Source organism: Topomyia yanbarensis, chromosome 2 (genome assembly GCF_030247195.1).
Source record: "Topomyia yanbarensis strain Yona2022 chromosome 2, ASM3024719v1, whole genome shotgun sequence".
NCBI classification, from domain to species: Eukaryota; Metazoa; Arthropoda; class Insecta; order Diptera; family Culicidae; genus Topomyia; species Topomyia yanbarensis.
Genome location: NC_080671.1, coordinates 422,622,983 through 422,749,232, shown reverse-complemented (window position 1 = coordinate 422,749,232; position 126,250 = coordinate 422,622,983). Strand labels below are relative to the sequence as shown.

At 39.0% G+C, this 126,250-nt stretch overlaps 14 protein-coding genes and 3 long non-coding RNA genes across 29 annotated transcripts in view; 10 read left to right on the top strand and 7 right to left on the bottom strand.

Annotated features, from left to right (window-relative positions):
* Positions 1–604, bottom strand: part of LOC131685257 (zinc finger protein 501-like) — a 1,920-nt gene extending 1,316 nt beyond the window's left edge. For both annotated transcript variants that reach the window (XM_058968854.1, XM_058968853.1), the window contains exon 1: positions 1–604. This exon is cut by the window's left edge. In XM_058968854.1, coding sequence (XP_058824837.1) covers positions 1–270 — 270 coding nt within the window. In that variant the 5' untranslated portion in view covers positions 271–604.
* LOC131680944 (zinc finger protein 91-like) overlaps positions 1–4,429 on the top strand; it is a 17,936-nt gene extending 13,507 nt beyond the window's left edge. Inside the window, exons 9-10 of the mRNA XM_058961660.1 lie at positions 2,306–3,698; positions 3,756–4,429. Coding sequence (XP_058817643.1) covers positions 2,306–3,698; positions 3,756–3,875 — 1,513 coding nt within the window. The 3' untranslated portion in view covers positions 3,876–4,429. The remainder of the gene's footprint in view (positions 1–2,305; positions 3,699–3,755) is intronic.
* An 18,368-nt stretch (positions 4,430–22,797) lies between these two features.
* LOC131685260 (uncharacterized) lies at positions 22,798–24,694 on the top strand. Of its 4 annotated transcripts, none has more exons than XM_058968862.1 (4): positions 22,798–22,901; positions 23,052–23,750; positions 23,805–24,020; positions 24,234–24,694. In XM_058968862.1, exons 2-4 carry the CDS (start codon positions 23,135–23,137, stop codon positions 24,632–24,634), a joined length of 1,233 nt encoding a protein of 410 aa, XP_058824845.1. In that variant the 5' UTR covers positions 22,798–22,901; positions 23,052–23,134; the 3' UTR covers positions 24,635–24,694. The 4 variants fall into 4 exon arrangements, with proteins under 4 accessions (XP_058824845.1, XP_058824843.1, XP_058824841.1 ...); XM_058968860.1 differs by having other exon boundaries at positions 23,042–23,750; XM_058968859.1 differs by having other exon boundaries at positions 22,807–22,901; positions 22,969–23,750.
* On the bottom strand, positions 24,617–45,149 carry LOC131685263 (uncharacterized). Of its 2 annotated transcripts, none has more exons than XM_058968866.1 (3): positions 44,912–45,149; positions 25,074–25,494; positions 24,617–24,993 (listed from the first exon to the last, which is right to left on the bottom strand). In XM_058968866.1, the coding sequence occupies exons 2-3, from the start codon at positions 25,472–25,474 to the stop codon at positions 24,669–24,671; spliced, it is 726 nt and encodes a 241-aa protein (XP_058824849.1). In that variant the 5' UTR covers positions 25,475–25,494; positions 44,912–45,149; the 3' UTR covers positions 24,617–24,668. The 2 variants fall into 2 exon arrangements, with proteins under 2 accessions (XP_058824849.1, XP_058824848.1); XM_058968865.1 differs by lacking the exon at positions 44,912–45,149 and adding an exon at positions 25,663–25,850.
* On the top strand, positions 33,413–35,209 carry LOC131685256 (zinc finger protein 70-like). Its single transcript, XM_058968851.1, has 3 exons — positions 33,413–33,778; positions 33,837–34,183; positions 34,248–35,209. Exons 1-3 carry the CDS (start codon positions 33,500–33,502, stop codon positions 35,146–35,148), a joined length of 1,527 nt encoding a protein of 508 aa, XP_058824834.1. The 5' UTR covers positions 33,413–33,499; the 3' UTR covers positions 35,149–35,209.
* An 851-nt stretch (positions 45,150–46,000) lies between the features above and the next one.
* Positions 46,001–52,959, top strand: LOC131685262 (zinc finger protein 239-like). The gene has a single exon (XM_058968864.1). The coding sequence runs from the start codon at positions 51,921–51,923 to the stop codon at positions 52,863–52,865; it is 945 nt and encodes a 314-aa protein (XP_058824847.1). The 5' UTR covers positions 46,001–51,920; the 3' UTR covers positions 52,866–52,959.
* On the bottom strand, positions 52,958–54,909 carry LOC131685261 (zinc finger protein OZF-like). Its single transcript, XM_058968863.1, has 2 exons — positions 54,605–54,909; positions 52,958–54,557 (listed from the first exon to the last, which is right to left on the bottom strand). The coding sequence occupies exons 1-2, from the start codon at positions 54,740–54,742 to the stop codon at positions 53,574–53,576; spliced, it is 1,122 nt and encodes a 373-aa protein (XP_058824846.1). The 5' UTR covers positions 54,743–54,909; the 3' UTR covers positions 52,958–53,573.
* Positions 54,910–60,590: 5,681 nt separating this feature from the next.
* Positions 60,591–62,212, top strand: LOC131685252 (uncharacterized). 3 transcript variants are annotated; one of them, XR_009304761.1, is made up of 4 exons: positions 60,591–60,762; positions 60,854–60,957; positions 61,033–61,639; positions 61,689–62,212. It is a non-coding gene; the product is annotated as an uncharacterized LOC131685252 (long non-coding RNA). The 3 variants fall into 3 exon arrangements; XR_009304762.1 differs by lacking the exon at positions 60,591–60,762 and having other exon boundaries at positions 60,771–60,957; positions 61,699–62,211; XR_009304760.1 differs by lacking the exon at positions 60,591–60,762 and having other exon boundaries at positions 60,771–60,957; positions 61,689–62,210.
* Positions 62,185–63,352, bottom strand: LOC131685254 (uncharacterized). The gene is made up of 2 exons (XR_009304763.1): positions 62,696–63,352; positions 62,185–62,642 (listed from the first exon to the last, which is right to left on the bottom strand). It is a non-coding gene; the product is annotated as an uncharacterized LOC131685254 (long non-coding RNA).
* A 347-nt stretch (positions 63,353–63,699) lies between these two features.
* Positions 63,700–74,891, top strand: LOC131685251 (zinc finger protein 665-like). Of its 3 annotated transcripts, none has more exons than XM_058968847.1 (7): positions 63,700–64,122; positions 64,196–64,942; positions 65,010–65,762; positions 65,829–66,554; positions 66,628–69,685; positions 69,742–71,791; positions 74,661–74,891. In XM_058968847.1, the coding sequence occupies exons 1-5, from the start codon at positions 63,848–63,850 to the stop codon at positions 67,226–67,228; spliced, it is 3,102 nt and encodes a 1,033-aa protein (XP_058824830.1). In that variant the 5' UTR covers positions 63,700–63,847; the 3' UTR covers positions 67,229–69,685; positions 69,742–71,791; positions 74,661–74,891. The 3 variants fall into 3 exon arrangements, with proteins under 3 accessions (XP_058824830.1, XP_058824831.1, XP_058824829.1); XM_058968848.1 differs by lacking the exon at positions 74,661–74,891 and having other exon boundaries at positions 66,628–67,526; positions 69,585–69,685; positions 69,742–71,960; XM_058968846.1 differs by lacking the exon at positions 74,661–74,891 and having other exon boundaries at positions 69,742–71,962.
* A 5,524-nt stretch (positions 74,892–80,415) lies between these two features.
* On the bottom strand, positions 80,416–82,045 carry LOC131681957 (zinc finger protein 239-like). Its single transcript, XM_058963071.1, has 2 exons — positions 81,719–82,045; positions 80,416–81,651 (listed from the first exon to the last, which is right to left on the bottom strand). The coding sequence occupies exons 1-2, from the start codon at positions 81,961–81,963 to the stop codon at positions 80,883–80,885; spliced, it is 1,014 nt and encodes a 337-aa protein (XP_058819054.1). The 5' UTR covers positions 81,964–82,045; the 3' UTR covers positions 80,416–80,882.
* A 7,494-nt stretch (positions 82,046–89,539) lies between these two features.
* Positions 89,540–90,896, top strand: LOC131685250 (uncharacterized). The gene is made up of 2 exons (XM_058968845.1): positions 89,540–89,723; positions 89,781–90,896. The coding sequence occupies exons 1-2, from the start codon at positions 89,645–89,647 to the stop codon at positions 90,884–90,886; spliced, it is 1,185 nt and encodes a 394-aa protein (XP_058824828.1). The 5' UTR covers positions 89,540–89,644; the 3' UTR covers positions 90,887–90,896.
* On the bottom strand, positions 90,887–93,319 carry LOC131685249 (nibrin). 2 transcript variants are annotated; one of them, XM_058968844.1, is made up of 3 exons: positions 93,202–93,319; positions 91,147–93,143; positions 90,887–91,062 (listed from the first exon to the last, which is right to left on the bottom strand). In XM_058968844.1, exons 1-3 carry the CDS (start codon positions 93,227–93,229, stop codon positions 91,003–91,005), a joined length of 2,085 nt encoding a protein of 694 aa, XP_058824827.1. In that variant the 5' UTR covers positions 93,230–93,319; the 3' UTR covers positions 90,887–91,002. The 2 variants fall into 2 exon arrangements, with proteins under 2 accessions (XP_058824827.1, XP_058824826.1); XM_058968843.1 differs by having other exon boundaries at positions 90,887–91,033.
* A 14,465-nt stretch (positions 93,320–107,784) lies between these two features.
* LOC131685247 (adrenodoxin-like protein 2, mitochondrial) lies at positions 107,785–109,160 on the top strand. The gene is made up of 2 exons (XM_058968841.1): positions 107,785–108,192; positions 108,594–109,160. The coding sequence occupies exons 1-2, from the start codon at positions 108,008–108,010 to the stop codon at positions 108,928–108,930; spliced, it is 522 nt and encodes a 173-aa protein (XP_058824824.1). The 5' UTR covers positions 107,785–108,007; the 3' UTR covers positions 108,931–109,160.
* Positions 109,099–110,489, bottom strand: LOC131685248 (uncharacterized). The gene is made up of 2 exons (XR_009304759.1): positions 109,803–110,489; positions 109,099–109,749 (listed from the first exon to the last, which is right to left on the bottom strand). It is a non-coding gene; the product is annotated as an uncharacterized LOC131685248 (long non-coding RNA).
* A 4,061-nt stretch (positions 110,490–114,550) lies between these two features.
* Positions 114,551–116,147, top strand: LOC131685245 (AP-2 complex subunit sigma). Of its 3 annotated transcripts, none has more exons than XM_058968840.1 (3): positions 114,551–114,723; positions 114,789–115,376; positions 115,586–116,147. In XM_058968840.1, exons 1-2 carry the CDS (start codon positions 114,721–114,723, stop codon positions 115,212–115,214), a joined length of 429 nt encoding a protein of 142 aa, XP_058824823.1. In that variant the 5' UTR covers positions 114,551–114,720; the 3' UTR covers positions 115,215–115,376; positions 115,586–116,147. The 3 variants fall into 3 exon arrangements, with proteins under 3 accessions (XP_058824823.1, XP_058824821.1, XP_058824822.1); XM_058968838.1 differs by having other exon boundaries at positions 115,433–116,147; XM_058968839.1 differs by having other exon boundaries at positions 114,789–115,380; positions 115,433–116,147.
* Positions 116,148–118,210: 2,063 nt separating this feature from the next.
* Positions 118,211–119,625, top strand: LOC131685244 (uncharacterized). The gene is made up of 2 exons (XM_058968837.1): positions 118,211–118,584; positions 118,645–119,625. Exons 1-2 carry the CDS (start codon positions 118,433–118,435, stop codon positions 119,564–119,566), a joined length of 1,074 nt encoding a protein of 357 aa, XP_058824820.1. The 5' UTR covers positions 118,211–118,432; the 3' UTR covers positions 119,567–119,625.
* Positions 119,626–126,250: the final 6,625 nt, after the last annotated feature.

Genomic DNA, 126,250 nt, shown 5'->3' with positions numbered 1-126,250 from the left:
GGCTTGTCTTGTCAACACTTGCTTGCCACACAAGTCGCACGAGAACTTTGGCTTGGGAGGTGAACTTTGTTTTCTACAGTTGTTGGGCTGTTCATTTTGTAGCTTTTGGATTACTTGGAAGCTACTTTCGACATCAAACGAATCTCCTAGAGTCATGTATTTAGGCACAATTTTCTCGGGAAGCACAGTTTGGTGTGACCCCTCTGTTTCTTGTTTGATTGACTGTTCTTCGATTTTGTACGCTTTCGTCCATGTTACCTTATTCATCATTGTTTGTTTTGTTACCAGTAACTTTAAAACTGGGTAAAGGCGAATGACCAAGAGGGTGACGTGACGTCATATTTTCGTAGCCAACATAACAACTTTGCTTGTAACAAAATGAACGCAATTAATTCCAAATACGAACGCGGAGCATTTTAGTTTACATCACATCAGTTAAAGTGTTCATTGTTTTCTATTGTTTACTGCTACTATTGTTTGTTGATGACATTTTAAGCGATTTTGACGTTGTCAAACTGACCCCCATCGATCGGTGGAAAAACGATGTTGCCTATTGTCAAACTCTGTATGTAGAGATAGGGATGCCAGTTACCTGCGAATGACCCATCAAGGTTAACGTCCCAATAAACAACAATACAAAACTAGGTTTTCGCGGCAAAACTTTTATAATTTTTTATAAATAATGCATTCCGACCTGTGTTCTGATTCCCCGAATCTTCCACAATGTTTATTACTACATGTCACAACTCACAGTAGGTTTGTTTATTTGGAATGACAGTGACAATTCCAACGTTTCAGTATTAATAGTGCATCACTAGCAGACTAAAGATGCTGAAATTCTGAATAAAGACTCGACATCTCAGTTACTTGTTGACTTTTTATCTGTCAGTGTCATTCCAATCGAGCACGAGATCTGTAAAAATCTGGAACGCGAATGACTCACGGAATTTCAGATTTTTTGTTTTCCATTTCCTATTTTTCTCACATACGCTGTCATTCCGGTTCACACGATCACATATTAAGCGGACCCTATACGAGCAGAAATATCGAACATAAAAAAATTTATTGATCAAAACTATTGATGGTGTAAGGTCATCTTGAAAAGGAGAGCATTTCGCATTTATTTTAATTTTTTTGTCTTTTCATTTGTTTCTCTTGCTAGAATATATGCATCTCGGTCCAAACAGATCAGGAACCAGGAAGGAGGACTACGAACAAGGAAACAAACAACAGATGAGAAATCGTCTACGTATTTATTATAACTACGATACTAATCACAATTGTTTTGCTTTTCTTGTCTCGGTTCAGCAATCCAAAATCTACTATCTCTTCATTTTCTGCCTCCGACTATCCTCTATGTAATGTATCTGAAACTTGTGGGACTGGTTATCAGCCAGCGCCTGCTTGTGAAAGAAACTGGTGTGCTATACGGACTAGCACATACGAACAGTTAGGCTTTGTAGGTCCTCATCTTGACAGAGTTTAGATGGGCGGATGAACGTCTGCCAGGGTGTGGCCTGAGAAATGACAATGACAATATCGTCAATACTGGTATTGACAAAAATATTGAACGTGTAAGGGCCGCTATTGACAAGGCTGCTTCAATCCATCAATCCCATTTCAATTCTAGAGAGTCAATATTTTCAAGATGCTCTTACACCGTCAATATATTCTCGACAAACATATGATTACGGCCTAAAAGCCAAGTGTCAAAATCCTCTTTGAATGGAAATTTCGGACAAACCGTTACACACCAATCACAGATTCTGGTAGTAAACGAAAAAGAAAAGTTTTCTCTTTCATAAACTGTTGTGAACTGTGTTCGACTAGTAACGGTTTGTCCGGAATTTCCATTCAAAGTGGATTTTGACAGTTGGCTTTTAGGCCGTAATCATATGTTTGTCGAGTATTGATCAATATATGATTTATTGTCAATGTTTCTACTCGTGTAGGGTCAGTTTAAGTTAGTGTCGGATTCTGATGAGACGAAGCCGAAACGCAAATTCCATAACAAATTTAGGAAAAATCTAGAAAAAAATCTTTTCAAATCCTTCCCGAACGAGTGGCATTGACAGTTCTTCTGTTCGATTGAAATGACAGATGAATGGTAAACAGAAGATTCAGCCGTCGACTCTTTACGGAGAGATTCAGCATCTTTACTTGTCTTCAAGGTGTTTATGCTATGCCATTTTGGTGGAAAAGTGTTGACTCGACTGAATTAAGCGTAATGTCTAATTTTTATTGGTGTTAACGAAAACCTGATAGTTGAAGCTATATTGCAGTTCAAGTAGGAATTAATATAAAATATGAAGGTTGAAGACATCGCAAATAACGTAATGGAGCAAGCAGCAAGTGACTTCAAAACGCCCATCAGTGAACCTTCACAGCGATCACTTAAAATGGAACCTGGAGCCACCGATGGATATCAAGAACCGCCAGAGCTATTAGCTTTGAGGAATATGCTGGGAGATGCCGATGAGTCTGAAACTGACCAGGATGAAGCGAAAGTTGATCAGGATGAGGCAACTAAAACTGACTATGATGAAGCGAAAACCGACCAGGATGAAGCTAAAGTTCGCACTAAACCCTTGAACAAACCCAAGCGGCGCAAAATAAATTGCGAAATATGTAACAAAGAATTAGCCTCAAAAGCCTACCTTCATAAACATATGCTAATTCACACCGGAGAACGGCCACATCAATGTGACCTGTGTGGTAAAAGCTTTACTATCAAGAAAACATTGCAACGACATGCCTTTATTCACAATAAAGAGTTCCCGTTCAAGTGTGATGTCTGTGGCAAAGGATTTACGGAAAGATCACTACTGAAGTACCATTCCGGTGTTCATTCGGATGAGCTGAATTACAAGTGTGATGTATGCGACAAGGCATTTCGTAGTATCTATGTGTGGAAGCGGCACCTAGCTATCCACCAGGAACGGACGAATAAGTGCGAAGTATGTGGGAAAGGATTCATCGGAAAGTATGATCTGCTGAAACACACTCGTGTTCATACCGGAGAACGTCCCTATAAATGTGACTTCTGTGGCAAACAATTTGTTGAAAGTTGTCACCTCTCGCGGCATGAGAAAATCCATACTGGAAACCGACCGCACGAATGCGACGTATGTAAGAAAAAATTCATTGAAAAGACGCAACTACAAATTCATATGAGGAGGCACACCGGTGAACGACCTTATGGATGCGATATTTGTAGCAAATCGTTTATTGAGAAGATGGAACTACAAATTCATATGAGAAGACACACGGGCGAGCGGCCGTATGAATGCGAGATTTGTGGTAAAAAGTTCGTATCAGCCAGCTTTCTCGTGAAACACATTAAATGTCATGATAACCCTCGGACACACGAGTGTGATATTTGTGGTAAAAAATATATCCTGGCCAGCCAGTTAGACTCCCACAAACATATCCACTTTAACAACTGGTGTCACATTTGTGACGAAAAATTCAACTCGCAAGTGGAGCTTGTAAACCACAAACGTGCCGCGCATAGTGACAACAAACGCTTCGAATGCGATATATGCGGAAGACGATTAGTCACTAAACATACGCTTCAGAATCATCGTCGGACCCATACGGGTGAACGACCGTTTCGCTGTGATGTATGCGGGGAATCATTCATCCGGAAAGAGCTACTTAAGAAGCATTCAAATGTGCATAATCAGATGGAAATTGTGGTGAGGATAATGTTTACAATGGAAGTGAGTGGTATTTAAATATTTTCTTGCTTGCAGGACGCATTTATGAAAGCAAACGGAGGACAGACGACTGATCAACCAGAGCAACAATTGGGCAGTCCAGAAGCCGAAGAGGAGGATGTTGTGCTTGACGTAAAAGAGGAACCACTTTGTTAGCGGTTACTCCTGCCATTAGAAGCGTTTGAATACATATTTATGCAGAAGGAAAATAATCTAAAACTCACAAAATCATGCAATCTGGTATTACAAACGATGTTCGGTTTGAGAACTCGCTTTGAGGAAAGAGCTCATAATCGATGTCGCTTATGCTATGCTTATGCAAGGGCTAAATAATCTACAAATTTGAGATATTCTATCAATAAAAAATGAATTCAGCACGTTTTCTTAAAAAGGGCGATACTAGCAGTGACGTCATTCTAAAGAAATTAGCAGAATACATTCTATTTAAGGTGTTGCATACCTTCTTATTTTTCAAAAAATCGAAATTTTTTATTACTTTATCTGAGAGTACAACTCCTTGAGAATATTTTCCAATTTGTTTTTATATAGATCCGAGAAATAGATCAAAAGAGTTTCAAGCACGCTTCGTGTACCAAGAGCTAGTGATTACCGAAAAACTACTCAACCGATTTTCTTTTCAATTGATCGCAATTTATTTTTCTCGTGCCTTAATGATTCCTTTTTTATGCATAAATTTTTGTAGATGAGAATTTTTTAATGCAATTTTTTAAGCTTAAAAAGCGATATTTTAGGAAAAACGTTCTGTGGGCTTGACGGTTAGACTCAGTCTAGAAATTTTTATGCTTAGAGATTTGTATATCGATCTCCATGATTCTGGCAGTCCCTAGAATCGAGTAGCCCAACGGCACGTGCTTCAGTTAACGGATAGAAGCTAAGGGATACGCACTCAGCGAAGAGGATTCATCTGATCCGGGGTGCGGTGACCGATTCGTGAATGTGGGAGATCAATGGACTATCGTCTGAAAAAGATGACCAAACTACGGATGGGTTTTTGTACCTCTTAACCCACTCGAACTGCCGCTGTAGCTCCTGAAGAAGGCGAATAACACTCGTCTATAACGGATCAGACTTGGAGCCGCCGTTCTCAGAGATAGGAATGACAACCCATCATGGATGGAGAGGGTAGAGGGAGAGAAAGAGATAAATAGATAGAGAGAGATAGATATATAGATAGAGAGATTCGTCGCACCTCTTTCTTCTGCTCTATCTAAGAGCCTCGCTTGGTTCATGAAGTGGCTCGACCTATGAGCTTTGATTTAACACTCGACTCTTCTCTTGCTTGTTGTCTCCATCTATCCACGTCGCCGCTTAGCTCTCGTCCCCGTGAGCGGTTTAGGTGCTGATTCATTGAGCCATTTAGCTCGTGTTTCCGTGAGTCGTTCAGCTCCGACCTTATCACGATCTACTTGAATACTCCCCAACGATGAACTCACACTCCTCCGACCGATAGTTCCCCGACGGAGGAATTTCCCCCGACGGCAACGGAATTTCTCTCTGTACCGGTGTTTGTCTCGTGAGCCAATTAGCTCCCCTTTCCGTCAAGATTCTGTCGGGTAGCCAAGGCGGCGAATCTACCCTACCGTCCCTACTCAACGGGCCAGCCTGGTCCATTCAGCGACTCCGGGTGGAGCGTAGCTTCCGGTTCACTGGCGCCCCAACGACCCACTGCTAGCTATTCGACACGGTCTAATCCCCGACGGTGGATCTAGCCTACTCACGAGCTACCCGGCAGGGTGTCGAGGTCGGTCCGGCGATTCCGGTGAAGCCTGACGTCCGGTTCACTGACGCCCCGGCGACCCTAACCTAGTGCTATATCGCGTACTACTCAACTGGTCCCCGGCGATGGGCCTAGTCTACACCGTCGGAGAGTTCCCCGGCAGCGGAATTTCTCCCGAAACCCGATTTGTGATTTCCCAGCGGCGTTCTAGCCAGTGGTGCTACTTTGCTGGTCCCTGCGCTACTTCCTCTGAAGCTCGGAGAGTATACTCGTAACCACTCTATTGACAGCGTGCCAGATACCGTGAGAATACCGTACATCTCTTCGACGATATTGTTCACTGTCACACCAGGCCCCTTCGGACTTCCTCGAATCTAGGACATTCGAAGACTACATGTTCCGGTGTCTCTTGCACGTTCACACAATCCGGGCAAAGGGGTGACGAAGCATGTCCAAACCGATGCAGGTACTTCCGGAAGCATCCGTGCCCTGACAGAAACTGCGTCAAATGGAAGTTCACCTCTCCATGTTTCCTGTGTACCCAAGCAGACACATTTGGGATGAGTTGATGGGTCCACCTTCCTTTCTCCGCGTTGTCCCACTCTTGCTGGTGTGTGTGTGTGTGTGTGTGTGTGTGTGTGTGTGTGTGTGTGTGAGAGAGAGAGAGAGAGAGAGAGAGAGAGAGAGATAGATAGATAGATAGATAGATAGATAGAGAAAGAAATAGTGTGTGAGAGAGAGAAATACATAGCGAGCAGCATAACAAGAGTCAACCTGACCATACTTCATAGTACTCTTATAGGGGATCTCAATGAAACCAACAGTTCACAAAAAGCAGCAACACAGATGTACACTCAGACTAAATAATAATATAAACTTTTATATGAGGAAACAAAGATCACAAATAATTTGTAACGCATAAAGTAGCAAGTGAAAATTTCGGACAATGGTGTAGTGCTGGTTAAAAAATTCCGCTAGATGGACACTGTCTATTCTCAGCGATACACAGTGGTTTATTTTGCCAAAAACAGGCGATTAATTATTTACACAAAAACGGTCAAGTTTAGATCAATAATGTTTTCTGAAAGTTTTACCAGTATTTAAAGACCTTTCTTCTGGTTTAGTACATTGAGTGATTAATCTCCCTAAAAGTGAGATATTTTTCTTATTTTTTCAAAATGTATAGATAATGAGATCATATGTTCTGCAATGTTGTAGAGCTACTTTTTGCGAACAACTTTGCTTAAGAGTCCAAAACTGTATATTCAATACTTGTGAAGTTATAGTGCCTTTTTTGTGGATGACCCCTTAAAATCATTTTTTAATATAACTTTTTTGGTATCGTACCTATGAATTTAGAATGTTCTACAAAGTTATTTGCGTCAATGCCACCCGTAACTCTTTAGAAGAACGTTTTGTTCTAGCTCTTCTATCTTCGAAGTTATTTAGCAATTTTTGAAAAAAATAGTGCTATTTACAATAGCAATAACTTTTGAACGGGCAAAAACAGGCAACCAGCTATAGTTATAAACATTAGTACAACAAATAAACTACAAAATCCAATTTATTTCATTTGTCTACCTTTGTCTCCGGTGCTGTTATGGACGGTTTAGGAAGTGCTTTCCGCTGCTTAGTATGCATTTTTCATTAAGTGAAATTGTTCATCTGTTCCTCTCTGGATTCTCTTTTTACGTATGCGTGTGCAGGAAAGAAATTGAGAGAGAAAGAGAGAGAACAAGAGAGAGCGAAAGAAAGAGAGAGAAAAAGAGAGAGAAAGAAAGAGAGAGAGAAAAAGCGAAATTGGAGAGGACCGCTAAGCGCATAACTTCTACGAAATCGCGCAAAAATCGCCTCTAAGAAAATTCTGTGTACTTGAGTTATGAGCACCCAAAGTTTTATTATAAGTCACCAGAATGAAATATTTTATGCATTTTTTATATTTCTAATAGAAATATGTATATAAGTTAAATACATTTATTACGGTTTATTTAAACATCTCATCGCTGCTAGTGTCATCGTCAAAAACCATAAGCTGCACAGCTTCATCTGATAATGGAGTCTTCTTTTTCCGCGGCCAGGCTCTTATACTTGATATGCATGGATCAGACGACTCTAAGAGCCTAAAAATATTAGTTACTGTGCGATTATGCTTGATCCACAGTCTTTTGAAATAAATACAAGACTTCTTGACTATTTGCATTATTCCAGCGGCAACATCGGGCATATTATGTTCATCAACGTTATAATATTGAAAGACTTGCTGAGCTACAGAACCTATTTTCATACTTTCTGTCGCGGAAACCCAAAGGGAAAACAAGTGACGTTTATCAAGGGAACCTAAATAGTATAACGAGTGTACTTTTCAATAAACAAGAATACTAAGTATATAATGAAATTATGTTTCAATCAATTACCTTGCATTCCAATTGTACATATTTTGATGAAAATCCTTTTAAATTAGTATCGCTTAAAACGTTTCGTATAATTGAATGTACGAAAAAACGTGTACAGACACTCTCCCGCACACGTGACTGTGTCGAAGTTCGGGAATCTTCTAGTTTTCAGCGTTACCCTTAGATACAGTCAAGGATTGCTACATCTCGGAGCTGTGTAACATCGATTTTCTTAAAGGCGATTTCCATATCAACTTTTGAATAGGGCTAATAACATATGTAAAAAAACTTTTGTTTTGCTAATTTCTCTTAATTTGTTATACTTTCAACACAGAAAACATTTGAAATTGATTATACCAAGGGTAAAGATGTTGATTCATGTGTATTTTTCATGAAATTCAACTCGGCAGCGGAATAATGAGCGAAATAAGTTTGTTTACAAAAATCTCATTAGCCCTTTTGAAGAATTAATATTGATTTCGTAGAAGTTATGCGCTTAGCGGTCCTCTCCAATCTCTCTCTTTTTCTCTCTCTTTCTTTCGCTCTCTCTTGTTCTCTCTCTTTCTCTTTCTCTCTCAATTTCTTTCCTGCACACGCATACGTAAAAAGAGAATCCAGAGAGGAACAGATGAACAATTTCACTTAATGAAAAATGCATACTAAGCAGCGGAAAGCACTTCCTAAACCGTCCATAACAGCACCGGAGACAAAGGTAGACAAATGAAATAAATTGGATTTTGTAGTTTATTTGTTGTACTGAAGTTTATAACTATAGCTGGTTGCCCGTTTTTGCCCGTTCAAAAGTTATTGCTATTGGAAATAGCGCAATTTTTTTCAAAAATTGCTAAATAACTTCGAAGATAGAAGAGCTAGAACAAAACGTTCTTCTAAAGAGTTACGGGTGGCATTGACGCAAATAACTTTGTAGAACATTCTGAATTCATAGGTACGATACCACAAAAGTTATATTAAAAAAAATGATTTTAAGGGGTCATCCACAAACAAGGCACTATAACTTCACAAGTATTGAATATACAGTTTTGGACTCTTAAGCAAAGTTGTTCGCAAAAAGTAGCTCTACAACATTGCAGAACATATGATCTCATTATCTATACATTTTGAAAAAATAAGAAAAATATCTCACTTTTAGGGAGATTAATCACTCAATGTACTTAACCAGAAAAAAGGTCTTTAAATACTGATAAAACTTTCAGAAGACATTATTGATCTAAACTTGACCGTTTTTGTGTAAATAATTAATCGCGTGTTTTTAGCAAAATAAACCACTGTGCGATAATCTGCCAATACTACAACACGGATCCAGGGGACGAAAATCATAACAACCGAGTCGGAACTACGAAGGAAAGTTGTGAATCACATCAGGAACAATCGAGACGGGTTTCAGCCTTTTTTGGAAAACACTGTCCTGGAAATACATCATCTCAAAGGCAAGGCAGATAACCGTATTGAGGAATTTCTGACACGACTTGAAACCACTAACGAATGGGGTGGAAAAGAGTCAATTGCGGCAGCAGCGATCATTTTAAGCAGACGAATTGACATATATAATGATAACGGACCAATGATCTCATTTAACCGAAGTGGTGCGGCGAGCGGTATCCTGAGAATAGCATACAGATTAAGGGAAAGACGAATGAGGAACACCACGCGCATGCACTACGATAGTATCGTTCAAAGACTAACGCACCCAAACAGATCGAACACGCTGCAAAACACCCAGAACAACACCGATCAACACACAATTCAACCTCCACTCGACCATGCCAAATCACTGAACAATCGAGTGAACGCATCTCAGCTCAGTAACAGCTCTAACCCATTATCCTGCACTCTGACCGTTCCCATCCCCACGAACCACACCTTCAAAATACTCTCGTGGAATGCGCGAGGATGCTCAAATGAAGAAAAACGACGAAACATGGACTCCTTTTTTCGCGGATCGTGGATATCTCATCATAGGACTACAAGAAACCAGAATAGCTCAATGCTCAAAGACACACCAAACTATCTATGGTTTAACACAAATAACACCTGTCGAGCAGAAGACCGCATAGGGGCAGGCACAGCCATAATGATCAGTAAAAGCATATATAAAGAAAATAGCTTCAAACGAATCAGTGCAAACTCATGCTCATACATATGCGAAATATTCAACGACAAGGTTATAATAACCTCCACATACATACGATCGGAACCATGTATAGTAAACGAAATAACGTATTACTAATTGGTGATTGAATGCCCGAATTGGAATCAAAGATCTAGCGGCGAATGACAAAGAATGCATAGGCAGAAACTTACTACATGATTTCTGCAATATAAATGGACAAGGACTAAAAAATCTATTGCATGGTATGAGAATAAAAAACTATCTAACGATTAGCAAATCACAATCGGCACAAATGACATGGTCCAATGGAAAAAGCTGCTCCCAAATTGATCATATACTAGTGACCCGAATGGAATTCCTAAAAATCCCGCATATAAAAGAACACTTCCACCACCAGCTCATCAGTGACCACAAAATGATTGAATGTACCCTAAAAACGGAACCAAGGTTCAAAGCGGCAAACAAAAGAGCATACGAAAACGCAAATAACCCACAACAGAAAAGAATGAAATTCGATCTGGAGAAACTACGACAGGACGAAGTACAACGAAAATGCTACCAAGATAGAATCGATTATAACCTGAAGGAAATACCGAAGAACACAGAAAACGTCAACGATGAGTGGAAAAGAATAGATTCCTCCATAAAAGAAGCAGCAAAAGCAACTCTCGATGGACCAAGATCTCCAATTACCCAAAAGAGGCAACGAGACAGTGACAAATATTTCAAAGCCCACATAGGGATGAAGTAGCTGAGAGACAGAACCCAATCCTAAAGAGACTAGCGAAGAGAGCCCGAAAGGAAAAATTAAAGGGTTGTGTACAGGACACGACCACGGTGACATTAAAAATATAGCTTTTTTATCTATCACACATATCGACACACGTTCTTGTTCACTCGCCTGTTTTCATATGTTACAATTTGCTATATACCCTCCCCATTAAAACATAATTTATTGAAGGTCTTTTAACGGTAATCTATTAATTAATCAAGTATCTCACTAGGTGATTGGCATTATTTGGCTGATCCATCTAGTAAAAATAGGCTGGTCTGTCCAGAAAATATATTCAAAAGAAAAGTTCCATATTGAGAGCTGTGATGAGGAAACCCACGCCCGCCAACGGAAATATACAGATTCTCCATAAAATATGAAATTTCATTTTCCATTTAAATTTTCAATAATGTACTAATGAACTTAAGTAAACAATCTTAAGTGTAAGTATTTCTTGATCGATTAGTGGTGGAAAAATGAAATTATTTGATAAATTACATTGTTATGCAACGTTCGCACTACCAGTTAAAACGGGTTTTTATGCTATCTTGGTGACATTTTTCTTGTTGCTAATTATTAAAACGTGTTATATCTCTGTAGTGTAAACATTGTAAACATTATTAAACCAATTCTGCAGCGTTTTATGTTATATAGGTGTTTTATGTGGTAATAGGACTGACATAATTATATCTTCAGTACAGCGGTTTGTTTCATAATTTAAAACAGATTTATTTTAAAATTTAAATTAGTATACCCAACCGTATTTGTTGTATACCTTAAAACGCAATTAGAACTGTGTTTTAAATACATAGGGTAGGACAGATATTCTGACTGGTTAAACTGGGAAAACAATTTTAAGTCCAGTAACGCTTAAGACATGGCTTGAATTTGAATCGAAAAAGAACACCCGCTTCAACTGCTGCTGGGACGGTAAGTTCTGTTTTAAAATTTTCCGTTGTGTGCAGTACGAAACAAAAGTGTTTGAAATTAGAAAACAAAAAGTTCTGCTGGGAATGTGATTGTTTCCGATGCAATTACACTCAGATTTTTCACGCAGGGGATACAGGCCGTGTAAATGAAAACCGCGTAAATTTAAACAAAAACGCGTTAATGAAAACCGCGTAAAAAACCTGAGTGTGCTCTCCTATATAAAATAATACGCTGCTGAACAGTGCAATAACTGCAGAAGCACGTTGTCAGATGCCTTACTGATAAAAAACATATAACCGAAATATGAAACATGAAAACCAATTGGCTCTTTACCCTACGCAGCTACAAAGCGCCGTAAACATGGATTAACAAGTTACAACGCACACGCATGCATAAAAATAAACATATTTTTTTCAAACGCAACACTCTTAAGCAGCACACACCGTATTGAATTAAATCCAAACCACCCCGCCCACCCACTTTGCAAATCATTCTGTGACACCATGCTGGTACCCGACAAATCCGCACACGGCCACCGCTGCCGAAAATGCATAGCGTCTACCGCTTATTGTAGTGCCCAGACGCTGCAGCCATGATCTTACCCGTTCGACATAAGAACAAAAACTGATTCAAACGGGTACGCGTCACCTCTATTTATAAACTAATATGGTATATGGTTTAGTCACTTAGGTGCGAGTGTGTGCAAATGCCAACGTTACCGAAAATCGATAGCGCTTATTGCATCGCCCGGAGACGACGTTGCTCGTGTGGGATAAGAGCAACAACTGATTTAAACGGACATGCGTTGCTTCTATTTATAACTTTTCGTGTTTCATTGAGCAACTAAGCTGCCCTCTTTTGACGGCTGTGTCTGAGAAATCTGCCTCAAGAAAGGTATTTTTCCCGTTTTTTGTGAACTTTTTAATTTTACCAATTTTTAAAAGTCTACTTTTATTGGGGAGATATTAAATTATTACCGATATTTAAGTTAGGTGTTTCTGAATCGGTTGGTGTATGAATGATTAAAATCCATCTAGTAATATCGGAGTTATAAGCGTGCAAACCTTACATAGTTTCGTTACATGGGAGATAGTTTAGATTTTAGAATGACACCTAGCCCCAGATAGTGGAGTAAGACATTTTTAATGTCAAAACAGAAAGCATTCCAGGAGCACTTCGAAGAAAAAGTGAACAAATTCCTTGATACTATAAAGGACTTAAACGGACTATCGCAAATGACTAAAACGTTTAGATTCCTGAAACAGCACAAGAGACAGAAAGAAACAAGGAATCGAAAATACATCAGCGTAGCAAAGTGGAAACAAAAGACTATGTTATGGGAATCACATGGATCTCCAGTGCAAAACATAGAAGTCGATGATGACATCATATGGTCAATACGAAACAACAGCGCCCCGGGGACGGATAACTTACCTAACGAAATGATCAAATATGGATCAGAAAATCTCATCGAAGAAATCACGGAAGTTATGAAAAAAGCATTCAGATCAAACGTAGTACCTAAAAGCTGGACAGAAACAATACAGATCCCGATTCCCCAAAAGATAAACCCTCATGACATAGACGATTACCGATGTATCACTCTATGCTCGAACCCATACAAGATCTATGTGAGGCTCTTACTAAATAGACTTAAAGATCAGCTAGAACCACTACCTGGATATCAGATAGCATTTCAAGCAACGAGAAGTGCATCCGATCAACTGTTCGTGCTTCGAAGAATCTTAGATGAAAGATGGCGAAAAGGTCGCAAGACAATACTGGTCTCCTTCGATCTCAAGCAAGCTTTTGACAAATTGGATATCACAAAAGCTGCCGCCATCCTGTCGGAACTGGGAGTGGCCAAGGCACTGATAAACCGCATAATAAACGCATGCTTACACGAAACAACCTCTATCCAGTGGTATGGACAACGAACGGACAGTATTTTTAAAAAAACGAGGAATAAAGCAAGGATGTCCTCTAAGTCCGCAACTATTCATATTAATGCTGCACCACGCACTGCAAACAATTAATGAATTCATGCCGGAGGTGAGGTTAGAGCACAGGAATGAGATCAAACTGCCATGCTTACTAGGGTACGCCGACGAACTATTGTTCATATGTGAAGGCGAAGCAGACATTGAAAGAATCACTGATATACTGGAACCCCTGATGGCGTCAATTGGCTTAGAGCTGAATAAATCAAAAACACAAGTCCTAATCAGAGATCCATACATCATAGATAACACTGCTCCACCAAGTAACGGGAAATTTGGAAAATACACGTTGCATGTTGTTACGAAATTAAGGTACCTCGGAGCCTATATAACAAGTAGCCTGACACGAAGTGAAACAACAGCAGAGCGAATAAAGAAAGCTTACAAAGCATTCTTTCACCTATACTCATTTCTTAAGCAACACCCGCTGAAATGGGAAATGGTACGGAGACTACACCACTGTCGCATCACCCCAATAGCAACGTACTCAATGGAGGTGGTAACGCTGCTAAAAAGTAATAGAAATGCTCTGAGGAGAATGGAGACGGAAGTGCTTCTAACCCTGCGTGGATTGTGTGTCGAGACCACAGAAAAAACAGACAAAAACAAAGCAAGAAAGAAAGGAAATGAGTAGATGGACAACAGACACAGCAGTGAGGATATTAGAAACAGCACATCAAATGAAAATGTGCATCACTGTGGGAAGTACCACCTTTACCCGCAAGTGGCGTGGCTGTTACTGTCTCCAGATTCTGGACAGAGTTGCCAGTCTTTTTGATATGCAGTCTTCGCTTTATGCACTTACGGAAATACAAACTTTCGTGACATTTTCCTCACAAAAAGGTATGTAACCCCCTTAAAACAATGCATTCGCAATCGCCTGCACGGTCCCTATCGGCATTATGGTAGCTGAGGATATCGAATGTTAGCAACGGCGAGGAACGAGGTGGATGATGATGAAGGCAAGAAAATGCTCGACATCCAAGTGGCAACAGAATTAGGTTAACGCAGTAGATACAGAACACTAGATTAGGATTGTCGCTAGTGTTCTTATTGTTTTCGCCTTGAAAAATGTTTGTTTTGCTTTCGGTATATATCTCTCATTGAATGTTTACTAGAAGTATATGCATGAAAATGCATAAAAATCTCAGCAGAAGAAAAGAGACGGGAGTAGAAAGTATGCTAACTATGCATATTTTTGTTTCTCAGTGTACCGAAAGTCTCTACTCGGAAACGAAATTACTACCTAAAATTGAGTTCCTTTGACTCAATCTCGTGGTATCGTGGGGGAACTTAAAATTAGGTAAACCGTGTTGAAGGTAGCTTCCATTTAACCACGGCAAAAATTACAACTCATTGATAGGTTTTTTATACTCAAATTTAAGTTGAATTTACCTAATTTTGAGTTCACCCCAAACAACTCAAAAGTACCTTCCTCCACGGAAGACCTCGACTGAGTCGAATCTCTCTTTTTGTTTTTGACAACACTAATAAGTGCGAAAGCGACGCACAACTCAAAAGTAAGTTAAAAGAACTTATTCTGCAGGTTGTTTTATTTAACCGTGTAGTAAAAGTTTTTAGTCTGCACTTTTGGTACACGCAGAAAAATATGTCTTGCTTGTAATCACAAACCGTTTAGATGAACTTCGAATTAGTCAAAGGCAAAGTTTGCCTATTTTTCCTTTTAGTCTCGTTTATTCTGCAGTGATTTTTATGCATTCAAGACTGAAAACGTCTAATGCACAAAATTTGGGAGCTCGTCGTTTGGCATAAGTTCATTTGGCATAACGACAGGTGACACATGGTTTCGTTAGGCATAATATTCATTTGGCGTAATGGTCGTTTGACACTATGGTCGTTTGGTATAATTTGAAATATACATTGAAATCTGTTATATTAAACGTTGACACCTAATTGTCGTGAATCGATGAGAACACTGTACGGACGCGTCTATTCGCGGTAAACGTGATTGGGTGAATGACGTACGAGGTTTATATATTTTCGCTCGTCGATCTGTATGCATCGTACATACTCACACGCGCACACTGGCCTCTCGTTATTCCGATCTCGGGTAATAGTTCTCGTGCATCAGAATATTGCTCTCGGCCGCTCTATCGCGATTCTTCCATGCACGATGCACACATACCCTTGCAGATAGGACGATGAGACGGCGACAGGCTCTGCGGTATAGAAGCAACGAGATGCTTACATGCACACATCAGCCAATTGCTATCCCGATTCGAGTATCGAGCGTCTTTTAATGTTTATTTACCGCTCTTTCTCTCAGTATGGTTTCGCTTTCGTGCATGCATAAACATGTAGGTAGAAAAGTGAACGAAGAATAAAATGTTCGCTTCGTACATCTTCAACATATGTGTTCGTTCGTTTATTCATTCGGATCATAGTTGTATATTTTTAGGAGAATGCGATATCAGAGGCCAACCAATAATACATGCAAGGTCTGTATTCACCAGGAGTGAAATAAAATAAAATGATACCAACATTTTACGCTTTCCGGTATGACTCATTTATCTAGGCCTTATTCTCCACATTCTTCCCCTTCTCTACTCCTAGCAAAAACTACGCTTTCGAATTTATCATCGAATCGTTTGGGTTCTTAATGTTGTTTATATAGAGTAATAACCATTAAACCAGCCATATATGTGCTTGTTCTCTTGCATTATCATAATTATCTGACGATACCATGTTTATGGAGCGTGCAACGTACTCCATGAGATGACTACCTTCATTCAGAAGGTTATTCGTTGAACTAAATGCTCGATTTTGCTTTCAGTTTGAACTAACTTTCTCTCGAAGAGCTTTCAAACAATTGTTTTCAACGCAGGCCTTTTCAATTTTCGTCGTTTTTTTGTATTCACCAATAACATCCGTTTGGTCGTCTCTTCATCGGAAATCAGTTTGATTTTATAAACACTTTGTTGCATCATCCTTGTGTTACATAACTTCAAATTTGAAAGCCTACTTTTTGATACCGACCTATCAATTTATCTAGGTCCGTCGAAATATGCATTTTACAACTCATGTGTCCAAAACGTTTCTTTTTTTGTTTTGTTATTCCGTCCTTCTGTTTGAAAACAGCCCTTTCATATAAAATTTCAGTAGTTAATACTTCGAGATTCTACGAAACACTCAGTTGGAGCTGATGAAACTGCAATTCTTAAACACCAGTATTGAAAGGATATCATCTCAGTCATAACACTGGGTACAAGACACTTATTTATCGATAACTCACATAGTAATTATTCACAATTCATGACGAATTAGATAAGCTAGCTGTATAATGAAAACAACTTATCCTAACTGATAACTATAAGATCATCCCGATTCATCGAAATCGACGGCTTCTAAATTTACTAAATATTCGTTGATCTCAATAGCTTTTGAATCTTACTTTCGGCACACTAGTCTCTCAACGCACCTACTTGAATAACATACAATGAATACAATGAATAACGTACTAGTCATTGCATCGTGAGATTGAGCCATCTTTTCTTCGGCCCTGTGTAAGTAAAACATTAAAATATGAAAAATATTCCACAACTTTCGATATAGTTGAACTGTCCCTTCATAAAAATACTAGCAACTACTTATTTAAAAAAGATTAAGCGCCTTTCTGTCGTTAATACGCTAATTTATCTAAACACAGCAATACTGCCAACTTACGTGATCGTCATATTTTTCCACCCCCTTTCTCAAAAAAAGTTCAAGAGCAACGCAGAGCTACCTATGCATCAGTAAATATCAATTTCTACTTCACATTGCTTAGCTGCTTTTCCGCCAGCAAGCACTTTATTTTATTTCAAATCATCTTTTTTTTTAATTTCTACTTCGCTCTTCCGTCGAGGAGAATACACACATTGCTTTACTGCCATGCCGTCAGCAAGCATCTTCCTTTTTTTAATTTCTACCTCGCCCTTCCGTCGAGGAGAATTCACACATTGCTTCACTGCCCTTCCGTCAGTAAGCATCTTTTCTTTTTTTTAATTTCTACCTCGCCCTTCCGTAGAGGAGAATTCGCTTTGCCCTTCCGTCATTAAGCATATTCTTTTTTTTTTTTTTTTTTTTAATTTCTACCTCGCCCTTCCGTCGAGGAGAATTCACACATTGCTTTACTGCCCTTCCGTCAGCAAGCATCTTCCTTTTTTTTAATTTCTACCTCGCCCTTCCGTCGAGGAGTATTCACACATTGCTTCACTGCCCTTCCGTCAGTAAGCATCTTTTCTTTTTTTAATTTCTACCTCGCCCTTCCGTCGAGGAGAATTCGCTTCGCCCTTCCGTCATTCAGCATATTCTTTTTTTTTTTTTTAAATTCTACCTCGCCCTTCCGTCGAGGAGAATTCTTAAATTGCTTTACTGCCCTTCAGTCAGCAAGCATTTTCTTTTTATTTGCATAACTTCTCTCTCCCCCTAATCGAGAGGAATTTCGTACACTTACCACAAAAATGCACCATAATGTGATATATTTTCTCATTGTGATATATTTACAAAAGCACTGAACTTAATTCTTTCGGAAATGATTCTTTTCTTACCTAATTGGAGCATTTGCTGCGCCATTGTCGTGAATCGATGAGAACACTGTACGGACGCGTCTATTCGCGGTAAACGTGATTGGGTGAATGACGTACGAGGTTTATATATTTTCGCTCGTCGATCTGTATGCATCGTACATACTCACACGCGCACACTGGCCTCTCGTTATTCCGATCTCGGGTAATAGTTCTCGTGCATCAGAATATTGCTCTCGGCCGCTCTATCGCGATTCTTCCATGCACGATGCACACATACCCTTGCAGATAGGACGATGAGACGGCGACAGGCTCTGCGGTATAGAAGCAACGAGATGCTTACATGCACACATCAGCCAATTGCTATCCCGATTCGAGTATCGAGCGTCTTTTAATGTTTATTTACCGCTCTTTCTCTCAGTATGGTTTCGCTTTCGTGCATGCATAAACATGTAGGTAGAAAAGTGAACGAAGAATAAAATGTTCGCTTCGTACATCTTCAACATATGTGTTCGTTCGTTTATTCATTCGGATCATAGTTGTATATTTTTAGGAGAATGCGATATCAGAGGCCAACCAATAATACATGCAAGGTCTGTATTCACCAGGAGTGAAATAAAATAAAATGATACCAACATTTTACGCTTTCCGGTATGACTCATTTATCTAGGCCTTATTCTCCACACTAATGTGGCTACGTCACATCGCTTTAAGTATGGTGCTGCCCGACGTCGCCCCGCTTCGTCGGACTTTAACTAGTTGATAGCCCCTATGTTTGAGTAACCCGGCCAAACAAGTGGGTCATAGGTTTGCTTGTGAGGGGTCGTCGCTACCGACGGCGGGCCGATGGCCACCTCGCTCGGCGGATCCTCAGCGGTTTTGCGCCGCTTCGGATCCACGGTCTCGGTTATGCGATATTGCCAAGGGCTATTCTATTCTATTCTAACCCTTACACAGCCAGTATTGAAAAGCATCCTGGAGAACACTGCAGTTATTCTGAAATGTTTTTCTTGTCAACATTAATATTTGAAGTATGTTTTCATAAGTCGCAAATATTAAAGCGGCCAGGCCTACTGTGCAGAGTTGGGTTTGAAGATGTTTCAAAATTAGACGGCAATTAAATTATGCATTTAATAAATAATTTAATTAACGAATTATTTTGAATCGTAAGAGAGGAAGAAACGTGGACAACCGTGCCGATCGATTTAATTTAAAGAGAATATAATAAATCGTTGGGAGTGACTTGGCTAAGAAGGTTAATGTCACTCCTTTGGTCCTTTGGGATGGGACAGAGGTATTTACACCTTGCCTTGGCTAATAAGCCTAGGTTAAAGCGCCTTTGCTAGCTCTATTTTTTCCATTGCGCGTTCAATACTTTTGTCAATACTCTCTAATATTGATTAAAATAATGAACGTGCAATGGCCTCTAAAGATCACTCTGCAAATAGTAAGGCAGGTATTGAAATATCAAACTGTTCAATGTCGAACGAATGCCGATGGCAAAGTCGAGGGTTCTATTGGTAGAGCAAAGCCACAGTAGCTCAATGCAAGTGTATGGTTCGTTGAAAAATTGTAAAACAGTTAAATATGCCGCATTGAAGTGGGCTCAAGGAGGCATTAGTGGATGAAAGAATTCTCCAGCACTGGAGATTGTAATTTTTTCAATTTGTCGGGATCGTCGTGATAAAGTCGCTATAAAAATGATGGAGATGACATGACAATTACACAAACACACATTAGTTTCTAGAACTATATAATTGCCATATGAAAAAGAAATATGAATTCCGCACGAAGGTTTACCAGGAAATGAAAAAACCCAATATTTTTAAAACCGGTGGTAGTCTTATTGGTAGAAAACTTCACACAGCACTTCATGATGAAAAAAATATCGACGTTGCAACTTTACGGTAACTGTAGTATACGAGTCAACTGAAGTTAACGCTGTGACAGTTGTGCTAGTTTGCCGAAAATAATGTTGCCAAACCATTTTATGTAGTTGGGATAAGATGGCGAGTCTTTATTCAGTAATTCAGCGTCTTTATGAACAAGCACCACTAGTGAAAAATTGTTCCCAAACTAGAGAGGCAATCCACCAGTAAATTAATGTTTGGGACCGCGAATAAAAGGTGGAGCTAGTGTTCTGGGAAAATTGTCGGATCGATGTTTTTTGAAGGGAATTCCCTCATAGTGTTATGTCTGTTAGTCTGTGCTATAGGGTTTCAAGTTCGTGTATATTTTTTGTATTAGGGTTGCTACACACAAATCATAATGTTACTGCAACGATAGTATTCATTTCTGAAATTTGCGTTATATTTTCCCAAATGCGAGAGAAATCATGGTTTCGTTAGGCATAATATTCATTTGGCGTAATGGTCGTTTGACACTATGGTCGTTTGGCATGATTTGAAATATACATTGAAATCTGTTATATTAAACGTTGACACCTAAAGCGGCTACGTCACATCGTTTTAAGTATGGTGCTGCCCGACGTCGCCCCGCTTCGTCGGACTTTAACTAGTTGATAGCCCCTATGTTTGAGTAACCCGGCCAAACAAGTGGGTCATAGGTTTGCTTGTGAGGGGTCGTCGCTACCGACGGCGGGCCGATGGCCACCTCGCTCGGCGGATCCTCAGCGGTTTTGCGCCGCTTCGGATCCACGGTCTCGGTTATGCGATATTGCCAAGGGCTATTCTATTCTATTCTAACCCTTACACAGCCAGTATTGAAAAGCATCCTGGAGAACACTGCAGTTACTCTGAAATGTTTTTCTTGTCAATATTAATATTTGAAGCATGTTTTCATAAGTCGCAAATATTAAAACGGCCAGGCCTACTGTGCAGAGTTGGGTTTGAAGATGTTTCAAAATTAGACGGCAATTATGCATTTAATAAATAATTTAATTAACGAATTATTTTGAATCGTAGAGAGGAAGAAACGAGGACAACCGTACCGACCGATTTAATTTAAAGAGAATATAATAAATCGTTGAGAGTTACTTGGCTAAGAAGGTTAATGTCACTCCTTTGGGATGGGACAGAGGTATTTACACCTTGCCCTGGCTAATAAGCCTAGGTTAAAGCGCCTTTGCTAGCTCTATTTTTTCCATTGCGCGTTCAATACTTTTGTCAATACTCTCTAATATTGATTAAAATAATGAACGTGCAATGGCCTCTAAAGATCACTCATCAAATAGTAAGGCAGGCATTGAAATATCAAACTGTTCAATGTCGAACGAATGCCGATGGCAAAGTTGAGGGTTCTATTGGTAGAGCAAAGCCACAGTAGCTCAATGCAAGTGGATGGTTCGTTGAAAAATTGTAAAGCAGTTAAATATGCTGCATTGAAGTGGGCTCAAGGAAGCATTAGTGGATGAAAGAATTCTCCAGCACTGGAAGTTGTAATTTTTTCAATTTGTCGGGATCGTCGTGATAAAGCCGCTATAAAAATGATGGAGATGACATGACAATTACACAAACACACATTAGTTTCTAGAACTATATAATTGCCATATGAAAAAGAAATATGAATTCCGCACGAAGGTCGTAGTTTACCAGGAAATGAAAAAACCCAATATTTTTGAAACCGGTGGTAGTCTTATTGGTAGAAAACTTCACACAGCACTTCATGATGAAAAAAATATCGACGTTGCAACTTTACGGTAACTGTAGTATACGAGTCAACTGAAGTTAACGCTGTGACAGTTGTGCTAGTTTGCCGAAAATAATGTTGCCAAACCATTTTATGTAGTTGGGATAAGATGGCGAGTCTTTATTCAGTAATTCAGCGTCTTTATGAACAAGCACCACTAGTGAAAAATTGTTCCCAAACTAGAGAGGTAATCCACCAGTAAATTAGTGTTTGGGACCGCGAATAAAAGGTGGAGCTAGTGTTCTAGGAAAATTGTCGGATCGATGTTTTTTGAAGGGAATTCCCTCATAGTGTTATGTCTGTTAGTCTGTGCTATAGGGTTTCAAGTTCGTGTATATTTTTTGTATTAGGGTTGCTACACACAAATCATAATGTTACTGCAACGATAGTATTCATTTCTGAAATTTGCGTTATATTTTCCCAAATGCGAGAGAAATCGATTGCTGAACGTTCTATGAAGACTAAAATGTTCGTTAAATTTCAATGTTTATAAGGTCGCTACTAGGGGCAGATCACTCTAGAAATGTATAACAACTTTGCATCAACTTAGAAAAAAAGCATTTAATTTCCATTTTTGCATCAGCTTTGCACTCCCTCGCAGAAAAGATTACTTAACAATCGTCCTTCGCTGATCCACTTTGTTCGATGTTTTGTTGAATGTAGGGTTGTTTTTGTAGGGTTTTGACGTCTTACACGCAACGCAAAATACATTGCACGCAACGCAAAATGCATTACGAATTTCTATTTTGATGGAAAGAAATTGCATTTAATTTCGCTGATTTTTAGAAATGCATCACAAGTGATCTGCCCCTAGAGTCGCTATCAAGTGACATTTTTTTGTTGAACTGCTAGATTTTCTTTAAAAAAAGTGGCAACTCTGGCTAGAGCTCTGAAGGTAACGCTTCGTAACACAGCGTGTTTTGCTTAATACCGAAAACAATTTTACCGTACCATTTTTGTCAAGTTGTCGAGGAGCAAATAATTTTGTGATTGTATTGAACTGAACGTCTGCTAAATTTGAGACTAAACTGTGAATTAGATAAGGTGATTGTTGTTAAAACATAAACAATCTTTTATGTATCCTTGACCTGATTAATGGTAAAACCAACAGGTTACTGTGCGATTAATAAATTACAATCTTAAAATATACCAGTATCTTTTGACCTAATTAGAACTATTTAAAGCATTCGCTAGAGGCCTGCTTTTTTGTCAAACCAAAAATACATTGAATATCGGGCTATTTTACCGGAAATCCAAAACGGGCAGCGAAAAGACAAATGCCCTACAATCGATCATCTGTTGAGCAGCAAAACTTTACAAACAATGCCGACAACAGGAAACGAATTGTCCAGTTAGTTGCTGTGGAGGGGACCCAGCCCTGCGAAGAAGACGCTCCTAACGTTGTCGAACTGATTAAAGTACACGAAGAACGCAAAGAACTAGTGAAATTAATGTTAGATATTGTTCCGATGAAAACGACAGCGAAGAAACGACGCCTTTCGGATGGACTTGACGAGTTCGTAGACATTGTTGTTCCTGATTACACGGACGATGAATTCCTGCAACATTTTAGAATCAAGCGAAAGCAATTCCACAACTTAGTTGCTCTATTCGAGGAAAGCGAAACATACCGTATGCTGCGTGAAGATAAACGAATGTCGGCTGCCAAACACTTGTTGATGTTTCTTTGGTTCGCTGGGAATGCATCCTGCGATTTTCGGGATCTGTCGCAGCGCTTCAAGGCGTCAATTTCCAGCGTTAGTCGAGCGATCAAACGGGTTACCTACTTTCTGGCCGATCTTTCCGAGTTTGTTATCAAATGGCACACAAAGGAGGAAATGACGCGAGCGGCAGACTATTTTCAAAGCATGAATGGCTTTCCAAGTGTTATTGGTAAGTGTTGTAAAATATTAGACGGGTGAATTTGCCTAAAAATCAAAACTGTAGGTGCGGTTGCAGCAATCCACATTCCCGTGGAAGTAACGAAGCAGGATAAAGTCACCTATTCTAACGGGAACGGTCAGACAAGCATCATTCTACAAGCAATTTGTAACGAGCGCAGAAAATTCGTGGATATTTCAGTTGGTTCGCCAGGCCCGACACACAAGAGTCGGGTGTTTACTGAATCGGAAATATATGCTAAACTTCCAGAGCTTTGTCAAAGTAAGTTTGAAATTTAGTCTGCGTATCGTGTGACGTGAGATGACTAATCTCCCCTCCCAGCGCGCGACTTTTCTTTCTTGATTTTGAATCACTTCGGTTAACCCCAGAGAGGTCCGTTTAACGACATCTAGAGATTTGTCATCTCAAGTTACACGACGCACTGAGTAATGGTATGAATGCATAGCATTTTACGGTGACGGATCAATATTACAGACTTCATCTTGCTGGCCGATGCAGCCTATCCACTGGGTAACAACGTGCTGACACCGTATAGACACAACGGTTACCTAACTCCCGCACAGATATTGTACAATCGAAAACTGAACGAATGTCGTACCTTTATCGATTATGCCCTCACTACACTCAAGCAGCGATTCCGTCAACTTGATCACGTTAAACTACGAGGTCTTGAAAAAGTCAGCCAGTTTGTGCGTGCATGCTGTGTACTAAACAATCTGTGCAAAGAGGATGACTTCAGCATCAATTTGCTTGATTCGAGTGAGGTGACAAGCGGAGAAACTGTTGACCAACAAAGCTGTGAAGATGCCGTGCCCGACAGTAGCACAGGCAGTATTTTCAGAGAGAGAATGTGCGACTATATTTACACCACTTGAGATTTATTGATACTTACTTAATAATAGTAAAAAACTAAAATTTGTCGAGCAATCGTTTTAGCAGTGAATTTCTTTCTTCCATTAGTTTAATCTTCTTGTTCTCAGTTGTTTCGATAAAGCTAAGAATGCGGCTATGGAACCGATTACTTTCTTCTCTCATGGACCGCAATTCTGTCATAACTTCTGCCCGAAATGTAACGCCGCTGCCTTCTAAATGAGCTTCTGCCAGTTCAGCTACATTGTTTCTCAGTTCGTACCCTTCCGAATCATCTGCATGTCCACTGGGCGAAATGGTCCGATCACCGCGCCGTTTCCTTTTATTTTTAATTTTGCGAATTTCAAAAATGTCATCCAACTCACTACAATGATACGAAGCAGGTTATTATTCACCAAGCTTAATGTACAATGGCTTCTTATTTAGGAAGCTTCTTCTACTTACTTTTCATAAGGATGCGATCGTTCAGCTCGTTTTTTCTTAAAGTTGTGCTGTTTGACCATCGTATAGCCACGTTTGAGGGAGAAAAATTTGTTCGTAATTTGTTTGATCGTGAAGGAATAGCCTTCGTTCTGTAACCGGGACTGTATTTCCTCCCACATTTTTATTTTGGTTCTGAACTGCGGTACCTTGCCAACTATCGGACTGATTTCTTCCACCATCGAGATCAGTATACGGACTGCTGGATCGAGCCAACCGGTTTCGGGGTTTTCTACTGGGTCTGGTGCATTTTTGTTATCAATGCTGGACGTGTTGGAGATCACATATTCCGCCACTATTTCCTCTTGGATATCATTATGCTTCAAGTCCTCTTCAACTTTGGAAATACCTGCTTCCTCTAGCATGTGATTCAGTAACGTGTGGTCTGAAATTATTTTGTAAATAATAATGCAGTATAAGACTCTTTCGACACCTCTAGTTTACCCCGCAGTATCTAATTTTTTTTTATTTACATTCATTCTCAGCATTCTTACCAAGTTAAAAATACTAACACTTTTTACAGTAGTAATTATGTATTAAAATCGTTGCTTACCTCTTCCCAGCCTTTGTGACGAACATCTTGAACTCGATAATTCCATTTCCATTAGATGATCAATATTTCAACGTTGAAATTTCATGAATATTGAATATAGCGTTTGCTTTTCAGTGGCAAAATTTGAACCGTATAAACAAACTTCCTTTCAGGTGAGGTTTGAGCAGGGTGGCCAGATGGAATTCCTTAATATCGGTAGTGTCACTAAAAGTTTATCTGTAGTTATCGGTAGGCCGGGTTGTTGTCCCAAAAACGTGACATAGAATTGTAAAATACTGAAAACACAGATCTCACACCAAACCCAACCAAACAAATGAATGATAAGTAGGATGTGTCCAAAATAAATAAGATTCGGTAGTTTTCGGTAGGGATAACAAAATATCGGTAGTTTCCCCTTGGTCGTCTGTGAATCGGTAGGGAAGACCAAAATCGATAGGACTACCGATAAATCGGTAGGTCTGGCCACCCTGGGTTTGAGTTGTTATGATCGTTATCAATCAATCAAAATACGCTGTGTTACAAGCGTTACGTTCCGAGCCCCTGCTCGAAATTTGGTGTGCTCGGTGTTTACTTGGATGATAAGCTGATCAGCCATTTAAACAAAGAGCGCACCAAATGTCATTCCGGTCGAGCGGGGGCTCGGAAAGTACCACTATGAACCAGTACACGGTGCGTTACATAGCGGTACTTTCCGAGCCCCTAATCGACCGGAATGACATTTGGTGCGCACTTTGTTTACTTGGCTGATCAGCTGTTCACAGGCTTTCTAAAGAACAGCTGATCATCCATGTAAACAAAGAGAGCGCAGCAAATGTCATTCCGGTCGAGCTGGGGCTCTGAACGTAACGCTTGTAACACAGCGTATTTTGATTGATGTAACGCAGCGTGTACTGGACTGTTACACCCAGTTTAAACAATCTGAAATTAAGCAAAAGAAGCAGTGTTACATAGCGTTACTTTTCAAGCCCTACACACTCAATTCAGTTCGGTAATTTCTGCACAGCTGAACAGTCGGTAAAATTTTCGAACTGATAGCTCAGCAAAGTGTCGTTAGTTTACTGATTTTCAGCGATATATTTACCGAGTTTATTCAAAACAAACGTCACTTCTACTGAGATCTCGGTAAAAGCTTTGTTAGCTGAGTGCTCGGCTGTGCAAAACTCGGTAAAAGTAGCGAAAAAGCTGGAATTCGGTAGAACAAGATTAAGTATGTAGCTCAACCATATTTAATGTGGTTTAAGCACGTATATGGCACCCCTATTCCATTTGTATTGAACTGACATAAGTCAACATCTCAGCGGGCACACAAATTATGGGCCCCACTGACAGTTCAAATTGTTCTGCTTGTTTTGCTCGAAGCTCTATTTTCACTAGTCAGATACCGTACGGCATGACTCAATTTTTGGACATTTGTTCAAAAGCGAAAATATTGGATAATTGAACAAATGTGTTGTGTTGGACATGTCGGTGAATAACAAAAACTTTACAACATAGTGCACAAACAAATTAAACGAGCTCGACTATCACAAAATTGTGTCGAATGCAATTGATTCTGTTTATTGTGGATCGACCCTAACACGACGTTTTAGATGTTAGCATAGATATCATGGCGGATAGCAGATACCTGGGTTTAAGGCTCAAAGAACTTTTTCATAAGAATCAACCAAATTACGCTGTATTACAAGCGTTACAATTTTCTTAAGAACAGCTGATCAGCCAAGCAAACAAAGAGCGCACCAAATGTCATTCCGGTCGAGCTGGGGCTCAGAAAGCACCACTATGTAAAGCAGCGTGTACTGGTTCATTGAACGATCGATAGTAGAAAAAATACATTTAGGTTTGTCACCGATTTATCCATATAAAGTATTTATTAAACTCTAAAAGAGAAAAATCAGTCGATTTACTAGATTATCAGGATTCAAATCATGCAAAATAGTTGGCGGAAAAACAATTGACCGGGCGGAATGGTGCTTTTGAAAAAGTGGCGGTGATTTTGACACCGCCACATTGTGCTGGGACAATAGCGAAAGAATTGAAAATATACCCTGTTTGCTCCATCCGTCCAGTTTAGAACAAACATCAAGCAATATATAGGCCCTGTAGGTCAGGAATCAGACAGACATGTATTGACAGTTCATGGATTTATTCACCCCTTCACTACATGCTGAGCGAAAATTGGAAATTATTTGCTACTATTGTTTGGTACCCATTTAATTTATTGATTAGTGGCCTTTTTGATTCCTAACTCGATTCCTTTGCATCCTCCTAAGTTTTTTCTTGGGTCAAGACCAATAGTAGTTCGAAAACTGTTCATATAGATTAATTCAATTTATATTTTTGTAACATTGCGGAATTGAAGAGGTTAAATCTTAAAAATGGCGGCATTCTTGTGGCGATCTTGTTTTTTCGCTATTTTTGCTAATTTCCAGTGATAACCACAATATAAACTGTTACAACTGGATTGACACTTAGATTTCATATGATGTACGTAGTTTGGTTTGTCAAGAAAAAAAACACAGAATTCCAACAGATCCCACACTTAAATTTTATATGCACGACACATTGACATTGTGAGGCTACAAATCACTATAAAAATGCATATAGAAATCAAGTTCTTAAGAATTTGATGATTATAAGTTTGATTATAAAAGTTATCTGCATTAAATTATCAAAACAAAATTATATTAGTTTTTAAAAGAAATTGTACACTGTTAGCTAATAATAAATTGTCACTTAGTTCCGAAAGTGCAGGAGATATGTTCCACGAGATATCCTGAATGAACGATAACAGGCATGAGCCTCGGCATATGTAGGTATCATCGATTATGCTATCTATAAAAGTTTGTAAATAAATTACGTTTATACATAATTTATTTACGTTTACTTACTGTTGAAAATCTCTAGCAAGAGTGATAATCCCAAATCAATTAGTTGCACACGTCCATGGGCAGCCATGTTGTAGATGTTTGAACGTGAATTTGAAGTGTTTCATCACTTAATAATGCCGCAATTGGATCATTAAATGAAGAATAAAATTATCCTATATATGTTGAAACTTCAAAACTGCAGAATGATTTTTAATCGATTTCCTAAAAAAATGTATCTTTCTCGATCTTCCTTGGCAGTGAATTTAGTCACGCGGGTTGGCATTTTTGACAGTTATCCCAGCAAGAGGTAGGAATCAAGGTTGTTCAATGGCATGTGTGGTCGTGCATGTTAATTCAATTTTATAAAATATCTTTTATTTGTTATTTTGCTTACAAAGAAGTGAATAAAAAAGTTTGATTTAGGTATCTTTAACATCACGTTTAGAAACCAATGTGCTGACATTTAAGATTGAAGTACTGTGACGCTTTCTCATATTATTAAGTAATACACTGCGCGAAATTTTTGAAAGGAACGCGATAAACATTTGAATTTCCGGAGTGTCAAAAAAACTTAAAATTTATGTGTCGAAACATTTCCAAAAAAAATGTAAATTATTTACAGTATATGATCTGCCGCACCAATTTATACTATAGCACTCTAGTTAGAGTGTGACCGTGAGGAAGAAGAAGACATATGACGTATCCAAACGAGCATAAAATTTGACATAAACACAATAGAAATCAAATTTCATGTTCGTTTGGATACTTCATGTGTCTTCTTCTTCCTCGTAGCCACACTCTAACTAGAGTGCTTTGATTTATACCACATTCCCACCCACTACTTTTACAGTAAACGCCTAGGTAGCCTAGAATAAAGTTTCAGTAGCCAACCGGTCGCCAACATCTAGTTTAACCCGCCTTTTGGTTTACTGGGCAGCCAAAAAGGGCAAATTCCTGGCCAAAGGGGCCCCCCAACTCAGATGCGCTACTTGCCTTTCAATTTGCCGGCAAATTTAGGGCAAATAGGGGGCGATCTCAATTGCAACGTTTATGCGCTTTGCCGCGGACATTTTTTGCCGCACTGCCCGCTCATAAATAACCCACGGAACGCGCGCTTAATTGCTTAATATGAAAATTATAGATAATACTTATTTTCGTATTCATTATCTACTCACATAATCTTGTCAGCATACTAGGTAATCGCCACCAAACTATAGGAAGAATCAATGATGAAATTAGTTGCACATTCGTTAGTTAAATGAAGTGCACTGGACTAACAAAATACAAGCGAGAACACGCCAATTGTTAAAAATCAATTTTAAGCTTAAACCAAACATGAACTTCCATGTTAGAAAAACGCGAAACACAAATAAGTCCATTGAGTAATCCATGTGCAGTTGTGTTAGTACGAGATTGAGGTTAAATCGGGTGGAATTTTTAGTGCGAGATTTGAGGTTAAATCAGATGGCGAATTGAAATCATTGCGGTATATGTATGTTGTCTATACACATTGTAACTGTGTTGGTGTCCTAGACGTCAAATAAGTCAATTTCAGCCGTCAGAAAATTTGTCTAAGTATTGAAATTGCCTTTAAATCGCATCCGTAAATTGCATTTGTTCCTAGGGGCAATTAGCACAGGCGGGGTGAGTCAAACGTCAAAATGTTTAAGGGCCGATTTCTTCACCCTCGCTTAGCGCTTAAGCCAGGTTTAATCGTACTGGTAAACCTGGCTTAAAAGTTAAGCGAGGGTGAAGAAATCGGCCCTAAATGGTTTAAATCGCCTGACCATGTTCGTCCGCCACTTTTATTGACTGGGTTAGATCAGCAGTTCACAGGAACAGCTGATCAGCGAAGTGATTAAAAAGCGCTTTTTTGACTCGTGTACGTATACAAGTCACGTGACACATGCTACACCACTAGCTGGTGGAAAATAATAAACAAAGACCGCAAAAGCAAATGGGATTGTTTTCAACCAGCTCCCTGCTAGGCAGCCATTTTGTACTAGCCAGCCCGGGGACAACTTGACAGCTCCCATATATTGAACTCATAAGCAAATTTTGTGGTGATTTGGTGATGTCATGGCGGCTCGAATGGAGCGAAATTTGAAAAAGGCGCATCCCATTTACTATTTTCCATATCTAAAAAATAATTTAAGCATTTCTTTCATCAAATTTATTTCGCTGTTCACATTAGAAACTGTCCTCATTCCCCCATACTTAAACAGAAACATAGATTCCATTTGGAATTTAAAAAATCCGAAAGAAAATAAATCGATTTTCGGAAATACAAGAAGATGACTTTCAAAATCAAGCCACTACCACTTATATTGGAATTTCCGAAAATCTTCCGAAACTAATCAACATCTCCTAAGGCATGAAATCCTCCGGTAGAGCCGAGGAAAATGCCAGAATAATTCTGAAGGGATCCATACCAAAACCATCGCAACATCTTCCGGACAGAATTATTGCAAAAGTCGAACAAAACTCTGGCCGAAGTCGAACAAAATTGTACATTCCTGGCAGCATTCTTGCTGAAACCGAGCACTACTGGTTTGATGCCAGAATTCTGATAAAAGCACACAAATTTTATTCAAAACCAATTTTGCTAAATGTGTAGAAAATCCTATATATATTGTTTATTCTCCCAATCAAAATGCTAGGATTCTTGACGTTCTTAATGAACTTGAAACAAGATGTCGCAGGTTCACGAATTGTTAAGCTTGGTGATTTACTTTCATTGGCCAAAAAGTTTTTCATTTCTATTTCATTTATAACACCAATGATTTACCGATCACAAACTTCACACAACAAGAAAACCAAAACATTTTTAGGAAGGAAGAGAGCCGGTTGCTAAAAACAACACCTTCCAGCTAAATCTGTAATAAGATTTATGTAACTTTGCTGACGGTTTCCAATCAGGGATAAATTTATTCTCTAATAATATTTTTCTTTATCCACATTTTGGAATACGCTTTTTCTAAATGTTGTTCTAGCCGCATTGACGGCGTTCATAACACACGTAACGAAACACGCTTTTCTCTTGAAACTTTTTCGTGTCGTTGTTCGTGGTAGTCGTACAGAAAAAGCATACTAGCGCCACCATCAAATCGGTGGTACATATATGAAACAAGCACTATCTGTCAAGTTGTCCCCGGGCTGGTACTAGCCAACATCTGCCTTTGTTAAAATCAAAACAACCCAATGCTATTGCACGGGCGACGTGGGCCTAGAAGCGGCTAGGCCCATCATATGTTGACTACTGTCAAAATCTGTATATCTCTATAGCAGATGACAGGAGTGACACCCTCCTGGTTTCAACCAAGGACCAGCATAAGTGTTTGTGAGACTTTGTTCCCATGGCTCATCAGCTGCTCTTTACACGCCACCGAAAAAATACCTAAAATTGAGTACTTTTGACTCAATCTCGTGGTATCGTCAGGAAGGTAAAATTAGGTAAACCGTGTTGAAGGTAGTTTCCATTTAACTACGGCAAAAATCATAACTCAACCTTGAGTTTAATTTACTTAAATGTAAGTTGAATTTACCTATTTTTGAGTATACCCCAAACAAATCAAAAGTACCTTACTGCACGGAAGACCTCGACTGAGTCGAATCTCTCGCTTTGTTCTTGACAACACTAATAAGTGCGAAAGGGACGCACAACTCAAAAGTGCCTAAATTTAAGTTAGAAGAACTTCTTCTGTAGGTTGTTTTAATTTTGCCTGTACAAAACCGGCGAACAGCTGATCAACAACAATAAACAAATAGCACAGCGAATAAAGCAGTACACGCAGCGTTACATAGCGGTACTTTCCGAGCACCTGCTCGACCGGATACCATTTGCTGTGTTCTTTGTTGACTGTTGTTGACAGATTTTCTAAAGAACAGTTGTTTAGCCATACACAGAGCGCTGAAAAATTTTATGGCATGCCGGTTAAGCAGCCCACCGAGAAGCCCAAAAAATGTTTCAGAATCGTTCAACACGGATCCAAACGTTGAACGTTTATTGGACGGTTCAAATGGACGTCATCCAACGAACGTCCTTCATTGGACGATTTTGAAACCAACCGTTCTTAAGAGCAGAGTTAAAAATAATCGAAGCTCTTTTTTGACGGTTTAAAATGGACCTGTTGCGACTCGCGGAGAATAGAAAAAATATTCATTCAACTATCCATCTTATTCATTCAGTTGAATATCGTACAATATATTCATTTCACTAATTATAGTGCATTGCGCACTTAATAAGTGCGACTGAAAGTGCGGAAACGCAAAAAGAACTGCGCTTTTACGTTGAATCGTCTTGGTGTCTATTACGCACTTATGTACTATCCAACGAGAAATAAGTGCGCCTTATACATGAAAACGATATTGTCGGACGTCGCACCCCTCGGATTAACGTCAGAAGAAGTAAACAACACGCCACCGAAAAACTACCTAAAATTCAGTACTTTTGCCTCAATCTCGTGGTATCGTGCAGGAAGGTAAAATTAGGTAAACCGTGTTGAAGGTAGTTCCCATTTAACTACGGCAAAAATAATAACTCAACCTTGAGATTAATTTACTTAAATTTAAGTTGAATTTACCTAATTTTGAGTATACCCCAAACAACGTAAAAGTATCTTACTGCACGGAAGACCTCGGCTGAGTCGAATCTCTCGTTTTGTTTTTGACAACACTAATAAGTGCGAAAGCGACGCACAGCTCAAAAGTACCTAAATTTAAGTTAAAAGAACTTATTCTGTAGGTTATTTTACGGTTGCGTGAAGAAATAATCAGCTGATCAGAAACGTCTCATGGATTGCCTAATGAGCGGTTTGTTCGTTTGACGTTTTCGGCTGCGTTACTGAATATTGAAAATGAATGCGGCTGAATATGATCAATTTTCATTCAATGAATTTGAATATTTTTAACTCTGCTTAAGAGAGAGGGGCTCGGAATGTATCGCTATGTAACACAGCGTATTTTGCTTCATGAACTTGGTTTACGTTCTGTCCCATAGTGAAGAGCATTTAGTTTTGAGTCCAGTTAGCAGCATCCAGTTAAAAAGCAATCTGTTCGTGTTGCTGCTAAGTATATTTACATCACAACACCTATTGGGCAAAAAAGTGAAAATGTCGGCTCCCGTTCTCTTATCGGAGACTTGTCGGTGCTGCCTGACGCGAGGGACTGGTATGTTCGATGTTTTTGTCGCATTGGACGAGTTTAATAACAAAATTTGTGATTTGATTGAAAGTTGTGCTGGTGTACTGGTAAGAAATTGTCTCCTAAACCATCTAGTTTGATTAAACAATAACTTCCTATTCTTAGGTTAGAAAGGGCGATCCCTTCTCCAAGATCATCTGCGAGCAATGTCTTAACGAACTAGTCAATGCCGTGCGATTCAGGCAGCGTTGCTTAAATACGGATCTCTTGCTAAAGAATACTCGTAATCCACTAAGGAATATTGAAACAAAATCATTAAGGTCAGATATCAGTAGACCTGGTACGTTCAAGGAGGAAATAGATGACCATACGCCGAATTCTTATACCAGCGTTCAGAGTCATGCTCCACTGGTGCCGCCAAAGACTGAATCCAGGGTCGCATCAGATGAAATCGAACAAAAGGATTCATCTCACCAATTTACTTGCGAAATATGCTGCACAGTATTCAACAAGTTGGTAGTCTGTGTGATTATGTACAAGATAATATAATTCTTGTTTATCCGTTTATAATTGCAGTAAACATTCACTTTTGTCCCATAAGGTTGTGCACTCTAGTCCGCCGGTACACACCACTCTGGGGGTAACACCCCGTATTAATCCAATGCAGAGTGCCAAAATCAAACGATCGTATGCATGTGAAATCTGCGGCAAAAATTTTTACAAAGCATGTGATGTTAAGAAGCACATTCGCATTCACACAGGCGAACGACCGCACGAATGTGACGAATGCGGTAAAAGTTTCATCGAAAGCAGTCATCTGATGAAGCACAAGCGAGGACATATAGGCAAGCGGAACTACAAGTGTTACATATGTGACAAATCATTCATGGCCAGTAACACGCTCGCACAACACATGCACACCCATTCAAATGACTTACCGCATAAGTGCGAAATATGTAGCAGAGGGTTTTACAAGAGGAGTTTGCTGGTGTACCACATCCGGACCCATACTGGAGAGCGACCGTACCAGTGCGATATCTGCGATCGCAAGTTCATACGAGGTAATTTGCTCCGGCAGCACATTCGAATGCATACCGGTGAACGTACGCACAAGTGTGAGATTTGTGGCAAGGAATTTATCGAAAGTTGCCGCCTATTGCGGCACATGCGCATCCACACTGGGGATCGACCGCACAAATGTTCAATTTGTGGGAAAGGGTTCATCCAGAACTGCAACCTGACCAGACACATGCTGATCCACAATAGTTCGAAATCGCAAAAGTGTGACACGTGCGACAAAGAATTTCCAACGAAAGGCAAACTCATACAGCACCTTCGCAGTCACAATAACGATCCGCTTAATAAGTGTGACATTTGTGAGAGGCCGTTTTTCAGTAACGGTCAGCTGATGCTGCATCGAAAGACACATGATGGGAAAGGTATTGGGAAGTGGGATACTTTTACTGAAACTTGCTGAGAAATCTTGCTCAAAAATCGATGAGATTCAATAAAACAGCTCAACTATTGCCAACGTTCAATCCCATTTAATTCTACCCCAGTTTTGCCTGTGGATTCACCGAATAAATCTAAGAATAGAAGACGGAATGATTGACATCGAAGTTATATGGGTCTTTGACCGTGTCAAATATAGAAGTTCATGTTACTGAAAGCCAAATAAGCGCTTTACTTGCATAGCGTGTCGGGCTCAGTTTGAATGATAGAATAATTCTATCTAATAAGTGTTTGCTCATTGACTTGCTAAACCAAAACAAGTTTCGGCTTCGCTGTCTCATTGGCATTACAGAAAATCTTCTGAAATGGGACATCATGTTTGACCAGTCGTTTGATTCGAAATACAAACTGTGTTTCTGTTTTGGGATTTAGCGTTAAGCCGATGTTAAATAATTCCAGCAATAAGTTAGTGCCGATTTCCGTTCCCAGGTAACCAACAAGCATTAGTATATGCAGTAAAGTAGCATATAATTTGCATTTCGGATGCTTCTTGCAGTATATTAGCATTCGTTATACATAACTGTTGTTAATCAGCATTCAAAAACTGTGTAAAAACTTTTTTCCAGTAAGCAGCATTCCGAATGCACAATAGGAGTAAAAAGGCATTTTCATGGCACAGTAGTAATGTATATTTTGCCAGAAGCGACTTTTAAATAGCTTACAAAACGACTTAAATGCTTACCAGGTAGCCATTGAGACGTATTTAACATGCTTATTTGTTACCTGGGTTGGGACGAATTCGAAACACACCTATGGCTTTATTAGACTATCAGCACCGGGCGTGGGTATAAGCAACTTACTAACCGTCATCATAACACGACACCGCACCGGCGGTTGGTAAACAGGTTGGGAAATGGAAACTTATCGTTTCGGTTTACAGCGAGTGTCTATATTTGGTAACTTCTTCCAACCGACGCCAACGTTGCTATTCGCAGAAAGGAGGCAAAACAAAGGAAAATGTAAAAAATAGGATCCTGCGATAAATGTTATGCAGAAGTGTTCTGCGTGAATTTTGATTCGACTCGTGAAAGATTTTTATTTTAAATAAAATTATGGATTGAGCTCAATAAATAAAACTATCGGTTGTGAGACAATAAATTACTTGATTGAATTCAATAACATTTTTTTAAAGTTTACAGAAATTAAAATAATTATTGAAATTAAAAGTTTATTGAAACTTTAATGAAAATATACTTTCAAACCTCGATTCACACCAATTATTTTGTCGTTTGATACAATGAACAGTATTTGTTTGTATTCAATTACCCACAGTTTTGATTATGCTGTATGTTTTCTGCGTGGAAGTAAAAATTAGTGCATCTAAGCAGCTTGGATTGAACTGGAAGATGTAGCATTATGTCAACCTAGGCATGATGTGTCCCAGGATCCGATTGATGGGATGCTAGCAAGAAGCTGAATTTCATTGGCTTTGAAGCTTGTAAAAGCCCGAAAATGTTTATATGTGGAGGCCAATACGAAAGCTAATGATAGTGTCCAACGAAAATCGCTGCGAACAAATGTTGATGATTGTGGGGACTGTGGAAACTAAGATTCGAGAAGAAAGAAAATTTTTCTTGCGCAAAGTTTTTAATTCAGGACCAGTAGTAAAAAGAAGATCACAACAATAATGGTTTATCACACACTCTGCAGCGCTTAGTTCAAAAACGCTGGATTTAATTGCTAATAGGTACGCATGGCAGGACACAGATCACACCTGTTACATCATCACCATCTCATTTCATACGGTGGTTCATCATATTTTCGAGGGATAATATTGTGTTGTGGTGTACAGTCGTGATTCGCTGGTTGGACACTTTTTAACTGGACCGCTTTTTAGTTGAACCTCCGCTAGTTGGACAATTGTCCAACTAAAAAGCTCGTGCCAAATTTACTTGGCAATCAATCTGACAATATTTAGAAAAAAGAACAGATGCATTTACACTGCCAACATCTTCTTTGGAGAGTTTTTGACATTTGTCAGTCGGTCCAACTAGCGAATCAAATTCGTTAGTTGGACAAGGCTGTGGCCCAACCAGCGAATCACGACTGTATACTACCCAAGATCGCTTATTTGCCCCGTTTTCTATGGGATTTCCTATCTTCATGGGACTGACTTGCAATCATAGGCAGTATAGTGAAATGCATGAACGTGAATGCACTTGGAATTCAATTCACTTAGTCTGTAAATAAGGGGAGGGCGGGAGTAGACGGGGTTGGGTGGTTGTACTTAACTTATAAAAATGATATTTTTAATACATTTCAACATTTCTAATATTGTTTTTAGAAACAGTAACACGAAATGTTAATTAACTTTAAAAATTTATTGTTGGACAATGAAATTGCTTGTTTCAAGACGTTTATTATAAATTTACTAGAAGTATTCCGCGTCGAACAATGTGGAAATGTCCTATAATTCTAGGATAGCCACTTTTGTTAATTCGTTGCAATAGTTTTTGACTTACTCCGACAATTTTATGCAAACTGTGGATACATGAATGTGGATTTGATGACCAATTTGGTAATCAGCGAAATTTGGCACTACCCCGCAGGACCGTTGTTTGAAAGCAAAATTCCGTGTTATGTCATTTGCCATACTGATAAATTGGAATCAAATTTATAATTTTTGAGCAATAACTCATTATTTGATTCCATCTTTGGAATTAACGTATCGACGACAAAATGTTGAATTCAGTTAATATATATCTGTATTAACTTGCCACAAATTTGTGTGTACCAATTTGCTCCAGGGTACGCACTTAATGTTTATTTCTTGTAGTAGATGTAGTTGTAGTTAGTATTTCAGCTCCAGCGATACAACCGATTGTAATTAGAATTAGTTGTGTTATTGGCGCCGGAATACTACACAGTTAAGCTTTTTCGGGAAATCAGCCGGAATACGAATACGAATTAGAACCAACCAGAATTTCCGATTGTACTTTACTTTACCCATAGGTGCACGCAAAGTTCATATATCGATTACTGGAAGCCTATTGGCCGATAGTAGCGCCGGCTAGCGGCTACTTGTTGCCAAAGGCCTTGTTTATGTTATAAAGGCTCGCACAGAGTGAACCCAAATCTACCTATCGAACAGTCAGATGGCTACCTATCGTGCAAAGTAAACAAATATTCTTCTTTCGGAGAACAAGCAAGAAATGTATTAGTTAGTTAATATCATGGCGAAATATTTCAATCGTCGAAACAAGACACTGTATTCAGTTTATTATGCTTTTTTTGTAACAATGTAAAATAAATTACATGGAATAGTATCAAGAATAAATTGCTATAAGCCACGAAACAGTGGGCTTTCAATTCACTCCATATTAATTTATTGTGTAACTCGGTTGAAGTCACTCAAAATTACAACAAAAATTATAGGTGCCAGAAACAAAGAAGATGGCATCATTTTAGGCAGCGTTGCGTATTCCTCTGTACGGGACTCTATAATACCACAGGCACTAATTGTTGTTTGCTTAAAAATGATAGTTATATGTTTTACATACAATCTGAATTGGATGTCATTTATTAATAGTAAAAGTAAAATTACTTTTGGTATGCGTCAAAATCCACATTGAGGGGAAATTCCGGAGAAACTATTGCTGGTTTAGCGCAATTCACAGCAGTCACGAAAGAGTTGACGATACTCCTTTTGTTCACGAGCACTAGATGTATTTGGTGAATATTGGTTTGGAACTTCCTCTCAACGTGAATTTTGATAATTGTCTTTTAAGCACAAATCTCCGATCAACATGGGGAACGTGCTATTTGAACCAGTCGCTACTGATTCCTGATTCTAGTTCTAGGTTATAGTTAGATGAGATATGATTACTATAATAACGTGCTCCGTGTATCAACCTAGGAAAACGCATTTTACGCAAGTTAATATTATTATTGAAGCCACACATAAAATACTATCACTTAATTATTTTTTTTTTTACTGTATACTGTTCTGCCCAAGTTGTACAGTAATGTTTTCATTTCGAATGGTTATAGTCCAGCGTACCAAGTATTCATGAATAAGCCCACTATTCTGCGATTCAAAATTGCCTTTGAATATACTTAAAACCCAAATATGTTTACCCGGCTATGCTGTCTACAATATGACCACAGCTGATGGACATTTGGGCTACAAAATTTATGTAAAAATCAGTGTAAACGTCTATTACCTGGGGTATGGCAGTATTCTCACATACATTAACGCGCAATTTTTCTCCCATCCGAATATATTTGACTGCAGCGTCTGAAGGACGTACGTCAGATGGCTTCCGTATAATTTGGTAAAACCACAGATAGCAGACGTTTAGGCTAGAACAAAATTTCTTCAAAAACCTGTGTAAACTTTCAAATTGATAAACGTTGGAAATCCGTGTTTCACTATTGCCATCTGCGCAACTGTTTACTATACGTGTTTGACAGCTGCACTCTAACTGCATTGCATCGATCATTGCGCCATCTACAAACGTTTGCCAAACGTGTTTCAGACGTCTGATTTATTCGGAATCTCAGTAGCGGGTATTTACACACGATTCAAATCGAGCCTAAACGTCTGTTATCTGTGGTAAAACCCAACTTTCTCTGGCTTTTCAATATAGTATTAGTTCCTCTTCAAAGGCTTCGAAATACATAAAAACGAAAGCGTATTCGAAACTGATCGTATAAACTGTTTCCACAAAACAATCGTTGAGTGGTCGTAAAGGTTCCTTCTCCGCAAGTTTGTTTGTAATATCTAGCATGAGCTCCTTTTCATTACACTCCTGATTCAGAGCGGCCGTAGTATGTGCTTCAGACAATAACTTCTGGGTAAACATTAGTTATTAGAATTCGTTGTCCGTTCCGAACCCATAACATTTCTTAGAATTTTTATTACATAGAGAATTTTAGCATATTTGAACATAAAAATGTCTTATTCAATTCAATAATACAATGTTTATTGCTTCAAACGGCAAAATTAATGGTATGAGCATTTTTTCATTGAAACAATAATTAACTTTTAATCTCAATAAACATTTCCAGTTTGAATAATTTTACAATCATTGCAATAAAATATTTTTAGAAAAGAGAACGATGTTTGTTACTGAAATGGTTTTATTGAATTCAATAAATAAATGTATTTTCTTTCTAGCAATATTTTTTTCACTGAATAAAGTCCATATCATTAAAAAAAAACGATTATTTTATTGCATGATTGCAAAAAAAGTGTAACGTAACTATAATAACAACTACCGGTGTAAAAACAGATTATTATTTTGGCAACCTATTTACTAACGACCGGTGCGAAAACGGGTGTCTAAATAAAATATTATCGTTTACCGTAATCAAAATACACACGCATTTGCTTACGCACCGGTGCTGATAGTCTTAGACTATCAGCACCGGGCGTGGGTATAAGCAATTTACTATCCGTCATCATAATACGACACCGCACCGGCGGTTGGTAAACAGGTTGGGAAATGGAAACTTATCGTTTCGGTTTACAGCGAGTGTCTATATTTGGTAACTTCTTCCAACCGACGCCAACGTTGCTATTCGCAGCAAGGAGGCAAAACAAAGGAAAATGTAAAAAATAGGATCTCGCGATAAATGTTATGCAGAAGTGTTCTGCGTGAATTTTGATTCGACTCGTGAAAGATTTTTATTTTAAATAAAATTATGGATTGAGCTCAATAAATAAAACTATCGGTTGTGAGACAATAAATTATTTGATTGAATTCAATAACATTTTTTTAATTTTTTGTTTGTATTCAATTACCCACAGTTTTTATGATGCTGTATGTTTTCTGCGTGTAAGTAAAAATTAGTGCATCTAAGCAGCTTGGATTGAACTGGAAGATGTAGCATTATGTCAAGCTGGGCATGATGTGTCCCAGGATCCGATTGATGGGATGCTAGCAAGAAGCGGAATTTCATTGGCTTTGAAGCTTGTAAAAGCCCGAAAATTTTTATATGTGGAGGCCAATACGAAAGCTAATGATAGTGTCCAACGAAAATCGAAAATCGCTGCGAACAAATGGTGATGATTATGGGGACTCTGGAAACTAAGATTCGAGAAGAAAGAAAAAGCGTGTATTTTTCTCGCGCAAAGTTTTTAATTCAGGACCAGTAGTAAAAAGAAGATCACAACGATAACGGTTTATCACACACTCTGCAGCGCTTAGTTCAAAAACGCTGGATTTAATTGCTAATAGGTACGCATGGCAGGACACAGATCACACCTGTTACATCATCACCATCTCATTTCATCTGGTGGTTCATCATATTTTCGAGGGATAATATTGTGTTGTGGTGTACAGTCGTGATTCGCTGGTTGGACATTTTTTAACTGGCCCGCTTTTTAGTTGGACCTCCGCTAGTTGGACCATTGTCCAACTAAAAAGCATCTGAACGTCAAAATCTCGTGCCAAATTTACTTTGACAATCAATCTGACAATATTTAGAGATAAGAACAGATGCATTTAAACTGTCAACATCTCCTTTGGAGAGTTTTTGACATTTGTCAGTCGGTCCAACTAGCGAATAAAATTCGTTAGTTGGACAAGGCTGTGGCCCAACCAGCGAATCACGACTGTATACTACCCAAGATCGCTTATTTGCCCCGTTTTCTATGGGATTCCTATCTTCATGGGACTGACTTGCGATCATAGGCAGTATAGTGAAATGCATGAACGTGAATGCACTTGGAATTCAATTCACTTAGTCTGTAAATAAGGGGAGGGCGGGAGTGGACGGGGTTGGGTGGTTGTACTTAACTTATAAAAATGATATTTTTAATACATTTTAACATTTCTAATATTGATCTTAGAAACAGTAACACGAAATGTTAATTAACTTTATAATTTATTGTTGGACAATGAAATTGCTTGTTTCAAGACGTTTATTATAAATTTACTAGAAGTATTCCGCGTCGAACAATGTGGAAATGTCCTATAATTCTAGGATAGCAACTTTTGTTAATTCGTTGCAATAGTTTTTGACTTACTCCGACAATTTTATGCAAACTGTGGATACATGGATGTGGATTTGATGATAAATTTGGTAAGCAGCGAACGTCACGTTCAAAAATTTTCGAAAGTTCCACTGTTTAACCTACCTATGATTAAGACCCGTTTTAGGCCATGGCGAACACCTGATGATGCTTTGGCTCGTTCTAAGCACAGACAAACAAATATAACAATTCGAAGACTGATTTGGGAAATACATCGATGATATTCAAAAGGGCACATCTGAACATTACATTGCATTATTGTCGCTTCAGCTCATCGCATCGATGCTAATGCATTTGACAGGCGAAGATCTAATAGAATTTCAAATTGTTTGAGTTAAAAGTTGGAGACAGAGTACGCTATTTCGAATTATGAAAAAATCTTATCGCTGACGCTAGGAATTTGGCAGTACCCCGCAGGACCGTTGTTTGAAAGCAAGATTCCGTGTTATGTCATTTGCCATACTGATAAATTGGAATCAAATTTATAATTTTTGAGCAATAACTCATTATTTGATTCTATCTTTGGAATTACCGTATCGACGACAAAATGTTGAATTCAGTTAATATATATATATATATATATATATATATATATATATATATATATATATATATATATATATATATATATATATATATATATATATATATATATATATATATATATATATATATATATATATATATATATATATATATATATATATATATATATATATATATATATATATATATATATTATATATTATATATATATATATATATATATATATATATATATATATATATATATATATATATATATATATATATATATATATATATATATATATATATATATATATATATATATATATATATATATATATATATATATATATATATATATATATATGTATTAACTTGCCACAAATTCGTGTGTACCAATTTGCTCCAGGGTACGCACTTAATGTTTATTTCTTGAAGAAGATGTAGTTGTAGTTAGTATTTCAGCTCCAGCGATACAACCGATTGTAATTAGAATTAGTTGTGTTATTGGCGCCGGAATCCCGATCAGAATGAAATAACAAGATTATAACAGAACACAATTTTTGTAACATATTGCTTTACAAATTAGGTCTCGTTAGTAGTTAAATTAACAGAAATTTATAACAAGTAACAATCCGAGATATAGTTTTGAAATATTTCTGTTATGTGCTTCTGATCGGGATACTACACAATTAAGCTTTTTCGGGAAATCAGCCGGAGTACGAATTACGAATACGAATTAGAACCAACCAGAATTTCCGATTGAACTTTACTTTACCCATAGGTGCACGCAAAGTTCATGTATCGATTACTGGAAGCCTATTGGCCGATAGTAGCGCCGGCTAGCGGCTACTTGTTGCCAAAGGCCTTGTTTATGTTATAAAGGCTCGCACAGAGTGAACCCAAATCTACCTATCGAACAGTCAGATGGCTACCTATCGTGCAAAGTAAACAAATATTCTTCTTTCGGAGAACATGCAAGAAATGTATTAGTTAGTTAATATCATGGCGAAATATTTCAATCGTCGAAACAAGACACTGTATTCAGTTTATTATGCTTTTTTGTAACAATGTAAAATAAATTACATGGAATAGTATCAAGAATGAAGTGCTATAAGCCACGAAACAGTGGGTTTTCAATTCACTCCATATTAATTTATTGTGTAACTCGGTTGAAGTCACTCAAAGTTACTGCAAAAATTATGGGTGCCAGAAACAAAGAAGATGGCATCATTTTAGGCAGCGTTGCGCATTCCTCTGTACGGGACTCTATAATACCACAGACACTAATTGTTGTTTGCTTAAAAATTATAGTTATATGTTTTACACATACAATCTGAAATGGATGTCATTTATTAATAGCAAAAGTAAAATTACTTTTGGTATGGGTCAAAATCCACATTGAGGGGAAATTCCGGAAAAACTATTGTTGGTTCAGCGCAATTCACAGCAGTCACGAAAGAGTTGACGATACTCCTTTTGTTCACGAGCACTAGATGTGTTTGGTGAATATTGGTTTGGAACTTCCTCTCAATGTGAATTTTGATAATTGTCGTTAAAGCACAAATCTCCGATCAACATGGGGAACGTGCTATTTGAACCAGTCGCTACTGATTCCTGATTTTAGTTCTAGGTTAGTTAGATGAGATATGATTACTATAACAACGTGCTCCGTGTATCAACCTAGGAAAACAACGCATTTTACGCAAGTTAATATTATTATTGAAGCCACGCATAAAATACTATCACTTAATTATTTTTGTTTTACTGTATACTGTTCTGCCCAAGTTGTACAGTAATGTTTTCATTTCGAATGGTTAAGTCCAGCGTACCAAGTATCCATGAATAAGCCCACTATTCTGCGATTCAAAATTGCCTTTGAATATACTTAAAACCCAGATATGTTTACCCGGCTATGCTGTCTACTATATGCATAGCCGGGTAAACATATCTGGGTTTTAAGTATATTCAAAGGCAATTTTGAATCGCAGAATAGTGGGATGGATACTTGGTACGCTGGACTGTAACCAGCTGATGGACATTTGGGCTACAAAATTTAGGTAAACATCAGTGTAAACGTCTATTACCTGGGGTATGGCAGTATTCTCACATACATTAACGAAAATTTTGCTGTTTACCCAATATAGCATGTTGGCTCCAATGGGTCCGGGCCAACACCGATGGGGTTAAAAATCCTTTGCCGGACTGTTTCTGCACTCACCACGGATTGAAGATGAAAAATTGCTGCTGCTGGCTGGAGGTAATCGGGAACGGGCGGCCCGCGGGTCACTTGTGGTATTGGGTTTTCGGGCATCAAATGACCAAAGAACACTCGCGATGTACCATTAACACAAGCTCTTTAAAAACTACATATATTTCTGATATTTTAATTCTATTTAAACTATGGTACATTAACTATTTAAACAAGTGCGTGGTCTTCCAAGACCGATTTGATTGCTGGTTGGTACTGCACTGACTTGATCTTCGCTGATAGTCGGTCAGCAGACCTTCCGATGTGGTCTGCGATGTTTTTGGCGATCCGATCTCCCTTCTTCTCACGATGTGCTGCTATCAGTGTGATCGCCCTTATCAATAGTGGTATCGTGATCACTGCTCTCCAGGGTGGCCAGACCTACCGATTTATCGGCAGTCCTACCGATTTTGGTCTTCCCTACACTCAAAAAAATGTAAACGTTATGCCTATTGATTTTACACATAGATTTTTGCAATTAACGGAGGCATATAGACACCATTTGCTGGCACATAAACCTAATGTGTGTATTTACAAGAAATATTAATCTTACATTCACATTTCATAACTATTAGGCACATAAAACCCCATTCTATAACAATATGCACATATAACCTATGTGTGTGCATACATAGTTTATACAGTTGACACATAGAAGGTATGTGTGCGCGTGATAACAATAGCATTTCTTCTTCATATGAATTTTAAGCGGTTTGAAGCAAATAGAATTAACCTTTGGATTTTTTTCAGTGTACCGATTCACAGACGATCAAGGCAAAACTACCGATATTTTGTTATTCCTACCGAAAACTACCGATTTTTATTGATTTTGGACACATCCTACTCAACATTCATTTTTTGGATTGGATTTGGTCTGAGATCTGTGTTGTCAGTATTTTACAATTCTATGTCAATACTACGTTTTTGGGACAACAACCCGGCCTACCGATAACTACCGATAAACTTTTAGTGACCCTACCGATATTAAGGAATTCTATCTGGCCACCCTGCTGCTCTCGCTCTGCCGTCGCGACGATGATGATGATGACTCCACCACATTTCCTAATGTGAGTATTGTTGTAGTTGTCTCTGGATTAGCCTGCTATCATCCACATTGCGCAGCATCTACCTGCTGTGCTATTGAAATAATAGTACTGTAGGGAACGGGGTTGAGTGATGGGATGATGCAGGGTTGTATCATAGGGTGGATCCTTGTAGTTACTAAACATAGAATAATTCTCGGTGGTTCTCCAATATAGCATAATTCTCGGTGGTTTGTTTTAAATGTAAGTTAGGTGAGTTTGAATGCAACGGATAAACATATGTTGCATTCAAACCCACGTTAAGACCTGAGATGAGACATGCAAATAGTAAAAAATCGACCTCGATGCAGTCAGGGGGTACTGTCAAATGCACCCAGTCCAACGATAGAATGAACAGAAAAAAAAAGAAAAAGTAAACATCTATCGGCAAGTCCCGTCCCAGGTTAAGACCGAGATGTATGCAGGTGTACACATTTTTTCCTATGTGTGCGTCGGCTGTCACTTTTTTTTAGCAAACAAGAAGAAAAGAAGGAGAAAATAAAAGCACGTGGTCCCATACTTCATTCTGATTGGTTAGTGATATAATTATGTTTCGGGGTCAATCAAATCCGACATAATGGTATGGTATATCCATGTAAACAGTACAATTGAACTGGCAAAAAATGTCAGGTAAACTAAAGAGACTAGAATTACAAAAAGACGCCATGTTCTGTTTGAAATTTTAGTTCAGCTGTAGAAGCTTATAGCTGGATTCCAGTTCCCAACAGGGTTGCCACTATTTTTCAAACAAAATCTGGCAGTTCAGCTAAAAATGTCTGGCAAAATCTGGCACTTGACAGCTACCTCAAAGTCATCGAAATTTAGCATAGATTTTAGTTTTCATAGAATCGATTTTTGTAAAATTTGGGACATAATTACCAAAATTTCCAAAATGTGTATGTAGCAGCTTCTAAAACTTAAAAATCTGGCAGAGTGAGAGATTTGTCTTTTTGTCTGGAAGCTGCCAAAACCTCTGGCTGTGCCAGATAAATCTGGCATAATGGCATCCCTGGTTCCCAACAGAACATGTCGTCTTTTTGCTATTCTAGTCTCTTGTAGGTAAATCAGTAATGTTTAGTCACAAAAAGAGCCGGAATTGGCTGGTTCTAGTTAGTAATCTGGTTGCAGTTAAAAATCGAAATATTGAACTTGCGCCTTTCGTTTTTTCCAATTTGAAAGGTGGCCAACTAATGCGCTTCTTGTGTGCATGTAAGAGAATATTGACTTGCCTATTTTGTGTACATGTAAGAGAATATTGACTTGCCTATGTAAGAGAATATTGACTTGCACTTACAGACACTTTATACACAGACTAGCGAAGTGTCAAAAATTACAGCCAAACGGACTGTCAAAAAGTGCAGCCAAACGAGCATGAGGGTTTTGAGAAGAGAAGTACAAGAGGAAGCCATGCAAAGCTTATGGGAGTTTCTGTGATGCCAGTTTACATTCATGGTTGCTAGTTTTACTGTTTTTCTCTCCGCTAGTCTGTTATATAAAGTGTCTGTAGTTACACTTCAATTGCGCACGCTGAAAATAGGAGAAAAATCGAAAGGCGCAAGTTCACTATTTCGAATCTCATATTCGGGTCCAGTGACACAACCGATTCTAATTATAATCGGTTGTCATTGGAGCCGGAATGCTATATTAGGTTTTACACCAACCGACATAACCCCACAAAATGAGCCGGATGAACTTCGTTTGACAATTCTCGGTTGTTGTGATTGCAACGTAAAAGGAGGGATTCTGGTTTTCTAAACGCTTTATTCGACGAGCCGATCAACAGTGAACAGCGGGAGAAATGGCTGACCTGGGTGCAAGTTCTTCCGAGAGTAGAGATGGTTAGGGTGCCCAGTAGAGTTACTATATTAAGAGTTAGGCGGACATAAAAGCCGGAAAACTGGCAGCTCTTATTTCAGGAAAGAAAACACTGGCATCCCATGTAAATGTTCAAGCTCTAGCCTTATAATTTCATTGTCGTCGTAAGTAAGAACTTTACATGCACGAATAGAGAAACCATTTCGAAGATCTGTTGATATGATTTCATACTTGTGCGAATATCTCTTCTTGTTACAGAAAAAAATTTGGTTCTTTTCGTTTCTCTACACTCGATAACACAAGATAAGAGTAAAATAGTTATGACCATAATCACAATACCTTTTCCATATACATCCGAAGAGAACATGTTGTGTGACGTCATGCTCGATTGGCTCCGGTATTTGACATGTTCAATTGGCTCCGCTCAGTGTCTCCGCCTAACTATGAATATAGTAACTATAGTACCCAGATGTAACCGGATGAGGAGTAGCATCAGTGAACGAAATTCGATTCAGCTCCATGTCTTCGTTGATGCGTCTGAGAATGGAGTTGCTGCGGTATGTTATCTGCTTTTGGAAGAAGGTGGCGTCGTGGAATGTGCACTAGTCGGGGCAAAAACAAAAGTAGCTCCACTGCGATTTGTGTCAATACCCAGACTGGAACTGCAGGCAGCAGTAATCGGCGCCCGCTTGGCGAACAGCATCACGGAGTCGCACAAATTAAAACCTATGCAACGATTCTTCTGGACGGATGCGCGAGATGTTCTTTGTTGGCTAAAATTTGATCACCGGAAATATAGCCAGTTTGTAGCGGTACGAATCAGTGAGATGTTGGAGTTGACGGAGCCACATGAATGGAACTGGATCCCATCAAAATTGAACGTTGCGGACGAGGCTACAAAATGGCAAAGGTTACCGGATCTGGCTCCTACAAGTCGTTGGTTTCGTGGACTGGAATTCCTGTGGGGCCCCAAAGAGGGTTGGCCTGATAATATATCAAAATTTGGTGACACAATAGAAGAAAAACGTGTAAAAGTACTTCATCACCACGAAGAACGTGCGATATTCGAATGGGCGAAATTTTCCAGATGGAAACGATTGCTACGTCATGTGGCTTTTGTGAAACGATTCCCAGCTAATATACGCAAGAAAATCGCCAAACAAACAATCTGTTGAAAGCGGTCCCATGAGGAGCTAAAAAAAGCAGAGCTGACTATACTTAAGTTCGTTCAAGATTCCGAGTTTGCCAGAGAGATTCAACACTTAAGGAAATCTAATCCATTGCCATGGAAGAACGTGATGCTTGTACAAATCATTGTACAAGCTTAGCCCAATTCTTGAGGTAGATGGGTTAGTTCACATGAAAGGTCGCATAGATGCTTGCGAATTTGTGGAAGAGTGTACGAAACGCCCGATATTGCTGCCTAAGTGCCATCCAGTTTCAGATCTTATTATCGCCAGCATTCACCAACGATACTGCCACATGAACCGCCAGACGGCGCCCAACGAAATCAAGCGTCGGTTCTATATTCCTAAGCTTCGTTCGGTGTATAATCGTGTTCGTAAGAGATTCCAGCTTTGCAAAATCCGCAAGGCAAAACCAGCCGTCCCTGAAATGTCCGCTCTACCACCAATGCGGTTGACAGCCTTTTGTCGGCCATTTTCATATGTAGGCATTGATTATTTTGGGCCGATGCACGTGGTTGTTGGCAGACGCACCGAAAAACGTTGGGGTGTGTTGATTACTTGTCTCACTGTTTGAGCAATACACCTCGAAGTTGCGCACACCCTCATAACAGATTCATGCATCTTGGCCATTAGGAATTTCATAGCCAGAAGAGGAGATATTTAGCGATCGCGGAACGAATTTTGTTGGTGCAAGCCGTGAATCAATTCACACAGGCACTACAGCAGATAGATCAGAACAAGCTGATGGAACATTTCACTACAACGGATACAAAATGGTCATTCAACCCGCCAGCACTTTGGTGGCGCATGGGAACGCCTCGTTCAGTCAGTGAAGAAAGTCTTGAAACACCTACAATTCACACGCACACCTACACTCAAAAAAAAGTAAACGTAATGCCTATTGATTTTACACATAGATTTTTGCAATTAACGGAGGCATATAAACACTATTTGCTGGCGCATAAACCTAATGTGTGTATTTACAAGAAATATTAATCTTACATTCACATTTCATAACTATTAGGCACATAAGACCCCATTCTATAACAATATGCACATATAACTTATGTGTATGCATACATAGTTTACACAGTTGACACATAGAAGGTATGTGTGCGTGTGATAACAATAGCATTTCCTCTTCATATAAATTTTAAGCGGTTTGAAGCAAATAGAATTAACGTTTGGATTTTTTCCAGTGTACCGATGAACTATTAAGAAACATGTTGGCAGAAATCGAACTAATTATCAATTCTAGACCGTTGACTGAATTGCCACTAGACGATGAGCTATCATCGCCGCTAACCCCGAACCATTTCCTACTCGGGTCATCAGACGGTTCTAAGCCCCGGTCACATTCGAAGACAATAGCTACGCCCTGAAGCACACATGGAAGATGTCGCAGGTCTACGCAAACAGGTTCTGGAATCGCTGGATAGCTGATTACCTGCCAATGTTAACGAGGAGAACAAAATGGTTTTGTCTGGCGAAGCTCATAGAAGTGGCAGACATTGTCGTGTTGGTGGACGAGACACTTTCAAGAAATTGTTGACCGAAAGGACGAATCATCGACGCCGTCCGGTCCAAGGATGGCCAGGTTCGAAGAATTGTGGTGCAAACAGCTAGCGGAATATTGGAGAGACCAGCTATAAAACTCGCCGTGTTGGATGTTGGTGCGATTGGGAGTACTTCGGATCAATGATCGCGAAGTACTGGGGGGAGTGTCGCAACTTTTCAAGTTGCTACGCACCTACTATTCAACAACATTGGTTCGTGCTGGAGTAACCCTCTCTTTAGGTATGCCTCTGCGCCAAAGACATTTTCCACACCCGGTGACCGATCAAGGGATCGATCAAATTGACAGGTTACGCAAGAACAGGCAGAGAAAGGAACAAAGGACATTAGCGAATTGTTATACGAAGTTAGTTCTTATACGAAAAATATTTAAAATAGCGAGAATTTATAATTTCCTATCAACTACGGTAATTATTATCTACTGAAATACTTATATTAATATTGTTATCTTAAAATACTTAAAATTACTTACTATGTCTATCTTATTACTATCTTATTATAACATCAGTGGCTGTTAAAATATATTGCTGAACTCACACGGTTAGAACAAAGGCAGTAATTGCAATCGAAGGCAAGAATTTGCTAGGTTTAATCGAGCAGTTGAAATACAGCAAGAAGAACAGAATTAAAACGTAAAAGGGACTAAAACATAAGTTCTTAAATTTATATTATTACAAAGAAACCTTATTGTAGAAGGAAAACACAATTGTATAACAAAAATACCTATATTTCTCCGGCAGGGATTTTTTAACGGCTCGTCGAATAAAGCGTTTAGAAAATCAGAATCACTCCTTTTACATTGCAATCACAACAGTTTACATGGAAGTTACATGAGTTCAAATGTAACAGATGAACACCCGTTGCACTCGCGCACACGCAACTGACAAAGTAAACAAACCACCGAGAATTGTCAAACATGAACTTCATTCATCATGAGTTCATTCGTGTCATCTTGTAGAACTGAATAGAATTCGGATTCATTTTCCGGCTAAACTTACTGGGTAACTGTCAGTAAAGAACTATAATTTTCAAAATGAACTTTTGTTTTGCTTTCGACGAGTTCTGCGTCGAGCTAAGATCATCCAGCCCATTCGACAAATTTTCATTCGACCCAAAAACATCTATCCTTTCGACGAGTATGGGTTCGAGTTACACCACCCAGGCACAATCTTGACGTTTCAGAATGAACTTTGTTTCCATTTTACGAGTTTTGAGATTAAACAGCCAGTAAATCGGAAGCGTCGAATCCGAGTTCATACATTTTGTCGTCTTCAAAAAAGAGTAGCATCAGCAGAATTACAAACCTCACCACTAGAAAAGATGGATAACTCAGCTCAGCCCTGCATAAGCCACGAGGATATTAAAGGCAATCTCTTGCCGGCGTTGCACAAAAGACTATCACTCACCTGTGATATCTGTGGCAAAGAATATACCAGGAACAACCTCCTAGTGGAACATAGGCGCCTTCATACTGGCGAACGACCCTACAAATGTGTCGCATGTAACAGAGAATTTACAGCAAAGCAAAACCTAGCAAGGCACACGCTTGTACACACCAGTACTTTTCAGCATAAATGTGACGTGTGCGACAAAGCATTCAACAAAAAATCCTCCCTAACTCGACACTTTCGCATTCATACCGGCGAGAGACCACATGCGTGTGACATCTGTGGTAAGCGGTTTTTTGAAAAAAAATATGTAACAGCACACAAGCAGCTACACACCAGCGAACGTTTGTACAAGTGTGATATATGTGGTAGAAAGTTTTCCGCACTCGGAACCCTCACGAACCACAAATTTACCCACACAGGAGATCAACCCCACAAGTGTGACATTTGCGGGAAGGGATTTATTCATCACAGCTTCTTGGCCAATCACAGGCGAATTCACACGGGTGAACGACCTTTAAAGTGTAGTATCTGTGGCGACTCGTTCATACAGAATGGCCACCTGTTGAAACACATGCGGATTCATACCAACGAAAAACAGTATGTGTGTACTGAATGTGGCAAAGAATTCATTAGTAGCAGTAGCCTTGCCGTGCATATACGGAATCATACCGGCGAGCGACCACATAATTGCGAAATCTGCAGCAAAACTTTCACCAGGACTGACCATTTGGCACGACATCTACGTACACACGACGGGGAACGAAACTACCGTTGTTCTGTCTGTGGAAAAGGTTTCAAACAACGATGTAACATGACTCGACATGAGGCTGGACACGCGCGCGGAAAGGATTTCAAAATTCGTGATCGTCTGTGAATTGAGGACATCTGGTAAGCATCTTATCAGTATTATAGGGAAGAACGGCCAAAATAGTATTTAAAACAAGAAAATAAAATCTTTATCAAGCCAAGTGTGTAGTACTTCTTGACACGAGAGATCCTGTAAAAAGGTTATACGAGCAGCTAAGATTAAGGGCCCTATTCTAGCATTCACGTTACCTAGTGACTAGAAGAATATTTCTGTGTCTGAGAATAATGCCCTAAATGTTGGTATCGATCCTACACCGTTTTTTAAGGTTCTTCACCGTAAGAATCCCTTTTAAAATGTCCCTGAAAAAGCGACCGGAACCAACCAACAGTAAAAATACTATCAGACCAATCTGTATAAAATTACATTCAACTGCAATAACTGTTCGGCTAAAGACTTCACAGTAAATAGAGCGCGGTTTTGCACGAGGTTTCACTTGTATGATATTTATGCCGATGGACCTCGAAGCTTTTTCGCAATTTACAGCCTTTAACAAGAGTTTAAGGAGCAGGATCTGCTCTCTCAACATTTACTTTCATCGTTCTTATGTTTGAACTTATATCTTCTTTTATAGTTTTGGACTTTCGTCGGAAAAATGAGCTAAATCAAAATCGCTGACGAAAAAAATGTATGCACACTAAAAATTAATTTGAAACACTATACATTAACTAAAAAAGTGCTTGAAAATAGGTTACTATCTAAGTGACAAATTAAAAACTACTGAACATCGCCTGGGTAAACTGCATCAACGATTATATCTCCATTCAAGCCAGCATCTGTTGAAAGTTTCCCAGGCCTATCCAGCTTCCTTCTTTCCTTAGGTTTTTTATGTATCTTCTGGTGACAAACCAGGCTGCTGTTCCGGAAAAATTCTGCTCCGCAAACGTCACATTTGAACGGCCGTTCCCCGGCATGAACACGCATGTGATGCGTATAGTCAGTACTTCTTGAAAACTCCTGTCCACAGATGTCGCACTTATGTGGGCGTTCGCCGGTATGAAGTCGTCGGTGCTCCGTCAGGTGGGCTTTCCGGAAAAAGTCTCTGCCACAAATGTCGCACTTGAACTGCCTTTCTCCGGTGTGGCTGCGCATATGCTGCGTTAGATTGCCCGTCTTGTAGAATTCTTTGCCACAAATTTCACATTTCCGCGGTCGATCACTTGAATGGCTACGTTGATGATGCGTCAGTTCACTCTTGCGTGTATATCGGTTTCCGCAAACCTCGCACCGGAAAGGCCGGTCGGCAGCGTGAATTCGCATATGGTACGTCAAATCGTACTCCTTGCTGAACTCTTCGCCACACATTTCACATCTGTGCTCTAGTTCACCGGCATGCGATGTCGATTGTGATTTACTGTGGTCTAATAGGATTTGCTCATCCGGAGCTTGATGCGAGTCGGAGCTAGGGTTTTCAGTCCCCTCTCGCCTATCATCTGGAAATTCTATATGCTCATTCTCTGTTTTGATAGTCGTGGCATCATTATCATATTCTGTTATTTGTTCCAATGGAATTTCCACCAAATTTTTACTGCAAGAGATATCATAAGACCGTTGTGACAAAAATTGATTTTCCATATCAAGTTTCGTATTCTTTAGAATTTCCTCAGTATCTAGACAACGTTGTCGAAATCTAACTGCAATTTTTAATTCATTTACACATCTCGAACATACGTTTTTGGGGTAATGGTCATTTTCTGAAATCTGTAAACTGATATTAGCTAGACTTCCTTAAATATAACGATACCTACCACTATTCCACCAAACTTTACAATCAAGTCACTAGTTTTGACACCAAATTCGTGCAGGATTTCAAACGCATGGACCATTTGTACTTCTTCCGCCATACAACACCGGCAACGTCCCGATATATCAGGAATAGTGGACATTTCGCTCACTAAAATTTGTTAATGAAAACTCGATATCGAGAAAACTTTGTTTACTTTTACTTCAATATTATCCAAAGTATGCCTGCATCTGTGAATAAAGAATCGACATCCAAACTATAGATGTATACATCTCAATATTTTGTTTACCATTTATGTCAGTGTCATTTCGGTCATTTCAATCGAAAAACGAGAATTCTCGACAAACATATGATTACGGCCTAAAAGCCAACTGTCAAAATCCACTTTGAATGGAAATTCCGGACAAACCGTTACACGCCAATCACAGATGTTGGTAGTAAATGAAAGAGAAAAGTTTTATCTTTCATAAACTGTTGTGAACTGTGTTCGACTAGTAACGGTTTGTCTAGAATTCTCGACAAACATATGATTACGGCCTAAAAGCCAACTGTCAAAATCCACTTTGAATGGAAATTCCGGACAAACCGTTACACGCCAATCACAGATGTTGGTAGTAAATGAAAGAGAAAAGTTTTATCTTTCATAAACTGTTGTGAACTGTGTTCGACTAGTAACGGTTTGTCTAGAATTCTCGACAAACATATGATTACGGCCTAAAAGCCAACTGTCAAAATCCACTTTGAATGGAAATTCCGGACAAACCGTTACACGCCAATCACAGATGTTGGTAGTAAATGAAAGAGAAAAGTTTTATCTTTCATAAACTGTTGTGAACTGTGTTCGACTAGTAACGGTTTGTCTAGAATTTCCATTCAAAGTGGATTTTGACAGTTGGCTTTTAGGCCGTAATCATATGTTTGTCGAGAATTTCCATTCAAAGTGGATTTTGACAGTTGGCTTTTAGGCCGTAATCATATGTTTGTCGAGAATTGTCAGTGACCCTCATTCGGGCTGGATGTCGTTGGCTCGAATCTAAACTTATCGAATAATGTGAACAAAGTTAATTCTGTACATCCCGGTCAAACCATTCGGGATTTGATTCGGAATCCAGAATGGAGTCAGTATGGATTCCAAATCAAATGCAACAACCGATTCTGAGTCGGAATCGGTTGTTGCATTTGATTTGGAATCCATACTGACTCCATCCAGAAATCCGAACCGGTTCCGGAATGAGTTTAACTGGGAAGATGCCAGATTTATAGGCATGTCTGTATTTTACAGACTTGTAACAATCGGTTACAGGCAAGTTGTCGGATCCAGACATTTAAAGAGTTTTAATATAGTAATAGACTGTTTATCAAAATTATTGAATTTTAATAATGGTTAAATTTTATATATCGAAAAGCGCACCAATGCTTCACAAAATATTCCCAGCGAAGGAATAATTGCACTATTGTAAATTGTATTTTACTTTCAACCTATTTTTTATTATAATGAGGTTCTACTGTAACTAAGACATAACCATCTACAAACTTGTCCAGACATTTTAAATATTCTTATACAGACATTTTTTCGAAATATGTGGCATGACTGGCTGACAGCCAGGAGGCGAAATCGTTTGAGCTCAACGGAGCAATTGAGCGATGCCAGAAAATTACCAAGCAAGCAAACAAACCTGTTATCAAATCGTTTGTCCGGCTTACTTAAAAATAGGGTGACCTGACGTCCTGGTTTTTAAGTGAGAATGCTCGATTTGTTCTGGTTTTTCTCCTCGAATTAAAACCTAAAATTTTCATTGAGTCTTGATGTATTTTGTTCGCAACGTATACAATTCGAACTGGTTCCGATCGTGCGCTGAGAAACAAAAATATGCATAGTTAGCATACTTTCTATTCCCGTTCCTTTTCTTCTGCTGTGATTTTTATGCATAAACTTCTAATAAGCATTCAATGAGTGGATAGACCGAATATGTCCAATGCATAAAATTTACATCAGAAGAAACGAGAGGCAGATAGAAAAGTATGCTATCGATGCATAAATAAAATTCTGCGTGTTGAGCCAACTCTAGCTGCTATCGATTTTGATGAAACGATAATTACTATAGCTTCTTCTTGGTTTGAATCGTCTTTCAATCAAAGACCCGGCAGTTTTATAAAAAGGCACTTCGATGTTTTGGTGGCTCCACTTATTCCCATCATTCAAACATCTCTTGCCAGTAATACATTTCCATCTTGCTGGAATTCCGCGAACACGTTTTCAGTCCATGAAAAGCGAAACCAGTGAGAGACGTCCGTAACTATCGTGAAATAACTTGATTTAATGCCCTAATAAAAATAAACTATACACTTGCTATAACCCATATGGTAAAACAATTCCATATATAGTTTGGATGATATTCTGAACACGTCGTTAAGCTGTTTAACCATAAGATTTTTATTAGGGTGGTGTCTCGAAGCTTTTCGAGCTGATTGTCATTATGGAGCCGCTTAAGGTTCATTTCCAGCAATACCTTGGTGACGATTAATATGGCTTCACGTCTGGACATCTGACAGAGACTAACCTTCTGTGTCTAACATTCTACACTATCCTTCATATAATAGCGAGCATGGAATGTCTAGCGAATGAATAGCGATATAACAATCGCGAAAATGCAGATATTTGGAATCAATAATAATTACATCTACTGCTATACTCGGAGACGTAGAGCTAGATTCTCGGAAGGGTTCACTCACTACAATTGCAAATGAGACGGAAAATAGAAATATATTGTTAATTTGTGTTTACATTTTGCTAGCGTTGTCAATTTTATTTTGATTCTACCACCCAATGTGGCTACGCAACAAGGCTTTTTACGCGTATTATCCGACTTCGCTACTGCTCAGTCGGATGTAAAATAGGAATAGCCGCTACGTTTGGGTAAGCTGGGCAAACGAGTGGATCACAGGTTTGCTTGTTTCAGACAGCGGGTCGGCTTTGTGCCGCTACGGTTTCTGGGTCTTTGCTTTGCGGCCATGCCGCATTGTACTGGCACACCTTACACAGATGTTCCTGAAGGGTATCGGAAGGTTATCGGAAGTTTCCTAAAACAATCTGAGAAATAAAACTTTTCTGGCAACGCTTCAGCCAACGACACGACTAGACACTTACATTTGAAAATTGTTCTCAAATATGACTACCCCTGAGTCGAGGTGTATACAGGTGTACACATTTTTTTGACATTAAAAATGTCTTACTCCACTATCTGGGGCTAGGTGTCATTCTAAAATCCAAACTATCTCCCATGTAACGAAACTATGTAAGGTTTGCACGCTTATAACTCCAATATTACTAGATGGATTTTAATCATTCATACACCAACCGATTCAGAAACACCTAACTTAAATATTGGTAATAATTTAATATCTCCCCAATAAAAGTAGACTTTTGGAAATTGGTAAAATTAAAAAGTTCACGAAAAACGGGAAAATTACCATTCGTGAGGCAGATTTCTCAGACACAGCCGTCAAAAGAGGGCAGCTTAGTGACTCAATGAAAGACGAAAAGTCATAAATAGAAGCGACGCATGTCCGTTTAAATCAGTTGTTGCTCTTGTCTCATATGAACAACATCGTCTCCGGGCGATGCAATAAGCGCTACCGATTTTCGGCAACGTTGGCATTTGCACACACTCGCACCTATGTGACTAAACCATATACGGTTAGTTTATAAATAGAGGTAACGCGTACCCGTTTGAATCAGTTTTTGTTCTTATGTCGAACGGGTAAGATCATGGCTGCAGCGTGTGGGCACTACAATAAGCGGTAGACGCTATGCATTTTCGGCAGCGGTGGCCGTGTGCGAATTTTTCGGGTACCAGCACGGTGTCACAGAATGATTTGCAAAGTGGGTGGGTGGGGTGGTTTGGATTTAATTCAATACGGTGTGTGCTGCTTAAGAGTGTTGCGTTTGAATAAAATATATTTATTTTTATGCATGCGTGTGCGTTGTAACTTGTTAATCCATGTTTACGGCGCATTGTAGCTGCCTAGGGTAAAGAGCCTATTGGTTTTCATATGTTTCATATTTTGGTTATATGTTTTTTATCAGTAAGGCATCTGACAACGTGCTTCTGTAGTTATTGCACTGTTCAGCAGCGTAGTATTTTATATAGGGGAGTACACTCAGGTTTTATTACGCGGTATTTTTTACGCGAATTTTGAAATTTCCGCGGTTTTCATTTACGCGTTTTTTTTTAAATTTAGGCGGTTTTCATTTGCACGGCCTGTATCCCCTGCGTAAAAAAAACCTGAGTGTAATTGCATCAGAAACAATCACATTCCCAGCAGAACTTTTTGTTTTCTAATTTCAAACACTTTTGTTTCGTACTGTACACAACGGAAAATTTTAAAACAGAACTTACCGTCCCAGCAGCAGTTTAGGCGGGTGTTCTTTTTCGATTCAAATTCAAGCCATGTCTTAATCGTTACTGGACTTAAAATTGTTTTCCCAGTTTATCCAGTCAGAGTATCTGTCCTGCCCTATGTAGTTAAAACACAGTTCTAATTGCGTTTTAAAGTATACAACAAATTGAACGATTAGGTATACTAATTTAAATTTTAAAATATATCTGTTTGAAATTATGCAACAAACCGCTGTACTGAAGATATAATTATGTCAGTCCTATTACCACATAAAACACCTATATAACATAAAACGCTGCAGAATTGGTTTAATAATACAATGTTTACACTACAGAGTTATAACACGTTTTAATAATTAGCAACAAGAGAAAATGTCACCAAGATAGCATAAAACCCGTTTTAACTGGTAGTGCGAACGTTGCATAACAATGTAATTTATCAAATAATTTCATTTTTTTCACCACTAATCGATCAAGAAATACTTAACCTTAAAATTATTTACTTAAGTTCATTAATACATTATTGAAAAATTTAAATGGAAAATGAAATTTCATATTTCATGAAGAATCTGTATATTTCCGTTGCTGGGCGTGGGCTTCCTCGTCACGGTTCTAAATATGGAACTTTTCTTTTAAATATATTTTCTGGACAGACCAGCCTATTTTTACTAGATGGATTAGCCAAATAATGCCAATCACCTAGTGAGATACTTGATTAATTAATAGATTACCGTTAAAAGACCTTCAATAAATTATGTTTTAATGGGGAGGGTATATAGCAAATTGTAACATAAAAAACAGGGGAGTGAGCAAGAACTTGAGTCGATATGTGTGATAGATAAATACATTTGCACGCTCTTGAAAAAAGCTACATTTTTAATGTCACCGTGGTCGTGTCCTGTACACAACCCTTTAATTTTTTTTTCTTCTATGTGTGCATCAGCTGTCACTTTTTTCGGGCAAACAAGAAGAATGAAGAAGAAAACAGAAGCACGTGGTCTCATACTTCATTCTGATTGGTTAGTGATGTAAACATTTCCATATTAAATTTGCAAAAGGGCGAATAAGATTTGTAAACAAACTTTTATTTTGATGGTTTCTCTTAATTTATTATAATTTCAAAGCAGAAAACAATTGAAATTACTTCTACGAAGGGTAAAAATATACATTAACGCATATTTTTCATGAAATTCCACTCTGCAGCAGACTAATGAGCGAATCAAGTTTGTTTACAAAAAACAATTTCGCCCTTTTGACGAATTAATATTGATTTGCTCTTTTGCGATCCCGGACGCCATACTTATTTTTACCACGTGCTTACAAGCTTCGTTTCGATTGGTCGGTTTGTTGATTATGTGCTTCGCGGTGCTGGGCCGCCATGATTAATTTCACTAGCAACAAACCAACACACTCAAACTTGACGAATGTGAACACCTATACTATAATGCATCTCGCCCCTGAGTGACTCAGGTAACTGGAAAAGTCAAATTTGACATTTGATTTGAAAATGTATGAAACTAGCAACATTGACGAAACTGCCCGTTCCCACTGAGACGTCCAAAAAATTGTTTCAAAATCGTTCAACACGGGTCCAACGATGGACGTTCGTTGAACGGTTATTTGGACGATGCCCAAATTGGTCCAACGAACGTCCTTCATTGGACGATTTTGAAACCAACCGTTCTTAGAGGGTTGTTATTGATGCAACCCCTAGTTACGAAATGGGAAAAATGTTACAACAAAACAAGCAGATAGCAATATAGTAAGTATTCGAACAATTATAAATCTATTTAATCGTTCAGTTTCTCTTTTTTTTCTAAATCGGTAAAAATGCACGACGTTACATTGTTAAGGGTAGAACAATAGTTTATCGTGAAAGTAACCTGGATTATCTGTTGGGAAATTGATTGTATTTGCACTTAATTACAAGGAAACTGTACGGCGGTACCTACAGAAGGTGAAGGATTTTTTTAGTTACACATACTATGTGAGCCTAAAATTTTTATTTGAATAATCATTTTAATCTTAACAGGACCTCCGTACAGCTTTGCAGTGTGATGTTTGTAGACAGCAACAATGTCCACGATACAACCGCAATGCGTTATTCACGAACCGTGGAAAGAGCTTCTAATTGATCGGTCGTTAGACGACGCGGTGAATAACGTTTTCGCTTACGTTTTGGACAGTTTCATATGCAATTAGTACTCACAAATAGCTCCTGATGGAGTATATTCTCAACATTAAAAGCAATCTGAGGGGTGCTCTATGCCGGTTGTTCAGAGCCTCATAAACAGCGAATTTTACTAGCCTGGTGTAGATCTGGGAAACTTAGATCTCCCGTGATAATAAGTGGATGCGCGGACGTTAGTGAAAAGTTAAAGGCCGTGATCAAAAAATTTCCAACCTGGCATGATGCAGAATGGATTAATCTCGAACCCGCGGTTGCTCGACTTTGTTTTCCAATATGCGTTTCGAAGAACTCCAGTCATTTACTGAAGAAAGAGTCGTACGTTTTGGAATACTATAAAGTAGCCGATTGGTCGTCAGTACCCAAGAATTTGGCAATTCCGTTAGCTATATCGTATGCTATCACTCGAAGCCTAGCTCCAGGAGCTGTGATTCCATTGAAATCTGTCAAGGTAAGGACTTTCACTTTTACATTAGTAAAAATAATAAAATAAATCGTAGTCGATTCCAGACTTGAAGCCATCGTTCGAGTTACGATTCCTACTGTGGTTGGCCTTCTGAACAGCAGCAGCGTTAGCGTTGTCCATTATATCCCCGTCGAGAGGGAGCATCAGCTGAAAGCAGCTTTGAAGATCGTGGAACTTACATTCAGGCAGCTTTGTACGTTAGGCTTTTAATCGTGTAGTAACACTAGCAGATAGATGTACTACTAAATATAATCAATGGAAAGATAGGCATTTTGATAGTTCGTTTACTCAGTAGAGATAGGCAACGCAGTTCACGTCGAAGAACCATTCCCAACTTAACAGTTCTGTATAATGAACTAGAGTAGGTACATTCAGTTGATATTTTACTTGTGTATCTAGCAAATGGTTTCAATACATTTGAATCTGAGAGAAACTCCCAACAGAGGTGATTTCTGAGCTAGAGCTCTCACAGAACGTATCTCTATATGCTGAAAGGCTTCACGAAGGTGGCGAGAATAATGACTGAAATATAGTGAGGGGAATATTTTTATTTTGCTTGCTTGTGTTATTTTTCACCCGGTTCCATACTAGGAAAGTACCGAGAACGGATTGTTCTGTTCGCTCATTCTTTTCGAAACACCAGTTCATTTAAACCGTCCGCGAACGAAAGGCTCATCTCTATCTACAAGCCCAGTCCATTTGTAGTCTTGCATTGTCAGTTTATCCGATTCGTGAACAATTTTTATCAATGCAAAATCCTGTATCTTCAATTTTGTCATGATGCCTCGATGTAGCTTCCGATACCGCTCAAACGACTTGTAACATTCGGGGTAGTTGCTCCTGGGGGTGATCGTGTAAATACCGGATTGTGTGTCTCGCTCTGCACCATCTTGTAATAATTACTCTTCTAGAAGCTAAAATTATTTGATCTTTGCTTCTACAGTCGATCCTCGTCTGCAGTGATTTGGTATCGTAAGCTTCCGGGAACCTGTAAATGCTCCCATATTACTCCAAAACTATAACATAACATGCAGAACTTACCGTTTGCCTCATAAGCCAGTCCTTTATCATACTCGCGGTAGCAGAAGTTGTAAACATAACATGGTTGCTATACAGCAACGACAGCAACCGAAAACCAAATAAACCAAGAAGCGTTGCTGGGAAACTTATTTTGCACGTTGCACCGAGGGGTGAGCTAATGTACTGGTAACTATAAGTAAATTATTCGGGCATTTTTTCATCAGAAGATTTAATGAAGTTTCAGGTCGTGTCGTTGCTTCAGCTCTCTGCTCAACCTAGAAAAACTCCAGTAAGAGAACTGCGGAGAGAAAAACAGCATTTTTGGCAACGTATGCCCCGGCATTGTATGGCAACACGTCCAATGTTATAAGGATTAGGCAATCCATTAGACGTTTGTTTGACAATTCAGCGGTGGGTTCTGTCAACAAGTCTACTCCTGCGAACAGAAAAACTCGTCCGACAAACAACTTTGTTAGTCCGATTCGTTTGATGTTGGATCGAATCAACGATATTGTCGGACGTCGCACCCCTCGGAGTAACGTCAGAATAAGTAAACAAGAAATAATCAGCTGATCAGAAACGTCTCATGGATTGCCTAATAGGCAATGTTCGATTGGATTCGTTTTTTGACAGCTAAACGCGAATCCAATCGATCCAAAATGGAGTCTCCGCAGTTCTCTTTCTAGAGTTTTTCTAGTTGAACCCTAACGATTCCGTCACCTGGGCGCTAGTTTGACGCTACAGAATAAACTTCTCGACAAACATATGATTACGGCCTAAAAGCCAACTGTCAAAATCCACTTTGAATGGAAATTCAGGACAAACCATTACTAGCCGAACACAGTTCACAACAGTTTATGAAAGAGAAAACTTTTCTTTTTCGTTTACTGTGATTGGCGCGTAACAGTTTGTCCGGAATTTCCATTCAAAGTGGATTTTGACAGTTGGCTTTTAGGCCGTAATCATATGTTTGTCGAGACTTTGCTTACATTCGACGAGTTTTGATTCGAGCCAACAATATCTAGCTACTTTTGGTCAACTGTCATTTCGACGAGTTTGGACTCGAGCCAATAATAGGGGACCGATTGAATAGGTATAACTGGCAACGCTGGATCCATCTGATCTGTGAGCAGTTTGAATTTCAGTAGTAAATAAAATATTTGAATTTGTATAATGGACCCTTTGAGTACTTTTTTGGTCGAAAATAAAAATGGTACTGGTGAAAGTGAATCTACAGAAAATATATTTGAACCCACTCTTCCGCCAAATGAATACGATTCATTTATATTATCCGAAACGGGCTGTGATAATCAATTTGAGCACCATCGGGCAAGTGTGAAGATAGAAACTCCGAACTGCGAACAAGGAAAGTCGACTGATAGTCATGTCATAAACAATCTTAACGACCCATCCCAAATCGTTAATTTCTATAATACCAACTTTGAAAGGTGAATAAATTTTTATCTACCGTATCAGCGTTGAGTTTCATATAAGGAAAAGTATTTCTTTTTCATATCTCAGCATTGGTACTAGTAGCGGTCTTGCTACAATACCAGAACCACCATCAGAACTTGGGGCTCGAACAGACATGCCTTTAAAACAACGAAAGCAATCAATCAATCAATTGTTCGAATGTGAGATGTGCGGCAAAGAATTCTTTCAGAAGCAGTCTCTGCAGCGGCACATTCCTATTCACACTTGCGAGCGACCGTATGCGTGTGACATATGTGGCAAAGTATTTCCCCGGCGGGATTACTTGACCTCGCATAAACTCGTTCACAGTAGTGAACGACCCCATAAGTGCGAGGTGTGTGGGAAAACATTTTCGCTGAAACGGCGCTTGCAGCAGCACGTTAACATCCACACTGGCGAGCGGCCTTATAAATGTGAAATATGTGGCAAAGCATTCATCCAGCAGGGTAACTTGATATTGCACCGAGTCATTCACAGTGGTTTACGGTCGCATAAATGCAAGATGTGTGGCAAAGGATTCCTTCATAAGCATCACTTGCAAAAACACGTTATTAGCTGTCACACTGGTGAGCAGGCCAATAAATATACATCCACGGAAACTATTGTATGCGAACCCACGATCGCATCAATCGGGTACGACTCGTTCATATCCGATAAGGTCTGTGTTAGTAAACCTGAGTATCAAAGAGCAAGTGTGACAGAGGTTCCAAAATACGAACAGGCAAAGTCGGTTGATGACCATAATATCAACAACTCAACCCAAATCGGTGCTATCAACAATTCTGACCTTGATGGGTGATTCAATATTTACTGGTTCAATTTAAAATTTCAAATAAGTAAAATATTTTTCTTTCGAATGTAGCATTGGCAGCGATCATCAAACAACGCCAGAGTCACAAACGAAGATTGGAAATCAGACAGACATGCCTTTGAAGGCACGCAAGCGATCCTACTGTGGAAATCGACTGTTCTATTGTGATGTATGTGGCAAAGAATTTTTCCAGAAGCAGTCGCTGCAGCGACACATTTCCGTTCACACTGGCGAGCGACCGTTCGCATGCGAAATTTGTGGCAAAGTATTCCCGCGGCGGGATTACCTAATCTCGCACAAACTAATACACAGTAGTGAACGGCCCCACAAATGCGAGGTGTGTGGCAAAACATTCACGCTGAAGCGGCGCCTGCAGCATCACGCTACCATCCACACTGGCGAGCGGCCTCATAAATGCGAGATATGTGGCAAAACATTTATCCAGCAGGGTAACTTGACATTGCACCGACTCATTCACATTGGTTTACGGTCGCATACGTGCGAGATATGTGGCAAAGGATTCCTTCATAAGCATCACTTGCAGAAACACGTTGCCAGCTGTCACACTGAGGACCAGTCTAATAAATGCGAACCCACGGAAACTATTGTATGCGAACCCACGATTCCATCGAATGGGTTCGACTCGTTAATGTTATCCGATAAGCATTGCGCTAGTAAACCTGAGTATCAACCAACAAATGTGAAGATAGAGTCTCCGACGTACGAACAGGGATATTCAGCTAATGACCATGATATCAACAACTCAACCCTGCCTGATAATATCTACAATGCCAACTATGATAGGTAAATCTGCCCAGGTTTACGATTGAAATAAGCAAACCTTATTTTTATTTTCTTTTTCAAATGTAGCATTGGTACTAGCAGCGATCTTCCAACAGTACCAGAGACACAATCCACAGAGCTTGGAGATCAGACAGACATGTCTGTGAAGCAACCCAAACGACCCTACTGTGGAAATCGACGGTTCTGCTGTGAGGTTTGTGGTAAAGAATTCTTCCAGAAGCAGTCCCTCCAACGACACATTCTCAATCACACAGGCGAGCGACCGTTTGCATGCGAAATATGTGGCAAAATATTCCCCCGGCGGGATTACTTAACAACGCACAAACTAGTACACAGTAGTGAACGACCCCACAAGTGCGAGGTGTGTGGCAAAACATTCTCGTTGAAGCAGCGTCTGCAGAAACATTTTGCCATCCATACTAGCGAGCGGCCCTTCGAATGTGAGATATGTGGCAAAGCATTTATCCAGCAGGGTAACTTGACATTGCACCTACTCACTCACAGTGGTTTACGGTCGCATAAGTGCGAGATATGTGGCAAAGCATTTCTTCATAAGCATCACTTGCAGCAACACGTTGCCTCGCACATTGCTGTGCAGTCTAATGAATGTGAATCCGCAGAAACTATTGTATGTGAACCCACGATGCAACCAAACGGGTTCGGCTGTGATAGTGAACTTGAACATCAGCGGACAAGTGTGAAGATAGTGTCTTCGAAGTACGAACAGGCTGACAATCATGACATCAACAACGCCACCCTGATCGATAACAGCTACAGCACTAACTTTGAAAGGTAAATCATGATCTCATAGAGCAGTTTGAGTTTCAATTAAGCAAGATTTTTATTGTTTGCTTTTTGAATGTAGCATTGGGAGCCACGGCGATCTGCCACCAATGCCAGAGTCACAATCGAAGCTCGAGGATCCGACAAACATGTCTATGAAGCAACCCTATTGTAAAAATCAATTGTTCTACTGTGATGTATGTGGCAAAGAATTCTTCCAGAAGCAGTCCCTCCAGCGGCACATTCCCACTCACACTGGCGAGCGACCATTTGCATGCGAAATATGTGGCAAAGTATTCCTGCGGCGAGATTACTTAACCTCGCACAAACTAATTCACAGCAGTGAACGACCTTATAAATGCGAGGTGTGTGGCAAAGCGTTCTCGCTGAAGCAGCGCCTGCAGCAACACGCCACCATCCATAGTGGCGAGCGGCCTCATAAATGTGAAATATGTGGCAAAGCATTTGTACAGCAGGGTAACTTAACCACTCACAAACTCATTCACAATCTTTTACGGCCGCATAAGTGCGAGGAATGTGGAAAAGAATTCCTTCATAAGCATCACTTGCAGCAACACGTTACCATCCACACTGGCGAGCGGCCATATAAGTGCAGCATATGTGGCAAAGCATTCACCCATCAGGGCTACTTGAACTCACACAAACATATTCACAGTAAGTGAACAACCCAATGGGTGCAAGGGGTGTGAAAAAGCAGGAAATTAATATGCAAAAACACTGAAGCCACACTGTTGAGTGTCCGTATAATGTGAAAAATGTGCATTCAACGGACGCGATTCCTAAGCCGCATGTTCATTTGCAGTAGTAGTCAGTGCATTAGTCTATTGCCGTTGGATATAGAACAGATCGCACAAGCGTGGAAATTGTGGCGATTGATTCAATCAAAATATGAATGCTTACCAGTGTTATAGTTCATAAAGAGGCATATGTGCTCCATATAACATTTTACCAATCTTACTGGTATTGTTAAATTAGTAAATTATTTGCCCCATGTTAAAAGTAAAACGTAACGAGGACGGGACTGTGTCAATGATTTAAAGAAACGGACGAAAAAAGCTTTTTTTATTCGTTTATGGGCAGCTAGGGCCGAAGGTGGTGGCTTGCGGGTTTCATACATCCTTGACCTATGGTGCATTGAACACAGGCAACGCAAATCCAACGCATCATTGAAATGTTAAGTTCTGCGTTTGAGATGCACTTTCTTCGGCTGCCAGACGAATACCTGTAATTATTGTGTGTGAATTTGTATGTATAAGTCTAATTGTGAGCAGTGGCGTCTTGTCTTCAAAACACTGAATATTCAAATAAAAATTGGTGCTTAATCTTTGAGAAAATGTGATGTTCAACTGTAATTGTCAATATAATACTGTTTGTGTGTACCGATCGCTCCCCATCGAATTTCTCTCATGTGCAGTGATTTGCGGCTAAAACGTATATTTGCTGAGGTGTAGTAATGCAGTCCAAACAATGTTCTAGAATATTCATGTAATGGAAAAATCTAGAAGAAAACTTATGATGAAAAAACTGTTTAAGGGGCCTTTCATAAATAAAGCCCTATATTTCAAAAGGCTTAAAAGCTAGACAATTTAAGTCTCTAGGTAAATTGTTTTATGATGAGTTGCTCCACTATTTTGTAGAAGTATTTTTCTATCTGAATTATTGAAGAAAATAAATTTAGTAACTCACTACTAGAGGGATTAGTCATCAATCCGCTAAGGCAGAAAGAAGGGGAGTTCTATTCCAAGAAACTTTCGTAGACACCACATTGCTAAAGTCCAACAGTTTTGACGCAATCTAAAAACCCCCGTTTTTGCGCTTTGAGACCGCAGTGGTCGGAAATTCCAAAAACGTGAGCTAAATTCACTAGAGGCCAAACCGTCGAATATATTAACAAGGTGTCTTTGGAGGGATTGTTCGTATGAATGTTCCCCATAATCTGATAAAAATTAAAATTAGGCATGGCTTACTATGATCGAACTAAAAAAAACTATGCTAACGACGTAGAAAGTTGGTGTCTTCGACAAAGTTTTAGAAATGCTTGTAATAAAGAATTATTGAAGAACTTGTACTTGTAGGGCTAAAGATTATCGATTCATAAAGCGTTTTCTACGGCAATCCTATTAATTTTAGTTTTCTAATTATAACATTTTTCATTATGACTTCGTGCAAACGATGTTCAAGACAAATGTGGCGGCATTGAAACCACATAATATTATTGAAGACTATTGGCCTTATTCTGAGCGGCGTGTGACGTGAGGTGACTAAACTCACGTCACTTTACGCGACTTTTTTCACTCGATTCTTAGAGTCAGCTCGAGTGAGGTGAGAATCTCCATTGCGGTTAAATGGGCGTCTCACGTCACCCAAAGTGACTCTTCGGAATAGACCTTTCTTGTCAAATAATTTTATATGCTAAAATGCTTCTTTTATTGTCCCTGAATCGATACTGCATATTGCCACGATGATGTAGTGCCTCTAACTATTGAAAAAATCAAAAATACTGTGAACTGCTCGTTTAACTCCACTTTCTCCGGACCTATCTTGCCTCGGTTCCCCATATTTGTTCATCACTTGGATGATTTCCTGGTGGGGAATATGCAATAATGCAACAAGGATGGCAGTTCTGCACATATACTACCGAATCTGCAGATTATTCATTTTAGTTGCAGATTTTTCACAGATCGCAAAAATAAGCATCTGTCACTTAAAATTTTAAACAATTTATAAAATTTTAGATTATTTAACATACCATAGCACTATATTTTAGTAAGAAATATGCTGCAGAATTCTGCGATATTTACACTTTTTGGATTTCTGCTGTTGCTATTTGTACAAATCGATCTGGCAGCTCTGGTTATTTTGAATACGATGAACTATTTGTTTTTATTTTGCTTATAAGCGGGTACTATATATTATTGATCAATATATTAACGGTGTAAGGGTTCTAAAATATTGACGCTGTAGAATTCAATTGGTATTGATGTATTAAAGCAGTCAATATTTTAATTGACAATATAGAATATAAATATTCAGATAGATTTTGGAAAAAAGAACTCCGTTGCTACAAAAGAACTTGGTCAGCTTTATTACAGTTCTTTTGGTTATCACGAAATGCCTGGGTAAGTAACATCCTTCGCTTCACTTTCTTTTTCTCATCGAAGGTTGTCATCCACAGACTGCAGCAACATACAGCATTCTCTTGATCTTTTTCGATGGAACCGTTAATTGGTTTGCAATAACCCGTACTTTGCCGTCCTGGAGAGCGTTTGTTCAAAAAAAGTGCTCGAAAAAAGTGAAAAACAATACTAAAATCGTCACTGGTAGTATGAATGTGGCATTGGATTCCCTTAGGCTGTTACCGTGGCTGCAGGTGAAAACTCGAAAATGGATTGAGCGGACAGCGTATGAAAATCAGTATCATTAGTAATAACTACCCCCCACACACGCACATATTACCGTGATCAGAGAAATGTGCATGATAAGCGAAGATGATTTGATAGGAACATTCGCAACCAAATTTCATCTCAGCTTAAGTTTAGGATGATCCGCACTTACCAGACGGCGTTTGAAGTTTTAAACAAATACGCAATACTTTGACAATGGCTTCTCGTTGTCACCTAATTAATTACGAATTTTATGTATCATGTTGTAATATTGGAAGATCTACACATATCAACTCGCTTATACCAGTAATTATTTTCAGTGATGGGCTACGCGTACTGATAGCATGATGATGAGAGTATGAGAATAATAGGGATTAGTCAGCACATAGAAAAGTAAAGTCTTAAAAGTGTCTGTATTGTGTGACTCTCATAATCTATTTAATTGTAGAACGTTGAATATTTGAAATTCGTATATTGAAATTTGTATGTTAATGTTAATCATACCAAAATGAAATTTTTCATGCCATAACTAAGACCCTAACATCCTTAGGTAACTAACATTTCCTTACCTTTGGCAATAGCATAAGATGTGTAGAGTGGAACTCTACTATAGTGCAAAAAGATTTAGCATTTAGCCACCCACGATTCCTAAATTATATATTTTTCCCTTCGATGCGTTTTGTATGATTTTTTCGAATTGTCCAAATGCCAATCATACAATTAGCATTCTGCATTGCAATGAACTGGAATTTTTGACGAATGTGGTCAACTTTTGATTCTGCTATCATTCTGGAGAACGAAAGCTGCATTTATTCGAAAAAGGAATCCGTCGTAATTATGAATAAGGCTGAATATTCCCTGCAAATGTATTTTCCTTCGGCTTTTCCCTAAAAGTAAGGCATCTAGATTCCGTATCGTTTTTCAGAAGCAAACGCACGGCGCAACTTCGTGAAATGATTGAAATCAGAAGTGGTTTTACATTTCTTATAAAAGAAATGTATAGAATTCGCTCAAACTTTCAAGATTTTTTCCGAGGCCCGGAGGGCCGAGTCTTATATACCAATCGACTCAGCTCGACGATTTGTGACAATGTCTGTGTGTGTGTGTGTGTGTGTATGTAACGGACAAATTCTCATTCGTGTTTCTCAGCAATGGCTGAACCGATCTTATCCAAACCAATTTTAAATGAAAGAACTAAAAAACAGTATGAACGCTATTAATTTGTTTTTGATTCTGATGTTTAGTTTTTAAGATATGAATGTTTGAATGCGTAAAAATGGCGTTTTTTGCAGTTTTTTTTAAATGATCTGCCGGAATTGACAATACAGATTACCAATTTATATGTTTTTAGACAGCTTTAACGAATACCTTTCGAACACGCTATAGATTGTTGAAATCGGACTATTATCAAAAGAGATATTTAACATTAAATGCGGACGAAAGATATTTATCATTTCCCATTGCCAGAAATATGACCAAAAACATGTAATCTATTATTAACGCCAAAACGGCTTATTTTAGGTCAATTGTATCTTCGGAGAATTTAATGGAGGTAATTGTAATGTATAACAGTTTCAGTAGAAAGCTTTTCTTTCAGTGTAAGAATTACTTGTCTAGAGAAGAAGCATAACGATACATAACGCTATCAATACTCGATAGCGATCTGAAATAAATATCAGCAGCTAGCAGTCAGTCTAGTCTGAGTAGCTGAGTCGACTTGAAGTAAAATATTTAAGTAGTGTTTCTTCTTCCGAAAACCAGTATTCCGCCGAGTTCCTGGTGTTTTCTGCCGTCATAGGCCAGGTCCGCCATAGCTGGGGGAAATCAGGAGAGGTTTTAAAGGTAAGACAGGAACTCCTATTCGGGATCATCCTTTTGTCTTTTAAGGACTAAACAGTAATATGCCCTTTCTTTTGGTATTATGCTTTTGCTAATTAATCCCCCTATGAGTGAGATATTTTCACAAATTTTCTTGGAAGTGATTATATCGAAATGATGCCTTCAGCAAATTTGTAGCTCTTACTTTTGCGAATAACTTTACTGAAGACTTCAAATATCTATTTTGAATACTTTAAAAGTTATGGCTTGTTGTTTGTGGATTACTCTTCGTCGCCTATTTATTGTTCAATATAGTAATAATCCATTGAAATAAGCCAAACATTATTTCGATAAATCGAATTTTGTATTTCATTTTTCTATCTACAACCGCTAGAAATAATCACCGAACATTTCCAAGTTGTCTGGAAGGAACTTGATAACTTATCAGTGCAAAAATGTTCATTTGTGCGAACCTTCTGACTGCAATTTTTCTAACTTATGACCATCGGATCGATCTGAAACATTTCGGAAAATGAAAAGCGAAATAAATAACTCCAAGCAACGGCGTAGCCAAGAGAAGGTTTTGGGGTTTAACACCATACAGCCCCCCCCCCCCCACCACACCAAAAAAAATATTGGATTGGAGTTTTATTGATGCTGACTGATTTAATTCAATATTACAATAACAATTATCTGATCCGTAGATTGATAACCTGTTGTTGTAAACATCATGAGGACTTTTGATAAATTGTCGGAATGGGGTCCTGATATGTAACTGATCTATTGGTCTTGATTTCGCAGTTGTCTAATAGCATCAATATCAAATTCCTGCCTGAAAACATTCCAATAGAAAATTCCAGAGTTCTGTAATCAATCATAATCCTCAGATTTATTTTCAAATTTTCAGCTTTTTTCCTACAAAATATTACGAAAGCTTATTAAACAATTTTTCCCAATAAGTTTGTGAAAATTATAAACTATTTGAAATTTTTTAATAGTTTTATTTTTAATTCAACCGTGATTTTTTAATAAATAGTGACCATCGCTTCACAACGTAGTCTATTTTTCATGGCTTGCGGTGAGCACGATCTCTCGAATTGCTGAACTGAAAATTATGGAATAGAAATTAATTTTTAGTATTCTTTACAGACCCGCTGGTGCCTTAAGACGATTTCGCTAGATTTTTAGAGCACTGTGCACTAGACTGCCCAGAAAAATGATGAATTTTTGAAAACTCAATCGGCCCACCCCTGAGTCGATTCCTAGTCCCACCAGGAGTACTTGTACCAAATTTGAAGCAAATCGGACAAGTCTAACTACCGGACCAACGTGCCTGAAGTTTATATTGGATTTTTCAACAATTTACATGAAGAAAACTCACTAGCTCGTATTTTCGCCGCTAGGGGGCACTGTATACATCGTATTATCACTGTAAGTGAAAATAAGAAAGATATTTTAATTATCTACAACTTAGTCGAAGACTGCTAGTAAATCCGGCTATGTTAAAAGAAGTTATTAAACTTTTAACGAAGTGATGTTTGAGTCAGTTTTGCATGGGGCCTAGCAGTGCAGTACTCGAGTCCCGCGAACTATATATTTTTGTGAAATAATGGTTAGATTTAGCCGAATAGTATGTTTACAAGAATTATAGTAAATAATACGAGTTATGTTTGGTTAGAAAATTTTAGTTCCACCTGTGACCGCATAGAGGGCGCCACTACTAACTTTTCATAGAAGAGAGATAGATGAATCAAGAAATACTGAAAAATGCCTGTTCTATAACTTTGTAGAAGACACCAAATTTCTCTCTCCGTTGAAAAGTTAGTGTTGGCGTCCTCTATGCGGTAACAGGTGGAACTAAAATTTTCTAATCAAAGCATGACTCGTATTATTTACTATAATTCTTCTGAACATACCATTGAGCTAAACCTAACGATTATTTCACAAAAATATATAGTTCGCGGGAGTCGAGTACTGATACACAACCATGCACTATTAGGCCCCATGCAAAACTGACTCAGACATCACTTCGTTAAAAGTTTAATAACTTCTTTTAACCAAGTCGGATTTACTTGCAGTCTTCGACTAAGTTGTATACAATTCAATTATCCTTCTTATTTTCACTTACAGTGATAATACGATGCATACAGTGCCACCTAGCGGCGAAAATGCGTGCTGGTGGGTTTTCTCCATGTAAATTATTGAAAATTCCCATACAAATTTCAGGCCCGTTGGTCCGGTAGTTAGACTTGTCCGATTTGCTTCAAATTTGGTGCAAGTACTCCTGGTGGGACTAGGAATCGACGCAGAGGTGGGCCGATAGGGGTTATTTTTTTCCTGTCACCCTACTGTGCACCCAGTGCATTAACGCAAGTGACGGAAGGTTATCGAAAAGTTTCGTGAAAATGAAAATTCCAGTAATGATGATGATTTTCCCAAACGGTTCGTTTTCGTGAGGTTTTTATTTGTTCTTTTGCATTAGGATTAGCGATAATAATTCAAATCAAGAATACTACTGGGAAGTCACCTTTAGAAAAAGTCGATGTCGAAGTAAAATTTGAAACTATGCACGCATGTACTTCAGAGATAGCGTGATATCAGGAGCTGCGATTTCATTTCAACGCTTTTTTTGTGAAAAGGGCGATACTTACAAATGTAAACATAGGGCTTTTTTCTTACATGCAAATGAGGGCTTTGAAACGCAACAAATTAACCTAAAAATTTAGATTCTACGATACTGCTTTCTTAAACTACAGCAAAAAGTATAACATGCGAAACTGTATTTTTGTTTGTTTATTTAAAGTTTCGCCCTCCACGTTCCATGCAAACAAACAGGGCGATACTTTTTTTGCTAGCAGTTTAGAGGCGAAACTGTTATTTTCGTATTTTTTAGGATTATCAAACTGATACCAGCTGTAAATAGTAACAATGATCTCTATTGAAAAACCCGGACGAAATCGGTGGTGTAAAACGGTAGTTATTGTAAAAAAACGTAAGGGCGATACTTCAATGCTGATAGGTGGGACCGAAAAAGTAAACAATCGCCAAAGGGGCGGTACTATCATTTTGTCAATTTCAATAGCAAAAACAAATTTTAATTTAATAATTTCAAATACTTTATGAAGTTTTGGGTTTCGATCACTGAATCATACAATCTAGGATGCAAAAAAATACAATAGTTCTTAAATAGGAAATAAAACCAAGTCTGGAAATATACACTGTTGATTTTCTTTGAATGGTATCACTGCTAGTATCACTCTTTTCAAGAAAAAGCGTGATTTCTTAGTTCTCAGTCGCGTTGGAAATTTGAGTAAAATATAAATTTCAAATCGATTCAAAAAATAACTTCGTTTTTGTTTGTTTCAGTACAATATATAACCCCTTTAGGAAAATTCAGTTTTCCCACCACAATATAGATATTTTATTAACAGAGCATTAACAATAGTTCGTTGGTATGTCTATTTTATGGGCCATTTTTTCGCTTTCCCATTGATTTGGTTTGAGATTTCTAGCACTGATGTTGTCCTATGCTGATTTGAGCGATTCTCTGAGTCCTGCCACTATCCCATGTAGTATGTGTTATCAAAAACATCGCGAAGCATCAAGTTCTAAATGTTCTCAAACGATATAATATCCGAAGAGTGATAAGAATTATAAGAAATGTCTCATCACACTGTTAGGTGGATTAAACACGTTTTTTATGCCGTTTTCGCTTGAGGAAGAAACTAACTCAGTTTCGGACTAAACTGATGTCAAACCTTTTGTTTGAAGCCAGTTTCGAATCTAGGTTACGCGCCACTGAACTGAAAACCGGGTTATAAATATATTTAGGGTTCGTTCACGCTACCGCTTTTTTCGAGAACCCAAGTCAGTTCCATTAAATATTCGTTTGAAGCAACTAACCTGGGTTAGTTTCTAGGTTCTCAATCGAAAACGACATAAATGAAAACAAACGCGGTTCAGTATCAAGTCTTCCGATGGTGGTTTGGTATCAACAATGTCCGATATCCATTGAAGTTTCCTCAGTGTATTTTTTCTTGAAAAACTTGCGGAGTTTACGTTTAATGTGCACCGGGACAGTTTCGTGCACTGGTTCCCTGCTAAAAGCAGATATACAAAAAGTTAAAGCCTTCGGAAAACGCACTGCCCCAACGTATGGCCTTTGAAAATGGTTTTTATTTTATAAGAAAGCTTCATCCAGTGCTCGGCAAGTTGTTGGGCCAATTTAACACCGCGGTGCACCGTTGAGAAAATGTAATAAACGCAGCAAACAGCATACAATCGAATTAGGCTAAAGATACGCGTCTAAATCTTACAACGGGGGCCTAGGGGCAGATCACTCTAAGAATGTATAACAAATTTGCATCAAATTGAAAAAAATGCATTTAATTTACATTTTTGCATCATCTTTGCACTGCCTCGCAGAAAAGTTTGTTTAACAAACGTCCTACAATGATCCACTTTGTTCGATGTTTTGTTAAATGTAGGGCTAGTTTTTCTGTAGGGTTTTGACGTCTTACACGCAACGCAAACAACATTGCACGCAGCACATTGAAAGTGAGAAAATTATTCAACATTCTTGCATTTTGCAATTTTCAAAAAATCATAAAAAAAAATCAAAAAACGTTTTAAAAATCTCTCTTTATCAAAATTGCTCTTAAAACTGGTAACTCTTTTGATAAAAATTGAGGAAAATGGGGGTTAGGTCTGACAAGAAAGGTCTATTGGATGAGAAAAATCACGTAGAGTGAGGTGAGATTAGTCGTCTCACGTCCACACGCCGCACAGAATAGGGTCCATGTAAAATACTTATTCGTTTCAAAGTTATTGAAGATATTTACATTTTTTACACTAACAACTTCAACTACGTGTAGAAACCAAAACGGACGAGCAGCAACTTTTTTCAATGACCAACCAATAAAGGTAAGAACGTTTGGCACTTTCGAACCATATGAGTATATAGGATTGTAAGATATGAGCCAGTATAAATAAAATTATAAATCAATATTGAACTTTTGGTGTAACAAATAATTGTATTCGATATTCATACAAATCTCCTCAACCTCTATCCTGTTTTTGTTTTGATGCAATAAAATCAATCGTAAGAACGATTTTAGGTAAGCAGGCCGTGATTCTTGTCACAGATAATCTAACTGCAGTTTTTGGAAGGAAATAGATGAAAGCAGACGAAAAAGCTACTGTCACGACAAGGGTAAGGTTACTTTATCATATTTTTTTTGACTTTCCAGGCAAACATCGGCATAGGCAGACCAGTCGAATTAATCAGTCCATAAGAAAAATTTTAAAGAAGAATGGTACAGAGCGGTTAGAATCCAGTTTTTAGTGCCACAAGCAATCCAAATGCTTGTTGTTTTGCGGAAACTCAACAATGCCTAAGATGATCTAAAGTGAACGAAATGATTATAGTATTAAATATATTGAAGAGAGACGCCGATGAGGGACAAATACTAGTAGGTTTGAGTGCGTTGTACCAACGTATTTTGAATATAATTAAAATAAATAATGAACGTAGTGGGTGAATGGAGGACAGTGAGTTATGTAAGGTATGCAAACTAGGCTCGATGGAACTGTCCAAGTCAGTCTTGGATATCACATAGATTTGGAGCAACATCAGATATTTCTTCAAGATGTTATCAACCCCTATTCGGCAGTTTTCACGCCGCCGCCCGCGTTACGACTTGGTAAGGACAAACTGGTGTTCAGAGCGTAAGGGTTGTCTGACGTATTCCTGATGGTCACATCATTAGCGTTTCTGCATTAGAATCGACAGGCAGCCTTAGTTGATTATAAGACTAGGGAGTACGCATCAAATAATAAATATACTCTCTTATTCGCTTCAGATAGTTGATATTCGAGTCAGTACAACTTCTTGAGCGTCTCATATACGAATTCCGACGGAAAATGAGGATGAAACGACGTTACAAATTTCGCAACTCGAAACACTTCATGGCCATTCTCTTTTGCATCCTCGGTGCGGGCTCTTTGCATCCTACGTCTAGCTCTGAAGCAGGTTGATCGTAGGACTGCAATCTCGGCACTCCACCAGTATACCAGGCGTCTGCCGTTTCTTGGCACGGTTTTCCTCGGCATAGTGGCGTAGCACGCGTGTGATAGGACGGCTACCAGCGCATCCCCGCTTAGACTGTCGGTGTTGGCCTCCAGTGCCAGGGCCGCGGTGAAAGCTTCGATGTCGAAGTGATTGGACTTCCACTCGCATACCTGACAGTGATCTCCCGCCCTCGGATGATACACCCCATAGTTGATCCTAAAGCGAATTTCTAAATGATCGCTATGGGTATTGCCCTCGTCTACCCTTCATTCCATGCCTGGAACCAGACCCGGGCTGGCAAGCGTTACGTCAATTCATGCCTCCACCCCGTTTCTACGAAATGTGCTAGCAGAGCCATTATTAGCTAGCACAGTATCGAGTTTCGCAAGCGCCTCCATTAGCACTTGGCCCCTGCTATTTGTACAGCGGCTGCCCCACTCTACTGCCCAAGCGTTAAAGTCTCCCGCTATGACTACCGGTTTCCGGCCCACTAGGTCGAGCCTGTCGATCATCTGGTTCAACTGTTCTATGGGGCACCTTGGTGGAGCGTAGCAGCTACAATAGAACACACTATTGATATTGGCAATCGCAACACCCTCGGCGGAGGAGTGTATTACCTCTTGAACAGGGAACCGTCCCGCTGTACAGATTGCCGCCATCCCAGACCCGCCCGACACCCAATTGCCGCTGTCGGCAGGGATGTTGTACGGGTCGGATAGGAGGGCGACATCTGTCCTCGACTTCGAGACCAGCTGCACAATGATTGAGATTTAGTTGTGTGACGTTCACAGCTTCCTCTTATTGGCCTCACCGAAGGGACACGAAGCTCCCATAGCATGATTACGGGCTTGCTTCTTAGCGGTTCAGATAAGGCATTTATGCGCCTTAGTGCAGCCCCGCTCTTTATGCCCCTCCTTGCCGCAGCGCAGCGGTCATTATCACCGAGAAAAGTCAACAAGTCATTGAAATAAACAGGTTGCGGTGACCATAACTTCTTATATAATGTGCTCCTGTCTATTCCCTTGCATTCGTACGACTTGTGGCCGGACTCAAGGCACCGATAGCACCACTGAAGGCGGCTGGGGTATTCTAACTGAACATATTGACCAGCCGATCTTCAGTTTTCCTATCTCGGTAACCTTTTTAGCTTCTGCATTCAGTAGCCTGAGGTAGGCTACTTGCGTGTTAGAGAGTCCCGCTCTCAAGCGCACAGAGGCCCGCTCGATTACTGCGCCACATTGTTCTGTGACGGCAGCAACATCCCCTGCGGTCGTGAACTCGTCCAGTTGCTTACACTGGAGAGTCACTTCCGCCCCTAAAGATCTTACCTGGGCGCCTTTACCCAGGACCTCTTGGGCCAAGGTCTTGTACGCCGCACTAGATTGTGCGCCTCGCTTCAGCCGCCCGCATTGACTTAAGGACGTCAGCATATTTGTCCTCGTCGGTCTTTACTCACAAGGCCACGCCTCTGTCCTTGGCCTTCTTTGCGGGTCGAGGTGCGGTCGGCGTCGACTTCCTCCTACTGACCAACTTTCGGGGGTTTTCGCCCCCTGTCCCGGTTGTGCCGGGTTGCTGGTGCCTTTTTTCTGCCCGGCGGGGTCAATTGCACCCCGGTTTACATCGCCCAAACGGCGTTTGGCCGTCACGGTTACACTCCGTTTGGCGTTGCTTTTTGCATCCTCGCCTGGTGACTTACTAGGTCGCTTCAAGTTCTGCACCGTCTTGCGCTTGCTTCCTGTTCTTGTCTTGCGTCTCGAACAGCTTTGCGGAGCACCAGCAGGTTCTGTTTCAGATCCTTGCTGATGTTTTGTTTCGCACTTGCGAACTCGATGATGCTATCGAGTTGCTGCACAACTTTAAGCATCACGGGTAGTGGCCCGTCCAGCGCCCCACACATTGGGGGAAGACCTAGCCAAACCACCTTTGGCAAAGGGGTTCGGCACCTCCGTTTTTTTGGTTTTTTTTATTTTTGTTCACTTCACTCATATTGTTCCCACGAGTTGCGCGGGAAAGAAAGGTCCGCCACGCCAGAGCTCCGCAGTAACATGGTAAGGGACGCTTACTGTGGGGGTTGCCCAGGTACACCACAGGTTCCGTTAACGATCGAGCATCTTTTCCACGCTCTCGACCACTCATCCCTCGGCACGGGTCGCTTCACGCCTTGGACTTGGGGTTATGACCTTTGTTGCTTTAGGTGATGGCCGCGGTCTAGATCATCACAACCATCCTCCTTTATCAGGACTTTGGACCTGTAGCTCTGGTTCTCAATAGATCCATGTTCTTAGGTTATTACGGACATGCTGCTATTGAGATCCGTCATTCGCTAGCGGAGTTCGTATGTATGCATGTATGTATGGATGTGTATAGGAGCAATGTATCCCTGAGCAACATGAAAGGACAGCCTCTGAGCCGCCAAAACGCTCATGGAATGTCGGGTGCGCAGTCATAGGTGTGGCCATAAAGTACTGCACATGGTGTCAAGTGCAACGGCGAGATGGTAGGTGTAAAATTAATGCACATAGGTTGCAGAAATAGGTTGTTGAGACAGCCCAATTTCACACTGCTAAATAACAATAACAATTTTCGAAATGGCAAATTTCCTTGAAAAAATGTTTATTTGTTTAGAAAACATCGTATTTCGGTATCGGCATTCCAAATAATAATGCGTATGTTCTCATATTACGCACATTACAAAATACAGGTCCCTTCAGTTAATATCACATATTTCACAGTAACTCTACAATTCTAATTTTCGCAGGCCAGAGGCGGGAAGAACCGTGCATCATCATCAATCTGTTAATTAATCGCGGATTTATACTAACTATTGACCGCCTACCACTTGATTTTTTATCTTCTGGGATGCATCTGTTTCGGCCAGTTCATTCATAATTTCCATGGTGCTATCTTTTACTAACAGCTAGATGTTAGTATATCTCAAACTGGATGACTTCAGAAAATTCTTTGCCACACCCTTTGCGCATAAGCGACTGCTTACTGCCGTTATACATTTATACCATGCGCTCGTTCATTAGTTTTATACAGACTTTAGTCAGTGTGGATAGCAACGTGCTGTTTTAGGCTAGTCTTCTGAAAGAATTCTTTATCACATTTATGTGTTCGTCCGCCCATGTGACTGGTAATGTGTCGTTGTAGCGTCTGCTTCCGCGCGAATTCTCTGCCACACACATTGCACTTATGCGATCGTTCATTACTGTGAATGAGCATGTGCGTGATCAAGTTACCCTGCTGGGTAAATTCTTTGGCACATATTTTACATTTGTACGGGCGCTCGCCTGTATGAGTGTTGAGGTGTTGCTGCAGATAACGTTTCTGGCGGACTTCTTTGCCACATATTTCACATTTGTATGCTCGTTCGCCAGTGTGTGTAACACTGTGTAGCTCCAGGCGATGTCTTAGCAGGAATTCTTTTCCACACACCTCACACCTGTGAGGTCGATCACTACTGTGAATGAGTTTATGAGCAACTAAGCTATCCCGCCGGGCAAATACATTGCCGCATATTTCACATTTGTAGGGGCGCTCGCAAGTGTGGGTGGTAAAGTGGTTTTGCAGGTGAAATTTCTGAAGGAATTCTCTGCCACAAATTTCACATTTATACTGTCGCTCGCTAGTGTGAGTGTTTACGTGCCGATGCAGATCATGCTTTCGAAGGAATTCTTTGCCACATACCTCACAGTCGAACAACTTATTGGCGCAGTAGCTTCGCTTGCGCAACTTCGAAACATTGCCTACCTGATCCTCAGACTGCGTTTTTGGCCCGGGTAATATTGGAGGCTTACTGCCGGCATTAATGCTGTAAGAAACAAGAATTTAGCCAATTTAAAACTCAATGTTAATTACTAGATGTTTAAATAACATACCTTCCAAAACTATCCTCGTATATGTTATCAATTATATTCGTTTCATTATGGACGGTATCAGGAAGAGTCTGTTTAAAATTCAAAGCCTCAGTCTGCCCACTTGTCTGCTGACGCTCGGATGCACATACGCCTACAGTATCTGGTGAGAACGAATCGTACTTATTGGGAATCTTGAGCTCCCGCACAGTAGCACTGGCTCCTTCAGGTTCCTTTTTAATTTGAGCCAAATATACGTTCAACTCCATTTTTTGTTGTTATGGCTAGGGGCTAATGGCACCGAATCTCTGAATAAAGGCTCGACGTCTCAATGTTTTGTTTACCGTTCATTTGTCTGTCATTCCAATCGAACCAAAGAGAATAGGGAAAGACAAAGAGAATTGGCGATTTGCGGCAAAACCAAAATTAGTCATGCGACACCTATGATTCAGCTCATTAACTGGCAAAGTGATACAATTTGCTTTTTTTCACCCGTAAGTGAGTCGTAGCTTACAACAAAATCTTCATTATCTTCTCGGAAAAAGCTAACCACTGCCAAAATATGAATGAAACAAGTAAGAAATTTAGTTTTACTTGCAATTATTCTGAAAGTACAGCCATTTGCAACTATTTGACTCATACATTTCTTCGAAATGTAATCGGGGTATTATTGTGGTTATAAAAAATCGTTCCATAAATAAAGTTCCAACTCGAAACCGAGACCCAATCAGCACCAATGTCAAACTCCTTTATATTTTGAACTACGTAGGAGATTCAGTGAAGACTATCGGAGAGAAGGATCGGCTGTGCATGATACAAAGCTGACACTTTCCTATTAGCCGGATATATTCTTTCCTCGCGTGATCTGGAGAGTTTCATGAATTTGCACCATCTCATGAAGGTTTAGCTTAACTTAGGACGAACGGGAAATGCTGTTGCGGCGGCTACGGTGCTCAACAAATTACATTTCGAAACAGCGCGCATATAGCTCTGCGAATAATATTAGAAACCACTATGTTTTACACTCTTTTCGCAAGATGTTTACTCATCATCTGATAAAATGATGATTTTCCTCCATTTTCATAAGCAATTATCAACAAATTGATCGGTAATTTGGTGTTTAAAAGTCATTTTTTACCAATGTTTACAGAAAATATATGCACTATGACAGAACAGAATAAAATCAGCAACACTTTCCTTCCAGCGCTATCTGCGAGCGGTTTCAACGTAGAATCGCCAATAGGGAAAGAGACGAATAGTGTGCAGCCAAAAATACCTTATTAGGCAATCCATTAGACGTTTGTTTGACAATTCAGCGGTGGGTTCTGTCAACAAGTCTACACGCAACCGTAAAATAACTTACAGAATAAGTTCTTTTAACTTAAATTTAGGTACTTTTGAACTGTGCATCTCTTTCGCACTTATTAGTGTTGTCAAAAACAAAACGAGAGATTCGACTCAGTCGAGGTCTTCCGTGCAGTAAGGTACTTTTGAGTTGTTTGGGGTATACTCAAAATTAGGTAAATTCAACTTAAATTTAAGTAAATTAAACTCAAGGCTGAGTTATTATTTTTGCCGTAGTTAAATGGAAACTACCTTCAACACGGTTTACCTAATTTTACATTCCTGCACGATACTACGAGATTGAGTCAAAAGTACTGAATTTTAGGTAGTTTTTCGGTGGCGTGTACTCCTGCGAACAGAAAAACTCGTCCGACAAACAACTTTGTTAGTCCGATTCGTTTGATGTTGGATCGAATCAACGATATTGTCGGACGTCGCACCCCTCGGAGTAACGTCAGAATAAGTAAACAAGAAATCTCGAGTACTTTTTCAAATGGACGTAAGTAACATTGAGCGCCTCTCTTTGTTTACTTTCTCTTTCGTTAATTACGACGTCATTACAACACTTTGTACTAATTTTCCAGTACATATCGAAAGCCGACGGTTTTTACTAAAATATTATGCAAAGAGTAGAGTAGTAAATGTTGAAATGGCCGAGTAATGAACAGAAGAGAAAGACCTCAAAGAGAATCTCTCATTGTTACTTACGTCCATTTGAAAAAGTACTCGAGAAATAATCAGCTGATCCGAAACCGAGGTGTATACAGGTGTACACATTTTTTTTCTAAGTGGTCATCAGCTGTCACTTTTTTTGAGCAAACAAGAAGAATGAAGAAGAAAACAGAAGCACGTGGTCTCATACTTCGTTCTGATTGGTTGGTGATGTAAACATTTGCTCTTTTGCGATCCCGGACGCCATACTTATTTTTACCACGTGCTTACAAGTTTCGTTTCGATTGGTCGGTTTGTTGATTATGTGCTTCGCGGTCCTGGGCCGCCATGATTAATTTCACTAGCAACAAACCAACACACTCAAACTTGACGAATGTGAACACCTCTACTATAATGCATCTCGATCCGAAACGTCTCATGGATTGCCTAATTGAGCAAACCAATCGTGCAATGTAAATAAACATTACTCATGCCTGAGTTAGGGGAGATAAGTATTGTACATCTATTAAAAAAGAAATTTGAATTTCCGTCAGAATTTAGTTCAATCGTGATTATAAGGTGCATTCTAGAGTATATGTATGAGTAAAAACAAGCTTTAGAATTATTTCATCTCTTTGTTTCGAAATGCACATCTTTTGATAAACAAATCCAAGATCGACGTACGGTATGTTTTCAAAATATAATAGGAGTCATTTAAAGTGCTGCCTGTGGAAGCGGTTGCCAAAATTCTAGTGTTAAAATCATCATAAAGGGAGTGTTGCCGTTTTGACTGATTTTCATTCTTCGTTTTTTTCCCTATTCTCTTTGAATCGAACATGAGGAGGGACCCAGTTAAACTCATTCCGGAACCGGTTCGGATTTCTGAATGGAGTCATTATGGATTCCAAATCAAATGCAACAACCGATTCCGACTCAGAATCGGTTGTTGCATTTGATTTGGAATCCATAATGACTCCATTCAGGATTCCGAATCAAATTCCGAATGGTTTGACCGGGGAGGCTTGTCGCAGAGCTATTTGAGGAAACTCCGCGCGGAAAAATAAAACAACCCGCAGAATAAATTCTTTTATTGCGCGCTTCCTACCAATCTGGACTCCGCACTTTCAAAGTGCGAGTGATCTTAAAACTGCGAGCTGTCAAAAAACATGTATTTCAAGTGATAGAGATGGTACTTTCATAGACGAACCAGTCGAACTAACCAGTCTATGAGAAGAATTAAATGGAAGAATGGTAAGTGCGCAGTGCGGTTAGAATCCAGTTTTTAGTGCCACAAACATTAACTTAAATTTAGGTAGTTTTGAGTTTTGCGCAGAGTTAAAAATATTCAAATTCATTGAATGAAAATTGACCATATTCAGCCGCATTCATTTTCAATATTCAGTGACGCAGCTGAAAACGTCAAACGAACAAACCGCCCATTAATCAATGCACATTTTCATTCGCCTCCGATTATTACACGAAGCGACCGTGCAGCAACGAATCAAACGCATCGAAGTAGGCCCTGGCACAGGTTCATTTTCAGTCATCAAAAGAGAGCTTCGATTATTTTTAACTCTGGTTTTGCGTCGCTTTCGCACTTATTAGTGTTGTCAAAAACAAAGTGAGAGATTCGACTCAGTCGAGGCCTTCCATGGAATAAGGTACTTTTGAGTTGTTTGAGGTATACTCAAAATTAGGTAGATTCAACTTAAATTTAGGCATATTTAACTCAAGGTTGAGTATAAAAAACCTGTCAATGAGTTGTGTTTTTGCCGTGGTTAAAGGGAAATTACCTTCAACACGGTTTACCTAATTTTACCTTATTCCACGATACCCCGAGATTGAGTCAAAAGAGCTCAACTTTTGGTAGTTTCTCGTCGGGAAATCTCTTCTAAAATCTTTCGCATGTTAGCCAAACAGTTGAAAAGGGCCTAACTTCAAAATGTACACTAAAGACGTTGAACTACTGAATAAAGACTCGCCATCTTATCCCAACTAAATAAAATGGTTTGGCAACATTATTTTCTGCAAACTACCCGGTCAAAATGCGGACGAACATGGTCAGTCGATTCCCTGTCAAAAAAAATTAAAGGGTTATGTACAGGACACGACCACGGTGACATTAAAAATGTAGCTTTTTTTTCAAGAGCGTGCAAATAAATTTTATCTATCACACATATCGACTCACGTTCTTGTTCACTCGCCTGTTTTCATATGTTACAATTTGCTATATACCCTCCCCATCAAAACATAATTTATTGAAGGTCTTTTAACGGTAATCTATTAATTAATCAAGTATCTCACTAGGTGATTGGCATTATTTGGCTGATCCATCTAGTAAAAATAGGCTGGTCTGTCCAGAAAATATATTCAAAAGAAAAGTTCCGTGTTGAGAGCTGTGATGAAGAAGCCCACGCCCGCCAACGGAAATATACAGATTCTCCATGAAATATGAAATTTCATTTTCCATTTAAATTTTCAATAATGTACTAATGAACTTAAGTAAACAATCTTAAGGTTAAGTATTTCTTGATCGATTAGTGGTTGAACAAATGAAATTATTTGATAAATTATATTGTTATACAACGTTCGCACTACCAGTTAAAACGGGTTTTTATGCTATCTTGGTGACATTTTTCTTGTTGCTAATTATTAAAACGTGTTATAACTCTGTAGTGTAAACATTGCATTATTAAACCAATTCTGCAGCGTTTTATGTGATATAGGTGTTTTATGTGGTAATAGGACTAACATAATTATATCTTCAGTACAGCGGTTTGTTTCATAATTTAAAACAGATTTATTTTAAAATTTAAATTAGTATACCCAACCGTTCTATTTGTTGTATATTTTAAAACGCAATTAGAACTGTGTTTTAAATACATAGGGTAGGACAGATATTCTGACTGGATAAACTGGGAAAACAATTTTAAGTCCAGTAACGCTTAAGACATGGCTTGAAATTGAATCGAAAAAGAACACCCGCTTAAACTGCTGCTGGGACGGTAAGTTCTGTTTTAAAATTTTCCGTTGTGTGCAGTACGAAACAAAAGTGTTTAAAATTAGAAAACAAAAAGTTCTGCTGGGAATGTGATTGTTTTCGATGCAATTACACTCAGATTTTTCACGCAGGGGATACAGGCCGTGTAAATGAAAACCGCGCAAATTTAAAAAAACCGCGTAAATTTCAAAATCCGCGTAAAAAACCTGAGTGTCCTATATAAAATACTACGCAGCTGAACAGTGCAATAACTACAGAAGCACGTTATCAGATGCCTTACTCATAAAAAACATATAACCGAAATATGAAACATGAAAACCAATAGGCTCTTTACCCTACGCAGCTACAAAGCGCCGTAAACATGGATTAACAAGTTACAACGCACACGCACGCATAAAAATAAATATATTTTTTTTCAAACGCAACACTCTTAAGCAGCACACACCGTATTGAATTAAAACCAAACCACCCCTCCCACCCAATTTGCAAATCATTCTGTGACACCGCGCTGGTAGCCGAAAAATCCGCACACGGCCACCGCTGCCGAAAATGCATAGCGTCTACCGCTTATTGTAGTACCCAGACGCTGCAGCCATGATCTTACCCGTTCGACATAAGAACAAAAACTGATTCAAACGGGTACGCGTCACCTTTATTTATAAACTAAACGTATGTGGTTTAGTCACTTAGGTGCGAGTGTGTGCAAATGCCAACGTTACCGAAAATCGATAGCGCTTATTGCATCGCCCGGAGACGATGTTGCTCGTATGGGATATTAGCAACAACTGATTTAAACCAGAGATGCCAGGTACTTTTTTCGAATGTCTGCAATAATAATTTTAAAAGTCTGGGAAGAACAAAAAATGTCAGGAAAGCTAGTGTAACCAAAAGCCTCTATATTCAAAAATCTGCAAATATCTGCAATAAAACTAAAAAATCTGCAAATATCTGCAACCAAACTAGAAAATCTGCAAATATCTGCGTCATCGAAAAATCTGCAGCTTAAATTAAAAGTCTGCGAATTTGCAGACTTGTCTGCAAATCTGGCATCTCTGATTTAAACGGACATGCGTCGCTTCTATTTATGACTTTTCGTGGTGATTGAGCGACTAAGGTGCCCTCTAATGCCGGCTGTGTCTGAGAAATCTGCCTCACGAATGGTAATTTTCCCGTTTTTCGTGAACTTTTTAATTTTATCAATTTCCAAAAGTCTACTTTTATTGGGGAGATACTAAATTATTACCAATATTTAAGTTAGGTGTTTCTGAATCGGTTGGTGTATGAATGATTAAAATCCATCTAGTAATATCGGAGTTATAAGCGTGCAAACCTTACATAGTTTCGTTGCATGGGAGATAGTTTAGATTTTAGAATGACACCTAGCCCCAGATAGTGGAGTAAGACATTTTTAATGTCAAAAAAATGCGGACGAACATGCTCAGGCGATTTAAAAAGTTTGACGTTTGACTCAACTCGCCTGTGCTAATTGCTCCTAGGGACAAATGCAATTTGCGAATGCGATTTAAAGGCAATTTCAATACTTAGACAAATTTTCTGGCGGCTGAAATGGACTTGGTTGTTTTTTGCGTTTTTCAAACATGGCGGTTCATGTTTGGCTTAAGTTTAAAATTGTTTTTTTTTAAACAATTGGCGTGTTCCCGCTTGTATTTTGTTTGTTTAGTGCACTTAATTTGGCCAACGAATGTGGAAAATTGTGGAATCGTGTGTAATTATAGTGGAACAAGATCTCTGAGTCTAAATGAAAGTCAGATTGTGGTAAGTTTTGGTGTGCAATACGAATTTCACCATCGATTCTTCCTATAGTCTGGTGGTGATTACCTAGTGTACCGATAAATTTATGTGAGTAGATAGTGAATCCGAAAATAATTACTATTTTTAATTTTCATATCAGGCCCTTTTTGACTGGGTTTAAACAGTTTGACGTTTGACTCAACTCGCCTGTGCTAATTGCCCCTAGGAACAAATGCGATTTAAAGGCAATTTCAATACTTAGATAATATTTTTCTGGCGGCTGAAATGGACTTGGTTGTTTTTTTCGTTTTTCCAACATGGCGGTTCATGTTTGGCTTAAGCTTAAAATTGTTTTTTAACGATTGGCATGTTCTCGCTTCAATTTTGTTTGTTTCGTGTACTTAATGAAGCCAATGAATGTGGGAAATTGTGGAATCGTGTGTAAATATAGTGGAACAAGATCTCTGACCCAAAATCTTAATGAACGTCAGATTGTGGTAAGTTTTGGTGTGCAATATCAATTTAACCATTGATTCTTCGAACAGTTTGGTGGTGTTTACGTGAGTAGATAATGAATCCGAAAATAAGTATTAATTGTAATTCTCATATTAGGCAACTAACGGCGATTAATTGGCGTGTTCCGTGGGCGATTTAAAGACGGCGGCAAATCATCCAAATATTGCATTTGAAATAGCCCATGAAGGGCAATTAGCGCATCCGAGTTGGCAAATTGCCCCTCGTTAGCCAGCAACTAGCCATTTTTGACTTCATTTGACTCATCCCAGTTTTGTTATGGTCAAAATGCATATAAAAATCACATCAGAATAAAAGAGACGGGAATAGAAAGTATGCTAACTATGCATATTTTTGTTTCTCAGTGTACGCTGATCCCCTCCGTTCGATGTGGATTTTTTGCAGAGCTCTGCATTTTAAATTTAATATGTAGAACAAAATCCATTTAATTTCGATAATTTTTGAAAATGCATCACAATAAGTGGTCTGCCCCTATAGGTTTTGTTGAGTGTATACATATGTACATGTGAGTTGAAGTTAGCTCTTGCCGTTGTTTCTGCCAAGCCCGCCCGTTAAGCACGCGCACGTGGGTTTATATGTTATGACATATGTTGCCGATTTGAATATCGTGACTTGGTGTATATTTTGGTTAATTTTATAAATATTTTTACATCTAATCTTGTACAAAAATGGAATTGTGGAACAAACGAGATTTAGCTCCCCCCGTGCTGATTACGTTTAAGTGCAAGACGAAACACTGTAAAGAAGGTAAATTCCTCTACAATTCCGTATAGCATCTTTTCAAACTTACGCAAATTTTCACAGATATTCGTGCCCTATGCACGGCTCTATCCACCGCGTTAAGATACTTCGAATCGCTACAATCGTTCGAAAAGGCAGCCGCATACGTTTCCCGTTTTTCGATCCGATGGAACAATCGGTTCTACAATATGCACGGTTTCCGTTTGCTCAAACGGCTTAACCAAGCTTTACTTCGCTTTCGCAGTGTGGACATTGTTCGCGTGTTGACCGACCTTGTCAGTATGATGCCCGATGTAAACTATCTGGAGAAAACAGTGGACTTGCCAACGAGAGCCAGCTTGGATTTTCTACTGATACGTCTTCAAGGCCTAGCAAAACTGTTCTTCAGGATTGTTGTTCTATCAAAAGATGCTGCCAAATACTATATAAGATTTATATCGGCGTGTTATTTCTTTAACCTTAGTTCGATGTTTTTGTGCTTGTTAGCGGAAATATGGTACAAATCTAGAGATATATGTCAACAAATAGGGAAATTCTACAATCAGCTGTTTCCGCTTCGAATGTTACTAGCTGATGACGGGAACGAGTGGCCTTCGAAAGGTGCTGCGGCGTTGCCTGATAATTTAGTGGCGTGGATGGGCGATGATTGGACTGAGGAAATTGTGATAAGGGAGGATCAATCGACAGTACTTAATCTGCGGCCTGGTACTGACCTGTTCCTGTTGCTAACTGGCGAGGAAGAGGATCTTTCTAGTAGCAGAAAGATAGATGCTCGCATTGACTCGAAAGTTTCCGCGACGAAGGATTCCGCAACATCGCTTCCCAGGACGATTTTAATGCAAAATATCAAATCTGATATCGGTGAGGTAGTTGTTCGGCAAACAAAGAAACCGAAGGAAAAACAGATCGACTGGCGACCAGTGGAACGTCTGAAATCAAAGTTTGACGTGAAAAAGTTCTTGGAGGAGGAAAAACAAAAACGCAAACAAGATCTGCCACGCGCACTAACCAGTAAAGTGAATTCCGCAGCTTTCAATGCTTTTGCGTCCAGTATGATGAGGGAGAGCGGCAAAATGTCCACTGGGGACTACGTGAGAGTTTTCACGGAAGAGCTAGAAGCTCTAGTGGGTAAAAAGAAAACCAGTTCCAAAAAGCAAATAAAACGATAATTTGAAACAATCCGCTTTCTCATTATATTTGAAGCTTATTTTTGATTTGTGTTCGGCAAAATTTCAAAAGTGATCTTCTTGGGTATTGTCAAATACACAAACGGGTTTTGTCTTCACTATCGTTTGCTGTGGTTTGTAGTTATATTTCTGGAAGAGAAAAGACAACAAATGCGGGTCTGAATATTAATGATTGAGAAAGGATCAATTTTGTGGGGTTTCCCCAAGACTAAATGATTTGACTATACTAGTGTCGAACCTACCTTCACAAAAGCCTTGAAACCTCGACTCTCGTTACCCTCCAAACCCGACCGATGCGAGGTCAAATTCATTGCTTTAACTCGCACCTGGAACATGGCTTCCATTCCATCAATCCACACACGAGTTTTTTTGTCGAGATCATCGCCATCTGGTTCTTCTTTGATCTTGGTTGTTCCGTCATGCTGGGATTTAATGCTAAGATCACAAAATGTAGATGAAAGCCACCCCTCAGATGGAATTTGGATTGGTTTGATGAATTGTTTGTAGGATGAATTTGTGGAGCAATTGGTTGCCGTTGAACTTTTCACCACTGAGGTTGATCTTTTGGAACTTTCGTCAGAGGTGCCTAAGTTCGACTTATTTTTCGACCTTTTTGAATTGCCTTCATCGAAAGAGAATAGGTCCTCTTCCGTGTTCTGAGTGTGACTGTTTCTAGTTGATCGATTTCGTACGGATTGAGAAGTGCTGAACGATTCTGCTAGTGTTGGTTGTCGTTTGGTTCGCTTCGAACCAGTCTCTCCAAAATTGAACAAATCATCACCGTTGTCGTCCAGCATTAACTGCAATGGGCGTTTTTTAGGTTGCTCTGCTGGCGGCGGGTTCTGTGTTGTCGCTTCGTCATGATTAACTGACAAAAAGCCCGACATCTGAGATGACTGTGAGCTTGATCGATTAGCAGATATCTCAGAAATTTCGACCTGCTCCGGTAAATCTGCCGGAACTTCTGACTCAACATTTTTAGTACGGACTTTTTTTACTTCTTTGACTAGATTATCCGCGGGTTCTACTCGTTTCCGCTTTCTCATAGGTGCAACTGTTGAAGGTTCATCGGGTTTGATAAACTCCGAAACGACCTCCGATATTTTGAGCGGCTGATCGCTGTAATTCGTCGTGTTTGTGCTCAAACTTTTGGGAGTGTTAAGGCTTTGAGAACTATCGCGCGATTCTGTTTCTGGAACCGAGATATTCTCCTTAGTACATGTGGGTGTTAGCGCTTCCGGTAAATCTACGCTGTTTTTTGCTAGTATATCAGTATGAGTGTTAAATGAGACTGTCTCCAAATCCAAAATGTTTGTGAACTTGTACAATGGATTGCAATATTTTTCTAAGGAACAAACCAGAATAGCAAGTCCAATTTCTGCATCCGGTATCAACCGTCTTCCAGCGCTCGTCACAAGTTGCGTCAGTTCCTCAACAGCCTGCGATGAAGGTTGCGACATAGAATCCGTAAAAGGTTGCACCACAATAACATGCGGCTCGGTAAAAAAAGATTTGGCAATTTTTCGCTTTTGCGGAGAAATACAATTGCCACCCGCGAGATTAATGATGTTCTCGTACAGACTCATATGTTTTGCTTTCACAAAAACAAACACCAATCCGGTAAACAACGACGCTCGGCCGGGAACTTTGGTAAAATTAATTCCTTCCTTACTAACATACGATTCTGTGAATTCTGGAACAAAACGATCCGCATCGGGAAAAGGTAAACCAGTTTCAACAGCGGATACACACTTCTCAAAATACTCTGGCTTAACGACAGGGATCTGTGCAATCAAACACATCAACAGTTTTGTCGTAGTGGTAATTGATTTCATAATTAGAAATCGGGTCACATCCCGCTGAAAGGTGTCGTCCACTCGACCCCCTAACTTCCGCAACGCTTCCTGTAGCGGTGGACTGACACTGATCGTCGATGTAATGCAGGTAAATTCGACCCGGCAAACTTGCCACACACTTTGACACATTCCAAAGCGAATCCTGTCGTGTTCCTTCAGCTCAATTGGCACATCATTCGGAATTTTACCCTTACTACTTTCGATGGCTTCATTCAAAAACGTCCCATAGCGTGACCCGGCATCGACTACTTTCAGAGTTTTTGGTTCCGGATAGAGAAATGCATGATTGCGGCTGATAGACTGATCACCCTGGATGATAAGTTCACCCACCGAACGGCTAACCGTGTGTTTGGCCTTTTCTGGTCGGATGTAGTAGATGGTGGCTGTTAAATAGAAAATAAGTGCGGTCGAATTTTCAAATAAGATTTTTTTGATACTTACTACTGTTTAAGTTTTGCAGAAACCACATAATTGAATATTTTTTACATTACATTAAATGAAAACAAGTATAAACACGAATGTAACGAAAAGTACTTTAGAATTTCAAATGTATTAATTCAAAAGGTCTTAAGTGACATTCACCTCGAATTGCGAAAAAGGCTGTTTAAGGGGGCCATACCTTTTTATTTTACAAAAAATCGTATTAATAAACCGGGAAACACGTACTATTTTTTCTGACAGGGCATCATTTGTCGTGATATTCGATATGTCAAATGCTTTTGATAGTGTCACATCAAGATTGTCAACATATTTCTATATTTTAAATTTTATTTTCACGTTTCCTGAGTTAAAAAGAATATTGTTGTAATCACGAAAATCAGCTTTATCGATGTACATAATAAAAAAAAAGATTTTTTTTCTCATTTAGGGTCGATTTCTTCACCCTCGCTTAACTTTTAAACCAGGTTTACCAGTACATTTAAACCTGGCTTAAGCGCTAAGCGAGGGTGAAGAAATCAGCGCTTAATGACCCAATTATCAATATATTTTTATAAACTTATGCTTGATTTTTTCACTGAAAAGTGTACTATCAAAATACCATAACTTTGATGTAACAAAATCATTGCTTTATGTCTTTACGAAAATTCAAACTTTCTTGAAAGCAAGGATGACGAAATCGGCCCTTAGTGGAGAAAAATTAAGGTTGAAACTATTTTTTCTCCACTAGGGATAAAATAGTTTAAAACCACATTTGCGCGTAAAGAGCACAAAATCCTCTTATCAGAATTCAAAACTATCTTAGTGACGAGACTAAGCTAGCGCCGGATTAACGGTAGTTCCAAACTGAAAACACTATTATTTTGCGTTTCTGAGCAAGCCCAAAAAGTGTTTACATTTTTAGAGCTAGCGTCTATTTGAAACACGAATAGAAAGCAAATACAGAAAACATACTATTAAAATGATAAACAATAACATAATCTAGAAAACAGATATTTAGAACAGATGGTTAAATCACAGATAACAGACGTTTAGGCTCGATTTGAATCGAAATTCTGAATAAATCAGACGTCTGAAACACGTTTGTAGATGGCGCAGTGATCGATACAATGCAGTTAGAGTTCAGCTGTCAAACACGTGTAGTAGACAATTGCGCAGATGGCAATAATGAAACACAGGTTTTTGAAGGCGTTTTGTTCTAGCCTAAATGTCTGTTATCTGTGGTGAAATCAATGCATTGGAAGCACCGCCCGGATAGAATTTTACAATAGTATTTGCACTACAAACAATAGATATTATAGTTATTACTGTTTTCAAACTGTTGGACGCAGACTTTTCATTCGCAGCAGATTTAAAATAAAATTGCATGAATAACAATCAATTTTACTGTTCAACAAAAAGAAACATACAGTAAATTCACATTAAATTTTACTGTTTTCGAGAAAATAATGTATGGGAAGATACATAACTAAGATAAGATACATAACCACCCCCCCCCCCCTTTTTACTGTAAAAGTCGATTGCACATTGAAGTTTATTGTACACTCAAAAAAATGTAAACGTTATGCCTATTGATTTTACACATAGATTTTTGCAATTAGCGGAGGCAAATAGACACTATTTGCTGGCCCATAAACCTAATGTGTGTATTTACAAGAAATATTAATCTTACATTCACATTTCATAACTATAAGGCACATAAAACCCGATTCTATAACAATACGCACATATAACTTATGTATGTGCATACATAGTTTATACAGTTGACACAAAGATGGTATGTGTGCGCGTGATAACATTAGCATTTCTTCTTCAAATGAATTTTAAGTGGTTTGAAGCAAATAGAATTAACGTTTAGATTTTTTTCAGTGTAGGAACGTTAAAGTTTGTTTTTGTATTGTAGCATATCACATAACGTAACTAGCTGCAAACTTTTGTAAAATTACTGTACTGCACACAGAAAAAAAATGTTGGTAAAAACAAGAGTTATTCACTCTTAGCAAAAAACAACCAACGCATACTCTTAGTTTAAAAATAACACCTTTATTTTGAATACTAGTCTTCATTTGCTTGAAAGGAAAACTTTTATTTTGATTATTATTATTGATTAATTTAAAAGTTTTACTTTGAACCTAATAGTTGGCGTTGGTTGTTTTTTGCTAAGAGCAGATTACTCTTACTTTTACCAATATTTTTCTGTGTGTGTCAGAGGGAAAATCATGGAATTGTTTCTGTACATTTCTATTCGAGCGTGTTCTATAGATCTATTTTTTACAGTTCCAAATTACACGATTGCTTGAAAGGGGACCGTCAGTTGAATTCGTATTTTTCTGGTAATTTTAGAAAATTCAAACAATTTTCTATCAAAACGAGTATTGCTAAAAAATCGAAGAAATTACAACAAATTTATCCAATCTCAATCCAATTTTGCTCGAACTTCGACCAATTTGATGTAACTGGCAACTCTGCATGCTCTATTTTCGAATCTTTCTATAATTCTGGCAACAAAATTTATGTTTTTGTTTTGGTCCCGCAGTTATGCTGCGGGTAATGTTTTCTTTTGATTTCTTCGAGCACTGAAACTGTCAAAACGTGAATTTCGAGCAATTCAATTTTTAAGACCATTTCAAACCGGTTCTATCACATTCGCCCGAAAGTCATTTACCCGAATGACGTTCGCCCGAAAACTATTTACCAGAATGGACCATTTACCCGAATGACATCAACCCGAATGGACCACTCGTCCGAATGTCATTAACCCGAATACCACATTCACTCAAGCATAATATAAAATCGGTAATTGTCTAGTGTAGTGACTTTAGTGATAAAAGTCCGACTTTAATGCGGTTTTTTGCCAAAAGGATGTATTTTAACCTAAATAAACCAAATCCGAGCGGGAAATGTGAAATCTTTAACCAAAGTTTGATAAACTGAACAATAACAAGTGAGCTTATACAGCGGAGCTAGTGTGATGCGACTTGCCCGTATATCCGAGGCCAAGGATCCGACGACGAGGCGTTGATCCACCCGTCGCCGGAGTTATAAGCAAACTTGTGATCCTCTTGTTTGCCCGGTTTACTCAAACATAGGGGCTATAGCTAGTTTAAAGCCGACTGAGCGGTAGCGAAGTCGGACAGTGCACCAGAAAGCGATGTGGCGTAGCCACATTAGTCAACCGTACACTGACCAATGTGGCTATGCGACATCGCTTTTAGGTGTACTATCCGACGTCACTGAGGTTCGGTTGCCAACGCCACAAATGCTCTTCAGGTGCAAACTGATGCATGTAGGACGCAGTTGTCAGCTCGAGCGGTGAAATCTTGTGATAAAACGGATAAAATAATAAGAAATCTTTCGGAAACACCATCGATCGAGGTAAATATATATTAAGATGTTCCGTTAACGAATTGAATCAATTAAATTAGTAATTATATCTTGCATGGTGGAAGTCCATTTGGCACAACACCGTTAGTAAATAGTAGCTCATAAATCGACGTCAACATTTCATAAGGCATTATCTACAATATGCTCATGTTGAGAAAATGGCGTCTGAAAAATTACATCGTACTTTATATTCCCATTTATGAACTGGAGCTTGATTTAAGGACCAAACAACTCAATGCCGTGTTAAATTAACCATTTTTTCCGAATAATATAACAGATTTATTAGAAAAATTGTATTTTGAACGTTTTTTGTAGATAAATGTTTTGGTTCCTTTTGAAACATCGCACTGCCCGCATATTTGGTAACCATTCCTGTAAGATAACCGCAATTGTATTTGGACCTTAAAAACCATTCCCTGAAGTTTCCTCTTATCATTAACGAAACGATAAACCAACGCTACCGGCAATCATATTGACTATTCCACTTATTGTCAGCGCCACTTGTACCATTTGCCGAATAGGTCGTTAAGTAACGTTACCATTCAAAAATGCCGATTTCCTCGAACAAATTTTAGGGCATATTATAAGGGGAATGGTGATCTTATAATCCATTTTTGCGGTACTACTTTATTAACAATGTTATTGTTATTGGATTATTGGATATAACAAGGTACATTAAACATTCTACCATAAACATTTCTTCACCATGCTTTGCGATTAGTATAATCTTACACTATACACAATTCATTTAATGTTTTTCTTTACAATATGACAAATCGTGCCGCGAATTAAACATGGTACCATATCACAAATCGTTTCGATCATTTGGTGTATTGTGACCACAGATAACCATTTCTCGAATAGTACAGTTATAGTTTTCGAGCGACACTATGCCATGGGCAAAATGTGATGAGTGTGTATAATAAACTACTTTATCGACACTATCAAATGCGGCAGATGTAAAAAGAACTTTATAAATGTTTTTTTCTGATTCACCCAAGAGCCTCTTACCCCTGCCCCTCATCAGTTCGAATAACGTTTTTTATTCTATCGATTTATGGTAATCTGTGATTTGATTGCATGCCGTCCTCCATGTTCGGATGTTGACATCTTATGGTGGTGGTACTGCCGCTTTTACCAATTGAGCTATTTCTGTAATCTTGTGGAACGTATTTTGATCTTCATAATAATCTAGTCACAATCAACTTTAGGAAGAGGGTAAATCGACATGTCATATACTAATAAACTGTTGATGATTAGGAATGACCATGATTGTAAGAGCTGAATAATTACGGAGCATACCGTATATGGTTGGAATTTCAAATCAAATTTTCCCTTAATTTTCCTTGAATTGGTTTAAGAGGAGGTTTGCCAGCCTTTCGGTGATGGTGAGCCGTGTGTTTGATACAATACACTCATATATAATATATAAACCGAATTTTAACAACACATTCAATTCAATATAAAGGATTACTGAAACTGTAACCAAACGATTCGACTTGAGGTGAACATTATGGTAATCTTGTAAGGAAATTGTAACGATACACGTTTTTCTTTAAAGCAAACCTTACAGAACCATATGAAAACGACTACCATCATTGTGACTTCAATTCAAATCGTTTCGATATATTTTTTAATAATCCTGCGGAAGCACCTCAATTCTTTTCTAACATACAATATTATATTATAACCATTCCCTATATTGTAACAATAACTCGTATCTTCATTCTATAATTTCATATAATTTTACAGGAAAACGCATTTATCGTAATATCATAAATAGACATTAACGTATGTGGTTATCATAGCACTTATAATTTTTGTATAATATGGAGGATTCCAGATAAAGTTTTTATTTATGCGGGTGGTTTTGTGCCCTCTCCCATAATCCCTTTTCGGCGAGACGTTAGCTTATAGTGCGTGCGGGTGAGCCCTTTTGTTTACAGCAAATGATTATGTGACGTTTATTTTGATCCCTTTCTTGGTGTTGCGATGTTTTTGTTCCCTTTTCAAGTATAGTCTTTTTCATTAAGAAAAGGGCCCATAAACAAATTTTTCCGTTTTGTTGTTTGGTGTTTATGAGCCGTTAATTTTTGAGGGGAAGTGAAAGGGAACATAAGCAAAACAAGTTATTTTGCTTATGTGCCTTTTCAATAATCCATTATTTCCCCAACAGCCAGGTTTCAGAATCGGCTTATTTAAGGTATGTATAAAGCTTTGTTAGTGTCCATTTGAAGTAAGTATTAACCGGAATTGTTTACGTTTTGTTTATCGGCCCATTTGAAATATTCTCGTCGAAATGTTATGTGGCGAAGCTACTGTACTGCGGCTTTGCCACAATTACCGAGGTCGAGGAACCGAAGCGGAGGTCCCTACTCGGCAAACCTGTGATCCATTGGTATGCTTGGTTTACTGAAATATAGGGGTTGATTCCTTCTTTAAATATGAGCAGTTCTTTGAGTTTGTATACCAAATAGCCCTCGCAACCAAACCGGTGATCCACTCGTTTGCCCGGTTTACTCACACTTAGGGATTGATTCCTTCTTTTAAACATGAGCAGCTCTTTTCCCATAATTAGGGGTTGATTGCTTCTTTCAAATATGACAAATCCTTGGATCTGCATGCCAAATAAGTTTGCAAAGAAACTGTTGATCCACTGGTCTGCCCGGTATACTCAAACATAAGGGTTGCTTCCTTCTTTCATAACAAGAGTAACTTCTTGAATCTATATACCAAATAGCTCTCTACGTAATATTGGATTTCGAGACAGGATGATTCTTCCACCTAATTCACGGATGATTCTTCCATCTAAACCAAAGGTTTTTCAGAAAAATAAAACAACTTGATCGTCAGACCAGACAAAATATTCGGAAGATCACCGAATACAACTAATTTACAAACAAGTTGTTGCCTTGGCTTTCTTGCCCCATCAAGGTATTCCAATGGCACTCAAAGAATTTAAGAAAAGTTGTCCAAAGGCTCTCGACGATTTTTTGTATTACATTAGTAAAAATTGTGTTTTTGGTAGGAAGGAAACTAATCAAAAAGTTTCTCGACAACCCTTCTTTGCCCCCCGCTTCGTGGTCAGTTTTCGAAAATGTATCGACAAAGATTCCTAGAACCACCAATAATGTGGAAGACTAGCACAATAAATGGAACGGTTTGCTAAGCCGTGGAAATTCTATGGTGTGTTGAAGCAGTTGCAGCTTGAAGAGAAAAACCCTAGTACGTATGTTTTACGTACACTACAAGCGGTACCAACAGCTAAAAAAGTCTAAAAAGAACTCACGAAAGGACCTAAAACTGGAAACCTTAGTTAAATCATACAAACCAGGTGATTTGATTGGATTAACTATTTGACTGGTATAGCTTTAGTGTTAATTTCTTCATAACATCAAATGTAATAAAATTTGTATTTCATCTTAATAAATTAAATTTGTTCCATTGACATTTCGATGTTTTTCGGGTATATGGAATTCGGGCGAATGGCATTCGGGTTTACGTTGCATTCGGGCGAATGTCTTTCGGGTGAATGACATTCGGGTTTATGTGACATTCGGGCAAATGTCCTTCGGGTAAATGGCTTTCGGGCGAATGTCATTCGGGCGAACGTGACAGAAGCTTTTAAACTATCCTCAGTCACTTCAAACCATTTTCAAGTAATGTTAGAACCTCGAATCCATTCCGAACTAAGCAATGCCAATCTTTGTCAAACCAATCAGAATTTAAAATTGCAAGTTAAATACATCAATAAATCACAGAGTGTCGTTCCCCTTGTTAAATCTTCAAAATGTCAGTTTCGCAATCTTGTCGCTATTTTGTATTTTGTTGCTATTTTTGCTTAATAATAAAGGCTAGTTTACAGTTCGGAAAACGTGTCACGGGATTTGAGTCCCTGTGTATTTTAAATGGAGCTCGGGATTACAAATCCCTTGACGGGAAATTAGTCTACACAAAAATGAGTTTTCCTGAAGTGTAAACCCAACTGCGGGAAACATCACGGGATTTTAAAACTCTCCACACATCCGGCCGGGAACAATTCAACACAAATTGTTTCCGACGGGGAAAATAGTATTTTTATAAGGTTTGCAATTCGCTGCAAGTTTGATACTGTTTGTATTTTTAAGAAGCAGCAGAGTTTTTGGTTTGACAGTTTGGAGAGATCTCGGCGGGAAATTTTCGCTGATCAAACCCCATGCGAAATCCCGTGACCCATTTCCCGAACTAGCCTTTAAGGTGATAACCACCTTAAAAAGTGTTGTTATAATTTTGCACTGAAAAAACTAGACACATTAACATCGAGGTGTATACCAAAGTATATTGATATTTATACCAGGTATGCTAGATTTATCACTAACACCAATGCAAACGAAATAGTTATGAAAATTTATCACTTTTGCAAGCGATGTGGATTTTCATTAATATTTTCATCGCTTTTCAGTCGTGATTATCCAATTAATCTATATGAGATTGAACCGTGAGTGATTTAACGTGTACTAAATGTCTATTTAATAAAAGTTTCACGCCAATTTTGTTATTTACAGCGCTTTTGATTGCCGCATTTTAGAATTGATGCTGGTGGAAAAAGTTCGGGAGGAAAAAAGTACTGGTTCTATCTTTTATTTTTGCAAGGTTTGTTGCTAGGAAAAGGTGGAGATCGAAAAACATTGGACGAACAATTGATTTTAAATCATAGGTTACAGCCATAATGTCAAAGTGTCATGTGCCAGATTGTACAAGCAAACGTTCACAGTATGGTGACTTAGAAAGAGCGTCTGACAAAGTTTCATTTCATCGCTTTCCTACTGAAAAAAAGTGCAGACGAAAGTGGCTTCAGTTCCTTGGACAAGACACATCGCTTAACACATCCAACATATTTATCTGTTCCCAGCACTTCCGTCCTGAAAGCTTTCGAGAGCCGAGCCAGCCACATAAGGGTAATCAGCGTCGTCGTCTAAGATCGAATGGTAAACAAAAACAAAAAAAAATGTTTGTCTATGGCAATTTTATGTACTCTTTTTTATTTGCAGCTGTTCCCAGTATCCGTAAACTGGTCAAAACCTCAAAACGGATGCGGGCATCGGATAAAATAAAGTGCTCAAACACGCTTGAATATTATGACTCATCAATGGATTTTACGGATCAACAGAGTAACCAATGTCTTCAGGAGGACAAGCTTATAGTACCTCAGTCTCATCCTGAGTTATTTTGGCAAGATAAAGTTCGTTCGTTGCAGGCAGAGATAGCAGAATTGAAGCATGCACTACAGGATTCTCACGACGAAATTAAATACTTACGTTCGCAGAACGAGGAAGCGTGTAAACAAAACGCAGAACTGAAAAAGGTTATGTCGGATTTAGGAAATGTTCATGAGCAACAGGTGATGGAAAAATCAAAATCTCAGCTCTCAAAAAAATTCACCGTTAATCAAATTGATTTGTTGTTTGGCTTAAAAAACCGTGTCAATTGGACTGGCGAAGAAATTTCACAAGGATTCACTCTTCGTTACTTTAGTGCTCCAGGGTATGAGTATTTAACAAAAACTCTACATTTTCCATTACCAAAACCAAGCTGCCTACGGAGTTACGCATCGAAGATGGACATGCGTCAAGGTTTTTTCGAGGAAGTGTTGAAAATTCTTTTAGCGACTTCAGTTAACATGTCCGAATTTGACCGCATATGCGTACTTCAGTACGATGAAATGTCTTGCAGCGAGATGTACGAATACGATAGAAAACACGACGATGTACTCGGCCCACATTCAAAAATGCAGGTAGGTTCTCTAAAAAGTATATAACAAACTTGAAATAAACAACATGTCAACAGGTGCTGATGATACGAGGTTTATTCAGTGACTGGAAGCAACCAATCTACGCGGCGTTTGACGTCAGTATGAATATGGAACTACTTCTAAAGGCTGTCATAAAAGTACACGAGGCAGGATTTGAAGTTGTGGCGGCTGTTTCTGACTGTGGTGGTGGGAATGTAGGGATATGGTCCGGTGTAAATCTAGAAGAACCAAAAACCTTCATTCTACATCCAGTAACTCAACGTAGGTTGTTTCTGTTTGCGGATGCCCCTCATCTTTTAAAACTGATTCGCAACTGGCTTATTGATACCGGTTTCACCTTTTCGGATGGTGCAGTCATTAAATACAACTCGCTATGGGAGCTTGTTGCACGAGGAACTACTGAAATATCTGATACATTCTTCCTTAAACAAGAGCATTTGACCTGTCAAAGGAGCCAACGTCAAAATGTTGAGTGGGCTGCTAAAGTATTCTCGAGAAAATGTGCTGTTGCACTTCAGCGACGAGTTGGAACGCTTGAAGCTAAACAGCTTGCACAATTTCTTCTCACCGTAAATGATTGGTGGGACGTTTTTAACTCCAGGTGTCCAAAAGCCAGCCAAATGCTAAAGAAACCGTATGGAATACATCTTTCGGAACAAAACGAAGCACTGGCAGAAATGCAGACAATGATGTCAGCTGTATTACCCTCAAATAAGATTACGATGCAGGTAATGTTTTGTTTTCTAAGGCAATTCGTTTTAAAATTCTGCAAAAAATTACAAATCAAATTTTTAATTACCAAGCTAATTATATTTTTTTCTTAAGCTTTTCCAGAAGGCTATGCTTATGTCGATTATTTCTCTAAAAGGTATCTACAAAGACATGGTAGACCGATTTGGTGTACGGTATATTATGACGGCGAAGTTAAATCAAGACTCCCTGGAATGCCTTTTTTCTATGATACGGGCACGAGGAGGTGGGAATGACCACCCCTCACCGTTGGATTGCCTTCGAAGACTGCGAGTTATTATTTTAGGAAAAAGTCTACAATCTGTCTCATCAGGTCAATCGACTAAAGATAAGTGCGCCGGAGAACAGTTCATGATTATGGATGTTTTGAAAGCATCCAAACCCGTTTCATGTGGCACATTTAATTCTACTGTTGTTGAACAGCTTCCTGAAGATGATCTAGGATTTGACGACATTTTGCAAGAAAATAACAATATCCACTGGTTTAAAACTGAAAGCGACGGATTCGAATATATTGCAGGAGCGGTTGTCCGAAAATTTAAGGTTATATATCCATACGTCGGTGACTTCACGTACAAAGCAAAGGAACAGTACATGAGTATAAGCACGTACACTTTATTAGACCATGATTATGCCTATCCCAACAGCTATGTCGAACACCTGTCTTTGGGAGGTTTAGTTAAACCATCAAATGAATGGCAAGCAAGAAAGATCGAAACACTCTTCACGTGCTATCATAAGGATGGTATTAATAAACAAAAAGGTGTAGTAGCAAACATATGCAGGATAATATACTCAAAGTACACCGATATTCCACATGAGCTTGTCGAACATTTTATAAGACTGCGAACATACATTAGAATCAGTAGTTTGAATAGGATTATAAAGGAAAAGAAGCAAGCTAAACAAACCGTGAAGTCATTGCAGAAACCAATTAATAGACCAATGGAACCTCAGAAGAAAAAACTAAAGAAAGTGTTAATTTAAAATACTGAATGCTTAATAAAATATTTTATTAACAACAGAAAGGTTGAATACTATAGTTTACTTTTATTGTTATTTTAATCCATACTACCATACCATACCTTAAAAGTATATATTATCAAATTGTTGCAATGGACGAATATAGCGTTGCCATTACAAATGAAAATAATTATAGGTGGGTACTAAAAACAGTCGAAAGCAATCTTGATGCATTAGATTTGGCGCAAAAGATTAACGACAAAATGAAGAAAACATATTTATCTCAATGCAGATATAGCCAATTCCATTTTATTCTAATTAAAGGTAAGTATATTTAACTTTTCCTGCAATTTTTTAAATATTTGTTCGTAGTGTTACCCTTTTTATTCCAAAAAAATTAAAAGATCGCATGCATTTTCCAGTAATCTTCATAACTATTTTTTGTGCTTATTGCCACTACACATGCATTTGAGGGAATGGCATACCTTCTATAAATATCAATATACTTTGGGTGTATACAGGTGTACACATTTTTTTCTATGTGTGCATCAGCTGTCACTTTTTTCGGACAAACAAGAAGAAATGAAGAAGAAAACAGAAGCACGTGGTCCCATACTTCATTCTGATTGGTTAGTGACGTAAACATTTGCTCTTTTGGGATCCCGGATGCCATACTTATTTTACCACGTGCTTACAAGCTTCGTTTCGATTGGTCGGTTTGTTGATTATGTACTTCGCGGTCCTGAGCCGCCATGATTAATTTCACTAGCAACAAACCAACACACTCAAACATGACGAATGTGAACACCTATACTATAATGCAGCTCGCGTTAACATCATGTGGAAAACATTTGAATTGATTCTATTGTAAACCACATGAAAAGGATACGTTTGCCATTTGAATAGCTAGTAAAGTGTGCGCAATGTGATTTTAAAGTGGAATTCTTGCGAACATTATGTGAAAATCACATAAACATCATAAAAAATACCATTGACTATGAAATGAATTACACGTGAATATCGATTAGTTTTACCCACGTATATGGCACCCCTATCCTACTTGTATTGAACTGACATAAGTCAACATCTCAGCGGGCACACAAATTATGGGCCCCACTGACAGTTCAAATTGTTCTGCTTGTTTGCTCGAAGCTCGATTTTCACTAGTCAGAAACCGTACGGCATGACTCAATTTTTAGACATTTGTTAAAAAGTGAAAATATTGGATAGCTGAATGAGAAATGTGTTATTTTGGACATGTCGGTGAATAACAAAAACTTTACACCATGGTGCACCAACAAATTAAATGAACTCGACTATCACAGAATTATGTCGAACGAAACTGATTCTGTTTATTGTGGATCGACCCTAACACGACGTTTAAGATATTGGTATAGAAATCATGGCGGCGTAGCAGATACCTACACTGAAACAAATCCAAACGTTAATTCTATTTGCTTCAAACCGCTTAAAATTCATATTAAGAAGAAATGCTATTGTTATCACGCGCACACATACCTTCTATGTGTCAACTGTATAAACTATGTATGCACACACATAAGTTATATGTGCATATTGTTATAGAATGGAGTTTTATGTGCCTAATAGTTATGAAATGTGAATGTAAGATTAATATTTCTTGTAAATACACACATTAGGTTTATGTGCCAGCAAATAGTATCTATATGCCTCCGTTAATTGCAAAAATCTATGTGTAAAATCAATAGGCATAACGTTTACTTTTTTCTGAGTGTAGTTTTACCTATAGATGTAATGGGTAGATGAATCGGCGAAATCAATTGTTTTGCATATGGATACCCGCATAAATAAAAACTTTATCTGGAATCCTCCATATTATACAAAAATTATAAGTGCTATGATAACCACATACGTTAATGTCTATTTATGATATTACGATAAATGCGTTTTCCTGTAAAATTATATGAAATTATAGAATGAAGATACGAGTTATTGTTACAATATAGGGAATGGTTATAATATAATATTGTATGTTAGAAAAGAATTGAGGTGCTTCCGCAGGATTATTAAAAAATATATCGAAACGATTTGAATTGAAGTCACAATGATGGTAGTCGTTTTCATATGGTTCTGTAAGGTTTGCTTTAAAGAAAAACGTGTATCGTTACAATTTCCTTACAAGATTACCATAATGTTCACCTCAAGTCGAATCGTTTGGTTACAGTTTCAGTAATCCTTTATATTGAATTGAATGTGTTGTTAAAATTCGGTTTATATATTATATATGAGTGTATTGTATCAAACACACGGCTCACCATCACCGAAAGGCTGGCAAACCTCCTCTTAAACCAATTCAAGGAAAATTAAGGGAAAATTTGATTTGAAATTCCAACCATATACGGTATGCTCCGTAATTATTCAGCTCTTACAATCATGGTCATTCCTAATCATCAACAGTTTATTAGTATATGACATGTCGATTTACCCTCTTCCTAAAGTTGATTGTGACTAGATTATTATGAAGATCAAAATACGTTCCACAAGATTACAGAAATAGCTCAATTGGTAAAAGCGGCAGTACCACCACCATAAGATGTCAACATCCGAACATGGAGGACGGCATGCAATCAAATCACAGATTACCATAAATCGATAGAATAAAAAACGTTATTCGAACTGATGAGGGGCAGGGGTAAGAGGCTCTTGGGTGAATCAGAAAAAAACATTTATAAAGTTCTTTTTACATCTGCCGCATTTGATAGTGTCGATAAAGTAGTTTATTATACACACTCATCACATTTTGCCCATGGCATAGTGTCGCTCGAAAACTATAACTGTACTATTCGAGAAATGGTTATCTGTGGTCACAATACACCAAATGATCGAAACGATTTGTGATATGGTACCATGTTTAATTCGCGGCACGATTTGTCATATTGTAAAGAAAAACATTAAATGAATTGTGTATAGTGTAAGATTATACTAATCGCAAAGCATGGTGAAGAAATGTTTATGGTAGAATGTTTAATGTACCTTGTTATATCCAATAATCCAATAACAATAACATTGTTAATAAAGTAGTACCGCAAAAATGGATTATAAGATCACCATTCCCCTTATAATATGCCCTAAAATTTGTTCGAGGAAATCGGCATTTTTGAATGGTAACGTTACTTAACGACCTATTCGGCAAATGGTACAAGTGGCGCTGACAATAAGTGGAATAGTCAATATGATTGCCGGTAGCGTTGGTTTATCGTTTCGTTAATGATAAGAGGAAACTTCAGGGAATGGTTTTTAAGGTCCAAATACAATTGCGGTTATCTTACAGGAATGGTTACCAAATATGCGGGTATGCACCATATGTTTTTCACGTGAATGTTATGTGGAAAGTTCATACAACTCAACAGCATGGCAACCAAAATCCAACGGTAAAGCATTCATGTGAAAGTAGTATGAATATAATTTGAAATAGCACATGAACTGCGTTTTAATAGATTTTCATCTGAAATTCGAAGGGAAATCATTTGATTTGCTCTTCAACATGCAAGTGCACTTGAAAATGATGTTAAATTTCCTTTGATATTGTAGTGCGATTTTTTATCAGTGTGGGTATCACGATGGGTGAGGTCAGCCCAATTCGTTGGCGGGGTATTCATGTTGGATGGCGGGGAATTGACAGGCGAATGAAAACGATAAACATTAAACTGCCATAATATTACCTGCAGTCAAAATGACAAATTAATGCCAGATTGAAGTTTCGTAGTGCGGATCGTGTTTTTTGGAGTGCGGTGTATCAACCCAATTAATGATCGACAGTGATATGGTTCAGTTCCTAGATTTCCATTTGCCAATTTAGTCAGTTCTGATTGTACCCATACAACGAATTTGTATATGCGATCTATTTTAACATTGAGCAGAAACAACGGAGATTGAGGAAAAATGTTCAAACTGATTACATCACGAGCCACTCAGCATATATTTCGGAAGTGCCTTGTCAAAACCAGTTTGGACGAGGCAGCTGGTATTGGCAGCATGTGGCATACTATTTCTCTCCAGCAAGCACGTTTGATACAAAGTTTTTCCCGAAATTTGTCCACATCGCAGCCTAAACTACAAACCGAGGAGTAAGTATTTGCCAAACTGAAAATTCGTAGTGGGTGGGGATGATTTGCAGGGCTTTGTTTACATTAGATAGCAATCCAACAAGCGACATTAGGTGCATTCATCGTTCACGTAATGTGTAGGTATGCTTTCGCTTTAGGGAAGCGACAGACTACGTGACTGGTGCATGAGAATAGTTATGAAACCGCCAAGTGGGGCAGACATGCGACACGAAACAAATCGGTTCATTTCACAATAGAGGTATTGTTATACTGCTGGTTGGATATGAAAAGCACTTGATGAATCTTGGAACAACTATATACAGTCGATTGTTGGTTCTTCTTTATAACAAGCCAGACGACCGATATGAATTGCAAATACCTATGAATTATTATTTACCGTATTTTTTCTGTCCTCTTTTCAGAGTGGAAGTCACATTCGTTCGCTCCAACGGAGAGCGACTGAAGGCTAAGGGTAAAATTGGTGACTCTTTACTGGACGTGGTCGTCAATAATCAAATCGACTTGGATGGCTTCGGTGCCTGTGAGGGAACGCTGACCTGCTCCACTTGTCATTTAATTTTCTCCAAGGCGGACTACGACGCCCTGCCGGAGAAACCGGGTGACGAAGAACTGGACATGCTGGATCTAGCCTACGAATTGACCGACACCTCTCGGCTTGGTTGTCAGATTGTGCTGACAAAGCAGTTGAACGGTCTGGAAGTGCGAGTCCCGGCTACAATCAACGATGCACGAAGCTAACCGATGATGGGGAGTTTCGTTGTTATGCTGCACATATTTTTAAACCAGTAGTGTTTGTACAGATGAAGTTACTTCTTACAGTTTGACATGAAGAATTAGGTTATCTTTGATTATACAAAGAACAACTATTCAGTTCGTGCAATTCTTGAATGTAAAACAAAATACTGCTTAAAGTTTTCTATTTGTGGAACAAATAATTTTTAATTGAAAATATACAGAAAAGATCTATACTTTTTAAATTTTTCCTTCAAGTGTACGTTGTTAGATGAAATAACATTCTGATCAAAGCATGTACAGATTACGGTTGTACCGGAATGCATTCAAATATTTTTCAGCATGTCTTCGCTTACGTTTTTGCCACTTCTTAACTTTAATAATTATTAATATAATAAATTTGCTTCAACCTATTTTGGTTTGATCCTACCTTCCATTAAAATAATACTGGATCGTTCCTGGGAGGAGGTCCTTAGCCCTGGGATGGCACTAGCGGATAGATGTATTCGTTTTGCCTTTCTCATATAGAAAGGATATGCAATCACTCTAAAAATCGTCAATCTAATGCCGGCCCGGAGGGCCGTGTGGCATATCCCATTCGACTCCGTTCGTCGATTTCAGCAAATGTCTGTATGTGTTTTCTAAACTCACTTTTCTCAGAGATGGCTGAACCAAATTGCTGAAACTTAGTTTCAAATAAACGGTATAACGCTCCCATAAGCTGCAATTGAATTTTTAGTTGATCCGGTTCCGGAGTTACGGGTTTAAGAGCGCGACAACACAAAAAATTTTGCCTTTCTCATATAGAAAGGATATGCAACCACTCTGAAAATCGCCGTCTGGTTACATAATTGGCATAATTTGATTATAGTTAATACCTTGAGATGATCTGTCCTGAAAAGTCAAGTAAGATTGGCTCAGCCTTATTCACACCGTATTCGTTTGTGGTGGATTCCATTTCTCCACACTTCGACATGAATTTGTTAATATAAACTGAGCTAGTGCGCGGTGCCAAATCGTGTAGGCGATTTACACGGAGATCTTGTGTTTGACGTTTTCATATTCGACGTTGTGTTGCTTGTTGTTCTTCGTTACGTAGCTTTCTGCCTCGGCTAAGAAGCTGAACGTTATTTGTACTACACTGCCGCTAGAAGCATAACTGTCTAATGTGCTATGGGAATCCCTATACACATGGGACAATTGCTTCTAGCGGCAGTACACGTCTCGTACGGTGTAGCTGTATATGTTACACGTTTGTAAGCACCAGTTCCATGTTCATCTTGAACAACTGTTCCACTTCGTGCACAGTAGGCTTAAGACGGGTCTGCGTAAAATCAATCACTATTGTGGTCTCCCGTAATAGGCGAAATCTATTTTGTGATTCACTCTCAGGGCAACGAGACCTTGCGGTTTCCAAAGTATACAGTTCTTCCGATCAAGCTTTATCTGAATTTTAGTTCGATTCGCCTCTCTCCCTGCTTGCCAATGAGGGGAGGCACAAGGCGACTCAGATCTTTCACTTTTTCGTTTTCAAGTTTCTCTTTATGCGGGTGATCTGTTCATAGACTTTTCTACGGCTCATGAAACTTATTGTCGTACACATTTCACGCAAACCTCTCACATTTCTTGCAACTGCATCACTCCTTCCGTGCAATTTCGCACCGCAAACCGCGATAGGGGAGAGCACTCACTCATACTTTTTTCGGATATCGCAAAACTTTTCATTCTCTGGTAAAAATCTAAAGCGAGTGATGTTAGCCAATTCGTCACCCCCCGAAGGGGGGCCTTTACTCAGCCACGTGATCCCCACCTTCATGAACTCTGGCGATCTGATCGACCAGCAAACATTACTACTGCGAGCAGCGAAGAATAGCGAGGAAAACATTCAGAACCTACCCAAATCCATCTGCTGCCGAAAGAAGCGATCGGAACCGACTCAAACAAGTACATCCAAGCTACAAAGGAGGCCAGAGCACTGAGAACTGACATACAAGTAAAGTTTTCAACTTGTCTAAGAAATAAAACTGTCGCTTTGAAATGACAACAGCAAGTAGCAACTTGCCACTGGTCGGCGCTTCGATCGGCCAGCAATCGCTATACGGGACTTGTGTGCAAACTTTGATACAATGGTGACTCACGCATGCGAACCTGTATGCGATGGTGATTTTCAACGTACTTTCATTTAAATGTTTACTCAGGTTTTTCGCGAAAGTTTGTTCCACCTTATATGTCTGTTCTCTGTGGCCAGAGGGACACCCAGTTCGTCCTACATACAACCTCCAAGAAGATTTTAAACAAACTACTCAGCATTAAACAACTCTCGAACGGCCAACATGTCGAATTAATCTACCACCCCTACCTAAACAAAACCCAGGGCCTAATCTTGGACCCAGACACAATAGATTTGTCTACCGACGAAATCCTGACGGCTCTCAAGCAGCAAAATGTGACTGAGGTCCGAAGAATCACAAAGCTGGTCCACGGATCTTCCACCAATACACCACTATTTGTCCTCTCTTTTACCGGATCTCACCTGCCAGAAACAATCTACTTAGGATTGGTGAGGATTCAAGTACGCTGATACTATCCATCGCCCATGCAGTGCTTCCGCTGTGGGAGATTTGGGCACGGCAGTCGAAACTGCAGCCAGAAAGAGATCTGCCTTAACTGCGCCAACGAACACAAGACAAACAAAACAACCCCCTGTCTGCAAAAAAGTGCTTGTGTCAATTGTGGAGGCGAGCACTCCGCCAGAGACCGCGGGTGCCCTACATTCCGAATGAAAAAGTAGATTGTTAAAATAAAAATGGACAACAATCTAACCTTCCCCGAGGCCAGAAATTACAACTTATGCGTGCAGCCTTAAAGAAAGGCTCAGCCCTGGCGCTGACGACAGTGATCGTACCGTCAGTCTGCTTCGATAATAGATCGAAGCGCTAAAAAAACCGCTGGTAAGCCAACCTCCAGCGACGACAAAGTCCGAACAATAAATCTGCTTAAGGTACAATTTCTGGAAGAAAAAATACTCAACAAAGACCTCCGAAATTAGATGGCCGCACTACGACTAACCTTTGCGGACCTCAAGAATCAACTATCCAAGTCAACTCCCATCGGACTACGCACCAACCCACTCCCAGTTCCCACCGCGGCAACCCAACAAATAACGACAGTAGAACGAATCATAACCACAGACTAACAGACATAACACTCAAAAACAAAGCTTCGCCCGCTTTAACAGTCATTTTAAATATATTTCTAGTTGGGACTGTGGCCACATTTGAAATTATGGCGCCACTGGGACTGTGAATAAAAGGTGGAGCTAGTGTTCTGGGAAAATTGTCGGATCGATGTTTTTTGAGGGAATTTCCTCATAGTGTTATGTCTGTTACTCTGTATCATAACCCCGACGCAAGAGCAATCTGAAGCCGGACTGGCAGGATCCCAACCTTTTCCAGTCCAGCTAATAGCAAATCTTGGAGCAGCCAGCAACATCAAGATTGCACAACTGAAGTCAACGAACTAGTCTGCAAACAATAACTCAGTAGAACCAGATACTGGAATAAACCGAGACCGAAACAAGAAAAATTGAGACCAGTCCAACAACGATAAATCAAGAAGTCCAATCTCCAAACCAGAGTCCTAAGGAGGCAGAATAGGCCCGGCGAAGGATATCTGCGATTAACATCTTTACCAAACCGACAGTCTACAGCAACAAACAACAACGAAACAACTGCAACAACAAACAAGAACACCCACACCGACCCCGTCCGGGGAAGTACCGCCCAGTGAGCAAATTTTCTGGCAGAGACCGCTCTGCTAGATTTCTGCAAGTCTTGGTTTGGCTGCCCTGTCAGATTTCTGCGCGTATCCTGTCGGGTTAGTTGAGCTAGGGCGTGACACTTCTAATAATTTATAAATTATTATACAATTATACTGTTTTTGTAGATTTATAGACGATTATAGAATAACATTATAATTTTATAGACAGCTTATATTTATACAACTTTCGAACTTATTCTCAGTGTGCGGTGAATTTGTGAGAGTTGTCACTTTTATTGTTTACATTGAAATCAAGTGTATAACTACAATTTAAAAATCAGCTTTGTTAGAGACCGCATTCGACCGATTATTGTGGCTACGATAGCTTTCGGAATGGGAATCGACAAATCGGATGTTAGATGGTCATTCACTATGGTGCGTCGAAGGATTTAGAAAGTTATTTGAAAGCTGGTACAGCTGGCCGGTATAGTCAACCATCCAAGCGTATTATGTTTTGGAGTCGTGCTGATTTCAAAACGCATGATCTACCACGAGAATATAATCAGAGTGGAGTTCAGAAGAATTTGGAAGCTTTGTCGAAGAAGATTTATCCTGATATTTTGAAGGATATTTTGAAGGAGACAATGATAAAGTCGAACCTCGCAAGCATTGCTGTGACAAATGTGACGATTGGCGCCTTAGTGGAGTAAGAGACAGTAAGCGATATGAAGGGATCGACGAGAACGGCAATTATGATTTTAGTAAAGACACGGAACATTTGTTAATACGCTGCCGATCGTGCTGCTGCGCGCCTCCAAAGACAAGAAACTAAATGATTATTACCTTAAAAATCCCTTCACGGTGTCGGAAAGTCACGAGATGAGGACTGGTGGAAAGCGCTAACCGTTTTGCTAGAAAGAGAAGGATTTTTGAACAAAATTAAATTGCCAAATGATTATAACAAATTTGTTCTGATTTACATGATTCAACTCAACTATTCCGAAGGCGAAAAAATGGTACGAAACATCAAACCGGAAACTGTCTATGAAACCAACAACCAAGATATTCAAATCGCTACGATTTGTAAGTATTCTTTTGATAACAAGAAAAACTAGTATAATCTACCATTTTCGAGAATGGAATACAAATGATACACTTTGATTTGCAGGTTCAAGTGTAACCACTGTATGACACAACATCGGAATTTCAAAGCCAGCCAAAGACGCTCCCTAACCTACTACCACCACCTGTTAGTGCAAGTTAAAGATTTAACCGCTTCTGTCAGAAACGGTTGTTGCATTTGAACGAATTCGTTGCCAGAATTCTTGCACAAATCGCGCAAAATGCTCGCAGAAACTCTGCCAGCATCAATTTCGCTTTGCTCAACTTTTGCTAACTTTCTGCTTGCCACGCTGACCGGTGTATTGTTTGGATGATATCCTGAACAAGTCGTTAGGCTTAAATCATATGATGTTTATTAGGGTAACTAACGAATTTGCGCTGTAATATTCGGATTGCAATTGAAAATCAAAATATTGAACTTGCGGGGCAGAGTGGGCAACTAATGCGCATCTTGTGTACATGTTAGAGAATCAACTTGCGCATCATCTATACCAGTTGCGCTTTAGTTCCGCATGCTGAAAATAGGAGAAAAATCGAAAGGCGAAAGCTCACTATTTCGATTTTCAACAGAAACCAGAATGTTAGCGAAAACATTTGCGATTTAGGCCCCTAATGAAAGATCTGGACAAAATTTTGGGAAAAATTGGAAAATAATTGTGCACCCCTCGACTCACTTTCTCGTTTTCGTCATGTTGGCAGCACAAAAGTGGGTGTCGATTTGTCAATTTTCGATCTGTCACGCAATTCAAAGTGGAAAAAAGAGAAACAAAATAGATCTTCATATTTTGGCTGATAGTCAATTTTGGCTGGTTCAAAAGAATAAAAATTGGTAAAAAGTAGAATTTTCTATTGGTTTGGTTCGGCTGCTGTCTTGTTTTGTTACGTGCTATCGTCTTCAATTGCGGAAAATCGAAAATGGTAAAAAATAGTCGATACCTGTTTGAAAATTGTTTCTATATGCTCTTACTGTCATTTTGGGGCAGATACGATTCATATTGATCCAGAACCGTGCGGGGAAGACCCGGCTGGCCAAGTGGTACATGAACTTTGATGATGACGAAAAGCAGAAACTAATTGAGGAGGTACATGCCGTCGTGACGGTTCGCGATGCCAAGCACACAAATTTCGTCGAATTCCGTAATTTTAAAATTGTGTACCGGAGGTATGCCGGATTGTACTTCTGCATCTGCGTGGACGTGAACGATAACAATTTGTGTTATCTGGAGGCAATTCACAACTTTGTAGAGGTGCTTAATGAATATTTCCATAATGTGTGCGAGCTGGATTTGGTGTTCAATTTCTACAAAGTGTATACCGTGGTGGACGAGATGTTTTTGGCCGGAGAAATACGGGAAACGTCCCAGACCAAGGTATTGAAACAACTGCTGACGTTGAATTCGCTCGAGTAGAGTGGTGTGCGGTTGGAAAATGTACCCCCAAATGGCTTTTATCGCTGATTTGTTCGCCGGAGAATGGACCAGTTCTTCATATAAGTGACCAATTTATTTCCATATTATGCAATATTAGTATCGTAAATGTCATTGGAAAATAGCTTCAATGGCATCTTAAAGGTAGGTAGGTAGAATATTTTACAAGTAATGCTAAATTTAATGCTTGTTTGTTCTAGGACAATTCTTTCTGTTGCAACATGGGTTCAATATAAGATATTCCTCACCTTTTTGAGCCATACAGAAGAGTTATAGAGCGAATCTCATACAAGCACCCTGCCCTCGATGCATGGGTTCTTACCCATCATTAAACTGCCATTTTATCTTTTCAGCAAATTTCCCATGCACTAGTTGCTTAACAGGTCCAACGATATTCAGTCGTTTCGCGATCACATATAGAAAAGTTTTCAACACAACAGCGTAAATGGAACAAAAACATTACAAATGAAATTTAACCAAATTTGCATTCCTTGTTACGAAAAGAACAAAGTTATTTAGGTAATCAAGCGTACTGATATCGTTACACCTTAAGTATATTTGCTTCTCTTAACTCAATGAGCAATCGAATACCGACGGATTATTGTTCTAATCAAAACATCTATGCGTCAGTTTGTCATATTCTAATAGTGTAACACAAAGGTGAAATTACAACAACTGGAGAATAATTGTATAGATAATTCACTACAGGAACATTAATTGCACTCGGCGTGTTTAGCAAGACATGTTGAAAGACGAACAATATACTATATTATGATGGCATATGAAACAACGCTGTATTGCGAGTGTAGATGGTAATTCAGAAAATAAAAAATATCGTTATTATTCATAATCTGCAACAATTGCTCTAACAACTGTGTAAAAACTAGTTAATAATAAATGTATGAAGTAAGAGAATTTGTTTACCGTTCAGGATACTTTATATTAGTAACCATTCATAAATTACGTAAAGCCCTTGGGTGGAGAGTTGGGTACGACGAATTGCGACATATGGGGGAGAGGGAGGTGGTATTCTCGTATTTCGCTCTCCATATATTTCAAATGAGAGATGGATTTTCATTTCCCGTGATGGAAGTCTACACAAAAAATTAAGGTGTGAACGCATACGCCGAAAATGTCACGTATTTCCAAGAACCTCCACCCAAAAAATCCGGCCGGAAACAAATCACCATGAATTGTTTCCGAGGGGAAAAATGGTGTCTGTATTACGTTTTAAAATCTGTGCTGTTCTGAAACAACTGGTACTTTTTAGATTTCGCAGAAGTTTTGTTTTAACAATTTGTAGATAACGGCGGAAAGTGCGCTACCAAAATCCGGTACAAGATCCCGGCCCAAATTCCTGAGGTGTACACGGAAAAAAACCCCGCAGAATAAGTTCTTTTAACTTAAATTTAGGTAGTTTTGAGTCTTGCGTCCCCAGTGAGCAAATTTTCTGGCAGAGACTGCTTTGCTAGATTTCTGTAAGTCTTGGTTTGGCAGCCTTGTCAGATTTCAGCGCGTATCCTGTCGGGTTAGTTGAGCTTGGGCGAACTCGGTTTCGCTCGCGTTTTCTGGCAAATTTTGACAGGAACCGAGCTAAACCCTGGCATAACTCGGACATAAACTGTGCAAATTTATTGAATTAAGAACGAATCGAGCAAAACATCTGACAAAGATGTGGCAGGAAGCGGGCAGAGATCTTGGCCGTACATTTCTGGCTGGATTCTGGATAAAAGTGAGCAGCATCGGTTGGTTTAACCGCTTCTGTCAGAAACGGTTGTTGTATTTGAGCGAACTCGTTGCCAGAATTCTCGCGCAAAATGCTCGCAGAAACTCTCCCAGCATCAATTTCGCTTTGCTCAACTTTTGCTAACTTTTTGCTTGCCACGCTGACCCGGTCGGCGTGGCAAGCAGAAAGTTAGCAAAAGTTAAGCAAAGCGAAATTGATGCTGGCAGAGTTTCTGCGAGCATTTTGCGCTATTTGTGCGAGAATTCTGGCAACGAATTCGCTCAAATGCAACAACCGTTTCTGACAGAAGCGGTTAAACCAACCGATGCTGCTCACTTTTATCCAGAATCGAGCCAGAAATGTAGGGCCAAGTTCTCTGCACGCTTCCTGCCACATCTTTGTCAGATGTTTTGCTCGATTCGTGCTAGATTCTACCAGGTAGGAATTGCCAGGATCTTTGCACAGTTTATGTCCGAGTTATGCCAGGGTTTAGCTCGGTTCCTGTCAAAATTTGCCAGAAAACGCGAGCGAAACCGAGTTCGCCCTAGCTCAACTAACCCCGACAGGATACGCGCAGAAATCTGACAGGGCTGCCAAACCAAGACTTACAGAAATCTAGCAGAGCGGTCTCTGCCAGAAAATTTGCTCACAGGGGACCGGGTCGCTTTCGCACTTAGCAAATTTTCTGGCAGAGACCGCTCTGCTAGATTTCTGTAAGTCCTGGTTTGGCAGCTGTCAGATTTCTGCGCGTATCCTGTCGGGTTAGTTGAGCTAGGGCGAACTCGGTTTCGCTCGCGTTTTCTGGCAAATTTTGACAGGAACCAAGCTAAACCCTGGCATAACTCGGACATAAACTGTGCAAATTTATTGAATTAAGAACGAATCGAGCAAAACATCTGACAAAGATGTGGCAGGAAGCGGGCAGAGATCTTGGCCGTACATTTTTGGCTGGATTCTGGATAAAAGTGAGCAGCATCGGTTGGTTTAACCGCTTCTGTCAGAAACGGTTGTTGTATTTGAGCGAACTCGTTGCCAGAATTCTCGCGCAAAATGCTCGCAGAATCTCTCCCAGCATCAATTTCGCTTTGCTCAACTTTTGCTAACTTTCTGCTTGCCGCGCTGACCGGGAATCGGTGTTGTCAAACATCGAACCGAAAAAATCGGATGCAAAAAATCGATTTTTCGAGATGAAAAAATCGATTTTGAAAAAATCGTATCGACATCGCCCATTCCTATTTTCAAATGTCAAAAATAAAAAACCGAAATTTATATTGTTTAGCGCGATTTCGGTAGATTGCGCATTTGTAATTTGTAATTAATTTATATTAATATTAATTGCATTAATCAATCGCACGGTAACCTGTTAGTTCTAGGAATATTAATTTGATTACTTGGATTGTTGAAAGGTGCTGTGAGGTTCATGAAGCGATAGTGACTTTTTCAACCAGTGCTCCAACAGGTTCCAACCATCACCATGTATAAAAACCCGATACTAACCAAGGTTCCCGGTGACGTTACCCGTGGTTTAGACAAAGAGAAACAGGGCTACCTCCAGCAGCTCAGTAAGCTCAGCAAAACAGAGCTGTTGGATCTAAAAAACCGTCAAGAACTGTTGCTTCAAAACAGGTAGGTATTTGCAGATAAATTGATAAAAGCCGAACAATTTTGCCTATTTTTTTGTTATAGGCATCGAATTGCCAAACTTCCGGATCAAGGCGCTAAAATTAAAAAGTTCTATGATCAAATCCTGAACCAGCTTGAAGCCTACAAACGTGTTGACCAAGCTGCCGAAATGTTCTCAGAGCTGAATATAGCTTCTGTGGGCAAAAAAACTATGACGAAAATGGAATGGAATGGAAAGTATAGTAGAGATGCACAATCCGAAACAGTTATCGACAGTGATGACGATTACGACGATAGTAATGTAGATCCCTTGCATATTTTGGCTCAGAATACTGCGTCCGATAAAAAAGTTGTAATTTTGAAGCCACCACAAATGCTTATCACAGAGCAAGATCTGAAAGACATCGAGGAGATGAAGCAGCAGAAATTGCAATGCACCGATGCAAATCTAGTCGAAGTGGACTTGAAAGCGACGGTTGAGAAGTTCGGCACTGTACTTAAGAAAATGCAAAAGTCGGAGGCTAATGATTCGGTTGATGAAGCCGCTTTCGACGGCTATGCAATTAAATTCTGCCAAAAAGAACGTAACAGCGGTCCGAAGCAAAAATATCTCCCATTTAAGACGACCAGGACAAATGTGCATGATCCAGCAAAGGAAAAGCAGCGTTATTTGCAACATGCCAATGTTTGGGAGAACACCGCAGCTACTCCACCACTAAACGCGCATGGTCCTGCAAAACTTTTAACGCTGGAAGATTCGATTCGAATACAAGCGGAAAAGAATAAAATCCATGAACAGGTCATGCAACGTTACAGCGAGGATCGGTTGAAACGGCGCGAAGAAATAAAGGAGAAAGTTCTGGATACCATCCGGACCGATGTTATGCCCGGTTCAACCGGGTTCACTACCTATCGTGATGTCTCTGATAGTGGCGAAGAAAGCGAAGAAAGCATAGAATGCGAATCCGATACTCATGACGATTAGTATGTAGTGCAGTTTTTGTTAATTTTATTATTCAAATACATCTGTGATTCAGCAAATAAGATTGTTTTTTTTTTGCTAAAAAGTTTATACAGGCTTACTGTGTCCTAATTCATCTTAGCTCCTGTATTCATTAGTTAGAGCAGTGTCTGCTATCTCTATTCAAAGCATTAGGTCAAATGGTAGGATGAATAAGGGTGCGTTGTACGCGAGTTCTCAGGTTTGCACATCGTCGGTTACCCTTAAAATCATTTTCAGCTTCTTCCATATGAAGATCGCCGTACGCTCATCAATCTCCCTACGCTGCGAAAAAGACGAATCTATCTGTCTTCATTTTCGACCTGCTGACAGACAACGTAGATTCTCCTGCGCTTATAGCAAGACTTGACCTCAACGTTCCGGGAAGATATTTCCGGAGAATTGATTTTTTTTTCCGACGCTATAAATATTAAAAAAAGCAGAAATCGTTCCGGGGGTATACCAGAAAATGGCTATCTTCGAGACAAACATTCACAGTCCGCATCCGAGTCGGTGAAACTTTATGCAGTTCACCTCCGAGATGTATTTTTGATGTAGTTCACCTTCGAGATGTATTTTTGAGAACGAGAAAGAAGGATTTTACGCGCTTTTGGAGCCCGCGGCCGAATGTAAAGCTCTTCAGCAGCGACATGAACGCCACCCTTGAGATCACCTGGTTAACAAACTGAGAACTAAATCGACCACGTTCTAATGAACTAAAGTTTCTTCACCGACATCACAAATGTTCGCACCCTCCGCAGTACAAATATAGATTCGAAATCGCCTACAGGAAGATCGGGATACCGAGGCGATCGAGCATCTGTACAGAGTTATGAAAATTCTACGAGTTGGTAAATAGCTCGAGGAAAGGCACATAGGGCGACATATGAAGAGATGTTAATGGAGACTTTCTTAGGACCGAGTGGGAGCTGATCGATAAGTGTATTATGACGAACATCGAAATAGCAGTAGACGACGAGAGTATCGCAAGAATCAGCCTGGGGACATGCGCAGCCGACGACAGATTCTCAGCGCCGGATCTACCTAAGATTTATGGGGAGATCAGACGGTTGAGGACTGATAAAGCCGCTGGCAAGGATCAACTGCCATGTGAGCTGCTGAAGCACGGAAGAGAGGCGTTGGTTAGAGCATTCCACTGGGTGGTTTTGAAGATCTGGAAATAACAGATTTTACCGGAGGGTCGGATGGAGGAAGTAGTATGTCCCATCTATAAAAAGGGTGTTAAGCGGGATTGCGGGGTCTTCGTGCCCAGCGAGGAGACAAACAGCCATGGACCGAGTGAACTGGAGACAACTTGTTGATACAGCAAAGTACAACGCGGTTTTAGACTGATTGGTAACTGAATTATTTAACTGAAAGTTTAGCAACAAGTTTTCCAATGTAAAATAACACATCTTCAGTTATAATCATTTTAGTGATAATTTCTACTATAAAAACATAGAAAATCATCTCTTCAAAAAGTAGTAAGAGACTTGATGTCTTCGGCAAAGTTTTTGCGAATTTCAATTAAAACATCTTTATCGATGATATGAACGCTCTATGTATGTAGCATATTGAGATTAAATTCGATATTCACGAAATTATTCTTAAATCCAGTTTTCTTCAATGTTACTGTAAGCTTCAGAGACACATGGCTTGGAAAAAATGTTTTTTTTTGTTGGAGGTTATATACAAAGTTGTGGCGATAAAGCGAGCTAAGTTCGTGATTTTTTTAAAGCGTTTTATGCAAATTTTATTTGATAAAGCGAAAGACAGATCGTTCGTAGTACTATTGAAGATAGAAAAAACAAGTTGAATCAAAAAAAAAATATTCAAGGTTTTCGGAGCTAAGGCCCATTCCCCGAAGCTTGTTTTTGGCAGAGGTTTGCGGTGAACGCTCTCCAAGCCGAACCGCTCAACTGAAATCCAAAAACTAAAAAGATTATTAAAGAAAAATTTATTGTGGTGTACTTGAACGGATCGGTTTTCCGACAAAAATTTTTTCTTGCAGAAAAATACATGTTGACCAAAAAATTGAGTTTCGTTGTGTTAAAAATTTGAAACAAAAATTCATTGCAAAGAATCGAATATTTTTTATGAAAAAGGAACCGTTTGAGTACACGAGAATGTAAATACAAACAATTAAAAAAAATAAAAATGGGTTGAATAGGTTTTTGAGATATCATGTTCACCGCAATGGTACTTTTCAAAAAACTTCATTCCGAGATAATTGTGGTTAAAGTTTTGTGTTCACTTCATTCGTACAAGAACCAGCAAACAGCTGTTATTTAAAATCTAGTGCTCCGATCCGGATGAAATTTCGCATGGATATTTTCAAAACCATGTGCTTTCAGAATATTTAACATTTTTTTATTATTCGAGTCCCAACTTTGTATATAACCCCTCAACAGAAGAAGAGATTGATCATATATACAGTAATATCACAAGAAATGATTTTGGAGGTTCACTTTCGCAAATAGCAAATATATCTCGATACCCTGAATATATGAAGCATTCATGTCTTCAACCACGTTATTTGTAATAATATTCTTGAAAACTTTACTGAAGGCAAAAAGTTTTTCGATACTACATTTGTTTGAAGAATGAATGCATCAAAATTCACCAAAATTATTTTACCAGAAGATGTTTTACGTTGCAAAATTCTTCAAAAATACTAAACCTCTAAAGCTGAACGTTTCGAAGTTATATGATATTGACCGTAAAAACTGTTTTCGAGCATTTATTGCCTTTCTCATATAAAGAAAGGCTATGCAATCACTTCAAAAATAGATTTTTCAACCGAGGCCCGGAGGGCCGAGTATCATATCCCATTCAATTCAGTTCGTCGAGATCGCAAAATGTCTGTGTGTGTATGTATGTGTGTGTCAAATAAACTCACTCAATTTTCTCAGAGATGGCTGAACCAATTTCCACAAACTTAGCTTCAAATGAACGGTATAACGCTCCCATAAGACGCCATTGAGTTTTTAGTTCATCGGACCTCCGGTTCTGGATTTATGGGTTGAAGAGTGTGGTCACTAGAGTGACAAGAAAAAAATGACCCCTATCGGCCCACCCCTGGGTCGATTCCTAGTCCCACCAGGAGTACTTGCTCCAAATTTGAAGTAAATCGGACAAGTCTAACTACCGGACCAACGTGCCTGAAGTTTGTATGGGATTTTTCATCAATTTACATGAAGTAAACCCACTAGGGCACATTTTCGCCACTAGGTGGCACTGTATAATCACTGTAAGTGAAAATAAGAAAGATAATTTAATTGTCTACAACATTGTCGAAGGGGGCGTCAACACTAACTTTTCAACGGAGAGAGATAGGAATTAGATGCCTTCTACAAAGTTATAGAATAGGTATTTTTCAGTAATTCTTCCGAACATCTCGATATTCTATATCTCTTTTATGATGTCCGAATGATGTAATACATATTCAAATACGTTCAACATTACTTGGATTTGCGGGTCCAAATCACTAATGACCAATCAAAGTAGGTTTGACAACATCGGTCACCTATGACGGAACTTGAGGCCCCCTGGGAACTCGCCAAATTCCCGAACTAATGCCACACACATTTTCCAGCAAGCTCTAAACCGATTTTTGCAAACTTGATGTCAAATGAAAGATATAATAATCCCATTGACTGTTATTCAATTTCATCCAGTTCTGACTCCGGAGTTACAGGTTGGTTATTGCGGTCACTTCGGAATTTCTCATATAAACCAGTACAATCCTGACACCTCATAGGTTTAAAATCTATCGAAATGAACATCAAATTACTTCGATTCGCAGGCTTAGATCACTGTTGTTACGGCATTTAATTAGCAAGGGACTGGAATGTGAAGTATATTTTTTCAATATTAAGATAATATTAAGTCATAGTACTCAAGGGAGAGCAAGGAGTTGAAGGGAGAAAGTTTTAGAAAAGCGTGGAAAGGGTCATATGAGCAAGCTTAGAGTTTCCCGGCGACTTAACCCTTTGTCTGCTACCGTAGGAGTCAGGATGTTTTGGCATTAGAAATGCGAATCACCTGAGTCTACGGCATGTCCGGAAAAGCGTAAAGTTACTTGTTACTTCATGCTGTCGGAACTGTGGTTTGGGGGGGGGGGTTTAATCCCCAAAACCCCCATGGCTACGCCACTGACGTAAATAAATTATGCCGATTATTGAGCGCTTTGTCCAGCCAGGCCCGTAGCCAGGATTTTGTTTCGGGAGGGGTTGTTGCATAAATGTGGTATAATTCTGGTGACTTGCGATAGTCACTTGAAACTGAATGTAATTTTGAAAATTTTGTCAGTGAAAACAGTTCCAAAACTAAGGCAATAGACAATATGTTGTCTGATACAAGAAATGGTGTAGTACATCGATGAATTCTTGCTTTTGAATTTGGTTTTTATTATTAATTTAGAAGCTACCATTTTCACCGTTGGAATTTGCAAACGTGGTCTGGTGGGTGCCGCCATCATACAACTTGAAGCCAACGAAGTGAGGCTGTCCAGCGCAGATTCATACGATATGCGATACGTTAATTGCTGAAACTGAACCATACGAAGATCGTTGTCGATTATTAGGACTACATATTTTTGAAGATCGTAGACCCATGTCGTAAACTACCTTCGTTTCTAAGCTTCTTATGGCTAAATATGATGTTCCCGATCTCCTATCACAAATTAACCTCTACGCACCAACCCGTGTCCGTTGTTCTCGAACACTGCTGCACTCCGAAATGCATAACACTAACTTCGCCAACAACTGATATTAGAAACGATTTCTTCTTCAACGATTATAACGACATCTTCGACTTCGTCATTAGTTCCGCGCATGCCACTTAAGGTCATTTCTTTTTAGTATAGTTAATTAAGACTCAATTATTTAAATACAAATACAAATACAAGAGAATGTCGAAATTCGCTCCAAGTCTTCTGATTAGGCAGGCCATTTGTAGATGCGCAGAAACGGTTCAACTCCTATTCAACTCAAATTTACAATAATTTTCAATATAAATGATGATACATTAAAGACTATTTTCAGACAAGTGAGAACAACTAATTATGTATGTATTTAAGTATTCAGATTTTTCACAGATCCTATTCTTTTATGAAATTGATACATTTTATATCATTAGACAGGCTTATTTTTCTAGGCAATTCTTCTAAGCAAATATTATATTTGAGCACACGAAGCTTACAGGTTTCATTTTGGAATTCATGGATTTTTGCACAATACTAAAGAGATGTTTCAATGAATTAATTTACTAAACTAGCCGGAATTTTATCTACTATAGGACTGTTCACTAATCGAAAGGAAATCCCCTGATTACTGTTATCTTGCAATTTACGTAAATTTTGTTAAATGTAACCAGAGTTTAAAAAAATTGATATTCCTGCGTGAACTTGAAAGAGAACCGAAATTCAATTCCTGCCCGCCGCGATGAATTAAATGTCTGGTTCGTTTCTCTCGTCATTTATTCTCCTGACATAGCGCATTCGGGTCCGCATATGTTCGGTTTCAGAAGCAAACTGAATTTTTTTTTCTATGCTAGCTCTGAGAGAGATTATTGAGCGAAAATGCACTAGACATAGATTACGCAGTCCACTAATGCTCGAACTGTCCACATAATAAATATTAATTATTATTTGAGTGCAGAGGAATTTATATTTCCTCTGCACTCAAACATTCGATTCTGCATGAAATTTCGGTCAGTTGGAAAGTTAATGAATTACCGAGGCGTTGAATCTGAATGTTGGTTTCGATAAGCAGAAATAGTTAACGGATTTTGAAATTTCGAAGCACTGAATGTAATATTGATGACACCACTAGAATTACTCGAATTTATAAATATGGTTGAGCTAAATAATTTTAACATCACACTTGCTTCCAACAAATCAAAGAAAACACATCGCACTTGCTTCTCCTGTGCCGAAGAGACTTTCTTTAAGATTTTTATGTTTCTAAATTATTGTAATTTATCCGATTTCTGTGAATCTTTTGCAATTTTTTTTTGTCAGCGGCAGTTTTCGTGATGCGAAGATGCTTGCAGTTACACTTTCTAAGTCAATTCAAACAATCTGCTCAGTAATTGGTTCGTTTTTAATTAGCTCAAGTTTTTTTACAATCATCGTCAATATTGAGATGCATGACTTCTTGAAGAAAGCTGTAATGCTTTTGATTGCAGGTTTGTTCCACGTAACATTGAATGTTGTGCGGATAACGAAGACGTAATGTGTTTTCGAAAATGCCATTTTATTCAAACAGAATTGAGAGGATCAGAGCGAAATTCCGAAAGCACTCGTTCTGAGTGCATAGAAAAGATAGAAGAGCTGCTCTTGAGGCTTCTTAGATTAGCTGATCCTTTTTTCCTCCTCCGTGATTTCTGATCATCTCTCATTTTAGTACAAAACGAATAATAAACAGATCGTGAGACTGCTATATACTGAAGACATAAAAACGAAATTATTGGACTAATAGATTCAACCAGTCACAACATTTTAGTCGCAACAGTGTTACGAACTGACATGAACGGAACGAATTCCTTGCATGAAAGTGAAATTAAGTGCCAATGAAAATGATGATGTGTTAAATAGACGCGAAACAAAAACTATCCCCTCAGCTATATCGTTGTCAGTAATTTGAAATATTGCCTAGTACGCTTGAA

Bases quoted from the DNA above. Each gene is read 5' to 3' on its own strand.
- LOC131685260 (XM_058968862.1), top strand. From the start codon at position 23,135: ATGCCCTACAATCGATCATCTGTTGAGCAGCAAAACTTTACAAACAAT. The intron at 23,751-23,804 runs GTAAGTGTTGTA...TCAAAACTGTAG, and splicing joins TGGCTTTCCAAGTGTTATTG to GTGCGGTTGCAGCAATCCAC. The intron at 24,021-24,233 runs GTAAGTTTGAAA...TCAATATTACAG, and splicing joins ACTTCCAGAGCTTTGTCAAA to ACTTCATCTTGCTGGCCGAT.
- LOC131685247 (XM_058968841.1), top strand. From the start codon at position 108,008: ATGTTCAAACTGATTACATCACGAGCCACTCAGCATATATTTCGGAAG. The intron at 108,193-108,593 runs GTAAGTATTTGC...TCCTCTTTTCAG, and splicing joins CCTAAACTACAAACCGAGGA to AGTGGAAGTCACATTCGTTC.
- LOC131685249 (XM_058968843.1), bottom strand. From the start codon at position 93,229: ATGTGGTTTCTGCAAAACTTAAACAGTA. The intron at 93,144-93,201 runs GTAAGTATCAAA...TCTATTTAACAG, and splicing joins TCTGCAAAACTTAAACAGTA to CCACCATCTACTACATCCGA. The intron at 91,034-91,146 runs GTAGGTTCGACA...TTTCTCTTCCAG, and splicing joins GTTTCAAGGCTTTTGTGAAG to AAATATAACTACAAACCACA.
- LOC131685263 (XM_058968865.1), bottom strand. From the start codon at position 25,714: ATGGAAATGGAATTATCGAGTTCAAGATGTTCGTCACAAAGGCTGGGA. The intron at 25,495-25,662 runs GTAAGCAACGAT...AAATAATTTCAG, and splicing joins GTCACAAAGGCTGGGAAGAG to ACCACACGTTACTGAATCAC. The intron at 24,994-25,073 runs GTAAGTAGAAGA...GTATCATTGTAG, and splicing joins CGATCGCATCCTTATGAAAA to TGAGTTGGATGACATTTTTG.
- LOC131685262 (XM_058968864.1), top strand. From the start codon at position 51,921: ATGGATAACTCAGCTCAGCCCTGCATAAGCCACGAGGATATTAAAGGC.
- LOC131685250 (XM_058968845.1), top strand. From the start codon at position 89,645: ATGGAATTGTGGAACAAACGAGATTTAGCTCCCCCCGTGCTGATTACG. The intron at 89,724-89,780 runs GTAAATTCCTCT...AAATTTTCACAG, and splicing joins GACGAAACACTGTAAAGAAG to ATATTCGTGCCCTATGCACG.
- LOC131685256 (XM_058968851.1), top strand. From the start codon at position 33,500: ATGAACTTGGTTTACGTTCTGTCCCATAGTGAAGAGCATTTAGTTTTG. The intron at 33,779-33,836 runs GTAAGAAATTGT...TCCTATTCTTAG, and splicing joins AAAGTTGTGCTGGTGTACTG to GTTAGAAAGGGCGATCCCTT. The intron at 34,184-34,247 runs GTTGGTAGTCTG...TTATAATTGCAG, and splicing joins TGCTGCACAGTATTCAACAA to TAAACATTCACTTTTGTCCC.
- LOC131685261 (XM_058968863.1), bottom strand. From the start codon at position 54,742: ATGTCCACTATTCCTGATATATCGGGACGTTGCCGGTGTTGTATGGCG. The intron at 54,558-54,604 runs GTAGGTATCGTT...ATCAGTTTACAG, and splicing joins TAAAGTTTGGTGGAATAGTG to ATTTCAGAAAATGACCATTA.
- LOC131685244 (XM_058968837.1), top strand. From the start codon at position 118,433: ATGTATAAAAACCCGATACTAACCAAGGTTCCCGGTGACGTTACCCGT. The intron at 118,585-118,644 runs GTAGGTATTTGC...TTTTTGTTATAG, and splicing joins GAACTGTTGCTTCAAAACAG to GCATCGAATTGCCAAACTTC.
- LOC131685251 (XM_058968847.1), top strand. From the start codon at position 63,848: ATGGACCCTTTGAGTACTTTTTTGGTCGAAAATAAAAATGGTACTGGT. The intron at 64,123-64,195 runs GTGAATAAATTT...TTCATATCTCAG, and splicing joins TATAATACCAACTTTGAAAG to CATTGGTACTAGTAGCGGTC. The intron at 64,943-65,009 runs GTGATTCAATAT...TTTCGAATGTAG, and splicing joins AACAATTCTGACCTTGATGG to CATTGGCAGCGATCATCAAA.
- LOC131681957 (XM_058963071.1), bottom strand. From the start codon at position 81,963: ATGGAGTTGAACGTATATTTGGCTCAAATTAAAAAGGAACCTGAAGGA. The intron at 81,652-81,718 runs GTATGTTATTTA...TGTTTCTTACAG, and splicing joins TACGAGGATAGTTTTGGAAG to CATTAATGCCGGCAGTAAGC.